This window comes from Ambystoma mexicanum, chromosome 2p (assembly GCF_040938575.1).
Source record: "Ambystoma mexicanum isolate Mex_15411 chromosome 2p, UKY_AmexF1_1, whole genome shotgun sequence".
Lineage (NCBI taxonomy): Eukaryota > Metazoa > Chordata > Amphibia > Caudata > Ambystomatidae > Ambystoma > Ambystoma mexicanum.
In genome coordinates, this window is record NC_090923.1 from 288,880,759 (window position 1) to 289,024,937 (window position 144,179).

General features: G+C 47.0%; 1 long non-coding RNA gene across 3 annotated transcripts; it reads right to left on the reverse strand.

Annotated features, from left to right (window-relative positions):
- Positions 1-47,672: 47,672 nt before the first annotated feature.
- Positions 47,673-105,693, reverse strand: LOC138566384 (uncharacterized). Of its 3 annotated transcripts, XR_011301928.1 has the most exons (4): positions 105,606-105,693; positions 103,427-103,512; positions 56,930-57,095; positions 47,673-49,998 (listed from the first exon to the last, which is right to left on the reverse strand). It is a non-coding gene; the product is annotated as an uncharacterized lncRNA (long non-coding RNA). The 3 variants fall into 3 exon arrangements; XR_011301927.1 differs by lacking the exon at positions 105,606-105,693 and having other exon boundaries at positions 47,673-50,950; positions 103,427-105,569; XR_011301926.1 differs by lacking the exon at positions 105,606-105,693 and having other exon boundaries at positions 103,427-105,568.
- Between the last annotated feature and the right edge of the window lie 38,486 nt (positions 105,694-144,179).

Below are 144,179 nucleotides of genomic sequence, written 5' to 3' on the forward strand. Positions count from 1 at the left end.
AAAATGCCTCTGGATATCTGGAAACATAATCTAGGATCACCAATATGTCGGTTTCCAGACCACAGTAGTCCTAAAAGATCCCACAATGTCAATGCCGATCCTCAAAGGAACCACTATTACTGGCAGCAGCAGTTGTAGCGTGGCTTGGAATACATCGACTGGAGACTTCTTTTGGCAGATTCCACAGAATGGCTTGACTTTTGCCTATAACCTGGGCCAAACAAATCTACCGATGATGGTCTTTTCGATCTTTTCTAGGCCTACATGTCTCGTTGTCAGGCTGGAATTATCAATCTCCAATGCCACCCTCCTGAATTATTTGTTATGAACAGTTGAAAGTAGTTAGATCCTTCTCCTCTGACTTCAAAAACTTTAATTGCCATCTGTCAAAGTGTGGCTTATTTAAGTTAGTCTCTCTGCTTCAGACCCTAATTTATGAGCTGATCCGTCCTCTAATCTTCTGGGAACTCCACTAAGGTGGGACCTGGACCTGGACCTGGGGTTTCCATGGGTGGGTATCCCCCTCCGTGTGCCTCAGTCATGTCTCCAAAACCAGTATCAGCTCGTCTCGTCCAGAATTCACTTACTCGATATGCATGAGGATCTTTTCACACATCAACTGAGCCATCGGGTGGGTGATAACGGGAAAGGTTCCCCACATTGAACATGGTCCCTTTACTTCTCCTCGGTAGTACCCGTCAAGTACCCCAGCACCCACATCTATGGAGTGTTTAAGTTCCTTTCGACATGTCCACCTAAAGCCAGTTCTGACCAGGGCTTTGTCCTGGGGAAAGAATAATCACTGCATTGTCTATATATAGGACACACTGGCCGCGCTTGGCACTACTCTAATGGGGACTCTAGCCTTTCCAGTCAGTCCTACTACCCTTAACATTCTCTTTGGCTGTGAATGACCTTTGTATCGGGGGTCTGAGGGCTCTCACAAGGATACAAATCACAGATGGCCTCAAACACACACTAATTCCAGATGGCTCAAGGTTGATTTTCAATTCAGCAAGAGATACCCCCACCCTAGCGAATCCTACCAATCTAAAATACTGCCTACGTTCTGGAGATGGCCTAAAATTGAACTCTCTATCCAGGTTTCCTCAGGGCCCAATCTAGGGGTTCTTATCCGATGGAATTACTTGTTTGTGCCTATCAGACACTGAGCTCTTCACACTCTATGGTCCTTCACCTGGATATTCAGCTCCCAAAACTGTTTTACCACTCTCCCGCTTTCTACTCTAACACACACCATCTCTCCTTCTGCTGTCCTGCTCTCCCTAACTACTCACCTTTCTGTTTACCTCCACCCTTCCCTAACCCACTTCTCCTGCTTATCCAAGCAACTCCACACCACTTTTCTCCACTCAACACATCACCTCTCCTCTCCTCTCCTCTCCACATATTGCCACTCCCCTCCACACAGCCACCCCTCCACATCAACACCCCCTGCACACTGCTACAACCCCACCCAACTTCTCATTCACTCCCTATGCTCATCCAACACGCCACATACACACTAGTCGCTTCAAGTACCACTTCCTCTCACCAATAGTATCAAATCTTGCACACCATCAGAATAATCCTCCCCACCATCCTTCCGCTGCCCGATTTTTCCTTGTTGTATAGTTGTTCAAATCATATTTTAGATAGCTGCTATGTGTAGAATAACAGTGTGCTAGTTATTTCCAGTTGGAATGTTATTGCTTGAAGAAACCAAATGTAGGTCTAATATTAGAACTGAAGGTTAGGACAGTTAAGGCCAGAGCTTGAATAATCTACCAACCAAATAAAGAACCTACCTTTAAATAAGAGGTGGGAACCATTATAAAATTGTGACAAGTGCCCCTGTTCTCCATGGCAAATGTAGTGGAGAAGGGACAGCTGCACGATGGACAGTGTCACAGATGGTGGACCCTGCATAAACCCTTTGAGGGCTACAAAGCTGTTGTCTCTCGGTGGTGGATTGGTGTCTCCCCAAACAAATCTGGTCTGCTGCGACCCGCTGAGACACCATTGGTTTATTGGGCACAGAAAGCAGCGTGAGGCAGCCCAAGTGGAGCAACAGCTGTGAGGCACTGGAGTTGCCCAGCAACTGCCTGGGGATTCCCGACTGGATGTGTGCACTTCTACGCATGGCACGCAGTGTCCTGGACTGTGTTGGTGTTGCTAAGCAATGCTCAAGATCTCGCAAACACAGCTGCAAGGCACATCGCACTCAACACAGCTGTGCCCTACACAGATGGCACTAAGTTGATGGCATGCAAAGAGCTATAAAACAGATTGAGAGTGTGGCTGATAAATGATTAATTTAACCCTCATTACTGACTTGGAGTGTAAGGAAACCGTGTGCCCTTTTCAGGTGCTCACTGTTCATACTGTTGATTTAGATGGAGGAACACATTCAGATCCATGGCAAATATTCCAGGGCTGACGTTTCTTCCTCAGGCTGGTGAGCCAACAGTCAGATGGAAAGACTAGAAGGAAGAATGTCTTGGTGTGTGTATAGGCAGTACATGGACCATATTACTCTGTGGATCGAAGACTCTCGGCTTTTCCATTGTTTTGGGCATGCTGGGTAGGAAATCTTCAATAAGTTGCAAGAACCACAACAGTTTGGGATGGTTTGGTTTAAGCATGTTTGAAACTAGTAAGTTGGACAATCTCAGAGGTGAATAAGATACTGACAATGTATCATTTCCCCAGAGGGGGTAAGAGCATTGTGTTTGTGACTGTATGGAGAGGGCTCGCTATCAAATGTCAGTTTGGGCATTGTCAGGAGGAACATCTCAGAAACCAGCTGATGAGCAAATGTTCCAATGATCAATAAGAGGAGCTGTTGAAGGGAAAGGATCCCAACTTGGCTCGAGCAATGGAGATTGCCAAACAAGTGGAACACACAGCCTTGCGCATAAAATAACTGACTAAAGAGGGAGAACAATGTAGTACAAAAAGAGATAACCACTGTGAAGCAAGGTCATGGTTTCAGAAGGGGCATTGATTGGAGGAGCAGAGAGAAAGGGCTATGCTTAGCAGTCAAAAGAGAAGGAAATATGAGTGAATTGTTTGCTGGTGGTCATCAGGTCAAAAAGGGAATACAAGTAGAGAATGCGGTTAGTGGCATCAACATAAAGAAACAGGTCTGTGATCAGCGTGCATCGTATAGGATGTTGATAGACAGTGGAGCAGACTTTACACTGATAGGAAAAGAGATATAGTAGTCCAAATTGGTACATTGCGAGAGGCTACATTCAAAGAAAATGCCTACACGGAACATCTCAGTTTATAGCAGAGATGCAGGCTGAGTTGGTATTTCACAAGAACATGTTTTTGTGACCAGTGTAGGAGGGAAACTTACTTTCATGGAGCAGTCAGGCAGCGCATGGGATCGAGTTGGATTCCAATGTGGCTGAACAAGTGTATACCAAAGGACAAAAAGAGGTTGCAGTTGTGTGGACATTGGGCAAAAAGTACACAGTTGGATGCCCAGTGTGTTTGAAAATAAAGTAGGAGGTTTCAAAGGCTTTATTCACAAGGTTAAACTAAAAAGATAAGAAATTACTGTGGTAGCAAAAGTAAAAACGTGCCTTCTTCTCTCAGGAAAGAAGAAGTAGAACTAGAATGTTGAAGGAAAGAGTAATCAATCATACTTCTGTATCCAAATGGGTTATCTCCATTGTGCTGTAAGGAAGAGCAATGGAGCAGTGAAGATGTGTATTGATTTGAGAGAAGGGAACAAAAATAATGTGGCAGAGGTTTCCCCTTCTGAGGATTGATGAGCTGCTCAGTGACTTATTAGGTGCCAAGATGTACTCTCTTCATGATCTTTGGTCTGCTTATCACCAAATCAGGCTACACCCAGAATCCCCAGATCTTACAACTTTCATAACACATATTGGAATGTTTGAATGTGTTTGGATACAATTTGGCTTGATATCAGCAACACGTGTATATCAGAAGGTCATGCATGGGATTATTTGCAGTATTAAGGTTGTTACAGTTAATCAAGAAGATATATTGGTTTGGGGAAGGGATTAGTTTGAGCATGATGATAGTCAAGGTATTGGAGAAATCTGGGCAGTTGACGTTGGAAAAAAAGTTCAGGAAGTCAAGGTTGACCATTTGGCTATCAGTTATCTGCTAAAGGAGTGAAGCCTAAAGTGAGTGCAGTTAGAGCAATAGCTGAGATGGTTGCTCCCACAAACAAAATGGAAGTGTCTTTCTAGCTAAGGCTAGTAGAATATTAAATCAAGTTTGTCAAAGGTTTATCAAGTAAAGCAAATACGAGGAAACATACTAGTTAAGGTATGAAATTTGAGTGGTCAGAGGACTGTGAAAATGAATTTAGATCATCCAGAGACGTTACAGGCATGAATTGAATAACTTAGTATATATGGATGTATGCGAATTGGGATTAGGGGTTGTGTTGATGCAGTCGGAAGGTTCAAAAGAAAACACCATTGCTTTTGTCTCTAGAATGCTCAAACATGTTGAGTCACACTATTCAGTCATAGAATGAGGCATTGGCTGTTGTGTGGGTGATAATGAAGTTTAAAATATATTATATGGGAGGCAGAAGCATCTTATAGCTATCTCTAACACAGGATTTGGATGGGATTTCAAGGAGAATAGTGAAGCGGGTTGCTAAAATATAGGGCTTGGATTTTAAGGTTGAGAATTAATCAGGCATAGAGAATACATTGGTGGAAAGTCTGTCCGGGAATGAAGAATGATTTGAATTTGGAGTGGAGCTCAGACGATATCAAAGACATATTTGCAGTGGAGGAGTGTCTCAAAGAAGAAGACTGGATCCAGACATGTTCAGATAATTTTTATCAAGAGATTAAAAGAAAACATAAAAAAAACAAATGGGTAGAGTCACTAGAAGTGTCAAAGGAGATGAGAGCAAGAAATCTAAAAGGGTGAAGAATTAACTCAGTATTCATGGGGAGTATATGTTTAAGGGCCAAAGACTATTAGTTCCTGATGGGATGAGAAGTGATTGAGGAGCTAGGACACATGGGTATCTGTAGGACGTCCATAAACAGAAAAGATTTGTGTGTGCCCAGAAATGGATGAATTTATTGAGACACAAATGAAGGAATGCAGGGACAGTGATGCAAGTTTTTACAAACCAGAGTACCTCCAATGGCAGTTCCACAAGTAACTAGAGTTCCGTGGGACACTGTTGCGATTGATTTGCTTGGTTCTTTGAATTTTGCAAGTGCTCGAGATAGTTAGGTTATAGTAGTGATGGATTTGTTGTTGTGTAAATAGCCACAAGTGGGAATGTTGAGAGATGTCACATGAAGGAGCGGAATTAAGTTTCTAAAAAGTGTATTTTGGAGTGAAGGCTTTCCTCTAAAATATTGAATGATAATGGTCCCCCAGTTTGTCTCAAGACAGTTTGAAACATGGTTAAAAGTAAGTGTGAATTGTACATAAACTGACCTCTCTGTATCATCCCCAAACCAACAGATGAGTCGATTTAATAGGACGACGATGGATCATATAAGGTGGTCAGTCAAGGTAAATTAAGATTGGAGGAGAGCTTTGTTGTTGAAGAGTGTTTCAGTAGAAGGAGACTCCTCGCAGCATGACTGGTGTGTCTCCTTTTGAGAAATTCATAGGACGCAAACTGCTGTCACCAGGTTGATTAAGTATATCCAGAGTGGTAATGTTGGATGTGGAGAATATTAGGGGTTGCATCAATAAGTAAAAAGGGGGAAATATATACAGAGAGGTATGATGCCAAATATGGGTGCAAAAGGGATGGGATCCATCAAGGTGATAGGATAAAGATTAAGTTACCAAGAAAAGTAAGGAAGTGCGAGTCTAAATACTCTTGTGAAGGGTCTTTGGTGTGCTGTGCGGTTGACAGGAGAGGTATAGTAAGGAGTGGCTACGTTGAAATAAATAACCACTATCATGTTCACAATTGTAGAGGGAAGGAGATGTGTTATATAGTTGTTTAAATCATATTTTAAATAGTCGCAATGCTGTTAGGGAGAAGTCTAGGACGTTTGCTAATTCCTTTCTACCTGAGAGACCCGCAACTCTTTTGCTGGACTTCAGGACTTAATTTCTAACCTGGAGAGAGCAAGACATTTTCCCACTCATGTATTTTCATGTTATTTGGACTCTGTGTTTCTTTTGACTTTGGAATCTGACAAACTCCATAGACATCTTTGAATTGTGACACACAGCACCTTCAGATTTCCCGAAGGTTTAAATACCTTCTCTTGGTGAAACTACTGTTTCCAAGAGCAGTGAAGTGAAATCGGCTTTACTTACATTTTGTAACTTTCTAGACCCAGCACACACTATCTTACCATAGGGTGCTGGAGGGTGCTGGAGGGGTTACTTAGGATCCCCCTTGTCTAGTTTCTCATGTAACATTTTTATGTTACCCTTTCTACAATGAATGGCTGGTGGCAGTGGTTTACTTTTTACTACCACTGTTTGTTTTTACCACGGGCTGCATTTGCAGCTGCAGTAAGGCACCCACGGCTGCCCATTTTGTCAAAATGGACCTGGTCTTTTTTCGCCGTTTCTTGTTGGAAAGGTCCTTCTTGAGATTTACTATGCGCACCAAACCAGGTTTGGTCCTTTTGTTAGTTTTGTCTTTGGTGGTATTCACGAGTGAAGCCCGCCTCTGGCTCCAGTATGTCTGGCAAGGGCAGGAAGTGAGGGAGGTGCCTGAAACTCCCAGTGCTTAATCCCCTTGGTTACAGGAACGCACCCAAAGGTGATTGGCAAGCTGGCTGTCTTTGGAGGTTATCTTCACTTTTCCTGAGATTGGTATTTGGGTGTTTTTAATGAAGAATGAGGAGTAGAGTCTCTTCTGGCCTGTGAGGCTCTGGATACAATCCAGGGTAGTGCAAAATCTTATTTGGCAGTCGAAAGATTCCCTGGCTGCACTGGGCTTTGATCTCACTATCGATCATTCTATCTTGCAAGGAGATTTAATGAAAAGCGGCCAATTGGCCCTTGTGTCCGTACCCCAGAGACAGCAATCTAATTTAAATCAGACAGAACATCCAATGCCCAGGAAAACAAAGGGAATGTCACTTTCAATATACCTTGCTCTTGCTCGCACAATACTGAGCGAAGATAGCTAAGCGCAAAAAGTTCGCAAAAGCTTACCCTGGTCAGTTGGACTACTAGGGGCCACAAGCATCTTGCCAATAATGATCAACATCAGTTAAACAGCTATGATTTGGTGCTTTTGCAAGAAACTTGGCTGTGTGCACCTCCAATCTGGTACCGTTATGAGGCGTTTTTAAATCCAGCCATTAGAACGACAATGGGTAGGCCAATGTCTGGACTCCTTTCAGCCGTTAGGAAAAAAAAATGGCCTATCCACACAACTGTGGGCTATACCCAATGAATTTATGATATTTATAAAAGACTGCACTCCTGCTGATAACTTTGCCGTGTTAAATTTGTACTGGAACTCGGCGGCAATAAGTGATGACTGACTATTCAGAGACCTGAATGGTCTATTAGACATTGTGACTGGTGATCGGCAAACTAGATTTCTTATTCTCGATGGCGATCTAAACTTAAGAGGCTTGGAAAGCGTGAACGAGCAAGCTAATCAAAGAAATGTACGCTGGAGAGCACTAGTATAATATAGAGGTCTGCATGTTCTGAATGGAGCTTTTACATCTGACATACCAGCTGCTCCGACTTGGCACAGAGGATCTGTGTCGTCAACTATAGATTACATCTATGTAAATGCGACTCTGTGGCCAAATGTTCAAGATTTCACTGTTATAACCTCAGAAGCCAGTGACCATAATATGTTGACCACCGAATTGAATGTTCAAATGCAAGGTGATCATGGTGAAAAGAAAACAACTAAGGGATGTTTAGTAACAAACTCAGGCAGGTGTCGTCTCTGATGGTCACAGGATGCCTTAATGTATTTCTGCGAGCTCCTTAAATAGTCGAATATGAGCAAGGGTGATAGCTCAGTTAACTCTGGCATTGTGTACAGCAATATGCTTCAAATATTTCAGCAGACAAAAAGTCTTACTAATTCGCAACAGAGTCACTTACACACATTTGACAACTTGGTATGTATGAGAAAAACTGCCTATCGGGCAGAGGTAAGGAAGCTCGCCAGGCATCCCCCCGCCATCAGAACGGAAATGGTAAAGAACAGCTTTAAGAATTGGGTTAAGTGTCATCGAGGATTGCTTTATCAGAAAGACGGAGCTGAAATGTTAAAAACGCTTGCTAGTAAAAACATTTCTAAGATGTGGGCGGATTTGAATCAATCCCTTGGACAGCATCAGGTCTGTATTCAGTCCTCTGCAGTTGATACACACACATGGGTTACGCATTTTAGTGAACTCTATGCGGCACCAATTAATAGTTCTCCCTTGCACACGTCTGGCATCTTAGCACCCTTCAACCTTTCGTTCGATGAGTCGGAGATACTGCAACTCATAACTACGGCCAGTAAGTCCAAGGCAGTTGGCCCGGATGGTTTGTCCAATTTTGCCATGCAAAGGCACCCTAAATTATGGGCTTCCATTCTCTTCCACATCTTCACAGCTGTCAATTATCATCAAAAATTACCACCTACATGGACTCAAGCAATAACGGTACCAGTTTATAAAAAGGGTGACCGACTGTCTCCGGATAGTTATCGCCCGATCTCATTATTGGACGCCCCAGGAAAAGTCTTCTGTAGAATCTTACTGAGAGAACTGAATGAGTGGGTTGAAATGAAATCATTGCGAGATCCGTTCCAGTCAGGTTTTGTGAGACGTTTGGGGACCATTCCAAATATTTTCGCTCTTATTATGGTGCAAGCCCAACAACTAGCGCAAAGACAACCGTGATATCTGGGATTTATTGATTTTAGAGCCGCTTTTGACTCAATTGATCGTGAGCGACTCTTTCTTAAACTCAGAAAACACGATTGTCCTCACACCCTATTATCCTTAATTATACTGCTCCACTCAAACACATCCATGCAAGTGCGTATAACCCTTGATGGGATACTATCACCAAGGATAGTTACTCAAAGGGGTTTAAAGCAGGGGTGTGCCATGGCTTCCTTCCTGTTTAATTTCTATATATTAGAAAACCGGTGAATTTTTGACCAATTGTGTGGGAGATCCACCTAAGATAGGTACGCAAAAAGTCCTGTATTTGTTAGTACGACTTAGTTCTACTATCACAGACCCCACAGGGATTGCAAAACATGCTAGAACAACTTGGCAGTTATGCTCAGGCCAACAACCTTAATATCAATACACAAAAAACTCAAATAGTTATCTGTAACCCGAAGAGAAATTTTAAGGCAAGCGATCATAAATGGCAATTGCAGCAGTGCAAAATTCATATTGTTGACCAGTATCGATATCTAGGTGTAATTATACAACATAAAAAGACACCATCACAATACAAGTGCGAAGTAAGAAATAAGCTACAGTCATTGGTATCTCAATTGCGAATACTTCTTCGCAAGTTTGGGAAGTTTTCAATGAAACACATCATTATGTTATATAAGATGAAGGTAACATCCATCTTATTATATGGTGTTGAAGCTTGCCTCCCTAAAGATCGTATATTCTGGGATGGCATAGAGTCCTCCTATTGGAAGCAAGTAATACAACTCCCGACATGTACGCCCATAGCGCTGATTCGCTTTGAGCTGGGTCTCACATCTCTTTATTCACAGGTGTTGTGGAAAAGCACTTACTGGTCTAGAGATTCCAACTATTCTGAAGGTTGTAGCTCATAATTTACTTACGTCAAACAACCTCTTTCCATGGAAATGGCGTAATCATGTTTTAAATGCTCTTAGTGATGCAGCCATATCCATTGATTTACTCATATCGAATCCCAATCGAGCAAAAGTTAAAATATTTCAGTATGACTGGGCAGAAAACATAACAAAATGTACAACATATAAAGACTTCAATGTTCTCCTGTTTGGAGTGAAGAAGCATGGGATAATGGCAACTTATCTTGGAAAATTTCCTTGCCCTCAACTCAGGAGGAAGTACATGAAATTTAGGTTGAATTTATACATCACTCGTGACATATTATGTAGGAGAAAAATTATTACAAATGAGCAAAACTATTGCCGGTATTGTGAGAACACAAATCAGATGGAAACTGTGCAACATTTGCTGACAGATTGCGAAGCAGTAAGTGAGGCAAGAAGCAGATGCTTCAAGGATAAATTGATGTTTCAGAATCATCTAACCCAATTTCAAAGATGGCAAACACTTTTCTCCAACCCAAGAACTTCAATACAAATAGCAATTGTCCAATTTTTAGACCTGGTATTGCCGGATACCCTCCTAAGTGAGGATGAAAATCCTGTTTTGTAAACCATGAAACAATGACAAATGTGATTCAATTTTATTCCAGGGATAAGGGAGTAAACTGTAATGCTGGTGATGTAGTATTTCATTCATTTTGCTTTTTTTATTCTATGGCCTTCTTTTTAATTTGGTTGATTTATCAGGAAGTGTCATTATTATCAGTAACTGTTCTTTTATTGTTCTAATTGGTGATTATGTGATATTTCATTTTATGTTTGTTTTCTATCATAGATAATGTTGATAGAAAATGATTTGTATTATGAACTGAAGATGAATGTTGGTATACATTGTGTAAATAATTTGAAAAGTTGTTTTACGACTAAACAAATAAATATATATTTTTAAAAAAGACATTTGGGCAACACAGGTTCTCACCCTGCAATGGATAAAGCATCAACAAAGTATCACTCCCATTGGTGGCTTCCTTGCCAAAAATACCAACTTTGGAGCAGACCAGGCTTACGGAATGAACTGCTTTCTTCTCAGCCTTGTGAGTTGATAACACACCGACCTGTTACAGAAGTGGACTGGTCTGATATTCAGGAACATGTAAGATCGCTCGTGGCACCTGCAAACGTGTATTTCAGACACAAGATGCTAAACATTTACACAACAAATCTTGGCTTAAGTTCCACCTTTAACTACTGTGCCTGCATCTTCTTTACCCATCTAAAAAGGTATATTTTAGGGATCCATTCCCAAACAAAGGAATTCCAATTAATATAAATATATTTTTTATTTACAGCAGGCTTTTCCAGCCTTTTTGAATGTGGGGCCAAAGCACTTAGAGGGCCGGCAAGTCAAATTCAATAGCCTCACTGAAAGCAGTATCACATTAGAAAGCGATATTGTGTGACCTTTGACAGAATAGCATCACAGGCAGCGATATGCCATCCGGTCCAAAAGAAAGCTTTTGGTGTCAGGGACAGTGAGTATCTAAGGGCGGTCGGGGGGACCTACATCATAAATGATAAAAGGTCAGTGGCTTGAGATTTCTTTCAGTGTAGGTGATAATATTTTCCTGAAATAGTCTGAGCGACAGACTGTAGCAAGGGAGCTATAAGGATATGGGGAGAAGGGGGGGTGACCCCCAAGAATTGTTTTGCAAATATGGGGTTGAAATGGTGCATTTTACAGCAGAATATTTGACCAAAAAGCCAAATGGTTTTACAATCAGTTCTAAAGGGTAACATGAAAATTCCATATCACAGAGAACAGACAAAAACATTTTACAACACATTTTAATTATCAGCGTGTTCACAGTGTAAGCCAGCACTGACGCAACACGTTTTCATGCTCGCTGTGTCCAGTTTATGCCAGCATTGTCCTATAAAAGCATCACTGATGATGCCTATACTACCTGGTGACCTTATCACAGAGTGCATTTTGCTGGATGTCTTTGATATGATATTTATAACACGCCTATACACAAGTGTTTCAAGGCGCGATCTTACTAGGCCAGGTGTCATTCAGATCATGCAAGTGCAGGGGAAGGGGGGAAAGGAAAGTGCGGGGGGGGGAGCAGCTTATAAGCTCTACAAACTGTGTATTCTTAAATGCCAAATAACTAGAGCTGGCTAGATACGTGGTCAAGTGTCCACAATGCAGACTGGTGCCAAATCCCGGCTTCACCACTTACCTAAGTGTGTGATCCTAGGCAAAAGTATTTTAGCTAAATGTGCCTTCAATTTACTAGAGTTGATCCAGGTAATTCTGCATGGCACTGTTAAAAAAAAGCCCCAATCATAGTATTGTTCTAGATAACACATTACTCACCGTAATCGTATTTCTGGTGCTTGTACCTGCTTAGATTCACATGCTCTGCATAGTCCGACATCTAGTGGAAATCACAGAGTATTACAAGATTTGTTTTTGAAATTCGAAAACAGATGTAGACAGGGTGTTTTAGTAATACTATCCCTAGTGTGACGTGTACTGTAGTCATGGTCCTTCACGTATCGAGGTCCCTCAGATTGTTCCTGACATGAGGTTGCATGAAGTGTAGCACAAGTACTGATAAAGCAGAATCAGTGATAAGCCAGAAAATCATCTATGCACCTTCTACTCCAGTAGGGGAGGAAAGTTGGGTGCATGTCAATCTAAGCAGATACAAGCTCCAGAAATACAATTACGGTGAGTAATGTATCCCTTCTGGAGCTTGTGGATCTGCTTAGATCACATCCTCTGCATAGATTGGCGAGCAGTATCTGGAGAAGGAGGTGGGAAGTTAGAAGCTACAGCAGCAAAGATGTTTTAGGACCACTTGGCCCACCTGTGAATAGTGTGTGTCAATGCAGTAATGCTGTGTGAACGTATGGTTGGCACTCCTTGATAGGTGACCTAGCAGTTCGGGCGGGGCTGCCCCTTTTGGGGTGGGACTAAGCTTGCATATGGTTTTTCCTCTTTTGTAATGGCTTGGCAGGCGAAGAATGATGGTCTGGAGGGTTGCCCAGAGCAATGCCAGAGGTTAAGATTCATTCTAAACCTCCAGCCATCACCTCTTTGTTTTTACTCCATGACGCCTTGCAGATGGAGGGACGTTTGCAATGACAGCTAAGGTAGCTCTGGTAGTGTGTGCCCTTGGAGAGGGGCGGGGGGGAGGAGTAGAACTTTCTTGGATAGGGAATAGCAGAGTCATATGCATTTGTCTATCCATTTGGAGATGGCGCTTTTTGATATGTGGTCGTCTTCGCTACCATGCACTATGGAAACAAAGAGTTGGTCTGCTTTACTTAGGGGTTTTGTTTTGTTCACATAATACAAGACCATTCTCCATACATCAAGTGTATGGAGGCTTCTTTCTGCTGAGTCTGTTGGATTCTGAAAGAAGGTGTGAGGTTCTATGGATTGGTTTACATGGAACTTTTAAATGAACTTAGGTAAAAACCTAGGATGTGTTTGGAGGACAACCTTGTCTTTCTGTATAAGAAGGGGAAATGTACAGAAAGTCTGAAGCTCACTGACTCGTTTTATGGAGGTGATAGCTACCAGGAATGTAGTTTTATAGGCAAGATGCTTTAGGCGGGCCTTGTGCACAGGCTCGAAGGTTGGCTCCATGAGCTTGGAGAGCACGACAGTGAGATGCTAACCCAGGGGAGGGTTGGAAATTGGGGTATATAGCCTCTTTAACCCTTCCATGAATGCCTTAATGACAGGGACTTTCCACCAGGACACCTTGGTTCTGTGAAGTGGTGTAAAACGATAGGGCCACCAGAAGTACCTTTAAGTAATTAAATACTAGGCCAGAAACTAGTAATTTACACATGTAGTGTAGAATGTCAGCTGGAGAATATTGTAATGGATTTAATGATTGTGATGTGCACCATATCAGAAATCTTTTATACTTATTAAATAGCAGTGAATGGTGTTGGGTTTTCATGCCTCCCTGAGGATATCCATACACCTTTGTGGAAGGTTTAAGTGGCCAAACTCTAGGACTTCAGGAGCCAAGCTGGCAAGTTCATTGATTGTGGGCATGGGTGGAGGGATGCCCCTTGTATTGTGTCAACATGTTGTACGGGCACGGGAGCATGATCGGGTCGCACATCGTCAGCTTGAGCTAATGTGGAAACCAAGGCCGACTCGCCCACATCGGAGCAACCAGGATCAGGTTTACTTGTTCCTGGTGCATCTTGTGCACTATCCTGCTCACTAGTGGTGTCGAGTGGGGGTGGGGGATTAGCGTCAAGTACATTTTCCCTGATCAGTTCATCCACAGGGTGTTGCCCTTCGAACCTGCTGGCTGGGTAAACCTGGACGCAATGTCTGGGCATTGTGCGTTTCGCTTTGTGGGGAACAAGTCTAGTGGGGCGTGTCCCCTTAGTGAGAATATTCTGTCTAGGATAGCTCTGTCAAGTTGCAATGAGTTCTTTTGGAAGAGGGTGGGTGTCTGCTTAAAGTGTCTGCCAGAGAAATGAGTTCCCCTGAACATGTTGGGATGTTAGAAACATGTGCCGCTTGAGTGCCCACCTCCATATTTTCTGGGATAGCTTCGACAGACTTTGAGGGAGTGTGTGCCTCCCAGCTTGTTCAGATAGACCATGACCATGCTGCTGTCTGTGAGGACCTGCACCATCTGACCCTGGAGATGTTACTGAAAGGTCTGAAGAGCCGTAAGGACTAAACAAAAGCTCCAGGAAGTTGATGTGTCTTTGTGTAGTAGCGAGTGTCCACTGTCCATGGGCTGTGCGGTGGAGGAAATGCACCCCACCCAAACCGGCAAGTTAGGTGTCTGCAGTTAGGATCCCTTGAACTGGTGGAGCACAAAAAGGTTTTCCTTTTAACAGGTTGTCCTTGGACCACAGTGAAGAGCCTGAACCAGGTTTAGCGAAACAAACACTAAATCGTCCCACTGTCCACTTGCCTGAGACCACTGTTTCGCTAACCATTCCTGCATTGAACGCATGCGCAGAAGCGCATGAGGAACTAAATAAATGCAAGAGGCCATCACCCCTAGTAAGCACATTACTTTGCGTACCGTTATCTGGTGACTGAGCTTGCATTGAGGTACCTGCAACAGTATATTTTGAACTCTCTCACTTCAGAGGAATGCCAGCTCTTCTTGTGTTTAGGACAGTGTTACGCTCACCTGGTATCCACGGGGGCACCACACAATACTGGATGGAGGTCCAAGCACTATCCCGGACCCCTTTCTGCTTGGTTATGTTCCAGACGTTGGGTAGCACCTATAACAGAAGAATGGAGGGTTAAGATACTGGATCTGTAATGGGTGGACTCCCACCTCCCTCTGGTCCAAATCCCCTACCTTGGGGTTACTGCTCACCTTAGATTTTTGTGCGTTGAACTCTCCGTCCTGCGTCTCTGTGCAGGGGCGCGTGGTTGGTGCGGCCGTTCTGTGGACCTACTTGCTTCACTGGTCCGTGTGCCCTTATGTCGGGTCCAGACCAGCTGTGACTCAGACTCTGCTTGCTGTTTTCCAGGTGAGTTATAATGTCTTTATACTGTCTCTTTCTTTCCCTCTGTTTTCTCTGCGTCCTGCTCCACTACGCTGTTCTCTAACAAGGTCTCTTTTTGTTTTCACAGGTATGGTTGCGATCTCAGAGTTGCCACGCCGATGGCGAAGACCACAGTGTGTTATTGATGCGCAGAGAGCTGCACTGTTTATTGGTGTTAATTGCTAACCTGTGTTCTCTTCTCTTCTTTGTACAGGTTGCGGTGATGTTCCGGTGTGATGAGCGATCAAAGTGCTGCTTGCCCAGGTAAGTGCTTTATTAATGCTGACTTTCTTCCTTCTCCCTTGCAGGTGGCGGTAAAACCCGGAGATGGGCGAGGTAAGCGAAGCACAGGATGGATTACTTCACAGGTAAGTGTTCTTGTTCGCTAATGCTGTTCTTGTTCTTCCAGGTTATTGGAATCCAGATCTAGGGCTTCAGGATCGGGCCGCCGGAGAAGCAGAGGAGCAGGAGCTGGACACGGTAAGCGTTACACTGCAGGAGTGCAGAATAACGCGAAGCATGTTCTGCTGTTTAGGTGTGGTTTAAATAGCCCAGGTGAAGTAGTTCCATGGCAAGTAGTTCCAGACCCAGCCACACCCAAAACACTAGGCCGCATTGCTTGGTTCTAAAGAACTGAGCTGTGTAATAGGTCTCCATGTTGGATTAAGGTCCAACACTCCTATTGCTTTATTCCTGATAATGAGGCTGGCGCCAAAGGCGACAGGACTGACTCATGTATGTTTCTGATGGAGTTTTAAGGCCCTTGGGGCCAGTGTGAAGGGCTTTAGCCCCACTGCTGCCAGGGGGCTGTTATACCTGAGGGGGTCAGGGGCATGGATCGTGACAGACAGCCCCCAGATATTGTTTTGTTTGGCTGGGGACTAGACTTGATTTTTTTCTCATGGATGGAGAAACCCAGATTTAAAAGTAGGTTTATAGTTTTTTGCGTATTTAACTTGCAAATTTGAGGAGATTCCCCGGTGATCAGCCAGTCATCCAGATAAGGGTATAAAGGGATGGACTTTGTGTGCAAGTGTGCTGCCACTACTGCGAGCACCTTGGTGAACACTCTTAGTGCTGATGCAATGCCGAATGGTACTACTTGGAACTGGTAGTGTACTCCCACCACCTTGAAACACAGGTATTTTCTGTGCACAGGGTGTATTGAAATATGAAAGTATGCATCTTTCATGTCCAATGTCGCCATGCAGTCTCCCTGTTTCAAGAGTGGAATCGCCTCCTGAAGCTTGGTCATGCGAAACATTTGTGGTTTGACACATTTGTTTGCGGGCGCAGATCTAGTACTGGGCGCATGGTACGGTCACAAGGAAGTAAGCTGAATAGATACTCTTGTTTACCGGGACAATTTCTATTGCATCCTTCTCGAGCAGCGCCTTTATTTCGTCCAGCAGTATGGCCCGCTCTTCTGCTGTTAGTTTATTTCGTCTTGGTGGGCAGTATGGTGGTTTCTGAAGCAACTCAATGGTGTACCCGACTGTTACCGTGGACAACACCCACTTGACCTATGTTATCTGCTTCCATGTGTAGGTGAATTGGGTGATTCGACCTACTACTGGAGCGGCATGGGAGGGGAACTGAAACAGCGTGTTATTGCTTGGGAGGGGATGAGCCTCGCCCAGGTGAAGTTCTGCCTCTACCTCTGCCCCTTTTATTCCCTCTGAAAGCTCGACAAGGAACCATGACCTTGTCACTGGCCTCAGGACAAGGACTGTCCTCCTTGAGAGTAGCCCGATGAACGTTGTGCACCCTGGCCCTGAAATCTCAACTTTTGAGGAACACTGTTGGGAATAAGGCCTGTTCGTTAACTGCCCAAGGAGTTTTATGTGCGTCGTACTCGTCCTTGGCACTCTTGAGGGCGTCCTCTACAGCCTTCCCAAACAAAACATTTGACTCTATTGGCATGTGTAAGAGGGTTGCTCCAGTCTCTAGCTAAAACCCTGACTAAGCCAGGCATGCTGCTTGATAAGCATCAACTCTGCTATGACGCGTCCTTCGTTATCCACCGCATCCAGTTTGTTTTTCAGAATGCAGTTGGAGATTTGTTTGCTTTCTGAGACGGTTTTAAGCAATTGAGTGTTTAGTGGCTCTGGGACGGTTTCTCAGTGTTCCAGCTCATCCCATGTATAGCTAACAGTGTCGTATTGTTAGCAATTCTTGTCTGGTATGCTGCAGAGGAAGCGACCTTTCTCCCAAATGTATAAACCTTTTTACTCTCCTTGTCTGGCAGGGCTTCTGCCGATGCCAGGGGAGTGCCTGTCAGTTTTCTGGTGGTGGTGACCACTAGAGAATCTGAGCTGGCCCCTGATCTACAGGGCTCAGTGCGCACCGGTCTGAATAGTTTTTCTATCCTTGGATTGACTGCCCTTGTAAGATTAGGCATCAGTAGGGATGGTTGGATCCACCTCTGGACAGACTGCAGGAGAGCTATAAATTGGGTGGCAGACTTCTTGTCCCCAGGATATCCTCCACAAAGTCTTTGTCAGCCTGTGTCTCCCGAGTGTAGATATTGAAATGTTATCCACCTTCATTATTAGTTAGTTGTACTGGAGTTAGTTGTACTGGAGTTGGTTGTCAACTGGAGAATCTGCTACCGGCTGGACCCGATGGTCTGGCGACATGTAAACGTCATTGTCGTAGAACTGGTCTTGGCCATAGAGGTCCTCCTGAGACCCTGCTTGGTCGTCATAATACGAGTCCTGAGATGGGTCTTGGTATTGAGTGGTATCTTGGAATGACGGAGTGCCTAGAGCAGAGGTGCTCGGCTGTAGCTCAAGGCGAGACCTTTTGGCAGGGGCTGGCTGTGCTGATGCCCCTGGCTGTGAGGCGTCTCCAAGAACAATCAATTGGTCGGGGTGTTTGTTCATGAAGTCCACGAAACAGGACAGTGTCCCTAAAAGTTTATTAAATTGTCCCGGTGTAAAATGACACGAGGGTGGGAAGCACAAGATGACGGGGCCAAGGGAGGAAGTGATATCCTTAACAGGGTTGGCTTGTACCAGAAGACCACTGGCCTGCTTCTCAGAGCCAGAAGCCTGCACTTGGGGTTCTGACGGATCCTGATTGCCCTCGGGGTCACTCATGACCCTGTAGCTGCCCTTGATGAGTCTTGGGTAAAGTCTATGGAGGTCTCGGCCTGCATGGCATGAGCGGTCTGCTGATCCTTTAGGGTTTTCTGATGAAAAAGCCGACCGGATTTACAGTGCATTTCACCGTGATCCCTTGGGAGACAGCGATTGCACACTCAGTGCATGTCTTTCCCCCGGAATTTATTGTGGCAGGAGGGACAAAATTTAAATTGGTGTTTCTCCATTATGATCTAAAAGGGCAGTTGGGTGAAAAATAGAAGGACGGGGATGATGGGATAAACATTCTCTAAAAGTCAATATAGAGAACCTCTCCCCTCGCTCCCTACTGTAATGCGCCTGAAGAGGTCCGTAAGGCTGTGTCTGGTCATCCATCAATCAGTCGTCGACGAGCTGAGTGTTGGCCAGGAGCCGTCGAGTGGTTGAACAGTCGTGCAGTGTAGTGAACAGGAAAGGAAGAAAGTTTACAATTAAAACTGTAGTAAATCAAAAGGCTTCAGCATGGAAGAGAACTCTGCATTTGCAACTAACTTTGATCTATCTGACGGACGTCAACATGTGAAGGACCATGAGTGCAGGACACGTCACACTAAGGATAGTATCACTAATCACGCCCCGTCAACGTCCATGTACGAGTTTCAAAAACAAATCTTGGAATACTCTAACTTCCACTAGATGTCGGACTATGCAAAGCACGTGATCTAAGCCGATCCATAAGCTCCAGAAATATGACATGCATTACTCACCTTACTCATTTTTCGACCAAATGTCTGGTAACCTTACTCACCTTAATAGCATTTCTGAAGATTGTATCTGCTTAGATTTACATGCTGTGCATGGAAATCGCAGAGTATTGCATCTTTCTTTCAAAGCTCGAAAGGGAACGTCGTCATGGGCGTGACTGCAACACTATTCCCAACATGACATGTAGTGTACACAAAATCCCTCAGGCATCGAGGTACCTCTGTGTTTTTTCTGCGGTGAGGGAGCCTTATAGTCAGTGTGTGCGAGTACAGATGAGAGAAGGTCTAAGAGGTCCATGTTCCTTCGACTCCACGAGGGGAAGAAGGGTGGGCGCATGAGAATCTAAGCAGATACAGTCATCAGAAATGCTATTACGGTAAGTAATGCATGTCTTCAGATGCTTGTGAATCTGCTTAGAATCACATGCTGTGCATCCACTAGCGAGCAGTACCCGGAGATGGTGGTGGGATGTGTGAAGGAACAGTAGCAAAGAGATGTCTTAGCACCGCTTGTCCCACCTGAGAATTAGACCTAGAGTGTGTATTTAGGCAGTAGTGTGTAAAGATGTGTACAGAACTCCAGTTTGCTGCTTTGCAAATGGAATCAAGAGGAACATTTGCAATGAATGCTATGGTAGCCTCTGTGCGCTGAGTAGAGTGTGCTCTAGGGCGTCTATTGGCAGGATGTAACAGTGTGCTAGTGTAACAGTAACAGCAGTTACTGATCCACTTAGAAATAGCTGATTTAGAGACAGAGTCCCCACTGAGACGAAGAATTTTCTTAGTGGCTTTGTTTTTCCATATAGTAGATAACCATTCAGCTTACATCCAGTGTGCAGAGGCTTCTTTCCACCATATTAGTGGAGTTGTGGAAAAAGGTGGGTAGTTCTATGGACTGGCTTACATGGAACATTGAGATAAATTCAGGCGCAAAGCGAGTGTGTGTGCTCAAAACCACCTGGTCTTTGTGAATCCTGACGAATGGGTCCTGAACTGAAAGTTCACCTTCCTGGTGGCTATCACCTATGTAAGGAGAATTGGTGGTCTTGTAGGAGTGCTTTAAGGCTAGCTTTGTGCATTGGTTCAAAGGGAGGACCCATTAGTTTGGTAACAACATTCAGATCCTACCCAGGAGCTCGGTTGGAGATAGGGGGATGAAGTCTCTTTATCCCTTCCATAAAGGCTTTAATTACAGGAATTTTCCAGCATGAAACCTTGCTCTGGGACGTGGTGTACGCCGAACGCCCTGCTAACCAATCCTGAATCAAACAGGTGAGTTAGGTAAAGGATGATACCTTTAGGTGAGCTTTCAATAGGATTGATGCCCTTCCATTACACCAGAAGACAAAGTGCTTCCATTTGCTGGAGTAACAACACCTGGTGTTCGTTTTCCGTGCCTCTCAAGTATGTTCATGCATCTTTGAGGGAGGTGGACAAGCCCAACCTCTATGACCTCAGGAGCCAGGCTGCTAAATTCAGTTTGAGGGCGTGGATGGAGTGTTTCCTCCTGGTCTTGAAAAAGCATGTTGTACGGACCCGGCAGCTTCTTGGGAGGGGAGACTGACATTGCCATGAGATGGGAGAACCATGGCTGGCGTGCCAGGAGATAGGAGAACCAACGCTGGCAGGTCCCCCAGAATCATCCTGACTGGTTCTTGGTGCATCTTGAGCACTACTCTGTTCAGCAGGGGAAATCGGGGCCGAGGAAGTGTAGACAAATTTCCCAGACCATTTTATCCAATGACTGTTCCTCCTTGAGCAGTTCTGAGGGTACCTGGAGGTGTAATCTGGGCATTGGGCGTTCTCCAGAGTGGCGAACAAGTCCATCTCTGAGAAGCCCCATTCTGCGAAGACGTGGAGTACAATGTCCTCCTGTAGCTGCCACTCGGGCTCTACGGGTAGGGGGAAGTCTCTGCGAAGTACGTCTGCCAGAAGATTGAGTTCCCCTGGAACATGTTGTGAAAGGACGAACGTGTTTGAGAACCCACTTCCATATGTTCTGGGACAGTTTGGACAGCCCTAAAGAATGAGTCCCTCCTTGTTTAAGTAATACATGACTGTAGTACTGTCCATGAAAACTAGAACAGTCTTCCCCTGGAGGTGTGTCTGGAAGGCCTTTAGGGCCTTGAACACTGCTAGCAGTTCCAACAGGTTGATGTGAATGGATGCTACTGCTGGGTACCACACGCCATGAGCCGCCTGTTGAAGGAGGTGAGCAGCACCCCCCCAACCCAGTCAGAGAGGAGTCTGTGGTGAGAGTGCCTTCTACTGCAGGGGTGGTGAAGGTTCTCTCTTGACCACCACGGCAGAGACTGAACAAGGGCTGCCGAGACAGCCACTAGATCGTCCCACTGGCTGCTGGCCTGACACCACTGGCTCTCGAGCCAAACATGCATGGGGCTCATGCGCAGACGAGCATGAGGTACTAGGTAGACGCAGGAAGTCATCATCCCCACCAGTCGCATGGCTTTGTGTAAAGTCACCAGGTGACTGGCTACATAGTGAGGGATCTGTAACAGCAGGTGTTCAACCCTCTGTTGGAGGGAAAGACAAGGCTGTCTTTGGTCCAGATTGGAGCCCCCAGAAACTGTTTGACTTGATTGGGGTCCAGACTTTTTTTTTTTTCTCAATAATCAAAAAACCTAGGTTGAAGAGATCTACAGTCTCTACCTTTGTGAATGCCTGTGGTGCTGAGGAGGCAATGCTGAAGAGGAGAACCTTGAACTGATAGTGGGTGTTCTCTATTATGATATGGCATTTATAACACGCCTATACACAAGTGTTTCAAGGCGCGACAAGGCAAGGAGGGTAAAGGGGGGGACAAAGGGAGGACAGACAACGATCTTACTAGACCAGGTGTCATTCAGATCGCGCAAGTGCATGGGAAGGGGGGGAAAGTGCAGTACATGGGAAGTGGAATAAATAAGATAAATAAAATACATAAAAAGCCTGAACCTGAGGTACTTTCTTTGTGTAGGCAACATTGAAATGTGAAAGTATGCATCTTTCATGTCCAATGTGGCCATGTAATCCCCTTGCTGCAGCAGTGGGATTACCTGCTGCAGTGTCATCCTGAATTTTTGTGACTTGTTCGCCAGGCGCAAGTCTAAAACAGGGCACATGGCGAGATCCTTTTTGGGTACAAGGAAGTACACTGAAGAAATACCCTTGTTTACTTGGAGAATGGGGACTACTATGGTGCCCTTTTCCAGCAGGACCTGAACTACTTCCAGCAGGCCACACTGAAAGGCGTTGCTTCTCGGTGGGTGGTATCAAGGTGGCTGGAAAAACTTGATACAGTACCCGTGGGCAATGGTCTTTAGTACCCACTGGTCTTATGCGATCCCCTCCCTAGTGTGGATGAATGATGACAAACGACCCAACCGGGGAAACATGGGAGGGGACCCAAACCGGCAAGTCTTTGAGGTGGAGGCCGGGGAGCCTCTAGGAGTAGGAGTTCCTACCTCTACCCTTGCCCCTACGAGGGTCTCTTTGGTGGTATTGGTGGCTACCAGATGAGCCTTGGTCGGAGGACCAGGGGGTATTTCTTGAGCCGTATTGTCCTTGGTGAGAGCTGGAAAAGATTGGCCACGAAAGGACTGATGTGAGTTAGAGCTTCCACATTGGTGGAACAGTTTAGCCATGATCTAAGCGACTGTACTGTTTTGTGTTCTTTCTTTGCCGTCTCTAGGGCGTCATCAACTGCCTTCCCAAAAAGGTTGAAGTGCTCCACCGGCTTATTGATTAGAGAGGCTTGAGTTTCGAGTTTAAAGGCAGTTTATTTTCAACCAGGCTTGTCTTTTGTAAGGTCCCCTGGGTTAGGGTGCATCCAGCGGTCTCAGCCGAGTTCAGGGCGTTATGCGTTACTCGTCTGTCTTCAGCCACGACCGCCAACAGGCATGATCGGGTGGGCTCCGGAACATCTTGAAGACCATCCTGAACTAGGCCCCACTGGACATCACTGTAACTTGCCAGAGGAGTGGCGTTATTTGCAATCATTGTTGAGTAGGGCACAGAGGCGGTAAACCGCTTACACAGGGCATAAAGCTTCTTACAGTCTTTGTCCAGAGGGGCTTCCGCCGAGGACAGTGGCACCCCTGCTCTCTTCAGTGGTAACCAAAGGAGTCCGCTGTAGCATGATCCCTGATATAGAAGGGGTCGGAAGGTGACGAGTGGAATCATTTCTCAACCCAGGGTGTTGACCGCCTGTGTGAAGGATGGGGACAGCAAGGAAGGGGCCTGGTGCCTCTTTATAGAGTTTAGTAAGGGGATGGCCTGACTAGGCGGCACCTTCTCCTTGAGGATATCCTGCATGGAGTCTGGAGCAGCTTAATGTGTTGCAATTTGAAAATGATCAGCTACTCCTTTTAAAGGGGCATTAAACAACATCTGGTTGTCAACAAGACAAATCGCTCTGTGGAGGAGAAGGGGGGGGGATCTAGGCAGATGGCGTAAGGGTCATGGGTATGTGTTGGTGATATAGAAGGGCCCTGATCCTCTGCCTGATCCTGTTCCCAGTCTGGGTCCTGATCAGTCTGGTCTTGTGCAAAAGGATTAAGGTCTTAAGACCTCCTGTCAACTAGACCTCCAAGATAACTTCCTACTGTCCCTGTGCAGAGATGTGCAATTTGTAAGGAAGGGGGCAGGAGTCCTCTTCCCTGGGTCTTTGGGGTGTAATGTACTAGTCTGAAAAGTCAATGAACTGGGCCATTTTGTCCATTTATTGCACAAACCTCTCCTAGTCCATAGAGAAGAGACACAAGGGTCTGGAGGAGGAAAAGGCTGCCCAGGATGGGGGGAGATCTTCCCAATAAGGAATTATAGCCGCCATTTTCTACGGTTGTATTGAAGGTTTCAACGCCTGAAGGCGCAGTCACAATCAGTGACTCCACTGAAGCCCTAGGCAATTGTGTGCCCTTTCACTGTGTGTCGATGACTTTTTTTTTTTTTAGGGTGAAGAGGTATGCCCAGTCGCATGCCGCGAAGGTGGTTGCGTGCTGGGCGCCGAACCACGAGGTTCGTAAGGCCCTGTTGAAATCTTTGGCAATCCTGTGGGCATTGGGCGCTTCTTTGATGACTCCGAAGAGGCCTAGGGGGTTGTGTGCTTGTGTACACGTGGATGCCCTTGAAGCCAGGGTGTGATTTCCCCATAACAGTGCTGCTGGCCCGTTTGTTGGGCATTTGGGAGCCAGAGGGCTCCGCTGAGAGGTTGATGGCTTACAATTTGGAGCGATGGCTGCCAACATATTCCTTGTCGTCTGAAGAGAGAGCATCAATGGAGGACAGGCTTTCAGCCTGCATACCGTAGACCGCCCACTATTTAGTTTTCGGTTGAAAGAGATTGCAGCCCTTGAATGAGTGCTCATTGTGATCGCGAGGAAGACACCGATTGCATCGGTGAAGGGTGTCCTTCCAAGGAAACTTTCCGTTACACGACGGGCAGGATTTAAATGGAGTCCTCTACATAGCAGAGGGTAGCGGCAGCCAGACCAAAGGAAACTGAGGGGCAAAGGAAATACATTCTCAGAAAGGAATGAACCCAGGACCCCACTCTCCCTACTGTAAGGGCCTTGCCGGAGGGTAGATGCCACGCGGGTGACATTTGTTGTAGATGCATCAGCAGCAGGAAACCCACAAAGCAGTCATCAGTCGTCGAGAAGGTCTGTCGGGTGACTATATGCACAGCATGGGATTCTAAGAAGATTCACAAGCAGGGGCGTGGCTTGGACGCCATGTGAAGGGACGTGCCTGAACGGGAGCTCCCGCTGATCCGAACATTATCCGGCTGAATCCGCGCAACGGCCACTACGATGTGGCATAGACGGTGATGACTGTAAATGCGAAGCTCGGCTGCACATGTGGATGCATTTTCACACGGGATTGTGCAGCGCTTGTGTACTCAGGAGCCGCGAGAAGTTTTGGTGCCGGAGCTTCGCCGGCAGACAAAATGGCTGCCGTCGCCTGATGTTGGGACAAAGGATCGAGGACCGGGATTCTGGAGGCGATTCCCTCAGTTCACGTTCAGCGCGATCCAGCGAGAGCAAGCCTGACTGGAGGTAGCCGAAACTGTGTGGCGACGGGGGGACATAGTGCCCCCAGGCCTGGGGCCTAAGCGAGATCGAAGGGACGCTCCTGATCGAAGATATGTCGAGCAAGCTCCTGAGGGCGAAGAATAAACAGCCCACGCTCGACGAATTTGCCAAGACGTCGCCTGGCACCGAGGGGACCAGGAGCAAAGAGAAGGCCCAGCCCAAGGAGATGGCCACAGGAGGAACGAACCAGGAGGTCCTGGCAGCGATCGCAGATCTGAAGGCGACATGGGAGACCAAACTCCAACTTGCGGTGGCCGAACTGAAAACTGCGATGGAACTACAGGTCGGGGCGGTACAGGAGGACGTGAACCTCCTGAGGCAAGATGTGCGAACCCTGGCCGAGCGCACAGAGACCATGGAGAAGGAGATGGGCCCGACTGTGGCGGAATGCACCGCGCACAAACGAGAGATCCATGCCCTGGTGCAGAGGGTAGGCAACCTGGAAAGCAGGGCTGAAGAGGCAGAAGGTCGGGCCCGCAGAAACAACATCCGGATTGTGGGCCTACCGGAGGGAGCTGAGGGCCAGAATCCCACAGATTTTATTGAGACCTTGCTGCTGCAGGAGATCACCGGAGGTGCCCTAACGCAGGGATTTGCAGTGGAGAGGGCACATAGGGCCCTGATCAGAAGGCCACCGCCGGGTAATCCGCCCAGGCCCGTGATCGCCAAGATCCTCAACTACAAACACCGGGAGAAGATTCTGGAACATTTTCGTAAAGGGGGCACCATACGGCGAGGGGAGGCAACCATCACTGCTTACCCCGACTACACTCTACAAGTGCAGCGCAGTCGGATGAACTTTGGGGCGGTCAAAAGGCGCCTGCGGATGGCCGGTTTCAAGTATATGTTACTCTACCCAGCCAAACTTAAGGTCTTCTTCAAGGCTAAGACGCTGTTTTTCGACACCCCTGAGGAGGCCATGGAATGGCTCGATGCGCAGAACTGCCCTCGGGAGCCCGATGAGCAGATGGCGGACGGAGCAGGGAGAGTTAAGTGAAACAGTGGGCCCGGCTGACTTTGAATATTTGGACTGGAATATTGTGTTTGCCACTTTGTGATGGGGATGCACTTTTTAACTGTTTCGAACATGGTCCGCGAGCGCGGATATAGATGTGTAGGGGGCATCCGAGGGCCGTTTATTCGTACCCCAGTGTGTGTTTAGATTAGTCACTGTGTCGGGTTCTCTACACGGGCTTCCGGAGAGAACCAGACACGGGGATGCCTGAGATCCAGGGATGGAGCTGGGCAGTTGGTTGGGTTAGGGGGGTGGGGGGTGTTAGTTGTTATGTGAGCCTGGGGAAGAAACTGAGAAGGGAAGTAGTCGGGACTGGGGGGAGGCGATCAGACCAGAGGGGGAAGTGGGAGCTACGGATAAATCATGGGAGACCTTAAGGTATTGACATGGAATGTTAGAGGGTTGAATAGCTACCTGAAGCGTAATAAGGTCATGTTGTATTTGAAGAGGCAGAGGATAGACGTGGCCTTGTTACAGGAGACGCATTTGACACGGGATAAGCTTGAAATGGTGCGGAGAAAATGGAGGGGGACAGTGGTTGGATCCACATTCTCTGCGTATGCCAGGGGTGTGCTGGTTTGGGTTGCACCACATGTCCCGTTCAAGCTCTTGGGGGAGGTTGTGGAGTCGGACGGGCGGCTGGCCATGGTTCGGGGGATTGTGGAAGGTAGAGTTGTCTGTATCATAAACACTTATGCGCCCAACCAGGACACAGCGACTTACTTTAAGACACTGTGCGCGAGACTCGGTGAAGGGATGGGGAGCACAGCAATCTGGGGTGGAGACTTTAATTGTGTGCTTAACCCCAGGGAGGACAGGTCGGATGACAAAATGGTTAGGCCCAGCCCAGCGGCCAAGGTATTGCAGTCACTGCTAACGGATCTAGGCCTGGTAGACGTGTGGAGAGCGAGACACCCGGGTGGGAGGCAGTATTCGCACTATTCGGCTCCGCACCAACTGCACACGAGGCTCGGCTACTTTTTTGCCACTCCAGACATTCTAACGGAGTGTGAACAGATTGACTACAGGACGAGGGTCCTCTCGGACCACTCGCCCCTAATCATGCAATGGCGGCTGCGCCCCCCACGTGCACGGATTCCAACATGGCGCCTTCGGGCGGAAGCGCTACGGGATCCGGTATTCAAGGAGGACATGAGGGAGGAGATAGTCGCGTACTTTGAGTCGAACACAGGGAGTGTCAAGTCGGCTGGTACTTTGTGGGAGGCTTTTAAGGTGGTGATGAGGGGAGTTGCTATCGCGAAGTCCAAGGGATTAATGGGCGGAATCCTGACCGACCTGCGAGAGGCCGAGATCGAGCTGGAAAAAGAATTGGAGAAGGGTGGGACGGATATGGAAGTAGTTACTGAGCTGCAGCAGCGGTGCTCTGGGCATTGGGACAGACTTTGTAACCTGAATTATACGAAGTACATTGAGAGGTTGCATGCGGGTGGGGACAAGACAGGCAGGCTCCTCGCTTGGCTATATAAGAGCGAAACCCCTAGGGCTCCGATCCGATCGGTCATCACCGAAGGGGGTGCGGAGATCGACACACAAGAAGGGGTAAATGGGGCATTCGCAGAATACTACCAAACATTGTATGAAGATCGGGATGGGGGGAGCCGAGAGGAGATAGATGAAGTACTCGGGGATATAGGCCTGCCCAGAATCAGCGATGAAGAGCGAGAGGAGATGGATGCTCCGATCACTCTGGAAGAGCTCAGAGAGATAGTGCGACAGCTGCCCACTTGCAAGGCCCCGGGGGCGGACGGGTTCCCCAGTGAGTTTTATAAGGCGTATGGGGAGGAGGTACTCCCACCCATGCTGGACATGTTCAATGAGGCGTTTGAGCTGGGACAGCTACCAGAATCACTCAGGGAAGCGGTCATAGTGCCACTCCCCAAGCACAATACACCGGGACACGGTTGCGGCTCCCATCGACCCTTGTCGATGCTGAACCAGGACAGCAAGATCCTAACAGCTGTCTTGGCAGCTAGAATGAGGAGAGTGATAGGCAAGCTGATTCACCCTGACCAGACGGGCTATGTCCCGGACAGGAACATTACCCACAACCACAGACGCCTACACAGAGTGGTCGAATGGGGATGTAGCAAGGACGGCGAAATGGCGATAGTGGCGCTGGATGCGGTCAAGGCGTTCGACTCTGTTCGTTGGCCGTGGCTGTTGGCGGCACTGGATCACTTCGGAATGGGGCCAGGGTACAGGAGGTGGGCCGAATTATTATACAGCGCGCCTCTAGCCAGAGTTCGTACGGGGGCAGTAGTGTCGGACAGGTGGCAGTTAGGTAGAGGCACCAGGCAGGGATGTCCTTGGTCCCCAATGTTGTACATCCTGGCCCTTGAGCCCTTGGCAATTTACCTCCGGCAACAGTATGACCCGGTGGGCATAGAGGTGGGGGGGGGGGGGGAGAGCCATCGGATATCCCTGTATGCCGACGATATGCTGTTGTACCTCCAATACCCTGAAGAGAACTTGCAATATGTCTTGGAGGTGATGGAGGTTTGCTTGGCTTTCTGGCATAGCGGTCAACCCTCGGAAATCCACTCTGTTCCCGCTGGGCGGCTATGTGGGGATACCGGCTGAGAGGTTGCCAGTATTGCGGATCCCATGGGCGACAAGCACCTTTCGGTACCTTGGCATAGACGTATACCACACGACCGGGGAGGAACACAGGCACAATACTGAATTGGCAGTGGGGAGGATTGAGAAGTGCATGAGGTTTTGGGAGAAACTACCCTTAGCGAGGATGGGCCGGGGCGCTATGCTTAAGATGGTCGTGCTACCTAGGCTGCTGCATTATTTCAATAACATTCCATACATGATACCCAAGGGTTTTTTTGCTAGACTACATAGGGTATGTAGAGATTTCTTATGGCAGGGCACGCGTAACAGGGTCGCATTGTGGAAATTGCAGAATGCTTATGAGAAAGGCGGCGTGAGGCTGCCGAACTTTGAGGCCTACTACGTGGCAGCGCAGCTGCAGTACGTGGCCAAGTGGCTTTCGGACGACGAAACCCCGGAACACAGACTGTTGGGAAAGGACTGCTCCCCCTTCTACCTGCGAGAGATTATTTGGGTATCCAGCACATGGATGAGGGGGTGTCCTAAGATGCTAGCGTTGGGCAGGAACATGTGGCGAAGAGCCTGCCGGATGATGGGGGATCCCCTGCCATGCATGCCGCAGCTGCCGCTGGTGGCCTTGGCAAGGGAAGACGGACAGCTTGGGGCCATCCTGCGAACATACTGGGAGTCAGTGGGGCTGGTCACTTTGGGTGACATTTGGCAGGATGGGGCCTTGGCGGAGTTCGCAGATCTAGAGGCGGGGGCGGGGCTGCACACGGGGCAATACATGACGTTCCACAGAGTGATCAGGGAGGTCCGGAGCACTTGGCCCGAGACCGTATTGGCTGACGAGCCGGATGCGACGCTGGAGATTATGTATGACGCATCCGAGGGCGGGCATGAGGTCTCCAGGCTGTACGATATGCTGATGGCAAAGGTTGGGAAGGATTTGGGGTACCTGAGGTTGGAATGGGAAACAGAGATGGGGGCCCCGATGGCGGATGGGCAGTGGGAGCGCGCCCTGGGGTACCACAAAAAAGTATCGAGGAATGCCAGGTTTAAACAGATACAACTATATATCACGCATAGGGCATACATGACCCCCCTGAGAATTTCCAGATTTCGAGACACTGGGCGCCAGACGTGTCCCAAGTGTAACACAGAGAACGCTGATATGATTCACATGTTCTGGGCCTGCCCTGTGATTGCAACCTACTGGAGTGAAGTGGCGCAGAAGCTGGCAGGGAGGGGCATTGTACTTAAGATAGATTCGGCCTGGGCCTGTTTGCTTGGAGGGTACCCCAGGGCGCGCAAGCTTCGGCACGTGGAGAAGCTTAAAGATTTGGCTTATGTACTCGCCAAACGCAGAATAGCCATGGGATGGAAGAATTGTCAGAGGCCACGGGTGGAGGTATGGTGGCGTGACCTCCAGAAATGGGCTGCCGCCGAGACGACAGCATGGTGGGAGGCCAGCAGGGCGGGTGGGGAGGAAGAGGTGAGCTCCCTCACGGCATGGAAGGTGCTATTGGCTGAACTGTTTAGTACGGGGTCGACCTCGGCTGGATCTGAGAGCGACGGAACCCCACCACACGGAACGGACAATGATGGTGGACACCCTACAGGCTCATAGGGGGGAGGGAAGGGGATTGTTAAGTTAATTCTGTTCTGTTTTTTCTTTCTTTTCTTCTTCATATCTGTTGTTTGGCCTTTGTTGTGGCTTGATGTGTTCTATTTATGTTCTGTTGCACTGTGTGGTCGTTATAAAATAAAATACATTTTAAAAAAAAAAAAAAAAGATTCACAAGCACCAGAAGAACAAGTTACTCTCTTACCTGGTAACGTTCTTTCGATGGGATGGTCCGACGACGTATTCCATATCTATGAAAGGTAATCACCACAGCTGTGCTGCTTCGGAAAATTTTCAGCATCTGCGTCCTGCGTCGATACGCTGTCCTCGAGGGCCTCCGTCGACCCGACGTCACCGGATGTTATAAGTAGGATGCACAACGCCCGTAGCCTCAGTTGTAGTTTTTTTCCCAGAACGTGTGGCACCAATCTTCTGCCGGTATGACCACAGAAAGCCTTGCAGAAACGTAAGCTGCAATTGCATAAGAAATTCTGTAGCAGGGCAGGTAGGGAGGGAGCGATATGAAATACGTCGTCGGACCATCCCATCGAAAGAACGTTACCGAGTAAGAGTGTAACTTGTTCTTCGAGGGGGTTGGGTCCTCCGACAGATTCCATATCTATGACAGACTCCCAAAGCAGTACCAACGTATGGAGGAGGGAAAAAGAATTTAGAATATAGAAATTTAGAATGTCCAATCAAATTGCAGAGTAAAGGACCGCCTTGTCAAAGGCCAGATCCTGCCCATGGATGGAATCTAGGGAGTAGTGTCGTACAAAAGTATGGACCGAAGCCCAATTGGCTGCTTCACAGATGTTACGAATAGGAAAGCCCCTCTGCAGGGCAGTAGAGGCAGCCATACCCCTAGTAGAATGGGCCTGTTAGCCAACCGGAGGGTCCTTACTCGCCAAGCGGTAACATTCAGAAATTGCCAAAATAATCCATCTGGACAAAGTCTGCTTAGTAACAGCTTGTCCCAAATGCCTTCCAGCGTAACCTATAAAGAGCTGACCATCCACTCTGACCCGGCACATGCGTGAAATGTAACTTAAAGCTCTCCTAGGATCCAACCTATGGAGCCTCTCCTCTTCCTTACCAGGATGCGGAGGAGGATAGAATGATGGAAGAATGACCTTCTGGCTTAAATGAAATTCCGAGACACCCTTCGGAAGAAAGGAAGGACAAACTCTAAGCGCAACCCTGTCTTTATGAAACACAGTGAAGGGTGGCTTAAGTGCCTGCAACTCGCTCACTCTGCGAGCGGAAGGGACCGCAACTAAAAATACAGTTTTAAGGTTTAACAGTCTTAGAGGACAAGAATGTAAAGGCTCAAATGGGGCACCCATTAGGAATTTTAGAACAAGGTTCAAATCCAAGCCAGGGACCTGGAAAGGTGATGGTGGAAACACATTAGTGAGCCCTTTGAGAAACTGAGAAATTAAAGGAATTTTGAAATAAGAACACTCCTCCGACGAGCGCTTAAATATGGACAGCGCCACCAGGTAACCTTTAATGGTACCCACTTGCAGGCCCTTGCGGGCTAACGAAAGCAGAAAAGACAGAACCACAGGAATTGCACATGAAAAAGGATCCACATTCTTAACCCTGCACCAGTCGCAGAACTTTCTCCAACAGGAACAGTACAGGCCGTTTGGCCGAAAGCAACTCCTCCATCACGTATTCAGGGAGGTCCCAATCCTTATACCTCAACCTTTCAGAAGCCAAACGTGAAGTTTGAGGGATCTGACCTCTGGATGGAGAACCTGACCCCCCTCCCGTGAGAGATTGTCTCGGTAGGGAAGACGACGTGGAGGGCAGATGGACAAGTCGCAAAGGTCCGGGTACCACGTTCTCCGAGCCCATGCCGGAGCAATGAGGATCATCCGGGAACCGAATCTCCGTAACCTCCGCAGCACTTGCGGGATGACGGGGACTAGAGGAAACGCGTACAGCAGTGGGAAGGACCACTCCACCACAAACGCGTCTAAGGCTCCTCTTGGAGGAAATTCCCACGAGCAGAACCTTTCGTCCTTCCGGTTGACACTGGAGGCGAAGAGATCCACTTGAGGGGTCCCCCAAAGGGTGAAGATCTTCAGGAGAATCTCCTGAGTCAGCTCCCACTTCTGAGAGATCGCGCTCTGCCTGCTCAGAGCATCCGCCGTCTCGTTTTCGTCTCCGGCCAGATGAACTGCCGAGATCGAAATTTCCTGCTGGATGGCCCAGAACCAGAGCTGCATCGCCTCCCTACACAGAGGAAGTGACCCTGCCCCCCTTTTGTTGAGGTAGTGCATGGCCACTGTGTTGTCAGTCAGAATCAGGACATTCATTCCTCGCACAGTCGGCAGAAAAGCCTTCAGGGCAAGCCTGACGGCACTCAGCTCCAACAGATTGATATGGAGTCTGGACTCCGACGGAAACCAACAACTGTCAACTCATTGGCATGAGCTCCCCATCCCGTGAGGGATGCGTCGTCACGATAGTCACCTCCGGCCAGGGTAGCCAAAATGGAGCCCCCCTCATCAGATTGCCATCGACGGCCCACCACAGAAGGTCCTGGGTGACCGAGGGCAGCACCTGAACGGGGTCTGACATCCTGCCGGAGGACTGACCACTGCATCTTGAGAGCCCATTGCAGAGATCTCATCCACAATCAGGCCTCTGGCACCAGAAGAATGCAGGATGCCACGAGGCCGAGCAACCTCAAAAACTCGAACGTCAGGAGACTCTGGGCATGCTGAAACTTGTGCACCATCTGCTGAATGTGATGAGCCCTCACCTGGGGAGGAAAACAATGCCCCAAGGATGTGTCGAGCACTGCTCCAATGTACTGGAGCCACTGAGTTGGCGTCAAGTGGGACTTCTTAAATTGAGGGAGAAGCCCAGCTTGTGAAGGGAGTGGCAGGTGATTGACGGATGATCCAGGACTTGCTCGGGAGAGCGCGCCCTGATCAACCAATCGTCCAGGTAGGGGTAGACGTGAATCCCTCCTTTCCTGAGATACGCTGCCACCACCACCATGAGCTTGGTGAAGACCCTCGGGCGGAGGTCAATCCGAACGGCAAGACCCAAAACTGAAAGTGCGAGGCGCCAACCGCAAACCTCAGGTACTTCTTGTGCTTGGGATGGATCGGCACATGAAAATAAGCATCCTTGAGGTCGAGAGACACCAACCAGTCCTGAAGTTGAAGGGCCTGGAGGACTTGAGAAAGAGTAACCATCTTGAACTTGTCCTTCCTTAGGAGTTTGTTCAAACCGCGCAAGTCCATGAGGGGTCTCAATCCCCTGTCTTTCTTCGAAATAAAAAAATAAGGGGAATACCATCCCTTGTTCCTCTCCGCTACAGGCACTAGTTCTATCGCGCCTTTCTCTAGCAGGGATTGAATTTCCTGCGCAAGGAGCAGATCCGGACTCTTCAAAGAGAGATTCCCTGGTGGATTGTCACGAGGCCTCTGCCAGAAAGGAAGACAGTAGCCGTGGGCTATGATCTCCAGAACCCACACATCTGAAGTAATGGCACGCCACTCTACAAGATGCTGTGCCAGCCTTCCCCCAACTGGCGAATCATGGACATGGCCTCATGACGGAGCTGAAGCGGCTGCGGCAGTGCCCGAGGGCAAAGAGGCAACTGCCCGAGCGGCTTTGGCACCTGGAGTACCCCGTTTTCCACCTCTGGTACTCCTACGGTGGCCCCTTCGACTTGCAGCTCCTCTCGATTCACCAAAGAATGAGTAATATCGAAAGGACCTCCCCTCCATTGCTGTCCCCTAGGACGAAAAGGCGGAGGTTGGCGAACTGCAGCGCTCAACGACTTTGCTGCAGCTTTGGAAGTCTGCAACCTCTCAAGGCTCTCGTCAGCCTTGCTGCCAAAAAGATGTTCACCATCAAAGGGCATGTTGAGGAGCCGGGCTTGCACATCCGGAGCAAACCCCAACTTCCGCAACCACGCAAACCTGCGTATTACGGTGCTCGCCGCCATGGATCGGCTGACACAATCTGCCATGTCCAGACCCGACTGAACGGACTCACACATGGCATCCTTGCCATCCTGCACAATAGCAAGAAAACCATCCCATTCCTCCCCTTCGGGAATATGTTCAGCCGCTAACGAAATACAGTTCCACAGAGTGTGCGTGAAATGTGACAAGGCACACATGGAGTTGGCTGCCTGTAAAGCCATACCCCCTGAAGAAAACACTTTCTTCGCCCAGCCATCAAAATGCTTGTCATCCCTATCAGGAGGGATGGTAGGGTACGACGCCCGTTTGCTGGGGCCGTAGCCGGCTGCACCACCAAACTCTCCGGAGTATGGTGCGTTGTCAAGTAGCAGGGGTCGCTACTGGCTGGGCGGTATTTTCACGGCAAAGACTTGCTCACTGCCGGGAGACTCTCCGGAGCAGTCCAAGCTGCTGCCACCCTTCTCTGCAAGGCCATATGGAATGGCAGTACCCGGTCAGTTGGTGGACCTTGGTCGAGGATATCCGTCAGATCATCCTGCAGAAAATCCACAGGTGGCGCCGACTACCCCAAGTATTCCGTGACCCTCGACATAAGGCGCCGGTACGAGGACTCAGCATGGGTGCCAGGCTCAGGCCTACGGAACTCCACCTCCAGAGGTGTCCAGACCACTGGCGTCGTGCAACGACTGACGCAGGTCTTCAATCTGGCTATGACCAGACAAAATCTTGTCCGGTACCTCATCAGGAACCATACCTTCCTCAGACCCTTCATCCACATCAGAAATATAATCCAGAGGCTGGAATGAGGGCACAGAAAAAGGGACAAAGACATTCTTAGCCTTGGCCAGAGTCTTTCTAGGGGGTTCCACCGACAAAGCAGCCTCGAAAGGCGTCGATGGAATCTGCGTCGAGCGTGGCGCCGACGGCTTCGACACAGTCCTCGAGGGCGGAGCCCCGAGTGTGTCCTTCGACAGCCTGAGCGACGATGGCGTAGACAGCTTCCTCGGAGCGCAGCCTCGAGAGAATCCCTTGACGACCTCGGCGCTGATGTCTTCTTTGAAGACCTCACAGGCTCTAACAGTCTCGAGGGCGTCGAGGACCGGGACCTGGAACGGGCATGTCTGGAACGACCATCCTTGTCCGACCGGGACCTCAAAGGTGCCCGGTGATCGCGACGACCGCTCGAGCCCGAAGGCATGCGTTACCTGCCGACGGGCGGACTCCTCGGACGAGGAAGGCAACCGATGCCGGCGCTTCCGTGAGTGCCTCGAAGAGGCAGAGGAACGGCGGGACCTACTCCTGGACAGAGAACCCCCGAACTTACGCAGATGATGCGGAGAGTCACCCCTCGAATCGTCAGTCGAAGCCCAGTGGATTCAAAGGGGTTTGGAGGGGGGGAAGGGGCGGGTCTGGACTAGCTAGGCAAATAGCCAGCTTTTCAAGGCCTTACTGAAGGACCAGTAAGAGTCTTTAGCTCTTATAACAGGAGGGAGGGTGTTCCAATGGTTAACTGCTACCGTAAGGAGACTAATCCCCCTCCCCTCCTTCGTCTCTTTTCACTTTTGGAAGGCTGTTAGGGAGAATTCTCTTATAAGGCTAATTTCCTAAACCTAGTGAGTCACCCAGCAGCTTTACTGGATTTTTGGGGATTGTTTTTTTCTCCTGCTAAGAGTGAGACTCTTTTACTCACACTCTTAGACATGATTTGAGGTATGTCCTTGACTTGTTATGTGCTTATGGGGTTTCTTTTTTTACTCCATAGGGTATCTTGTTTTTCTGTATATGTGGTACACAGCACCCTCAGTGCAGTGCCACAGGGGTGTCACAGTGACCCCCAAACATAGCCTCCATACCCTGGGACTGACTACTGTCTCCCAGGGCATGTAAAGTCACCATTGGCTTTACTAGTCCAAAATTGTGAACAGAACCAGTACAAACCAACATATTGTGGAAGTACTGGTAAGGGGTAGTTCGATTGCCCCTGGGTCTGTTTTCGCCTGGGTCTGTTTTCGAGGGGGCACTGTCCCGTCCCCGCCGTGTCGCGTTTCTGGCTGGTGGCAGTGGTTACCACGCGAAACATTCCTCCAGAATATTCTCTATGGGATTTTCCCATTGATTTTAAACGCACCACTTTTTGGTGCAATGTTAAAGAAACCGCCGGTTTATTCATTTTATATTAAATCACTGGTTGGGTCTTTTTGCCAGAACTCGATTCTAAAATGGCGTTGGTGTCCGTCTCTGTAACTCTGACCAAGGTCGAGCCCTTTGTTCCACTATGTTGGCGGGCTTCTCCACAGAAGCCCTCCAAATGGTGCCACTCTGTCTGGGAAGGGTGGAGGAGGGGGGGGAATTGGCACCCTGGACTGCGTTGCCTTAGCAACCCAAGTCACACTCTACTCGGATTGGCCCAGTGCTCACCACTTAGCATGTGTGATTGACAGGTAGGCTGATGAATGGGGGTTTTTCTGCATAAAAGGAGGGCCTTTGGGACTGGAACTTCAGAGGTTGCCACAGGACCTAAGAATCCAAAGAGGGAAGAAGCTGAGCCACCTGCAACCGACACCACCGGTGAAGCCCTGCTGCAACAAACTTTTCCAACGACAAGAGAAGATCTTCTGATGGAGTCTTCTCCCTTTGAGCTGGTAGGACCAACCAGTTCGCCCTTTTTGGCTTCCGAAGACGTCACTTGGTCAAATTGCCCGTGCCAAGCACCCTGGCGGGCAGATAGCCAAGCTCACCACTTTTGACTGCGAATACAAGGACCCCAACTTTTAATTGGGAACTCCGCGGCTGGTTTCATCCCTGTGCAGTGCAACGACTCCACGTTTCCTCCTCGACAAGATCTTCTCTTCCCCTGGTCGGAACCACGAACCTCAACCACTGCCAGGAACAACTGCCCCCGCTGGAGCTTCATTTCTCTTTAAGGTACTGTGTCCTGCCTGGCCTCCCTTTCTACAGATTGCTAAAGGTGACCCTTAAATCCTTGGCTTCCAAACTGGGTTGGCTACAGGCCTTCTAACTATATCTTTTGACTCACCCCAACCTCTTTTGAACACTCTGCAAAGACTTTCAGTGCACTTTAAAACGTGTGATCCTGGGCACATTTCACTTGGCTCCATTTAAAGTAGGCCTGGCCTATGAATTTTGGCTCTACAGTATAACCTGCCTTTCTCCCCTTGCTCTGAACTCTTTAAAGTGTTGGGAACTATTTTATTTTATGCTCTGCCTCTTCTCTCCCTTTTTAACCTAAACTATCGGAGTGCCATCTAGGTTACGCGCTCACTTCTGTTTTAACAAATAGTTGTGTTTTAACCCTGACTTGTCTGATAGTTATCAAGGGAGGTGTGTATACTTACCTAACTGCGTTTAAGATTACTTTTCATTGAGAATGCTAGTGTATTGCCTAAAGTGTTTTAAATAAATAATGATATACTTTTTATACAAAGCTCTGGTCAGTGTTTGTTTGCTCTAATGTGTCTTGACCCTATTGTGTATACTCTGCATACTGCCCTACTCTTCTTGAGAGAAGTTTGACTGCTCAGCCACAGCTACCAGGTAAATCTGGGTGATGCAGACTGCTACCAATTGGGTTTACTGCTGCTCCCGTAGTCTTAATCTTTTTGCAGTGTTCCCCAAGGGAACTGCACAGGATTCTGCCTAACACAGGCCATGAAGATGAGCGTGGTAGGACCTTATATGTCTGTTAAGAGTTCGATCTTTCAATCTTCTCGCCAAGGTATTTCAGGGCGGCATTGCTCAGACATCTGTGTGTGAGAGCGACAAAGTTTTGAAAATAATCCTTTCCCGAGCACGAAGATAGTGGGCATTTCTTCCGGCAGCTGAAATCTGGTCACTTTTAGGAATGTTTAACGCTACTTTTAGGGCATGGTTTTGGATTATCTGTAATTAGCTGATGTTCCGTTTAGATGTCCCAGCAAAAAGGATACTGCAATAATCCAATCTTGCACCTGTGATTGCTCTAGCAATAGTCAGGCAGCTCGCTGGAGTCAGGATTTGTCTCACCGAGTTGATGATGCCACCGCACTAACTTGTTTGGTGAGCGATAGTGAGGCATCCAAGTGGACACCCACTGTTTTGACAGTCTTCGAGACAGGGACCTGGATTCTGTCCGTCATAAAGGAGGTATATTGCAGGCTGAGTTTCTGTAGAATGGAGGGAGAACCTACCAGTAAGATCTCCGTTTTGTCATTCAGACATAGAAGGTTTGTAGCCATCCAAGTCTGGATTGTAGCATAAATGTGGCTTTTAGCATGAGGGAGTCTTCCTCGTAGGAGGTTGACAAGGGGAGTAAGATTTGGGTGTCTTTGGCATAGTTGGTATAAGATATACTGATGTCGTCCAGGAGGTCGAATAGGGCTTTGGTGAATATGTTGTAGACAGACAGGGGGATGCTACACAATACGGGGATGGGCATGGCACTCGCAGGGTCTGAGAAAACCCATGGATCGGCCTTCTAGGAAAGACGCAACACAAGAGGTGGCTTTGTGGGAGAGGTTTGCTGAAGTGAGGTGGTGACATAGGGTCATGTGGTCTACTAGGTCGAAGGCAGCCGAGAGATCCAGTAGTAGGATGGCTGGCTGGTTTGCCCCCATCTCTGAAGGAATACAGTTGGCTTTTTAGGTCTAGCTGTGCTGTTGGTGTGGTGGTCTCGGCGAAAACCTGATTGTCATATCCCCAAGATGGAATTAGATTCCAGAAATAGTTGGATCTGGTTATAGGCATACTGTTGTGATTGGACGTTAATCGTTTGGCATCGCTGGGTCAAGTGACAGTTTTTTCAGTAAGGGGAGGATCCAGGATTCTTTGAGGCTAGTTGGGACCAAAATTCATTGAGACAGAGGAGTTAATGAATTTAGTGATGAAAGGGACTAGGGCATCAGAACAGTCTTTGATGATGGTTGCTGGGCATAGGTCTCCTTTGCACCTCAATGGTTTAAGGTTTCTGAGGATGTTAGCTGTTTCTAGCTCCGAGATTCGTCTAAAGTGGAACAGTGGTGTGGTGTGTGTTTTAGCGATGGGAGTAGAGATGCGGTCTAATTATTTATTTGCTATTTTTTGCTGTAGCATGCATATTTTTGCTCACCTAGCATTCTAAATATCGGTGCACCAAGTTTCATCTTTGCAGATGGTATTGGCCAGTACGGGCATCTCTAGCGCTCTGAATCGTTCTTTCCAGTTGGAACTGGCCTTCTCAATTCTAGAGTTGTAGACTTCCGCTTCGGCTGGCAAGTTGGCTTGTTTATGGTACTTAGCAATCTTATTGAAAGCCATTTTTGGAAGATCCAATGGGTCTTTTTTCCAAATGACTTCCGCCTGTCTCTTCTTAGGGTGCAGGGCTTGGAGGTCAGTAGTGAACATGTAGGTGGCATGTAGGTTTGGATTACCTATGGAGAGGTGGGGGGGGGGGGGGGGGGGAGTCTTTCCTTGGTCACCTGAAATGAACTAATGATTTCACTACAACTCCCATAATTCTTAGAAACTGCATTAGCAATTTCATTGGATTCACCTGAAGTGAAAGGCAACACAGCCTTCCTCAAGAGTGTTGGGACATGAAAGCGCTAGGAGGAGAACAGCAGCCCAAATGCAGCATAAGGGATACAGACCTGTGAATATTTGAAGAACAGCAGTACCAATGGAGCACAAGGGATCTAACCCTGTGAATATTTTTGCAACAATTGGGAAATAACCCAGTGAATTGGACACTTTGGGATTTAACCCATTTATTATTTTTCTTTTTTCAGGCAGTATATTGGCCAGGAATTGGAGTGCACGCCTCACCCCTCTTTTTTTTTTTATAGAGGTCTGCTGGGCTTTGTGGGTCCGTAAAGTTTAGACGTTCTGGCCTGAGAGGCAGGAGATCGAATCTTTGAAGATTTTACAGGACCTACGGGCCATTGTAGGTAGGGAGGATGGTTAATTGTTTGAACGCTGAAGGGAGAAGCCAAGGATATGATGTTCCGACCAGGCGCAGGGAGTGTTAGAGGTAACTATGATTTGGCTGTTCAGATCAGCTATCCAGTCCAAAATTCTACCTTTGTTATGGTAAACGCGGCAACACAATATTCGAATCCAAGGATCGAGAGGGTATTTGCTACTGCGTTGCTTGCAGTGTCTAGGGGGGTTGTGAAGGCCTACATTGAAGTCCCCTAGTAGCAAGACTGAACGTGGGCTTCTTGTTATTGCCTTAAGTGTGAACAAGGTCTTCCTCAAAGGCGGCTATGGGGCCTGTTTGGTGGTAGAGAATATGTATGGTGAGGGAGTCTGTGGGGGCGGTGGTAAGTTTAGTCGAGAGGCACTCGCAGTGGCCATCTATGGAAAAGCCACATGGTCTGGTTTGAAGGGAGTCCATATGAATGAGGGTGACACAGCCACTCGGACGGCTGGTCTGTCACACCTCAGAATCGGGAAACCCACCGGCAGGGCTAGAGAGAGGGCGGGGCCTGAGGCTTCGTGGAGCCAAGATTCAGTTATGGCCAATAAGTCTAGTTTAAGTTTAGTGATCAAGTCGTTGATGTCCAAGACGTGCCTAAAGAACCTAGCGTTAATTAGGGCTCCCTGTAGCACGGGGTGAAATTGGCAGTCTGGGTGGTAGGCGACAGCAGAGTCCTAGATATAGGAGGCAGCATGCAAGAGGGTGCCCTTGTAGTGCTGTGGTGAACGTCTCATGAGTGTTGCCAGTATCTGTTAAAAGGGGGGCTGAAATGGAAGGTGGCAGGGTTCTGAAGAGAGATGTGTGTGGCTGGCAAGGAATGGTGACATAGGACAGGTAGATAATTTAATCTCTTAGGCTTGCAAGGCTCAAAGGCTGTTTTAGTGGTGGAGGGGGATCGCCTAATATGGGTCCTGGCACCAAGGTATTTCCTGTGAAGGTGAGAGCAGGGAGGTGGGTAGGGGTGAGTCTTAAGGGTCTAGATTAGAGCTCGCCAAACGATCGATCACAGGCACCTAGTAACTCGCCTGAGCCTCTTCAGTCGCCCACGCTGGAGATACCGAAAAATAAACACTTTCTGCAGTTACATTACTTAATGGTCTGTTTTGCTGCTATTATCCGTGTTCAGGGCCCGAACCCTGGTCATCCCACTTGCGGCAGGGAGCTTGGCTGCTGTGCCACATGGAGCTGCTTGTAAATTCACTGACAGTATCACGTTCCCTTGTGCGCCCCCACAACGCTGTCTTGCTTAAGCAAGCTCGCTCGTTTGGCGGAGATGTCGGAGGGGCTGGGGCAGGATCAGTGCGTGCCACGCAATGAAAATATCACAGCACTGCCACTCACCTGGAAACATTCAAAATAATTTTCAAAATTGTGCAATTTCTTTCATGTGGCTTCTTACCAAACTCCACACTGTACATAATTTCCACTTTAAATCACTTCCATGGCACAGGTACACCCAATTTTAGTACATTAAGTGATCCATAGACACACTACAGTAGAAGCCTACCAGGGTAGTTCAGTAGGTTGACAAATCGCTGCTGAGATGGTATGCATTCACAACTACCGGTTGTTAATCGTATGACTTTTTGCAATGCCTTATAAAATGTGGTTGGCCAGGGGCTGGTTACTTGCTTATATTCAGGGCGGAGGTGGGGATATTTCTGCCCCTGTAGTGAAAATCAAAAGTTGGCACCCATGGACCCACAGTTTAATTTCCTAAAAACTGCTGTCAGCGCAACAGAAGCATTTATGTGTGTTAACCAGTTTGACAAGCATATAACATCTTTATAAATATAACCTGTCCTAAAACACAGAGGGGCACACAAATAATGTGTGTGGTGTCTGACAAAAAAAAAAATTTCAAAGAAAACTAGTGAAGGCAAGCATCATTTTTCAGTTTGGAAATTACTTTTGTTTTTTTATGGAAGTGTGAAACGCACATTTGGAAAACAATAGTGTGCCTAGCATGTAGAAAGCCTGCATAAAACGCAAAGAAAGGGGCACAGAAATTACAGGATATTTGTGTGGTAGTCCAACAAATATCAGTCTTTTTATGAGACCGCTACAAATAAATAATGCAACAAAGGTTTTTGAAGTTCTTAATATAACCGTGAAAGCATAGGTTATTCCATCTGCTTATAGAGGGGAAATTATCAGGGCCAAAAAATACTGGTAAAAATTCAGAGGTTTATAACATCCCCACCCAGATCGCCCGCTAGTAGCTCTCCAATGTTGGCCTCCACTACAAGTAGCTCTAGCTTACGTAAAGGTTGGAGACCCCTGGGCTAGAGCGTAGCCTATTACTGAGATGGATGCTGGGTTAGAGGAATGTTTGCTTGGGACTAGTAGTGGTGCTTGGTGGGGGCCAACCGTGGGCAGTACTGGACCCGTGTAGGTTGGATAAGAGGTGCTGGATATTGGCCCTGTGCTCATAGTGCAGTTGGCTTGGTTTGCTTATTAACAGTGCACTCGTGTCGCAGTGACTGCGTCGTACTGGAGCTAACCTTGAGGGATAGCAAGTCGGGGAGAAGTGCAGGACGCGGGGCGCCCCGAACAGGCACAATTGCTGAAATGCGAGCAGCACAGATGCGTTCTGGACGGGGAGGGGCAGTGGGTTGTAGAGGTTAGAAAGTCGTAGGGGGTACTGCTGTTGCAAAGGAGGGTGAGGGATATTTAAACGAGTCGTTCTCACCGCCCGGCTGGGAGGGCTAAAGATGCAGAGCTCCTGGAGTGACCGCAAAGCTGCTTCGTGTTAGTCCTAAGCTGTGGTAATGTTTAGTGGACACGATGACACTCTGCAAGTGTATCGGTTTCCTGGAAGATCCGAAGGAGACTCCGGTTGGGAGGTAAGGTGTCAGACAGAGGGGGTGGGGGGTAGGAGTGTAGCAGGCAGTGTAAGCACCAGAGACCCTTACCCATAGCAATACAAGCGCCAGTCGTACACAGGGCTACAATGGGCTTACCTACCTTCTTAGGTGCCAGTATCGCATCAGACCCCCCGATTGGGCAGGGGCTATTGCAGCGAGCAGCAGAGAACTGTGAAGGCCTTTTGTTTCAGCCAGCTTCGCCTTCCAGCTCTGGGAGAAGCCTCTTCTGCTCATCGTAGCCAATCCGCATAGGCACAGGCAGCCATGGATAGATACTACTGTCTTCGTTGTGGCGATGAGGGGCAGCCATCTTTGCAGGGCCTGGTGTGGATGATTCAAGGGCAATTATTTCAATGACTATTGCAATGTAATGTTTGAGTAGTCAGTTGAGAGGGAGGCGGGGAGCAAAGTTTGTGGCGCCCTTGGGTTTCTTAAATAAGAATGGGTATAAGGAAAATTCTTAATCTCACAAGGTAGGCAACCAGAGGGGGGAGCTGAAATACTAAACTGCCACTTTAAAATCAGTAATTACTGTCAGCTAGGTGGTAACACAGACTCTTAACTCTGCACTATTATATATTAAACTATTATATAATAGAGATGTGATGTAAATAGATCTCTATATATACACTTACAAAATGCAACTAGCGTACCTATTATGTGGGTGAAAAATAGTGCTTATTGTTAGCCAACTTTGGTTCCTAGGATTAAGATCCCAAAACCGGAACACGGCTGGGTGAGGCAGCAGGCCTCACCTTCATGACCCATAAGGAAAGAGTTCGCAATTCAAATTTGGGGGGTGGAGGGTTTTGGGGTGTCTGCGTTTTTTTATTTGAACAATTTTTATTATTTTAAACAACACTCCAAACATTACAACCATTTAGGATGATCAATATTAAGACATCATATTATTCAATGCTCTCCTCTGTCCTCCCCCTTCCCTCCTCAAAAACTCGAGCCGTCGTATCCGTGCCATCCACCTGAGCATCTTCAGGTGACCATTGTCAGCTCATCCCGGTCTTCTGTTTCCTGATTGACCTAGTGGGGGTTTGCCATCGAGGTCACCAGTTGTCTCCAGGCTATCAGGGGGCCTAGCTCTCCCCCCCGCCACCCTCTAGTGACTGCTTCATACTAGACCGCAGTTTCTGCTTCAGCCCATTTCAGGAGGTCTGCCCACCACATCTCCACTCTAGGCCTGTGGGCCGCTTTCCAGCACATCGCAATTCTGTGCTTGGCCAGGAAATATGCCAGGTCTTTCATTTTGCGAATATGTTTTAGATTACGTGGTCTAGGGAAACTCCCCAGCATACATGCCCAAGCAGACCCCACGTCAAGCACCACCCCCCCGACTGGCCATTCTCGTCTTCAGTTCTACCCAGAATATCTTCACCTCTGGGCAAGCCCAGAACATATGCAACAGCCCAGCCTCTTCCTTCCCGCACCTGGAGCATTACTGTATGGCCAAGCCACCAAACCAAGCTCTGTGGGTGACATACAGCTGGATCTGTTGGAGTCACGCGTTCCGGGACACCTTCTTATGGTACCTTTGGGCTCTAACCCATTGGCCCTGTCATGGTTTCACCCACCTCCCCCTTCCAGTCAAGCTTTGGATTAGCTCCCTCCCCGCCTTTGCACTCAAGAGCTCCTATATCCGAGATATTTTGTGCCCGCCCTCTGAGACATCGTACATCATTTCTAGGGAGGCATCGGGTTCTTCTGCAAGTACGGATTCAGGCCACCTTCCCCTCACCCGTTTCATGATCCTGGTGTAAGTGATATATTGGCCCTTATGCACCCGTCTCCTCCAGCAACCTCTCGAATTCCACTGCCTCCCCCTCCCACCATATGTCTCCAAGGATGGCCAGGCCCACCGGTTCCCAGTATCTGCGGACCCCTTTAATCAGTTGGGAGTCTTCCCCACATAATACCACCAGCGGGACCTGCAGAGAGCGCAGGTCCGGGTCACCCACCATTCTCCATGCCCTGCGCCAGACCTCCCAGCCCAACACCAACATCCTCCCCATCTCTGCCACTTTCGTTTTATGCAGCCACAGTCTCTTTTAGGAAGTCTGGGGAAGAGTCACCCTGCAGAAGCCCAGCCTCTGCAGACAACCATCTGGCTACATATAATAGCTGTCCCGCCAAGTAATACAATTCAAAATGCAGCAGGTTTATGCCCCCCCCCCCCCCCCCCCTTTGTCACACGAGTTTTGTAGTTTCCACAGGGCCACCCTATTTCTAGAATTGTGCCATATGAAGCCCCTGCACAGGCTATGGAGTCTGGAAAAGAAATGTCTGGGGATCAAGTATGGGACATTTACAAAAAAAAAGTGCAATAGTCTGGGCAAGACCACCATTTTGAGCAGCGCTGCTCTTCCCATCATGGCCAGGGGTAAGCCAAACCAAAACACCATGCTCCTTTTAATACCTTCAACTGCTTTCTCTGTATTGTGTTTGTGCTCTACCTCTATCTTGTGGTATATGTTTATGTCTAGATATCTAAACGTCTCGGTCTGCCAGGCTATTTGCAGAACAGGCAGGTTTTCCAGTGGAGTACCTTCCCAAGGGGAACACGCTGGACTTCCCGGGGTTGACCAATATGCCCGAGAGGGCGGCATAGCGATCCATCACCTCCAGCCCATATTGCAGATTCTCTTCCGGGAAGCACAGATAGAGGAGCATGTCATCTGCGTACAGTGATATCAAGTGTGTTTCCTGTCATACAAATCCCCACCTCTCCGTATTGTTGCCTAAGGCAAATTGCCAACGGCTCCAGCGCAAGGATATATAACATGGGCGACAAGGGCATCCATGTCTAGTTCCCCTACCGAGTTGCCATTTGTCCGAAATTATGGTGCCCGTTTTCACCCTTGCGATCGGGGAGCTATATAACATCTTGACCCATCTAATATATCCCGGCCCTATCCCGTATCCTTTCAGGGTCGCCATCAACCATGGCCACCTCACTGAATCAAAGGCTTTGACCGCATCCAGCAACACTATGGCCAGCTCGCCCGGGTCATTTTCCATTTGATCAATAATATGGTGTAGCCTCCTGTGGTTGTCAGTGATGTTCCTGCCGGGAACATAGCCCGTTTGGTCCGAGTGTATCAATTTGCCAATTACTCGTTTAAGCCTGTTGACAAGCACTGCCATGAGTATTTTGCTATCTTGATTAAGCATCGATAAGGTCCTATAGGACCGCATTCGGCTTGCCCGGTTTCAGGAGCGGGATGATCACCACCTCTCGGAGGGATTCCGGTAGCTCCCCCTGCTCATAGGCCTCATTGAACATGGCCAGCAGCGGCTGGAGTAGCTCCTGCCTATACACTTTGTAGCATTTGCTAAGTAACCCATCCTACCCGGGCACTTTACACGTGGGCAGGTGTTGGATCACCGCCTCCAGTTCGTCTGAGGTGATTGGAGCCTCCAGATCTGCTCGTTCTAGGTCGTCCAAGGTGGGAAGCCCTATATCTTCTATTATTTCCAGAATTTCTTGACCCATATCTCCACCCACATCCTCATACAGGGGTGTCTGCGTTTATTGTATTTAATTTTTTTGGGGTTATTTTGTCAAGAGTCTGTGACAATATTGCAGAAAAAGTGTCAATTGACCCAAATAATTCTGAGTAACACAAGCAGGGATGCAGGCAAAGGGCTCTGCTGACTAACAGCACTTAATAACTCCAGATGCAGTAAGCCATGCTCGATTTGGAGTGACTGGGGTACTGCACGTGGAGGAGAGGGGAAGCTGGGGAACAATGCCCAAGGGCCTCAAGGCCAAAGGGCTGTTTGAGTGCTAAATAAATAAAAAATAAGGCTGCACTGAGATGGCCGAACCAGAGTGACACTTCAAGGAACCATTAAAGTAAGGCTGCGATTGTCTCTTCAACACTCGTTGCGCAATGGGCAACAGGGTTTACTTCAATAGAGGGCTTGCAGATCAGGCATTTGCTGACCCCCACACCCACTGCCTCTAGTCTAGACTTCCAGCACTTACCTGCGTGTCCCCGTTATTAACATTCTGCTGCACAGCAAACAAATGCCGGTTTCTTTCCGATCCGACCCTGGACCATGCGTCTTGTGCTCTAGACCTCAGGCACGACAGGGCACTCAATGAGGTGAAAGAGGTGTTCCCATCCCCTTCCCCAGCATGTCAACAGAAAGCTGTGTTGGGCCTAGGGGAGGGACGAAGGAAGGAAAATGCAGTGCTAAAACTTTGGATGAATATACACATGCCACAGAAAACCGTGTGGAGGTCCGCATTGCGGCACAAATGTTGTATAAGCCTGACGTACAGTATGGATCACCAACCAGATGGCAGGATTATTTATAGCATACACATTGAAAAGAGATTCATGCTGCAACAGTTGTTTAGCAATAAACTGCATATGCCATCCACTCCCACATAAACAGAAGACCTTTGAGTTTATGTTCTTTAATAGTGAAGAAAGTAGATTTTTTAAAACAAGCAACTATTTAATACAAATTTTATGAATGGTTTCATTTCTGTCACAACAGTGTTCTGTGATTTAAAACATATTGAAGTCTACAGATTAATCATGGAGGATTTGTATTTAAATAAGGAATGCGCAACAGTGTCCTGAAGCCCACATATCATGCGTTAGAGAACATTAATGATGGGAATTAAACACTAAGCAATATAGTTCAAACAATCTGAAAGACCTTTTGTTTATCTAAAAACATTACAAAAGATGGGAGACACGGCAAGGAGTTATCAGTAGTGCACAAATGTCAACATTTAGTTGCATTTTAACAGCAGACTCATGAAAAAAAAATGCTTTTCTGGCCATTATTTTCACAGTACGATTTCTTATATTTGTGTTTGCTTCCAAGAACAGACTGCATTTGAAAATGAAATACAAAGACAGCCTACACATTTAACAATGTATATGTTAACGCTCACTTACACCAAATTCCTTTTTGCGACTAAATGTATGAAAAACTGACAATAGCAATTTACAGCTTCTACTGTATTTTTCAACACATCTAAACAAACTTGGTTGTAATAATAAAGCCATAGGAAAGGGAGCAGTTTGTATAGTTACCTCCTTACAGGCAAAGTCCCTGCCCTAAAACTATGCAACCTGCTACCTCTTCCTAGGAGCCCACCGTTTCTTCATGACGTCGTCCAACAGGGACTACCAACAAGCTGCACAATGACTACAAAACATTTTGAGTGCTTTACTATAAAAACAAAACGTTACATGAAGTTACATGGTTACGCTGAAGAAATTTAAGATTGCCAGAAAAATAGCCAACCAGAAGAAAGCATCATTTTTCAATGTTTAAGAGACAGTTGGAAAATAAAGGCAATATAATATAATGCTGGCAAGTGACCCACTACTTGCCAGAAGTCTACTAAAATTGAAATGAGTTTAAAGCAAACACAATAAGCTAACGATTCATGTCATGTAACTCTGGAGCAAAAGACAGCAAATGCTGTTTGTGCAATTTATGGCTCCTTCGTTTTGATGCAACTTCGACTAGCTTCTCGGGATTATACATGAACCATAGGAATTCTCGTGAAGTAGGATACAGATGTTCATCTATTGAAGACAGTTACTCCTCAGGGAAGGCAATAGATTGTATAGTTATCTCCAGAACAAGGTAAAATCACAACCTCACAACTATACAATCTACTACCTCACACCGCCAGAGCAAATGGTGTTTGCTTTGCAAATGATTAGAGTCCCATTAATGCACATTTTCACATTTGATCCTGAATTTGTGAATTCAACTGAAAATACTGATCCCCACTCTATTTTACAACTAGACCTTAATATACGAATTAACACTACACACAACAATTTATTAATCCTTAGAGCAACACAAACACTGCTGCAAAGTTCCATTCGAGGTAAGCATCGTTGACTTTCTGCCTCTTTAGGAAAGACAGTAGATTGTATAGTTATCTCCCAGTGGTGGGTATGACCCTAAAACTATACAACCTACTACCTCATCCCACAGCACAGTTTCTCCGCACAGCTTGAAGAACGGTATAATCATGCGTTGATGACATAGCGTACACACACATACTTGTAGGACCTTTTCCATGTATATTCAAAGAAAGTAACATCTAAGTTAATTGGGAGTAAAACAGTACAAGGCGTACACATATACAACAGTTATTTGCAAATATCATGAAAGGTATGCAGAAACACAGGATTAGTCAGAAGACCAAACGGCTTAACATTATGGGATGCTGGCCAAAGAGAAGATGCGCGTAAACCTGTTATGCAATGAAATGTAAAATGTTAGGTAACCTAAAGCAAGATACAATTGGATTCCGGAGGCATCTAGAATTATCATCACTGAACATGTTTTAGCATTTCTCTTTTATCGATAAGATTTGTGCGCAAAAACAGATTAAAAGAGGGTACTGTGAGGTAGATGGCATTTTACTTTATTGTGCTAAGCCAAATATTTGTAGGTCAGTAAATTAAACATTTGTATTATACCTAGTTACTTCCATGAATTAAAACATATTGTGCTTTCTGATGGCTAAAGCATGCAAGTGGGTTGCAAATATTGTCATTTGTTACCAATCAGTGCATCATTTCGAAAATTTAAATTTACATTCCAAGGAAAGCATGCGCTTGATTAAAAGAAAAAAAAGAATAGAGAGGCTGTTTGCAGTCTGCTTCACACAAAGACTGAAAACAACCAATTACTGTTTACCCTTCTTAAGTGCCAAGGAACCATCAATGGTTGCAACATCAGCCTCCTAAAATGAAAGAACAACAATTTGCATTATTCTTTTTTCTATATTGATAGACAAAAAAGAAAACTGCACGCTTCATGTACTGTTTAAGAACGTATTCATTTTAATTCTTGCATAACTATTTTGTATCTGGGGATATAAAACTTTGTTTTCCTGTGAACTGTAAAATGGCATAAAAATGCACTTGCATATAGGTATTTGTTTCTATTTGGAACAGGCAGCCCTTAAACTCTGCATCTTGCACAATTAAATACAAAGACTGACTTGGTTTACAGAAATTCCTTTTTCAATTCTAACAAGGCTGATCCCAGATTTCCTTTAGTCACCCTTATGCACAGCACTAGTACCCAACTAAACAGAAAGCACAACTTCTGTGATGCAGTGCACAGATGTTGCAAAAGGGTGGTATAAAATAGGTGCGAGCAGCAACACTATGATAGACGGGCTTAATTTTGCATCCGCGTTTTTGTTTAAATGACAAGAATATTTAGTATAAAATAAACATTAATTCTGGGCTACCCCACCTTCCAGATCAGGGAGTATTAAGACAATGCACATCCATAAAAGGTTCAATGACGGTGATCTTTTTGTTACTAATATTGAATGTCCCTTCCCTCCACACTGCATTCCTGGAGTCCAAGGCAAAATGCAACAGCTATTTTGGTCCCAACCACGCATTTGAATCCATTTAGGTACTGCAAAACCCTGGAATGAACAAAGCTCCAGGATGCAAGGAACAATTCACCTGGCAATGTGCATTTTCACTTTCTGGATGACGGGCCCAAACAAGTGATGAAAAGCCTTTCAGGGGAACAATTCTCCTAAGATCCATCCAAGTACAACATTAGAGCCCAATGTAGTCTGGCCTGCAAAGTTCCCTCTTCGCCTTCGAGCTCTAAAACATTGTTCAGTGGAAGGACGGCAGTCCTCAGAAACACTTTATCCTTATGAAAGACTGAAGGAAAAAAAAAAAGCTTAGATGTCTAAAAAGGTAGTGATCTCAAATTTAGCGCTGCTAAAGCCCCAACAATGTCTTGGTTTAAAATAAGAAAAGAAAAAAATGTCTTCTCCAAAATACAGTCAACATTATACATGTATGTTGACTGTTTATACTAGTCTGTTAAACGAGAAATGACTCTGGGGACTAAATGTTGGAAGTAACGAGATTGATGTACTATGGAAATTTGAATGCTGTCTTTAACACAATGAATGTACGAGGCGATTAAAATCGCATTTGACAAAGGAGCGTAGAATATTTTGTGGCCAGAATCCCAGAGGCTAAGAACGTTTAAACAGTGAGTATTCACTGATAATGCCGTTTTCCCTTCCAATTGTTTCATCAACGTCACGTGAACAACGTGGTTTAGCAGTGCTTTTGGTTACCCATAGCAACACATTTGGTTGATGCACATACAAGGTCATGTGGCATGCTATATATCAAACGCTGGCCGCGTTAGATGATCATTTGTGATTTGTTTTCCATGGCCGTGGGTGTGAGGTACAATAGGTAAATATGTTACGATTCACTTTCCACCAGCTTCTGTTTGGTGTCTTTGCTTTCGAGTACTTTTACTGAAGAAGTATTTTTGATTTGCTCTACAGAAATACACGTATATTAGATAAACAAGGTGGATTTAAACTTTGTGCATTTGAATTTGGTGATGAGTACCACACAATCAAGGAGGTAGATTCGGTGGTTTTCTGTCATTTTGTGGTGGCTTTTTATTTCCCCATTTTCTATTTTGAAGGTGGCATGTCTGCTCCATTTTTGTTTAACTACCCTAGACCCTCCCCCCGAAGTACTGCTACTTAGGTTTTTCTGTTCTCCAAGAGAAAAATATTCGAGATGACAGTTTGAAATGGAATAATGAATAAAAGATTACCAGATATAAACATTTCTATATTGGAACACATTAGGTTACGCTCAAGATGGTGAGGAGAACCGGATACATGGAGTTTGTGTGCATGTATACGACTTCCTTTGGCATTTATAAGAGCTAGGATGTGGTTGGTGATACTTAAGCGATCCCTAATATTTTCCTACGGAAATCAGTTTTTACAGATCTGCGGAATAAAGGCGATTTGGACGTCTTATTGGTTTAGACTGAAAACTGGAAATCTTTGAATCAGGTGAGATCACGCATAAGATGCAGGTACTCCATTTACAAGAATGTGTGCATAATAGAAAAAGTAATTTTTTCTGCGTTTGTCTGCACTAGTATTAGAAGTGGTTGCTTCCAATAATTAGGTGTCGCTTTCCTTTTAGATCAAGGAAAGTATTGGAGGTTATCTTTTTATTTTCACACAAATGTCCGAAACCACGTTACTTCTAACTTTTAGTGCCTGATGAATTTTGTTAGAGGGACAAAAACATGCAGGGCCAATTGGGATATTTGCATTTCCTGTTGGGTGTATTAAATGCAGTGCAAACATCATTTAAGGCACAAATTGATTTGGTCTCATTTGTTGTAATGTGTTTGTGGGACCTAGGTTGTGTATATATATTCAGATTTCTATATTTGAGTAACCATCTTAATTGTCTTGTGTGACAATTTAATAAAGATAATTTTTATATTTTTAATGAACTATATGCCTGAGGCGTTCATGTTTAGAGAGATCGCCAATATTTTGTGGCCATTAGCTGGTTTACCCTCCTTTGTTGTATACAAATACAGAGCATAAGACATCATGGAAAATAGCCACAAAGGAAGGCTGCAGAGACTAACCACATACCTAGACCCAGACGAAAGCCCTCAAGTGACTCTCCCACTCGTACGCACCGGACGAACATATCCAGACCGGCAGACGCACCTAGATAGACGTTAGCCTGCGTCACATCTGGATAGGATTGATTGAAGGATAACATGCCCGCGCCTAGAAAAACCGTGAATGCTAGCATGGGCCACACTTGAACACCAGCCTGCGTGGCGTTCGGATGGAGTGGTGAATGTTGGCATGCCCACACCTGGATGGAGTCCTAAACATTGGCCTGCGCCGCGTCTAGATGGGAATGTGAGGGCCAGCAAGTGCCACACTCAGACAGAACTGTGAATGTTAGCATGGTAAAGGTCAGGTAACCCACTAACCAATATAAGCTCAAACTCTGCATACTTATCTCACTCAAAAAAACTCACACCCATCTCACGCACAAAAAGCCGCACGCACTTCACAACAACACATAAGCCGGAACAACAGCACACGCGGACTGACTCCGATCCGATACCCGCACCAAAGCTCAGCACCCAGTGTATACGGAGTTGAAGCTGCCAACAGAACACCACTCCCCTCACTATCCTACTCCCTTTTTCACCCTACTAACCCATCCCACCTTTATCATTTACAGATCCACCTGAGCACCAATTCCGTTGGAGACGTTGCGCGGTACAAATACCTCTAACATTTAACATATAGTTATCTCACAACCATAAGGCCACAAAAAAGATTGACTGAACGAAGACTCATTTTGCAACCAGTAACCTTTTCCTAGCATAACACCTTGTCTGTGGAGGGGAGGGAAAAGGTTCTTAAGAATCAATAAATGCAACACTTTCTCTAGTGCATTCTAAAGTAACTCTTTCCCTGAACAATGAAGGCCTGGGCACATTCACCCCAATACACATTCCCTTGCTATATCCAACACATGGCAGAGGGTGGATGCCGACAGACGCAGCTCAACCCTGTGCATCTTTGTGGCATTCTTAAAGAAAAATCACCTGATTCTCCTTGCGAGGATTCTGTTACTAAGTCCCCTATATCTTACCAGAGCTCAAGATAACACCATCCAAGAAATGCATCCGCCAGATGAATGTGAAGCAATTAACTGTACACGTTTTTCTTCGCTTAAACGCCCTGCAGACAAGTCTGAGGTGCCTTTACTCCACCTCGAGAGATCAGATCACACTGCAGGACACTATGCCTGGAATCCACATTATTGCAACCAAATGGTGTCACATGTTTAGCAGCTCTCTCAGTCAACTGCTTAAGCCATTACTATTTTCCACCAGTACTGTTGCCAAGATCTCCAGCTTCTAGGGAGAAGAGTCCAGCACATAAAGGTCAACGTTCTCCTTCAAGGGTCCCTGCTAAAGATATAACTAGGCTTCAGCCTTTGTTTGATAACAGGCCAATCAAGTCAAAATGCAGTGGGTCTGGGTAGGTCTGTAGTATGGGAGTGGAGGGTAAGACCCAGAAGAGGCAGATTCAGAAAGGAAGGGGCTTCAGGACCAGAATCGACAGGCAATGGTGAGGCCTCAGATAGAGCTGGAATTCACAAAGGTGGATGGCTCATTGCCAGGGTCAGAGTGTGGGTGCCAGATGAAGAGGCTTTTCTTACAGGAGGCCCAAAATGCACCCTTTCACAGTGGCTAAGTGCATGAACCTTTTCAAATGTTGCCGTGAACCTGCTGTGGATAGCCACATATTGGGAACTATAGAGCGGCTGTAGCCCTGGCGGTACCAATTTGGGACTGCAGTCGAAAGCAACAGTATATGGCACTGAATCCCATAAAGGTCAGGCTGGAAATGCCAAGGAGCATAAAACAAGGTTATGGTCCACTCCACCCTTAGATTTAATAGTACAGCAGGTATTCTCACCAACGTTGGGGTGCCAGAATTACACCACCCCGAGTCATTGTTTGAAATTCCCAATGACAGTCCTTCCAAGGAGTTGGATATTGAGCCGAGAAGTCCTGTCTGATTTCTGTGCATGGTGATCAGTGTGCTAAGAATTTCAACCTCTCCGCCAATTTGCGGACCACCAAGATAGGAGTTGGATTATATCGAATCCCTTTTCAGTACCACCTGCATTCACAAAAGCCCCAAGCCCTCAAGACTGGTCCAGTTATTAACAAGTAGACCTGGGGCTGAGGGTGGAGAAAACCACAGAAAGTGGTAGTAAATGCATTTGGGAGGACACCTATATTCATTAGCCCCTGCCGAGACTACCTTAGGGCGTCCATGCACAACCTCAGTCTCATCCAATAAAAGCCCCTGAAGGGCTATCAGAGCAAGATGTGTTAGTCAGCTGAACAGTGTATTCTGGGACAGGGTGCTGTGGAGAACAAAAGAACTAGAAGACATTTTTTGGATACAATAAGCTTGTGCCGATGAAGGATGCCAGGAGCCATTTCATGCGTCAAGTTGTGCATCTAGTGCCCCATTAAAAACTGGTTCAAACACCACACAAATTCAACAGTGGTCCCGGGCTATGGTCCAGGCAGGGATCTTTTAAGTCCACCCGTCCCCCAAACTGGCAGTCATGACTTGCATAGAAAAAAAATCACAATATACCATGTTCAGAATAAGGTTAGGAGGACAAAAAGTGAATGCATTATCCTTCATTCACCAACTGCACAACAGTCTTACACTTTTGCTGATCTGTAGATGAGGAGTCAGGGGGAGGCGGAGTGCGAAAACGGCTCTAGCCCAGCCTCACTGGGGACAACCCAGGAGCATTAACGAAAGAGGACAGGACATAGCAGTAACACCATTTTATTTAGAAAAGAAATGCCAACTAGAATTGTAATTCAGTGGCTCTTTATATGTGAAAGTGCTGCCTTAATGATTCACAGTATCGTTTTATTTTTCTGTGATTCTGATCTGCAAACAGCAGAGCGAGCAGGAGGGTCACTAAACGTGTGGTGCTGGATAGGGGATGCCAGGAACCGTCCCCATTCCCATGCAATGCACTACCCACATAAAGTGCATCTGTAGCAATCTCAACCATATGCGCACATCTCATCTACCAAAAAAGGCACTGCCATTGTGCCATCAGATCTTCAACCAGCCTGAGAAAAACTGGGACACAATGGAATTAGCCAAGTGTGATCAGCATAGCAGACCTGCCCTTTAGTTCTTGAACACATCATGCCTTCGGCCTTGGCACCAACGGATACGCTAAAATGTTTTGCTCAGATTTTGTGTACTACCACCAAGACCGTAGTGCAATATTTTTTCTTAGTATTCAAATCACTTTTTGGTCTTACTATATGTGGATGGCTATCTCCCAACTGAAAAACACCTAGCAATCCACTTTTCAGGCATCTTTCCTTTCAAATGCCACGTGTATGCCTTTCAAGAATGGCAACGGGACAATGATTAAGGAGCACTAAAGGCCTAGTTATCTCAAAACACTAGAGAATATTGAGAGCTAATCTCATCAGAGATGGCTTCATATCCTTCAGAAACAATGCTATGAAAGGGCCACGAAAATGTAGACAACAAAAATCACAATCTTCTGGGTAAAGGGCTTCTATGGAAGCTAGAACTAGTCTGGATAGGATTAGCCCTCAGACTCTTAGCAGCACATGAGTGAAGTAGTGTGCCATTAAGCCCTTACTTTACATCAGGGGGCGGGGGGGGGGGGGGGTTATTAAATAAAGTTACTCCTAATAAGAAATTAAATGCTACATTTCAAGGCTACCAGCAGCACCAAGAATACCTGCAGCAGATTCTCTGAGAACATCTAGCAGATTAGAATTTGCCCTCTGGCCAAACTGGGAGTTATGGTCCTGTATCCCTCATTAAAGCCCTCGCCTTTTGTGTCAGAAACCCCTGTACGGTCCTCAGGCTTAAAACCTTTGAGAAGACCAAGGTGCATCCTCATTGGACAACCTTTGGACTAGATATGCCAGTATAGCTGGCAAATTGTCCAGCATGCTACTGGCGGCAAAGCAGAAATTTATTTAAGACCTAATGCGGCTCCATGGAACCAAGAAAGGCCAGTTCTGGTAAAGTGTACACATTGGCACACATCATTTATTGTCTAGCACTTCAATAAACTAACCGCAAAACTAGCTCCCTATTCCAGTGAATCCCCAAACCCCCACCACTCAGACATTAGCCATTTCAGTTTGACATTTTTGCTTCTGCATCCAACTTCGGCTCCCCTGGAACCAGAAAGTTGGAACCAAGCAAAACAGCATTCTTCTCTTACATCAGGGAAGCCTTGTCATTCGAAGCAGATGAATGGGGTTCAAGGATATCCAGACCAATCCAGTGTACGCATGGGCACCATAGCGTTGACTCGTGGAGGTCCCAACGAACAGTAAAATCACTTTTCAGTATGTTTTGGCGGTAGCTACGAGTGCAGGAAGACGGATCTAGCAAGCAAAAAGGAGTAATGGTTGAAAGCTCTAGTTTTGCGAATTTCTTGTTGCATTCAAACAATAAATTTCTTTGAGATACGCACTGTACTGGAACTATTCGTCTTAAAACAAAGCATGCTTATATTGGAACCAGCAGTTATGAATGCATTGAGAAACTGCAGGAAGATTTGTAAAGCATAATGCAGCAAAAATAATGGCCAAAATATTACTATGCATCTCATAGGACACGCGATTTGTGGCAGGCCATGCGTGTTAATACCTTCTCCAGGAATAACTCCTGCTCACTGCTTAGTAGAGATACTGTAGAGGAGCAGCCTCTCCCCTGCCTCTAAGGGTAGAAAGGTACATATGGTATTTAGGGCCAACACCTCGCTCTCTAGTCCAGTATTGTAAGAATCAGGAATATTGTCTATTGAAGCAGCTAGACTGCCCTGTTTAAAAAAAAAAAAAAAAGTGCATTGGAAATAGGTAACACTGGACACTATTGGCAACATAGGACAGAACAGTATGTTGAATATAGATTTCTAATGTAAAATATAGGTTAGTAAGAGCCATCGTATTATAGATGGCTGTAGGCCTCAGAATCCCAGAAGTGTCTTAAAGAGCAGACACAGAACTATAGTGCTGTGTGCAATAAAGGGAGGGCATTCAGCCGCAGCCATGGTTGACGGAGCAGCTGAAAACAGGTGCTGCTCCGTTGGCACCATTGGTGTAATTCATAAAATGAAACTGGCTTACAGCCAGAAAAGATAAGCTAAGACGAGGTAACCAATAGAAAACCAAATCGCTTATCTAGTCTGGAGCAAATGCGTAATTTCTAGAAACTTTTTTTTCTCCAGTTTTAAAAGGTTGCAACACATTTTAGAAAAATGGAAAGCCCCTAATCATGCGTTAGCATAAAAAGTCATGTGTTTCAGGAATGGGACACAAGTGATGGTTTGACCTTTAAGTAAAATGGTCAATTAGAACAGGTTATAATCTAAAGTTTAGATTAGCATACAAATATTGTGCAATACTGTATTTTCTATAAAAGTGCGTTTAAATTGGGCAGACTGAGTCCTTACCTTGCCTCCTTTCCTCTTGACTAACAAAGGCTTGGGTTACCGGCTCCCAGCCGGCTGAGAATAAAATCTTTGCTGTCTGCACAATTCCGTCTCTGAAGGGGCTTTTATTGAATTATGACTGGAACAATAGGAGCATTCCGGACCAGTGCCTGTCGTAACAATACCCATGAGCAATCTAATCTATATTCCTTCCCCGTCAGTTGATTAAAACCTGGAGCCTCATTTATTTAGATATTTGTAAAGTGCACCTAACCTGGAGGATCTGTGCCATCTGATCACAGGCAGTTATTGGACAAAAATCGCAACGAGCTTAGCACTCCCACAACTCCCAACACCAACAGAGAACTTCTTGTGGTAATGTAGTATACACCTCTCTTGCCTCCGAGCTATGCTGCTGTACTGGATCTTCATACGAAAAAAGTGCCCCGAGGGAAAAGACTGGAATTGCCAACTGTGATTCTGTGGGCCATTTTCTTTTAATACATAAGAACTTCACACCCAGATTCCTAGTTAAAGACTATGCTCAGGGTTACGTAAGCCGACTGCTGGTGTATAATGTTCCCAGTAAGAGCTCTTAATTTTACAAATGCAATAGGTTCTGATCCTTTTAGAACTCAAAATAAGTCTTGTGCTCCGTGCATGACAGTTGGCATTCGGTAGTGGGGGTGGGGGGCGGGGGCAAGGTTCAGGTGTGACTCCACTGCAGCAAGCACCGTCAAGTAAACATGGGCAAATTCTACATAGAACTTTCCAATACATAGAAAGCGAGGGGAAGCAATCAATACTTTGAATCCCTCCAACACATCCTTGTTATCAGGGCCACAACAGATACAGCTCAAGTGTGTTCCATGAGGTGCACAATGTGAAAAATCAGTATTCTGAGACACTTGTTTACTGTAGCCTCTTGCCAGACAGATTAGAGTCTGTAGATTATAAATCAGAAAAGCTACATAGGCCTTCGACAGCTCCCTCATTGCCAACGCAACCAAACCCTGCAAAGAACTACACAAGATTATCAGAGTTCAAGACCTCCTACCACCCCCCCTCTACTCTTACTCTACGTCCCACGTATCCCAAGGACTGTACAGCACCCTATCCGACCACTACTTCAACATAGCCATTGAAGGGAACTTCACCATCAATGCTATAATATCACCCCTCCCTCCCCAAAAACCACTGCCCCCGACAAGCACTCGCTTCTGCTCCTTCTCTGCCATCTCCCACTCAGCATTCTTAAGGCTTCTCTCTAATAGCCACCCCCTCATGTTCCCCATGTTAGGGGAGTTTTCCTAAAGTCCTACTGGTAGTAAGACTTTAGTAATCTCTATCTCCAACTCTTAATGTCAGTCTGTACTAACTCAGGAGCTTGGTAAAGTGGCAGAGCAGTCAGGCTCATCTTAAGAGGAAGATGTGAGCTGTAGTCAAGTATACTGAACCTTAGCTAGACATGCACATCAAAGAAACTTAACACTTGTACATATGTATTATAAATACACACACATCACTTTAAATACTTTAGACGTTTACACTAGAACACTTCAAGTACACATTCACTTTTGGGTTTGTTCGCAGTTACTTTTGTAGCAACATTAGAAAGGGAAAAGACAGTTATCGTATTATCGGTTATTACGCTACCTGTGGTTTTTGGTTCATCAGTAATACATTTACTCTGCAAACATATATAGTAAAGTAACTTAGAGGGAGGAAAATGGTTAGTTAGTGTAACATTAGCCAGGTTCAAGGTTCTAGAGAGGGTTTCTTCGCCCAATAAGTCTTTGAAGTCCCAAAACGCAGCCCTAGCTAAAGGCAGTTCAGAGAGGGCTTAAAGTCTTGACAAGCAGCAGAATACCAAGCGTTCCTGTGGATGTAGATTCTCTAGTGTTATAGAAGCAGCTAGTTAACTAAAAAGGGAGACCTGTAAAAGTACTTGATGAAGGGACACAAGCAGCGGCTTGAGTCGGAGGTAGGAGAGGACACCTCTAGGTGCACTCCACGCTCTGGAGCGTCTTCTTGGAATCAGGAAAGCAACACTTTTTTTTTTCCACACAGTATCCTAGGTTAGATGAAAATGTTGGTGCTGGATGAGCCACAGTGCTGCAGCTCTGGACCAGACATCCAGATTCCTTGGTCTGATGACTGAAGGCAGGATAATGGACAGGGTCTCTCGGCAGCAGTGTCGAGGGTGGACCCGGGACACAACTTTCAGCAACTTCTTGGCTCACTCTGAAGGTTGGGTGCCTTTTCTGCACGCACCAACAAAGGACACGGATCGTCCAGTCAATCTTCGCTTCTTGCAGTCCTACACTCCGATGAGGGGGTCTGGGTGAGGTGGATAGAATCTCTGGAGTATTCATATGGGTTCCGCAAAGATTTGGACAGATTTGGCCTTTCCACAGCGATGCACTCGAAATGGGTAGCAGATATCCTGCTATTGGGGTTGGGTTCTGCAGCCCTGGAAACTCCTAGGATCTTGGGAGATGGCTCAATTCAAAGTTTGTCCTGGGACTGGTTGCTCCCACCAGCCAAAAGGGAAGGAGTCGTCCTCTTCGGAGCCCCTCTGGCGCAGAGAAAACTGGGTCAGGGCAGCAGTGGTCGCTTCACGGTATTGCAAAGTGTCTACAGACGTCTCTGGTAGTCTTCTTTGGTTACTTCAGCTTCCAGTTGTCAACTTGCTTTTCACTCCAGAAGCAACACCCTTCATACAATTCGAGCACACGGTCCTCTGCAATCTCTCTCAGCATTTTACCAAAAGGGGCGTTTGGCTGCCCAATCAGAACAGACACCCTGGAGCCTAGGTGGGGATACCCAAGTGTTCTGGTCAAAACACACAAACCGAGCTCCCTCTCCCAGAATGGTAGAGGAAGGGCTACACAGAGGGTAATGTTAATGGATATTTGTACCGCGCACTATCACCACCCGAGTGGTCCACTGGCGCTCTGAAGGGGGGGGGGGGGGCTTAGTGGGAATAAGCTGGAAAAGTGTAAGAGCAGTGATTTGCTGTTGGCAGCCTCAGCCCGGTGGGTCCGTCGGCTGGGCTGGGTAGTCATTGTGTTCTGTTGTGCAAGTCTATGTGCAGTTTGTTTTGTTGTTGCAGTGTAGTGAAGTGAAGTTTGTGCGGATTGCTGCGGTTTAGGCTTGTGGTTGTGCTTGGTTAGAGTTTGAGAGGTGTATGCAGAGGGATGAAATGGTTAGTGGATTGGTTAGTTGGCAATGCTTGCTATCATTCACTATTCCATCGGAGTGTGTGGCGCTTGCTAATTTTCAAAATTCTGTCTAGATGTGAGGAAGGCTAGTGATCACGACTCCATTCGGGTGTTACACTTGTCATCATTCACATTTCTATCTAGATGCGACGCAAGCTAAAATTAAGTATTCATTCTAAGCGTGGTACATGCTAACATTAATAATCCTGTCTAGATGCGATGCAGACTAAGGTCTAGAATTCCATGTAAGTGTGGTACATGCTAACATTCATATAAGCACTGTGCGTGTCCTTCAGTGCAGTCCTGTTAACCTTTTTTGGCTTTGTAAATGTTTCAGGCATTTGCCAGGCAGTGCTATTAGATGCCCAGGTAGTGGACCATTTTGCACCTGCTACTGTTAATACCACTACAGACAGCAGTGCCTACCTACCGAGGGCTTTTGCCATGCCCAAACTATTGGCATTGCCAATGCTTGTTTCCATCATCATGACCGACTTAAGTGTTGCCATACATACCCTGTAAGTGGTTACGAGTAATATGCAAAACACACTCCCCTTGCCCTCTCAATGCACATCGTGAGACTTGTTTTTCTCTGCAAGGAAACACCAATGTGTCTCCCTATTAATTATAAAACTCAGGACCGATGCATCACCAGAAACATGCACAAAAGCGACGCCCCATCTCGAAACACTATGCAATACATTGCAGCTATTTGAATTGATATAAGTAATGTATAATCAGCCTGTCTGTACACAAGTGTTTCTACGTTTTAATCCTCCAGAAAGGCACCTGACTCAATCACATACAATGACCATCTTTTACCTGGTGTTCAAACCTATCCGTGGCCTAGTACCCGCCCCCACAGACACACCTGGCGAACACTTACTATCTCTCCCCTCTTACCCAACTTGAACCCTCCCATATTACTCATTCCTCAATCTTTCTGTTCATTGCCAACCCACCATGCTTCTTCTGCCTTTGCCCATCTCCCCGCCCCGTCCCTCTTGCCACCTCGTCACCCCAGCATTCGTGCATGCTCTGACCTGGCCCCCCCCTGTTGTGGGACTGCTCTGAATACCTGTGCAACCTCGAAGTATTTCAGTTGGAAACACATTATTCCCCTAAAAGTATCAAACACTGAACCTGTGAGCCGAGTAAATGAATGCACACTCCATGAGCACGGATGTCTGATGGCGCCAACCAGCCCTTCCCACACAGCCACTTTCATATCGTTGCTGTCTGACATTGTTCAGAAGATGCAAATAATCTTGGAGCACAGAGAAAGTGCGGGCAAAGCACAGCCATATATTCCCTCCTACTATGAATGCCCCGCTCCTTGGCCATTGCCCTCTTGCTTAATACTGCACACGTTTTTCAGTTACGCCAATCTGCATTTGGGTTCGTCCTTATAATGTGAGCAACTTTTTACCCTAGATATTATGCCCCGATGGTAAAGTTTGTAACTGGTGGTCGAAAACTTCAAGTGGGGATATAACCGAGGGGGACAATGAGTGTGCTTACGAGTAACGGTACCAAGTAAAACAGCCCCTTTAATACTCCCAGTAAAAAGCAATTTTAAATACCAGGTATCTGTGTCCCCGTCACTTCCCCCTACATCCCTGCATACGATGCGGCTGGAAATACCAAATAGGTTCAATACCAAATAGGTTCATCCTCTTTAAAATACTAGTCACAGACACATGCACAGCCTTTCTCTGGAGCACATGAAGAACACAGCATTAAGTGCGTCGTAAAGCGAGGAATGGCAGTTTAGGGAAGGTGACAGCCACACTGCCTTAAACTTCACAAGATAGCCGATTGGGGCTGAAAAGCGAAACACACTGCGCACTCTGTGTCAAATGTTTAAGGCAAACACACAGACACAGGATAATATATAAACTGCAGGCACCCCGGAGTACCGCGAAAGAAAGGGAAATTAAAGTGAATCAAAGTCGTCTTGTGAAGGTGTATGTAAAATCCATTGCACAGTCAAAAGTCTTCAATTGAACAGAAGCTTGTGAGCTGGAGAGAAATTGAGATTGCAGGGTCCGAGCCCGACTGAGGGAGACCTATTGTGAACTTGTATCTGAAGGGGTGGGAGCCTGGCTGAGGGCGGCCCATTGTAGACTATGAACCAGCAAACTTATCAACTTTAAACTCCTGAAGAGAAGGAACTTTGTTTTTTGTGTGTCCAAGGCATTCTGCGAATATGAGACTTGGTATGGAAAAAGAGACTATCACGGAAGGCCCTGGTTTATGTCCTGAAATGCATCCTCGTGCCAAAGAAGCCAGAGTGTGTTCCAAAGCAAAGTGCCACCTTGTCCCATGCTGAAAATGTGGGGAAAGGAACCTCAGTCACCCTGATACTTATCTTTAGAACACTACTTTTGTTGCATACACCCTTTTCCTGCACACATTTGCTATAGCGTAATGGCAGGCAATAGGTTTTGTTAATGCAGGCTATTTTGATTTCACGCACACAACAAGTACAGCGTGATTTATTATTTGATGGTCGAGCTTGCTCCCATCCTTAGATACAGGGCTAGATAGGTGTTGTACCAACCCACAAATGTTCAATAAAAACCCTTCACTGAGTATCTTTCGTGTCTGTCTTCACTATTGATACCATGTCTTCCTTACAAAACTCTCCCTGCAAGCCTTCACCTGACACCAAAATACTTAAATCCCCGGTATCAGGACGGCCCACACCCTCCCACTTATGTTAAAGGTACTTATATAGCGCACCGTCACCAACGGAATTGGTCCCCAGGCGCTCTGGTGGATCGATCTGCAAACGAGAAGGTGGGATGGGCTAGTAAGGTGAAGAGGGAATAGGACAGTCGGAGGAGTGGTGTACTGTCGGCAGCTTCAACTCGGTAGACACCGGGTGCTCAGCTTTGGTGAAAGTAACGGAGTCAGTCCGCGTGTGCTGTAGGTGTGGCTTATGTGTTGTTGCAGTGTGGTGAAGTGTGTGTGGCTTGTTGTGCGAGTTTTTTGAGAGAGATACGTATGCACAGAGTTTGATCTTATATTGGTTAGTGGATTCTATGACATTAACATGCTAACATTCACAGTTCTGTGGCACTCTCCAACCTTCCCAATAATTATCTAGATGTGGGGCAGGATAATGTTCTCAATTCTAATTGTGGCACATGCTAACATTCAAGTTCCATCTAGGTGTGGCATATGCTAACATTCACAATTCTATCTAGATGCGAGGAAGGCCAAAGCTATGAATTCGGACTAAGTGTGACGCATGCTAACACTCAATTTCTATCTAGATGCGACGTAGGATAAAGTTAAGAATGCCATGGCACATGCTAACATTCAGTTTTCTATCTCTATGTGACGCAGGCTGAGGCTAAGAATTCCATCTAAGTGTGGCACATGCTCAAATTCAAATTTCTAACTAGATGCGACGCAGGCTAAAGTTAAGGGGGGGCATGAGAGCGGGCTAGACTACTTGCATGGAACTTGCTCATACTGGATCTACTCAGTAACATGGAAGGGCAAGACACGACAAGCTCGAACGAGCTGGAGGAGGGGGACACCCCCCCCCCCCCAGGACAATGCGAGCATCAGAACTTAAAGGAGGTGGTAGACAGGTCGCAAAGGTTCGACGAAAGAACCAAAGATGTACAGAAGTGAATCTGATGGCCAGACGAGGAGAGAGCTGAGGCGCCAAGGAGACAGAGGATGGAGTGCAGTTGCCAACACAACGTGCCAGTTGTAGTGTGATGTTGGTTTTGTCAGTGTTGAAATAATAAAAATATATATATATATACTCTTATCCAGCACTCCGCAGTGCTTTGGTACTACTGCACCCAACGGCATCTCCGTGACCTGCCCTTCCCCACCCTCACAGGCTAGATTCGACTGGCCACAGGCACTACCCACGTGACCGGAACAAACCTCTTGAGGGGGGGGGGGGGGGGGGGGGGGGGCTGGCACCTTGCCCAGGCAGGCAGCTGGCAAAGGGCCCATGGCAAATGGCAGCTCCCATCCCCAGTTTTCCCTGTTTGCCCGGGACACCCCAGCCAATCCATAAAACATTCTGCAGAAACCTTAAGGTAAGAGACAACACTTATTACTGTTATTATTATTTAATGTTCATTACATAGCTGAAGTTATGTGTTTGAAGCTCAGTGCATGTTTTGTGTATACCCAATCTACTGAAGTTTGATGCAGGTCTGGAGGTTAACCAAACATCTAGTCTATAGCCACTGATTGAAACGAGTGCATATTTAGAGCATAGCCACCATGCTCTCCAAAAGATAGCCAATGTATTGCACTGAGAGGATTCTATAAGGGTAAGCAATGTATTGCACGTATAAAATAAATTCTTCTGCGGCAGCCAATATGTTGCACTTGGAGGTTTTAATGGGGTGGCCAGCAAGTTGTTCTTGGAGGATTTGCGAGGGTGGCCAGCGTATTGCGTTTGGACTGGCTGGGAAGGTGGCCAGAGTACTGCTCTTAGAAGCACCGTGAGGATAGCCAATGTACTACAGTTAGAAGAATTTTTGAGGGTGGGCAAAATATTGCACTTGGATGGAACTGTGGGGGTGGCCAATATGTTGCACTGGAGTAATCTGCAGGGATCCTGTGTGTTACACCTAGATGAATTCTAAAGGTTGCCAATGTGTCGTACTCTGAGAGTTGGAGGGTGGTCAGTGTATTGCACTTGAATTTACTTGAGGTTGGCCAGTGTGTGCCGACCACTGCTGCGCTCCATCCTCCCTCTTCCAGCTGAATTTTGAGTGCAGCCACTATATTGCTTTTAGCCGAATTTGAAGGTAACCAATGTAAGTCACTTAGTGTAGTCACTGTATTGCACTTAGTGGAATACCCGAGTGGAGCCAATGTATTTTATTTAGCTAAATTATGATGCAACGTCATCTAGCTCCAACCCTAATAATTCTCCAATATCCTGCTCACTCATCCTCAAACACCAACACACCCATTCCGCAACAAACCCTAAAACAACCACACACCACATCCACTATTCAACACCCAACTAAATCAACCACACAGAACTCCCCACAAACACTCATACCGCCCACCAAAAAAACCAACCAGCACACAGCGACTGTTTTTTCCAAACCGAAGTTACCAACACCACATCAAAGCTCTACAGGTTTTTCCCTCTCAACCCCACTAAGCAAGCCCTCCCAGAACATCTTTTTTTTCAGATCCGCCAGAACACCTGGAGACCACGACAATAGCAGCAGTGCACGGTACAAGTCCCAATAACATAGCCTAGCAACAAAGCAATGGAAGTGTCCAAGGCATGTACACTCTGGGAGCATACAACAGGCTGGATAAAATAAAAAATCATCTTTCATGCACTCTATTCAGGAGACTGGACTTGAATAACCCCTGGGTCACGATGAGCAACTCTCGATCAGAGGAAAATCTTGACACCCAGGAGCTACATCAAGCCCCTGCTATATGAATTCCAATTTCAACCCCTTTATGCATGTTGTAACGTTTCAGACATTAGATATGTAGATGTGAGGACCTTCATTGCTTTTGCATGCGGTTGTCATCCAAGGTCGTATTTCTGAAGTGAAATCTCAGCATGGTCTCCCAAAAGTAAACAACTGTTCTTCATTATAAGCATTTAATTTTGGGAAACGGCACTGCAATTTCTCAGTTGAAAGACAGTTAACCAAACAACCACATATCAACACCTTTAACCAGCCAAGCTTAACACCGACACCATTTCATACACTAAACAAGCATTGCAGAGGGTAAGATTATTCTGTGAATCCCCACAGGAAAGAATACTTACACTGTCTGCAGTCTGGATTGTTATACCATAGAGTGGTTATCAGGAAGATCTTTGGCCCTTTCTGGCTGCTTGGGGGCTAGAAACCAATAGAAACTGAGGTGAGAGGTATCATCATGTGGCAAGTGACACTCCTCATTATCACCCAGGCAGAGCATGGGCAGCAACACACCATTTGATGAAGCAGCCACGTCCATGAACAAGTGACAAACGACTAATGGGGTGATGGGGACAGAAATAGGTCAGATAAGGCTAGGTTTGAAGTCAGAAACCGATTGGAGGCACATGGCTGAAAGGTGGCGAGAACAGCATACCAGTGGAGCACTGATGAAAGCAAACAGACAGAACTGCCTGACCCATGAACTGCCATAATGGAAGAGAACTGCTTGAGGAAAATTTCGAAGAAGCTAGCTGAAATTCAAGACACAGACAAGCGAGTAGCAGCTCATAGTAGAGGAAATACAGCCAGCTGCCGAGAACCAAGAGGAGAAACAGTTTCCAAAGTCCCTTGCATACCAAAAGGGTGGAGGATGCCGACAGCCCACTGCAGAAAGCCAGGGGTCGTGGGTGCAGCGGTCACTTTTCAGTGAGGATTTAGTTTTGGTCAGTTGCAGTACTTCACAATCAATTCCAGGCAGTTTCCAATAGAACACCCAAGATGAAGCAACATGAAGGTATCTGCAAGTCAGAGTAGCCCCCCCCACACCCGCCCGCCCCAGAGGACACAGAAGGAACAAAGGGAGAGTGTTGTAATAGGAATCCCCACAGTCAGGTGGCAAAAGGTGATTTTCAATTGACGAATAGGAGCAGGCTCAGCACAGCATCCATCCTATAAAGAAGGCTGAAAATGCAGAACGCTGGCATCTTGAAGATCCTCCAGGAATGCACTCAGAATGGCGACAGCTGCAGCAAGGTAGGCCAGGATTGAGCTTGTCTGTCCACCGGTTGGTCCAGAGATATTTCCAAAGGCAGGGATAGATACTGGTTGTTCAGAGGTCAAAGCACCAACAAGGGTCTTTTGATATCAGATAGAGTAGCAGGGCTTGACCGGAACAGCATTGGAGTTGATGCTTGGCAGCTTCAGGGGGCTGTCTTTGGATGGTCATCACTTCTTTGCAGAGGTCTTGGCCCCAACAATAAGCTTACAAACAACTGCAGGAAACACTCCCCTCCTATTCACGATAACCACCCAACTAGCCTACATTACGCCCAAGAGGACTGCTCTATGTTATTTGTAAATAATGGCCTCAAGTTCTTGATTTTAAAAACGGATATCCTCTAGCTCATATTTATATTCTTACTCCATCACCGCCAGCTATGCTGCACTCAATCCAATACTCTTATGTAAAGGCACCTTACCCGAAGACTATCTGCCTCTGCGCTTTGTATCTAGCAGGTCATTTCTGGTCAAAAGGTTTAACAAATATGCAAAATACGGCAAGGAGAAGGACTTGAGGCAAAAGAACTGTTAAGAAGAAAGCCTATGACGGAGGAGAAAGACCGATTAAAAGTAGGACTAAAAGAATGAATGCAGCCAATGCATGACAATAGCAATATCAACCGGATCGATCGCTTAGGGCGCTAGGGAGCCAGCTGAGGGCACCCGGCTTGTGAGCCCCCAGTCAACCCCAGAAACTCAGATAAGATCCGGTCATGTCCAGCCTGGTAAACACCGGGAAAATATCCAAAAAGGCCAACTAAACCGACAGGGACCACAAATGAAGAAACTCTTGAAGCGCCAGAAGCTCTAATCATGAAGAACGTGATGCGAACCGGAAGCAGAGCAGCACACACGCAACCCGGAACTATCCCCGGAGGTGAAACAAAAAGGACAAGCGCACAACGCACTTTCATTGTATATACAGACCCCAGACAGTGAGGGAGAGGACTGGAGGATCAGCCAGAGTAACCAGGTACCCATCACTGAAGGACGTGAGTGAGGGCCAGACACCCCAGGAATAACAAGCAGCACAAGTGAAAGGGAGACCGGGGGGAGGGGGTCGGTTTGGGGGAGGCCCACTGTCTGCAGTAATCGGTAGCAGCGCCTTTCTTGCGGACCCCTCCCACCCCGGCTCATCTGTGCATCAGAGAGGGACAGGGGAGAGGCTCCACCCGATCAGTGTCGGAGCAGCCCGAGGCCAGTGGAACGGATGCAACTCAGGAGCACCGCGCGGTCCCCAGGCACTACTGGAAATACAAACAGAGACATCCCCTTTTCTGAAGCAGACGGTCAAGCCTACGGTACAGCATATAATGGCAGCAGCAGCAGAAGAAGAAGAAACCAAGCCCAAGACAGGCATTACACAGCTTATCCATATTGACTTTGTGCATAGCACGAGAAAACACAAACGGGCAATTGTCTAGGCTTCCTCCTGCACAACTAAGGTGGGGAGCGGGGGGACTGGGAAGGCGCATACAACACCTCTCCTCCAACGGAAAGAAACAAAGAAACTGGGTGACCACCAATGAAGCTACCCCCGAACAGACACCTTCCTCAAGGCTGGCGGCACAACCCGCAACACAACGCAAAACACCAGCAGAACGGACAAAACCCAAAGTGGGCACTACATCACACGTTTAAGCAACATCCACCTATAGCGACACCGGGAGTATGGTGAGAGAACGCAACCAATAGAAAGCTGTCTGAATCACCTCTCACACGATAAGGGGGTGAGCTAGGATGGTGCACACATTGTTCACCATATGGAGGGAAAGCCCAGAGAGGGTTGAGAACAAGGCTTGGAAGAGGGGACTCGGAACTAACAAAACAAAAGGATTGCCTACAAGCGGGAGAGTGAGTCCACCACACGGTAGCATTATGTCGAAATCACACAAATCCTACAACAGCAATTGAAACTCCACTTTGAGCAGCCAGCCATGTCCAAACACTCAACGCCTGGCGAGGTCACCTGAGAGGATGCAACCCCATTCATCGTGCAGCACCCAGTGGGAGCCTGGCGAGGTCACCTGAGAGGATGCAACCCCATTCATCGCGCAGCACCCAGTGGGAGCCTGGCGAGGTCACCTGAGAGGATGCAACCCCATTCATCGCGCAGCACCCAGTGGGAGCCTGGCGAGGTCACCTGAGAGGATGCAACCCCATTCATCGCGCAGCACCCAGTGGGAGCACTCGTCGACATAAAGAATATGATGGGACAAGCACAGGCGAGCATACAGTCCCTTGATGGCAAACTAGACACGAACCTGCAAAAGGGACCAGATGCAAGTACGCTTGGGATCGCCTAGACGAGGCGGAGGGCAGGGTGTCAAAAGTAGAGGATGAATGCTGCACTACCTCGTGTGACATGACCCTGGACAAAAGAACCCTCAAAGAACTTGCAGACAAAACAGGATGCCCTTGAATCTAGATCCCGAAGAAACAATCTAAAGATTATTGGGGAGCCCGAGGCTGACGATATGCAACATGGAAAAGATGGTAGAAGATCTACTCAGAGTCCCTGGGATGCAACGGCTTCTCAGCAGTTGTCATCGTTGAGAGCCCACTGTATCCCCAGCAGGAAACGCCCCGTGCCAGGGGCACCAGCAAGACTCATAATAGCTTGCCTACTGAATTACCGAGAGAGACTGGGCCCTCAGGTGAAAGTTAGGGTCTGTAACTTATCATGATGCACCAATACGCCTCTTTTCTAGACTTCTCAGAAAAAGTGCAGTCCTCCAGAAAAGCCTACTTTGAGGTCAAGAAAAGAATCCGTACAAGAGACATTAAATATGCGATGCCGTTTCGGGCTAAACTGAGTGGCGTACAACGGCCGTGTAATGTTCTTGCATACTCAGAGGAGGCAAGCGGCTTCTTGGAGTCACTGCCCAGGATGCCCCCTCGAGGCGAGAACAATGGACAAGGCGATGACCATCCCTAAAATATACCTACAGATGACAAAGATGGCTACAGTCCCAACCTCAACAACCGGAACTCTGTAAGCAACCGGTGCGGCCAAGGTAGCTGGTTCCCTAGCGCTCCTCATGCAAGAGCAAACGTTAGTTAAAGGAGATGGGGTGGGCGGGGGTAACTGGCAGGTTTGGATTGGTGGGAGGGAATCTGGGATGGGATGGGTTGGGGGCTGGGGGAATGCTGGCACTGTGCAAGTCCTAAATGCACAACCACTGCTGAGCTAAAGTCAGTGCTCTTGTAAAACAATAACCACTGTCTACTTTAATAATAACACAAACTAGCCTTGTCATTTATATCATACATTATTCACCATAATCATATTCCTGATGCTTGTATCTGCATAGATAAACATGCTATGCATAGGTCGACATCTAGCGGTCGTCACAGACTATTGGATGACTTATTTTCAAAATGGGGCGGTGACTGGGCGTGTTTGTAAGACTATCCCTTGTGTGGCGTCTACTGTACCCATGGTCCTTCATGCGCCGATGTGCCACAGATTATTTGTTTCTGACAAGAGGCGTTTGCAAGAGTTCAAGAAAGATAAAAGGGTAAAGAATAAACATCCATGCACCTTCAACTCCAGGAGGGGAGGAAGGGTGGGCGCGTGTGAATCTAAGCAGATACAAGCATCAGAAATATGATTACTGTGAGTAAGGAACAAGTTACTTGCCTGCAACTATAGTTCTATCGAGCATGGGTCAGTCATGGATTCACATGCTCATTAATATTCCCAGTCGTCAGGTCGGGAATCCTTGGTAAAAGAAAAAACAGTTTCACTTTCATTTACAAACTGCATTTCTCCTCTAAACCAATCACTGAGCTCTAGGACATACCGCCCCCATCTAATGACTGCCCTCTTCGTAAGCATCTCCTCTGGCAGCCATCTTGTAAGCACGTAAAGTGGCAGTATGACCAAGAAGAACAGCAGAGGGCATGGTTTGCATGTAAATCCATGCCAGACACATGCTGAAGAACAATAATTAACTTGTTCATTCTCCAGCATGGTGTCTGGCATGGATTCACATGCTCATGAATAACGAATACACAGCAGTACAACATTACACAACCACGGCAGGTGGAAAGGCTCCACAGAAGCAATTACTCTTAGGCTCACATTCTAACAAATATGTTGCGTAGCACTGCAGGGCCAACCCCGGACTCCTCTCTGGAATCCCCGTCGACGCAGAAGAATCTCGTGAAGGTGTGCGTAGACCTCCACGTAGCTGGAATGCTGTTGCAGCGATCGCTCTGGTGGAATGGGCTCTTGTACGGCCGGGGAGCGGTCGGTTCGCCAACCACTGACACAGTGTGTGATGCAGCCAGAGACACACCTTGAGATGGAAGTCTTGGACAAGGCCTTTCCCATTGTTCACAGGACCAAGTTTACAAACAGTTGAGACGTCTTCCAAAAACTTTGTGCCCGCCACGTACAACTTCAGAGCACGAACATCGATTGCAAAGTGCTTTCAGCCGGCGACAAAAGGTTTCGGAAAGAACACAGGCAACACCAAAGGCTCATTGAGGTAGAATTCCAACGGGACCTTTAGCATAGAGGGGTGCGTCCGCAGCACCACCCTCAATTCATAAAACCTACCCTCCTGGCAGAGGTGATGGCCACGATAAAGCAGTTTTCCATGAGAGAAATTAAGAGGGGCCCGATACATAGGCTCAAAGAAGGCTTTATGAACCTCGTCAGCACCACGTTGAGTTCCCACGCCAGGGCAGAAGCCTTGGGAACGATCGAAAAAAATCATTTGAGGAACTTCTGGACGAGACGGGGACCACAGAGAGGATCATCCCGGAGACCTGGTGTAGCGGGAGATAGCCACCCAATGCACCACGATAGAGACATTCGCCAGCTCCACATTGGCCAAGGACAACCAGTAGGGAAGAATCTGCGGTGCCGTGACCCTCAGAGGGTTGAACATCTGCGCCCGGCACCATGTAGCAAAACGCTTCCACTTGTGCCTGTATTAAGAGCCGATGACCTATCTGGCCCTGGCAAGGACCTCCCTGCAGCCCGGTGGCAACTCACACCCTCCGAACTCTAGGGCTGAAGGAGCCAAGCCCCCAAGTTCAGCGATCCTGGGACGTGATGCAAGATTGTGCCTCCTTGTCTGGTGAACAGATCCGCGCCCACTGGCAGCTTGACTGGGGGTGATGTCGACAGGCTGAGATGGTCCGAGTACCAAATCTGCCTCGGCCGTGTCGGTGTGACGAGTATCCTCCTGCATCGGCACCATCTGAGTTGACTGATGACTCGCAGCAGGAGAGGCAATGTGTATAGGAACAGGCCATCCCACGGGAAGGAGAACGCATCCCCCATGCTCCTCGGCTGGTGGAACCTGCTGCGATTTTCAGGCATTTGGAGTTTGTCGCCGTCGCAAACAGATCAATCTAGGGTCTGCCTCACTTGAAGATGCGGTCTACCTGATCCTGTCGAAGTTCCCTCTCAGGGCAGGAGTGCAGCTCCCTGCTGAGGGAGTCGACAATGGCGTTCGACTCATCAGGTGAAAAGGGGCAAGTAACATCTCTTGACCGACGACCCAGTGTCACAAGTCCTGCGCCTCTATGGAGAGAGCGCTGGGATCGGGTGCCCCCCCCCCTGCTTCCTGATGTAGAACATTGTGGTGGTGTTGTCCGTTAAGATGCTCACCACTTTGCCCTTGAGGGACGGAAGGAACGACTTGCGGGCCCAGAACACTGCCCGCAGCGCCAGGATATTGATGTTGAGATCCCTCTCCTCCAGCAGCCACAGGCCTCTGGCGTGGAGGCATCCAGTATGTGCTAACCAGCCCTCCATGTAGGCGTCCATGATGACAGTCTTCTGGTATGGGTGCTCTGAAATCCTGTGCCCCTGGCGATGTTGGAGCATACGCCACACCACCTGATCGCTAGACGGAACTCCTCGCCGAGAGCAATCTTGTCTGTCAAGCTTCCGGACACTTGGATTCAGCGAGTGTCCAGGAACTCCTGAAGTGGTCGCATCCGCAACCTGCAGAGCCGGATCAGGTAGCTGCACCACGACATGCTTAGCATCGACTTGATGGTCCGCACTGCGGCGGTCTTCAGTGCCAACAGCTGTTGCACCTTGCCAAGCAGGGCCGCTAGTGTTGAGCCTGGCCCCCAGAACAGCGCGTTCTGCAATGGTATCAAGCAGGACTTTGAATAGTTGACAGAGAACCCCAGATCAGTCAGCAGCCGGACAGTCCTCTCCGTGTGTTAGGCGGCTACTTCCCTCGATTTGGCCCGGATGAGCCAGTCGAGGTACGGCACACATGTATCCCATGCAGATGGGCGGCCACTTGTGCCAGGCACTTCCTCAACACTCTAGGCACTGACTTCAGTCCCAAGTGGAGGGCCTTGAATTGGTAGTGCCTTCCCTGTACTACCAAGCGCAGGAAATTCCGATGCTTCTCGTGAATGGGGACGTGGAAGTATGCTTCCTCCACATTCGGCGACGTCAGGAAGTCTACTTCCTCCAGTTGGCAAAGCATGTGTTGCAACGTGACCATCCTGAATTTTTGGCACTTGAGGTATTTGTTGAGATGAAGCAGGTCTAGGAATGGGCCTCCAGCCCCCGGTCTTATTTCTTACCAAGAAGTATCTGGAGTAGGCTCCGGAGCCCCAGAGTAGCTTTGGAACCTCCATCGCCCCCTTTTCTTATCGAATCGGCCACCCACTTCTCAAGTGAAGCTATAGCATGGGTACAATCCTTCCTAGCTAACCGGACGATGAGAGTATTCTCCCCTGTAGCGGCAGCGGACCCAATCCAGATCACTTGTGGTGTCCCACAAGGCTCATGTGTCTCCCCGACAATGTATAATATCTTTACTAAGCCTCTCTTCGACAAACTTGACAGATTAGGGGTAACTTACACTAATTATGCGGACGATACGCAGATCCTCATACCACTATCAGGCAACTTCATCGAAGACACAGCTTTAGTAAACAAAATTTACCTCCTCATTCAGGCATGGATGGCCTCCCACGGCCTCTGCCTAAATGACGACTCCAACTTAAAAAAAACTGAGTCCCAACTATCGCAATTTCAACATAGATGGTAACACAATTAAGGTGGCTACTGAGGTAAAAACTCTAGGCTTCTACCTCGATTCTACCCTATCCCTAAATAAACAAGTTAACACCCTGGCATCCTCCACAGCGTACACCTGTAAATTATCAGGACCTGTAGACCTTACCTCTCTAAAACCAACTGCATCATGCTAGCCAACGCATTAGTAATGTCCAAGCTGGACTATTGCAACGCCCTCTATGCAGGTGCCAACAAATCCATTATAAATAAAATGCAAATCCTTCAAAATAACGCTCTCAGAGCAGCCCTTGACATACCCCGTAGAGCACACATTTCCAACATCAGAAAAGACCACCACTGGCTTAAAATCAGCGACAGAATCCTGCTCAAGACACTGACGCTCACCCACAAAGGGCTCAACCACGCAGCACCCCCTTATATTTCGGCTAGACTGACCAGAAAAACCTTTAGCCACCACACTAAGGCTACCAACCACTTCTTGCTCGAAACGCCTAGATTTAGACGATCTAAAGCGGGTGGAGCAAGCTTCCCTGTCAGAGCTGCCCAGGCCTGGAACGCACTGCCCACTGCACTGAGAGCTAGCCTATCCTAACTTCAGATGGAAGGTAAAAAATTGGCTCTGGTCCAACGACAATTGACTCACGCAGCACCCTACAGCTTGTACCTTTGTCTAAGACAATGCTGATGCTGCTTTCTCCCTTTCTTACCTTGTACATTCTTGTAATACTGTAATATGCTAGCTCTTCACTCCAACTGCTTGTACTGACTTGTATGTATTGAATTGGTTTGATTTTTAGCCTATGTATGTAACCTAAGCTTAAGTAACCTTGTACCTGCTGCGCCCGGCTACCCTCGGGTTTGGCCGCCCGGCTACCCTCGGGTTTGATGCGCATTATCAAATAATAATAAACAAACAAAGAGCACACAGGCTCCATTTTGACAAAAATAGAAGATTTTTAATTGAAAAAAAGCGCAAAAACGCTCACGGCGTAAAACACAAAGACTCAAACACTTGAACGTGTGGTAAAAATCTGAAGATGGCTGCCAGAGGGACTTTGGGATAGGGCAGTCATTGGCTGGGGCAGTATGTCCCAGAGCTCAGCGATTGGTTTAGAGGAGAAATACAGTTTGTAAGTGAAAGTGAAACTGTTTTCTCTCCAGAAACTGAACACACAACAGCTCACTATGACAGTAATAAACTGGAAAGCTTGTTTTGGTCACAAGCCCATGAAGAGGATTTGACATGTGCTCTTAAACTGTATGAGATCGTTGCTACATTGGACGCCGTTTGTGGCCTTTGTTCTTCCATTATGAAGGAGCATTGGGATCGGAATATTGTGTCAAAAATGGTTGACTTAATATTGGATAATGTGATAAGTACGAAGATAAAATCAGGAGTCAGGTGCAGTTATGGATGATGCCCTGGCAGAAATTGGGAGACCCATATGCACATGAGTAATTGCGATTGAAAGTTATTGACACCTCTATGACAGAAACCATCTATACAAGGTAAAAGAAAAAGATTGAGGAAACAACAATTAAAAAAGGTATGACAAGTATGGTAAAAACGTTTTCTTAGTGAATCTTTGGCAAGAACTAAGAGTGATGATGTGATGTGTACTGATGAGGATAGGAGGCGACTTCGGTCCCTAAATTACTGGTAAAACGGAATAGAGGGGTAGAAAATACTGACAGCCCTATGGATAGATGGATGAAGGCTACAGGATATCCGATTATAGGGTCCCTTAATAGCCTTGAAGGGAAGACTGGGAAATGGAGGATGTGGGAATGCAGTACGTGACAGGATAAGGTGTTACACATCTGATAAGATCTATGATGGTAACCCGCTGGGGAATGGAGGCAAAGAATGTATATTGGGTAAATCTTTGAAACTTGTGGAACTTTATCCAACGGATCTTAGTCCGTTTCTCAATCGAAAAGGTTTTGCATCTGCTCCATCTTGTACCCGAATTAGGTAGGTTTACCTCTAGCGTTATTGAACTACTGGGTCTACCCGATTTATAAAGTCAGGAAAATTGGGCTGTGGTACAATTTGCATCTCTCATTATAGTGAAAATAATAAAATGTCATTCGGCCAGCTTTTTGAGAAAGAGATCGGATATGGTGATATGTAGGAAACATGTTAATATTAATCCAATTCAACTGATTCTTACATTAGAGCCTCTCAACCACTATATTACAGAGAGACCTTGCTGATACAAATACAAGTTGAACAAATCATGCAGAATGGGGAAAATGAATTTTGGTATACTGATTGAATATCGGACCCTCCAGGATAGTGTGGTATGAAATGGCAAATTTTGCAGCATGAAATATATTGGGGCACAAACCTTTATCTATTGTGGCATTTTTGCAGGACTTGTCTGGAGGGTTTAAGATTGCAGGAAAGAGGCAGAGTGCAAGACTACAAGAGAGCCAGGGCGTCATTATTATGAATCTTTTGTATTAATTTAATAGGAAGAGTCACAGATGTCTCTGGCTTGGTAGAACAGTTTGTTTTGGCTACATTTTTAGGTTTAATGTGCATGCCTATTTAATAGAATTAAATTGATCATTATCAGTTGTAATGCTGAAAATATTCCCTTTCTTTGTTCTCCAAGCCCCCACACACCTCTCGCCAACACCAAGGCATACATTTAAAAATAAATTGAGTAGCAGTTTGTCAATTACATTTTTCTTGATAAGCAAACACATTTGATTAGCAATGTTGTACGAATATATTTTTTTAAGCCACCAGAAGTGATTTGTACCCAAGACATAAAATAAGCAACAATAAAGCATTTTTGTGTATTGCTGAGGACATTAGTGAGATGAGTCTGGCCAAGCAAATTCTTTTAAGTTCGGGTAGACCTGCGTGTTGAGCAACTTGGTTTACCTACTCAACCTATGAGAAATACACTCGACCAGGGGCAACGAATGACAAAACGTAAATGCGCTTTCTGTAAAATAGTGCAATGCACCACAACCCCACTTTGTTTGGCACACTGCTGCTAGCCATGGACAGTCAAATGTTTACGACCTTGCAAATGGTACTCGCCCTTCATAAAATCTCGACTATGCAAGTGGGTGAGTAGACTTGCCTCGAATGTCTGTAAAACGTAAAAGGTTAGCTGCACGAATTGACACAAATGATAAAAGGCACTGAAAACAGTTCGGATAGCTCTCTCCCACAGGTGCGAATATAACGCAAGCATAATCATAGAGAAAAGTGATATGCATGGTAACTACAATGCAAGTTATTGCAGTAGATCTGAATATGGATGGACTATTGATCACTACTTTGCACAGACATCTAGTTAGCTTTGTGTATTCATTATGTAAAATAAGAAAATTAGAGACTAAGCAGAGTGGATGGTGTAGCAGGCAGGGAATTGGGCAAAGTAGGCGCAATAGTGTAGTTTGTGGCCATCTCACTTTCAGGGTAACTGGTATAGAAAGAGTATGGGAGCAGCTTGTGGGTTGCGCACCAGTTGCACATATAAATACCACCAGCCGGTCACAGAATTAGGATTACTGTCAAAAGCATTTGGCTGTGTGGTCCTGTACATTTTCAAGTGTTCACTTGTCAATATGATGCACCTTCCCCAACAAAATAAAAATTACAGAGTTAAAGCATGGAGACAATACAGTGTTTACAGTAGCAATACTCCGCAGGCTGAATCCTCAGCTGTGCTATAGCACCCATTGTTGAACATCGTGTCAAAAGGGCCCCGTTTTTTTTTTGTTGCCATTTCTTGGGTTTTATACTCTGCGCACCAAACCCGGTTTAACCCTTGGCGGACTTCAGTACTGAACCCCACCCCCCCTCTCTCTGGCTCCAGTGTGTCTGGCAGGGCAGGAAGCAACAGAGGTGCCCAAAACTCCCTGTCCTCAAGTCTCCTTGGTTACCTGAATGCACCCAGTGCTGATTGGCTAGCTGTCCTTGCAGGACAGCCACCATGCTGTATGTGACAGAGCTAGCCTGTGCATGAATGGGAGAAACCTGCATAAAAGGCAAGGCTTTTCGAACTGAAGCCAGAGTCGACAACTGGACGAAACATCCGACAAAGGAATCGTGAAGAGAAGCTTGCTGCATCTTCCTGGAACGTTGAACAACCCGATGAAGCCCTACTGCTGTACTGAGACTGCTTTTCCGAATCGACCAGAGAAGCTCCGGAAAGGACTTCTTCCTTTGGGTTGGTGGGACCAACTAACCCCAAGACGAACTTTGCTGAAAGACCTTCCCCCAACTGGCTGTACTTCTTTGCTGCTGCTGAAACTGAGTGCCGATGGTCGAGAAATCCATAGTCAGGTGCATCATATTAAAGCCGGACCGAAGCTCCAGGAAAATCCCGAGGACCCTACCGAAGCAGGACGACCCAAGCTTGAGTCACCTCACCAGAGTGCTGGACTCAACGAGTGAAGGAAACCCATCAAGTGTCCAACATCCGTGGTGGTGCTATTTGCCGGTAGCTGAAACCGCGAAGTGCAGCTGAACTGAAAAGAGCCGTAGCCACCGGAGGCCAAACTGCAGTGCAAGAGTCCTCCAGACGTCCTCCCTCTTGTCCCCACGACTGAGTCCCAGCAACCCAGGATCTGCAACACTGCACCCAGAACAAAAGCCAGCTGGATCCTGTTCTTCTAACCTAAGATACTGTGCCGACAATGGGAACTTACCTCTTGTGTGTAGCTTGCATTACCCAACTTGAGACTTGCAGTAGCTGCTTTTTGAAGAGTTGGTCTCAGCTCTGACTTTCACAAGCCTAACAGTGTGTGGCCCAACAGTGATTTTCTACAAACTAACTTTGTGCAAGACTTTTGTGCTATCTAAGAAGTGTCTCCGCTCCATAGATATTGTTCAAATGGACTTTGGCTGTAATGGCTCCCTGCAGACTCTTCTGACCCATTGCCTGAGTCCAACCGTCCCTCATAGGTGATACATTGATTTACAATGGTTTAACTAATATAGCTGTGAAAGAATCTATCTAGACTTCATTGGGAGATTGAAAGTGCTCACATGTTCTGAGAACCGGTTATCCTTTTTTCCTTACCTAACCTTTTCCACAACCTCAGAATTGTACTAAGTGTAAAAAGTAATATATAAATGCTAATATTGTCCTAGTGATTGAAGTCACCTCAGGGTGTAGGAAGCATGTATGACGCATCTCTAAAGAGGGTCTACTTGCTTATCTTGATTCGGAGAACGTATTATGAAGTGTATTTTTATTGTTACACATTGCCCTTTTTAAAGAATGCTTATTTAAAGAATGCTCATTTAAAACATTGTTAAATAATTATTTTACTAGAAAACATTGAGTATAAGTGTTATTTGGATTTTGATGCTACAGTTCTACAGCTCACATTTACCTCTTGAGATAAGTCTGGCTGCTCAGTCTGGCTGCTCAGTCACTCTACCAACTTGTGTAGTACAGACCTACAACAATAGGTGGGTTACCAATACCCATTCCATCACTCTTCCCTCAACCCCCCCCCCCAAATCTGCAGCTCACTGCCTCTTTCCGGCAAGCCGCTTCCACTATGCTTTCTGGCCCACTGCTAACCCCAAAAGAACACGCTCCCTCTACTTTCTGTACCACTGCCACACTGTTTCCTCTGCTCTCTCTCCACTTCCTCCTCTAACCCACTGCTCCCTCTGCTTTCTTGCCGATCACTTCACATCTCACCCATCACTCCCCCTCTCTCCTTTCCCTCTCATAGTTTGACCATTTTTTTTAATGTAGATTTTGACCCAGATCCTCACAATATTAACCATTTAAAAATAGACCCGAAGATATGCTATTTTTAGATAACCCAACAGGTCACCTTTCTCGAAGGTGACCTGTGTATTTACACAGAGCTGAACTGTAGTGCAAATTGTGCACTGGCCGGCTGCCTTGAAAAGAAGCGCTCTCCTGACAATGTTCTGCGCTCCCAGAGCAATTCACTGTACAATGCAACCAAAAGAAAACGCATTTCGGTCCTGTTTTAGGAACAGAAATGTCAGGAAAGACCCAGTCATGCAGTGGCACCCCCAAGCGCCCCCCCGCGCCATGCACGTAGGGTTGCCTACAATTTCGGCACATTTAACAGTGCATCTTGCTTGGAAATTTGGGATGCTTGGAAGAAACAAGCAGGTGAAAAAAGCCACCTGAATGGGCGCACATATAAAACGTGCCCATTCAGATGTGGATTGTGTGCTCTTTTCTTGGCGCAGTGACGAGATATGATTGCTCATTTCAATTCTTGCCTCAAAAAAAAAAAAAAAAAACTGGACCCGAGTATTTATTTTAAAAACGGTTGCGTTTGCAAATATTTACGTTCTGCGCAAAATGTCCGCTTTTGCAGCATTTTGTAGGATCGCAAAAATCGCTAATAAGCTGGAGGGTCTGGGTGATGGGCAACGAAGATCATGGAACACAGGGCTTTCGTTCCTTTCTTATCCCAGTTGTTATTAGCCTCATTTCTAATTGTGATGTGTTTGCATTACAAGAAACCTGGGTTAGAGGTCGTTAGGAAAGATTCCTCTTTGAGGCAACCCTCCTTCCATTTCGATGGACCCCCAGACATTTTGCTTTTATTTTTGTACCCGACCTGTTCTTTTTACAGTGCAGTGAAGCCTTAAGCTGGACTACACTGGCTTTTGCTCATCAGTTATGGGGAAACGGCATGTCCTTCAGGCTGTCACTACTTTTAGTAACGTTTTACCACGTGGTAGTTCATATTGTGCAATGCATCTTAAAGGTGGTACAATGGGGTAAACTTTTTGTTTTGCCCTAGCCTAACACTGCAGATTTTAGGTTACACCAGGTGTGCTAAATGGACATGCTGGTGGCAGCAGTGACTTTTTACCATTTGTTGGTGCATTTTGTTTTAGCCTTACCACATTTCGCTACTAACTGCGACTCGCTCTGCTGTTCCTTCCCAGGCCATCTGTATAGCCCTGGATTCCCAATTAGCCTAAAAAACCCAGGACATCCTGTCCACCGTCTCCACTTATCCTGCTGCTCCCTCCAGTCACTCCTTCACCTCTGGAACCTTCCACCTTTCCCTCTGAAGCACTTGTGCACACTTCTCAAGAAACCCTCAGCCGACCCCGCCCTATCACCTGATCTCTATCACTCCTTTCTTGGGAAAACTCCTGGAAAAGTTGCCCATCTCCCAACTTAATCTTCACACTGAATCTGTTGGTTGTCTCCATGACCCATCAGTCTAGCTTCAGAGCAGCCAGAAGCACGGAAACCGCTCTCCTGAACATCTGTGAAGACCTGCTCTCTAACCTGGATTCTAATCTCCCTTCTGTCCTCATCCTACTTGATCTCACCTCTGCCTTTGACACAGTCAACCATGACATCCTGTTCAACCGGCTCCGTGATAACCTAGGCATCACTGATCACTGATCAGATCAGGCTCTGGCCTTGCTGACTGCTTTCCTCTCTGACTGCCCCTCCCAGGTCCAACTTGGGTCTTTCCTCTCCTCTAGCTCTCCCTCTCCACCTCTCTTTCGCCACCGCTGGGGTTCCCCGGGGTCTAACTTCTCTCCCTGGTTGTTGAACCAATACGTGGCACATCTCACCCACCACGTTGATGCATTCTGCTCCAACTTCCAGTGCTATGCGGATGACATACTGCTCGCTTTCAGGCTCCTTTGCCGCCTTCTCTCATTCCGGTTTGTCTGTCTGCAATCCAAGGGTCGTGCACCGCCAATTATCTCTGCCTGAATGCCGGCAAGACAGAGATCCTCCTCATCGGCACACCTGCACCTCTTTCCCTGGACTCTCATCCTCTTCCTGCTCCCACCTGTGAGGCTAAGAACCTTGTGGTTATCTCCACATCTCTGACGTTTCTAAACAGTCAGAGAACCAACTAAACCTCATCAGAGGTATTCTTCCTTTCTTCTCCTTCCCCAGAAGCTCACTGCCTTTAGAGCTCTGGTTCTCTCTAGGATGGACTACTGTAACAGCCACTTTTTAAATCTGCCTGTCTCTACTCCAGTCCTCTCCAACTCATCCTGAACAGGACTGCGACACTTGTCCTTAAATCCAGGGATCAGATTTCTGCAGCACTGAAATCTCTCCATTGGCTCCCAGCGGCTGCAAGGATCAAATTCAAGACCCTTTGCATTGTCCCCAAGGCCTTCTGGGGGCTGGGACCAAAATATCTCAGGCTCTCTTCTGAAGTATCTTTCTACTCTAGCTCTTCGCTCCTCCACCTCCAACTCCAAATCCTTGAGGGTCAATCACTTTTCCAAGCATCAGGCTTTGGGCAGCTCTACCTTCTGGAACAGCCTCCTTGCCTCTCTGAAACTTGAGCCATCTCCGGAAGCAGCTGAAGACTCCTCTTTGCTTTTGCCTTCTCTCTTCCTCTCCCCTGCAAACTGCACTGGATAAAGGCTTTCCTTTGAACCCCAGGCCCTGGTCCCTGCCCTCCTAGTTGCACAACTGCACTGCCGCCTGGCAGCCCTGCACTTGCGGCTGTATCTGCAATCCTACAGTCCCCCTACCTGCACTAACACTTGCAGTCTTCACTGCCACCTGCTGGCCGCAAGTCTTTTTGAATTTCGATCCTATGTCCTGCACTTGCACCTCCTCCCCTTCCCCCCCTCTTTTTCTCCCCTAACTTGCACGATCTCAATGTCACTGGGCCTAGTAGGATCATTGCCTTTCCCCCCCTTCCTCGTTGCACCTTGAAACACTTGTGTATAGGCGCGCTATAAATAAAATGTAGTGGTCAAACATGGCCATGCCTCGAGGTTTTTGCTGGTCCTTGGGCCATCTCGTCTTTTAGCCTTCTTCCTGGCCTCCGAGGCCAGGAAAATCCTTATATGAGCTTCCAGTGCCCAGTGATTAAGCTAAAGAGAATGAACTTGTTATTAATATAAGATTATGATTCTTGGTGCCCAATCCATGAAAAGAAGAAAGCCTTTTTATGGAGGATCAATAAAGAACATTTCGATCCATATCTAGGAATGCCAATTGTAACTCGACCCTCCATAGTGTATTTTGAAAATACCCTATCTGGCAAATGGAAAGTAATAAAATAAAAAATAAAATACTTGCCAGATGGGGGCCGACACTCAATAGGTTTTCTTCAAATGTATAATAGTAGTATTGTTCCGGGAGCCCTATGTGCTTTGGAGACGCCGAAGAAAACATGTTGGGTGGTTTGACGAACTGGAGGGTAGGTTGTGGGGTCAGAACTCCCCAAGGCGGTGCCTGTAGAGGCTATTGAGAATTGTGTCCATCTCCATCCTTAGGAAAATACGATGTGTCAAGCTATATAACAAGATAATGAGAATAAAGGATCAGGGAGAGTCTTCTGCGTATTTTATCCAATGCCACCCGAATGGGACATAAGAATAATTTGATGTGTAAATTGGAATTAATGATGAACACTTTACAGAATATAAAATGTAAATGCTTTGGATTATAATAATGAGGATTCTGGTTTTGATCAGTATATGAAAATGAAAGCTAATGAATGGGAAACTAGCGATTATCTTGAATATTTAAACACCATAACGAGATTATGTACTTTATACTGCTCAAAATGTTAAGATTGAAAAAACCTCAGGACTATTTATTGAAATACTAGTATCATGATTTTAAAAAAAGGTGTATTATGCATTAACGTTTGAACATATTGCCATACACTGGGACATGGAGTTCTATTCCCTATGAATATAGGAAGTGTTGCTATAGTGGAAATTATATACATCAAGTCATCTCCTCACTGGGGGGCCCATATTTGAGCATTTTCTTCTATAGGGGTTATAAGGATTTGGTAAGTACCCTGGCAACGATGACTACTGATCAATTTTAGGTAGCTAAATACTCGGCTCACTCACTCATTGGTATATATTGGTGCTGCTGTTTTATGGAAAAGGATTGAGTGAGATAATGTATGAATATTTTGCATGGTGATGGAATATGAATTAAGTATTTTTCTTTTTTTTTTAAAAAAAACAATTGTACGATATAATGTATGAACAGATTGTGTATAAGGTTTTAATTAACCATAGCACATAAAATACATTTTAAAAAATGGATTGTTCCAAGACTTGGGTGTGTGACCAGGGAATCATTTCCAGTGGACGTAATGTTATTTACGATAGTCCACGAAAGCACTTGTGTTCAGTCCCAGGAACAGGACGTGCAACTCTAAAATAGTAGATTTTCTTCTGATGACATTATGCAAAGAGAATCAACATTGGCTCTTAAGACCATCCTCTGACAAGGATGAAGCCATATAAAGTATGCGTTAAACCATTAGCACAGCCAATCCCTTAAGAAGGAAGTGTTGCATCATGTAACTAATGTAGGTCAAAGATAACAACCCGATTGCCACCAATAAATAGGCACCCATTCTCTTGCCCCAACTCCGGTGCAGGATCTTAAAAAATTGCTCCCTTCCAAAACCTCAAGCAAGGCATAAATTAATCAAAAATTGATTAGCATGATTTGCTAAATAAAATATTTCACGATTCTAAGATGGCTGCCGTCATCGGGATGGGGTAAAAGTGAGAGCTCCTTCCGACCGCCTCAAGAAAAAAGATGTACCAGTCCCCCTACACAAAAACAGATCACCATTGGGACTTTGAATCGGCTCTGCGGCGCAGAAGGAACGTTTTAAGAATTATTTGGCTTCAGAAAAGCACCGCCGCTCGGGTCATGTAACCAAACACAACAGGGCGCGGCATCGACCCGTGCGTGTGGAAGACAATCACTCTGGCTACTTTGCGACGATCATGCTCAATATAATTCAAATGACAACCGGTTCGAGGAGTCTCTGCAGTGTATAAAGCAGGCGCGACCTGCGGTGTAATCCTGAAGCAGTCTTTAAGATTTGTCCCTGAATGGTGCATGGGAGTGGTTTGCTTGGGAGAGAGGATCAGGCTCCTGTGAACATTACACCCTTTCCGGATTGCCAAGCCATACTCGCGTGATTGGGCTATTGATTCAGGAGGAATTTTGAAGCCTATACCCATTGACTAAGGGTGCACGATGACTACCTTTCTATGAGAATAGTTGTAACAGGAGGTGTGAGCAATGGTAGCGGGGGGCCTAGGCTCCTGGACACAACTTGAGGTGCACCTCATCAAACAGCAGGGCCCGGAGACCAACCTCAGAATAGTGGTGTTAGCAACGGATCCGGAGAAGAGATCAGATATCTAGACAGTGCAGACAACAGAGTGGATTACTCCATTCTAATAGCCCACATATAAGCTCAAAGCACGTCATTGTCAGTGATAAGGAGTGCATCTTCACCAGTATCCGGCTTGGTTTGCTACCGTCCAGATCCCTACGGTAAGGGGCTCCTTACTGCAACTAAGCCAGTCATGCAAATTATTCATGGTTCCTAACTAAAGCTTGTATTCAGGTGAATAGCAGGATATACTAATTACATATAGCATAGACTTGTATGAGAAGACTCTCTTACGAGCCCCGAGGTGGTCTCATTTTAGATGGCGATTAAAAGACTCGGACGATTTGGTCCTAATATGATTATGTCACAGGACCTGGAAAGCACCCCTCATGCCTACGGGGTATCTCTAAGAACAGCCAACGGTCTAATAAGACGAGACCTGCAAAGCACGTATTAATGAACTTGCATTTGGGAAGAGGGAGTCCAAGGTTAAAGTGAGTCAGAATAATAAGTGATAACAGACCACCTTTATAATGTCCTGGAATATAGATCTAAAGAAGCAATGGAGGGGGTTCCCACCCCCAAGATTCAAAAGAAACAACCGGAAGGGGCCAAATCGAAACTATGGCGTAAAGAAGAAGAGGCACATACTGAAGAAAGTATGTTGAAGTCTCAACTATTAGGACCCGTGTCAGCATTGAAGACACCAGAGCAAGACTTGACCACTGAAATAATAAAACAATGTTTCAATTATTTCAAAGATCAGATGAATGATTACTCCAAACACAACTTGCTCTCATAAACTGAATTGGCACAATCAATACAGGAAGTAAAAAATGATGTAATCGATCGAGCTGAGAGTGCAGAAACAAGAGGCTGATTCAAGAAAGATATATATATATTTTCTGATCAGCTGGCAACTGTGACCCAAAACAATGAAATACAGATGGAAGATCTTGAAAATAGACCACGAGATCCAATATTCGGGTGAAACTACCCTCAGAAACGATTGAGGATCAGGAATTAAACATCAACAATGCAACATGTAGTTTGCAGATTTGTTAGACTTGGTTAAAGGGAATGATGTTTCCGATTGATCGGGTAGGCCCGAAGTATAAAGATCTGGGAGCAAGGCCCTGTCATGTAATGGTCACAATCCACAAAAAGGTATAAACAGAAATACGCAATTTTGCTAGCAGCCAGGAAAGCAACTCCCATCAAGGTTAAAGCATCAGAAATTCAACTATACCAAGACCTAGCGCAAGTTTCTTGAAACAAAGATTAATGGGTCCTGTAGTACAAGTTTTAATTTAAAAAAACAGGTTCGTTATAGATGGACATTTCCCTTAGGACTTGTTTTTATATGGGAAGGACAACAACATAGGGTCACTTGGTGCAAAGAAGGCTTGCCGATATTGAAGGTGGAAGAAGAGGGTCACCATCAGAAGGACCACGAAAAATACAGGAAAAGGGGAGATTCAGAAGATGAGACCAGACTAAATCAGCTCGGGACAAGACACTGATGCAGACTTTTAGGAACCGTTGACGGCATCCATGGCCGTAGAGAGGGTAAATGTGAAAACTATTGTTTCGTGACCAATAAACAGAAACATGTGGGATCACTCTTTTAGAGCAATGAGGCTGCAGGAGGTGGGGGGGGGGGGTTGTAGTTTTCGGCGCTTGGAACCGAGGGGTGATGGGTACAGGTAGACCCACACAACCAATCTTTGGGGACATAGTGGGGCTCGACCCCCATTGCTTAATGCATGCAAGGAAGCAGAATCTGTTGGGCTCAACCAGGGAGGGACAGGGGGGAAGGGGGTGGCCAGCTGCCAAAGACTAATGGGGTAAATGTATGCAGATGGAAGGAGTAAAAACATTACTAGTCCTATCCTTAAATGTTTAGGGAGTTAAATTCCCCAGTCAAAAGACAAAGTTGGGTCGTACTTTAAATGGGAAAACCCAAATGTAGTAACGCTACAAGAGACACAGGTGTCAAGAAAAAGATGCAGATCAGTTGAAAATATACAGTTATCCACATATTTTACAATCGATTGACAAAGGAAAGAAGGGAGGGGTTTTAATAGCCTTAAAAGTATGGGTGAGTCAGAGCATCCTGGTGCAGGAACTTGATAAAGAGGGTAGATATTTATCAAAATACAATTGGCAAGAATGAGATACTATTGCTACACTCTACGCCCCGAATTCAGGACAGGATGTGTTTTTGAAACAAGTATTGGGTAAATTACAGCGGGTCTCATAAGGACAAATTATCCTAACGGGGGATGTTAATATGGTGTGGGACCCCCATGTCGATAGGAGCAGGGTGGGTTGGACAAACCAACGACACCAAACGCGAAAAAATTGAAAAAGATCACGACCAACCTATCACTAATAGATGCTTGGAGAGAAATTCAGCAGGGGGAAAGATATACATTTTATTCATCAGTCCATCTGACGTTTTCAAGAAAAGTCTATATGTGGGTTTCGGTATCCTTATTGGGGCGCATACAACAGATTGAAATAGGTCCAAGAACTTATCGGATCATGCACCATTAAACTTAGCAATTATTGTAGACAAGGGAGGGTCTGGTCAATGGAGTTAGAAATTTGCAACAGGTAATAAAAGACCAAGTGATGGGTAAAGAAATTTGTGACAAAACTATGGAATATTTTTAGCTCATCAGGGCTCAGGACACACCTAAAAGATGGGGAGACCAAAATAAAGGTGGTAATGATGAAATGGAAACCAATCAAGGGCCACGTATTTGTCAGGAGCATAGGCATTTGAGGAGACAGTTAGATCTCCTACAGACATGGGACGCTGAGAGAGCCCTGTTATACTGAACACAGCAATACTATGTCAAAGCCAATAAGGCTGTAACTCGCTGTTGGCACATCAGGTTCGAATGAAAGATGGAACTAGGACCATCCGTGCCATAGAACCCGCCCAAGGTCAAATTGTTTCTTCTTCCCATCACATAAGAGTCTTTCACAGAACACTACTGCGCTTTATACATTCCGATAACACCGACTCCAAAACACAATGTCCCATTTACAACAATGTTGGTTAAACGAATTGGGTCAAGCCGATAGGCAAGGGTTAGAGCGAGAGATAATCACTTCACGCCCTTCCTCTGGTGTTAAGTAATTGCCCCCTTTATAAGGCCCTGGGTCCAGATGGTTTCCCAGCAACATTTTAAAAATCTATTTCGAGGAATTGATACCATTCTTCACAACTTTGTTTAACTTTCAGGGGGTTGGGGGGGGGGGTAAAAGTACACCCTCAATGGAAGAGGCAAAGGTGGTGCTCTTCCCTAAATCAGGGAAAGATATGACTCAATGTGGATCCTACCATCCTATAGCTCTTATCCATATCGATGCTAAGCCATATACAAAAATGTTAGCAATAAGGCTGGGAAGGCTACTTCCCAGTTTGATTCATCCCAATCAATCTGGGTTTGTTGTGGGTAGGCAAACTTTTGGACAACACCAGAAATGTAAGCCACCTGAAAGAGAAAATTAAAAAGGCTAGACTATCGGCAGGCATATTAACACTAGATGCGGAGAAGACATTTGGTTGAATGGTGTTTTTTATTTTTACGATGGAAAATATGGGATTGGATCTGGGTTTTGGTAAGAGCAAATTATAAAACCCTGATTCTACGCTTAGATATCAATGGGGCCTGTCTAATGAGATTCGAGTAACTAGGGGGACCAAACAGGGTGTCCATTGACTGTTACTGTACGCATTACACCTGGAACCTCTGTTGGCTAGAACTCTGGACGAGGTGAATATCAAGGGTATTCAATTTGGGGAACAAGATCATAAAGTAACGTCTTTTGTAGAGGACTTATTAACACCGACTGATACTTCTTCCTCTTTAGAAGCTTTAACATCAGAATTGACGCAATTTGGTGAGGTGGAGGGTTTAAAAATGTGTATAAAAAGATTTGGATGAAAATTCAAGACAGGCAAGCAACAGGAGGAAGGGAAGGCCTTGAAAACCAAATTTATATCCAAGATACGGAGCATACAATATCTGGGTATACAACTAGCAGACTTTGTGGAGACAATGTATCGAACAGACCATCTTCCTTTTCCTAGAGCCAATAAGGCAGTGGCTTAAACGCCCAATTCTTTGACAACATTGTGGATGGGAAGAATAAATGTCAAATACGATGGTTCTTCCAAAGGTGTTATGTTTTTCAGGCATTACGTATAAAGATCCCCCTGAAATCGTTTAAAACGCTAAATAAGATGCTAAAGGACTATATCCAGCAGGGCAAGAAATTCAGGTTTTCATGGAAACTGAGACATCTGTACAAAAAGGTGCAGATGGGGGTACCGAACCTGCAATTATACCCTCAGGCTACCCAATTGCGGATCATTAGGGAATGGTTTAAAGGGGACTTAGAAAAGATTTGTGTATGCATGGACAGAGCAGTAGTTGGTAAACTCCTACAGGAAGAATTATGGTGTCCGAAACATGATATATGTATAAAAGTAAAATAACTGCGCTGGTGGCGCAGATATGGTGTTCTGTCGTGACGCGATCAGAGATTCTGTTTCACTCTCATTTCACACCATTATTGCATAATCCTCAATTTACTTAGGGATTAGAACCAAGGGCATTTCAGAAGTGGGAGTAAGCAGGATGCTTGAAGATGGGTGACATGTTTGAAGGCCAGGAGATTAGATCATTTCAGCAATACAAACAGGCGTTCAAACTGAACGAAAAGGAAGACTAAGTTATGTGCAATTAATTACGCCACTGGTTAATGATCAACAAGCATCATGGGACTTATCCACATTTGAGAAATATATTTAATCAAATTCAGGCGATTGGATAATCAATGAAAGTTTGACTCAAATGGAATGCGGATACATGAAATGAGGGGAAAAGATATGGGTTTCTATGACAGAGACCAAGTGCTTGATGGCTTGGAAGGGAATCCCTAAACTGATGTGGGCACTTCAAATACCAGAAATGTGGGTGAAGGTGTTGTTACAATGGCACATAACATCGGAGAAACTTCTTGAGTACTATAGTAATGTGTCTGATAAATGTTGGCAGGGATGTAAAGAAAATGGATTCACGTATAGTGGCAATGCCCAAAAATCAAAGATTATTGGGGAAAGGTGAATGAAGCAATGAAAGATGTTTGGCTCTCAAGTAGCATAGGGAAGCGATGTTGGGTTTGGATGACATTTTGAAGGTGGCCGCAGTTTCTCTTATAGTCTTAAAACGTATAGTCTTAAAACATAAGCAACCTGTGGCCCCAACAGAACGCGAGTGGCTAATGGAATTTGGCATTAGGTCTCTTTGGAATGGGGCACTTATGTGGTGCAGGGGGAACAGAAGAAACGCAAGAAAGATTGGGAACTTTTACGTTTTGCACAAAGACTATCGTGAAAACTGGTGCCCACAAAGAATACGGATTTTGGAATGTTTCATTCAAATCTTTACTATCTGGGTTATAAGTTATGTTTGTATTAAAGTGGTAGCTGGCCAGGGGTGGGCGTGATTTTGTTCATTTTGTAGGGAAGGGTGGGTCATTAGGATCCCCCCTCCCACTACATGTCCCACCCTGGTTAAGACCCATGACTCGTCGGCTGCCCCCCAGCGGCAGGGCGGCTGCAGACTGACACGTGGGGCTGCACCACCACGTTATGTGGCAGAGCATAGACGCCATCTTTTATTAAGCCATCCCCATCTTGCTAGAAATGTGCATATCTAACCCAAGGCAGAGACACTGAACGCTGCAGAGTGACCCCCACTTGACCGCGCTCACAGAGGCCCACACTTCCCCCACCTCCCACTGCATGGCAGATCCGCTGAGAACACGTCACCAGACACAAGCAAACAAAATAAAACACTGTAGCCGTTAACCAACCTTCCGCAGTACATCATTTCCCCAGCCATGAACGGGAACATTAGGGTGTAACTGAGACCAGCCCAAGCCCTGCAGGCCCTGACCCCTGCACCAAGCCCCCCCACCCAACTATAGACGGCGTGGCGCCTCGCACCCATACCCACCCCGAAAACCCTTGCAACATGTAGAAACCATTTATGTAATATGTGCCTTGTTGACTAACGTTTGCTGCTAATGTAAAGGAGAATGGGTAAAGAGAAAAATGTGCAACCGATATTGTATATAATGAAGAGATGTACAAAGACTGGACAGCAGATAACAGTGAATAATAACCTGTGTTGCTCTCTTTATACACACCTGCCTGATACTACCTCATGTTCGTATGTCAACTGTAGATGTGAAATGGTATGTAAAAAAGCATGATCCCCAGCTAGTATCCCATGTTAATGCAAATACATACGAGTGCTTTTAGAAACCTCATGTGTTGTTAGTCGCCCCTCACCCATACGACAGTAAACCGCCTTGTGCAAGATGCCACGCACAGAGCTGCAAGGCCATTTCCCCCTCCTCCTGCCCAGGCCCCCTCTCGAAACAGCACAGCCCTGCCTTCCCTCACGATCCTGCTGGACCCTTTTCAAGCATCCACCACCCTCCCCCGTGTCAGAGGCCGCCACAGCCTGACTCCATGACTTACGAGCTACCTGGTCCTAAATCCCACCGCCTTTCAGGCACCAGTCACATGCCCCCCACGGGCCAGTAGTACCTCCATCGACCCCGAGTTAATAACCCTAGAAAGGGGGGCACCCACACGTGTACCAACAGATCATAATACCATCCCTCACAGAATTGGCAAGGATGGTTAGTCGAGCAACCCCACCCATGCCCCCGACTACACCCATGAGACCTGATTGTTTGAACCCAAGGTATCCCCCAAACTGATGTATTGAGACACTCCAGATCGCATATCAATGTTCCTGGCCATGTATTGATCTAAGGTCAGCGCTTACAAGAGTTGCAAATCAACAGGACACATGAAGTGTGACGAATGGGTGGGAAGTGTGGCCAAAATGGCAAATGTTAGTTTAGTTATAAATTGTTGTTACAAGGCATGTCCGGCCCGGCGCTACACCCCGATGAGCCCAGCTGACCTCCCACCCCATGTGGCGCAGCACCAACGTCCGCCAATCCTGGAGAAGCAACTGTATACATTGTATACCACCTAGCCATCACCACCCAATCCCTAAGAGTCTGTGGCCCCTATAGCTTACTTCATGCATGACGTGTATTTGTAATATAATCGACTGTCTTTGCTATTGTCAGACAGAGCGCTCTCAGAGTTTTCAGAGTCCTTTGCATGCCCTATATTGAATTATATAAAGCTCTTTTGATCTCACCCGCACTTGGTCCTGGCCTCATTCCCCTTCTGGGGTGTGTCCATTATTGCCTCTCACTAAGGGGGGGGGTGCGTTTCTGGGGACACTCATTCAGTTTCTTTATTATTGACAAACAAAAATATTAATAAATATTTTTGATTAGCAAATAGACCCATTTGATTAGCAATTTCGTACTAATATTGTTACTGTCACCACAAGTTATTTATAACCAAGGCATGAAATGAACAACAATCCAGTAGTTTGGAATCAGGCCTTGCAAGTTATTTAAACTTCAGCTAAATGACTGAACCTAGGAGAAATGCACTCTAGCGATAGCAATGGAGGACAACACATTTAAAATGTGATTTCTGTAAAATGGTGCATGTCACCGCAAACCCACTTTATTTTGCACTCTGAGGCCACCCAGAGGCCAGCCATGCACAGTGAAACTTTTGACATTTACTGCAAACAATGTAAATGTGAAATAAAAGTTTAAAACATCTCGTGAAAATGCTACTCATCTACTCTACTATGCCAGTGGGTAGACTGACTTTGACTTTGCGAGCCATAGATGAGTGTCTAAAATGTAAAACGTTGGCATGAATGGACACAAATAGATATGACACTGCCTCGTACTTTTCTGTCAGTGATTTTCCTTTCAACTGATAGTCGAAGTGTGGAGATGTAGGATTGTTCGGGATGGATTGATAGAGCATTGTTGATGGCCATAAGACAAATAATGAAGGTGTGGAAATCCAGGAAGAAGCCACATTGCGAGAACAGTGTGTCGGATATGCGGACGCTGTCTTGGTATGAGAAGACTCAGGCAGTTCGACAAAATCGGGAAACTGAGTACGAGGAGAGATGGGGGTCATTCAGGGATTTATTTGGATGAGGTGTAGGCTTTGGTTTATTTTGTGGATATTGAGGTTGGGGATTGGTAGGGGTGTATGTTTTGTCCTTTTTTTTGTGTTTTGTGTTGTCACGTCTTGCCATGGGATAGGAGGGTGGGGATGTTTTCGGATTTCGTTTTGAATAGCTGTTACTTTAGTAATAATTTGCATTTTGTTGCACTGATGTATATGGAGTAATATTTTGCTTGTTCCCATTCTGTTGTTACTCAGTTGTATTATGTTTTGTATAATTATTAAATAAAGTTGATTTAAAAAAAACAAAAAAAAACACAAATAGATATGATAAAAAGGTTCTGAAAAGTGTTGGTCAGCTGTCTCCTGCTGGTGGTAATATGTCATACAACCATACTCAAACCAAAGCGAGCTCTGGAGGTTAACTACAGTGTTTGGTATTGCAGTAGATCTGTAGATGTACAGACTGGGTGGAACTATTGATCGCTACTTTGCGTAAGCATATAGTTCACTTTGTGTATTCATTATGTAAGAAGAAAAAGACAGAGTGGATTGCGAAGCAGGCAGAGAACTGTGCAGACTAGGTGGAGTATCGTAAATCGTGGTCCTCTCACTTTCAGGGTACCTTGTATAAAGCAACAGAATAATATAGAATTTCTAGGAATATGGGTTTGGTCATGGGTTGAGCACCAGTTGAAAGAATTATGAATGCAACCTACAGGTTACAGAACTAGGTTTGCCATCAAAAGCATGTGATCATGTACATTTTCATAAGTGTTCACTCGTCAATATGCTGCATCTTACACAACAAAATGAAATATAGTAGACACTATAAAATTTAGATGCACCAACCTAAACTTTACTGTAAAGCATGGCGATCATGCAGTGTTTTACAGTTTCAATACTGCAATTATGAATTATGTAACATACATTTTATGTATGGAATTGCATTACTATTTAAAGAAATCTATATAAAGTTTGCACATACTGGTATGCCAGACAGGATATAGAAAGCTTAATCAAAGAAGTATCATCCCGATTTTCTGGTTTGCAATTATTTGAAAAATATAAAAAAAAAAAAAAAAAAAAAAAAAAAAAAAACTTAGCACTCCCACACATGCCTTCAGGAGTTAAGAGTGGAGAGGATTACTGCTGCACTTTCTCACCATTAGCAGTTGATGAGACCAGAGGAAAGAGGGTGAAGAGAGCATCAAAAGGCAAGAGGAATTTAGGGCAAGCTGTGCTTTCATTGAAGAGGGCAATTTAAGTAGCTAGCTTTGCTACACTGGTGTCCGTTTGATTAACAAACCTACAGAACTTGCTTAGCAAATTGCTTTGCGACTGCTTAGTTTATGCCTTGTCTAGAATAGCATAACAGGAGAAAGAACAGAATGGGGACTATAAGAATGACTGTTTGAAAGCTCACGTTAAAGTCAATGAAAATAAACTATTTGGTTACGGTGATCCACTGGCGTGAAGTGTGAAAATTCCCCCATGGAGGTGCCACAAAACAAATGAGTTATCAAGTATGAAAATACATTGTGCTTGCTGAGCAGTTGCAAGCAGAACTAACATAGATATGTAATAAATGAAATATGCATACATTTGAAAACATACATGGACCAACGATTGGCATTTTGGCAGGTAAACGGAACTGATAATGTGCATCTGTAACAATTTTATAGAGGTATGATGTGCACATTTGAAGACACTGTCTTCATTAATTGCAAAATACCAAGGAACTAATGACCATCCTCCGTGAAATTCAATCACCCATACCTCCCCCCCCCCCCCGATTACATTCCTAAAAATAAACTCTGGTGCACCAATATACAAAATGCCCTGGCGGGTAAAATTAGCTTGCTCCAAACCAAAATTGCCAATAAAAATAAGCTTCCCTGCTCCTGCCAACGGAGTCTACACCTCAGAAACAGCTTCCTCTAAACCAGCCTAACACCCCTCACCCAGACAAATAATTATATTAGAGACAGAAAAAAAAATCATACTATCTCTAAAGCTATCCAACTGCAAAGGAGATAATTGCCCTGCCCAAATTATAAAAGATGCAGATAGAGACTTAGCCCCCTTCATCTCTAAACTCAACAATGCATCCTTTAAGTCTAACCTAGTGCCTAATAACCTAAAACAATCGTGGGTGCTTCCCTTGCTAAAATAAATAAATAAAAATTTTTAAAAAAAAACACTTGACCCCGCAATTCTGACTAATTACAGACCCATCACCACCGTCCCATTTCTGCTTAAAATAATTGACAGAGTAGCTTACCTGCAAATTCAGGACTACTTAGAAACTAACAATTTACTAGGCTCACGTCAATCTGGCTTCCGTCCCCTTCATGGTACTGAAACAGCCCCGATTGACCCTAAGACCCAAATTGACGAGTTGAAGGACAATGGCAAATCAGCTATGCTACTCCTCCTTGACCTATCTGTGGCCTACGCCTTGGTAGATCACGCAGTCTTATGCAATCACCTCAGTTCCGCCGCTCATTTTTCAAGTGATGCCATAACTTGGGTACAATCCTTCCTTGCAAACCGGACAATGAGAGTCTTCTCCCCCCTAGCAGCCGCTGATCCCACACAAGTTTCATGCGGTGTCCCTCAAGAATCACGTGCATCTCCGACGATGTAGAACATCTTTACTAAACCTTTGTTTGACAAGTTGGACAGACTGGGTGTCATCTACACTAATTACGCAGATGACACTTAGATCCTTATCCCCCTTTCGGGCAACTTCTTGGAAGACACGGCCTTAGTAAATAAGATATATCTCCTCATTCAGGCATGGATGGCATCTCACGGCCTCTGCTTGAATGACAACAAAACAGTTACTGATCCTCGGCTCAGAGTTGGCCATCAAAAAACTCGACCCGAACTATGCCTCATTCAACATCGACAATGTCATCAAAGTGATGCCTGCAGTCAAAACCCTCGGGGTCCATCTCGACTCAGCGCTCACCTTCAAGAAACAAACTAACTCACTAGCATCTTCCACTGCATATACTTGTAAATTGATCTGAGCATGTAGACCATTTCTAACTGAAACTAGCTGCATTACACTAGCTAATGCACTCATCATATCCAAGCTGGATTACTGGAATGCTCTATATGCAGGATCTAACAAGTATATCCTTGATAAACTCCAAACTCTCCAAAATAACACTATTAGAGAAGCTTTAAATATTCTTAATAGAGCTCATATCTCCACCTCCAGAAAAAATATCCATTGGCTAAAAATCAAAGACAGGATTGCCCTCAAAACCCTCTCCCTCACCTCTAAATGTCTTAACAACATAGCTCCCCCCTACCTGGTAAACAGAGTCAACAAGAGAATCTCAAACCGTCCCACTAGAATGACCAATGCCTATACTTTAGTGGTGCCCAGATACAAAAAGCACAGCTGGTGGCTCCAGTTTTTTCGGTCATAGCTGCTCAAACTTCGAACAGACTCCCTCTTGATCTCAGAATGGACCAACCCTACCCTAGCTTCAGGCGGAAAGTCCTCCCCTGGATACGTTCCAATGACACTTAGCTCGACCTCCCCACTGCCACTTGCTCTAGAGACCCCTGATGATTGTAACTAGATTAATTGGTTTCTGGTCAACTAACTTTAACTGTATTTTTGTACTTGCTTGTACATGCACCTTGTTTCTAATTTGAACTGTATAACTGTATTTTCCTGTAACCAAGTTCTCAAGTATCCTTGTATTGTCTGCGCCCAGCTACCTTTTGGGTTTGGTTTTGCGCTATACCAAATAAACAAACAAACGTGTATTTATGCACTTTAAATGCAATACAGGATCACCCACATGAATAGAGTTTAATCTAACAAGCTTTGGAATTGGCAATGCTCCGATTACTTTGCGGTAATTTTCTTACTCCTAGTCCTACTCTTCCTCGTCACAGTACTTACCCTATGAGGCCCTTACCTCCAACACAGGACCTTCTTGTATCCCCTACAACCCCTGCCCTCAACCCACGTCACCCAGTTCACAAAACCAAGCCGGAGCATGGGACCGTCCCCGCAGGGAGGAGAGTAGGGTCGTCAGGACTGCGACGAGGAAAGTAGGACTAGGAGTAATGAAGATTACCGGTAAGTAATCAGAGCATTCCACTCTTCTTCGTCCCAGTACTTACCTCGTGGAGGTATACCATAGCAGCAACAGGGAAAAGGTCCCAATGAGAGAAAGAGCCAAAAATAGTGCAGAAAACACACACCTTTAAAAACTCCAAGTCACATCCCCACTGACAAAACCCCAACCCCGAAGGAAACAACCCCCCACCCCGCGCCGCCCCGAGTGGGAGACACTCAACCGATAGTGATTGATGAAAGTGCTTTGATTTGCCCAGGTGGCAGCCCCACAAATCTCCTGTAGAGAAACCCCCCTAGAATTGGCACGCTGGAAGCCACCAAACCCCTTGTGGACCGCCCCTAAATGTGCGCAGGTACAGGCAGGCGAGAAGCCACACAGGCCATGGAGACGACACAGATCCACCGGCTAATGGAAACCACCAAGGCCTTGCGACCAGCACCAGCAGGGCCAAAAGTAAGTCAGCAGACATTGCCTGAAAGGGCCAGTCCTAGCCAAATACTCAACACCTCCTGCCACAACATCAATGGCATGCCAAGCCACCTATGTTGTTAGCGGATCCTGAAAAGTCAGGGAGAACCAGATCGTGAGAGGTGTGAAACTGAGACACACCTTTAGGGAGGAACTTCGGATCACACCTCAACACTGATTCCAGCAGCACCCTCAGGAAAGGGGGAGGAGGTGACACAATAGAGCCACTTTCTCCCCCAGGCTACGTGCAGGGATAGTGATAAGATAAGTCTTCAGAGGAAGATGTTTGATGTCAATCTCAGAAATGGGCTCAAAAGGAGGCCCTTGAAGGAACCGTAAGACAAGAGGGAGATCCGAAGGGGGAAGCCCTTTAAAAGTACAAGGACGGGAAGAAGACAGACCCATGAGAATCTTCCCCACCAACACCTCCCCATCCAGATAACCATCAGAGTCCCTCTCGCCCAAGGGGAATTTTATGGAAGCCCATTGAGAGTAAACGTGGAGACCGCCAGGCCTTTGTCAAAACCCTCCTGGAGGATCGCGGGCAGACCAGAACTCAGGGGAGAGATCCCAGACCGCCCACCCCAATCCCAGAAATGGCCCCAATGCCTGCCATACGCCTTCTGTGTAGAGGGGTACGAGCATTCATGATAGATGACCACACAACCTGAAACATCGACCTAGACCGTGCAATAGCCATACTGCACATTGAATCAGTCGGACTCCAAACCCCAGACCCCACTGCGGGAGACATGGCCACTGGAACCAGCCAAGGCTCCTGGGACTGAAGCTCCAACAGAGAGGGGAAACCAACTCCGGCAGGACCAGAACGGATCAACCAACAACAGTCGACCTGGACACGCTGATGGGCTGAACCACCCAGGGAAGATGGGGAAGAGGCGGGAATGCATAAAAGAGACTCCAAGGCTACTGCACCGAGAGGGCGTCCACTCCCCAATCACCCTCGGCCTGAAACCTGGGGAACCCTTGCCGCGGTGGGAGAGAAACAGATCTAGAACAGGGGTACCGAATCTGACACTTATCTCCGTAAAGACCTGGTCCGCTAGAACCAGTTCTGCAGAGGGGGGAAACCGGCGGCTGAGAAGATCCGCTCGAACATTGTTCACCCCGACATGTGAGGCCACCAGGGACATCAGATGAGATTCCCTCCACAAACCTATCTGAGCAGCCAGAGCATTCAAGAAGCGGCCGGTACCCCATGGCGGTTAACATAAGCCAAGGCTGTCTTATTGTGCGTCCGGAACAAAACCAGCCAGCCTTCCAGAAATACCTTGAAGTACACCGGAGCCCGGAGAATGACAACTCTCTCCAACTGGATGAGAGGCAGCTCTCCACAAGTTCCCACAGCCCCTGGGCCAAGAGTACCCCCAATGTTGCCTCCCCAACCTCTTCCGCTGGCGTCCGTAGTAAGAGTGGTCACAGGAGGAAGGACCAGGGACACTCATGCCCAGAGATTCGGAACCCCCAACCACCACAGCAGGGAGACCCTCAGAGCCGGGGACACCGGGATCAAAGCTTCGTAAGCTTGAGATGTCAGGAGCCAGTGGGAGAGAAGATGCGACACCAGAGGACGCAAATGAAGACGCGCCCAAGGAACCAGAAACACATAAGATGCCATGTGCCCCTGCAACTTGAGCAATAGGTGAGCAGAGAAAACGCCTCCCGATAATCCTGCCCAGAACAGCCAGCAAGCGATGGACCCTCTCCTGGGACAGAAACACCCTCTGCATCCTGGTGCAAATCTCAGCCCTGATTAAAACTAGATCACGAGAGGGCTCCAGCGGAGACTTCTGCCAGTTCACTAGAAACCCCCAGTCCCGCAATGCCTGGCAGACCAACTGGAGAGGAGTCAGGACTGTCCACCGGAGAGCCGCCTTGACCAACCAATCGTCCAGGTAGGGAAAAAATCTGAATGCCCCTCAGGTGCAAATGTGCCACCAGGGGAGGAACTAGCTTGGTGAACACTCTGTGGGATGAGCACAACCCGAACGGGAGCACACATGAAGAACTTCAAGTGACACGGGCGGAGAGCCACATGGCAATTGCATCCTGGAGATCCAGAGATGCCACCCAGTCCCCCCATGCACAACATCGGGAGAATGTTCTGCAAAGTCTCCATTTTGAAGCCTTCCTTCCAGACAAAGCAGTTCAGGGCCTTGAGTTCCAAAATTAGGCGATACTTCCCTGAAGGTTTGGGGACCAGGAGCACCCACAAGTAGAAACCCTGACCCCGAAACGGGAATGGAACAGGCATGATGGCCTTCTTCAGCCTCAACTCAGAGAGAGCATTTTCCATAGCCAACCTCTTGGTCCGAGACCTGGGTACAACAGTCCGAACCATGCAAACCTGGACATGTGGAGATAGAAAGTCCACTTGATAACCCCTCTGAATGGTGTCCCGAACCCAGGAATTCTAGCACCACCCGCCCCACACAAGAAAAAACTGCCAGAGATGGCCGCCCACCACCCTGTCCAAACAGTCAGGATTTCTGTACCAGACCAGGATGTGAAGAGTGCTACCCTTAAACCCCTGCTCCCCCCCTCCAATCTCGGAAAAGATGGAGAGACCTTCCGGGCACTGCCCCAGAGGAAGACTTTTTCGTCGTGGAAGTTTATCAGCAGGTTGGTCAGCCCGAAATACTTTATGCACTTTATCCTCAAGCGTATCACCAAAAAGTTTGGACCTGCCAAAAGGAAGTTTTAGGGCAGCCGCCTTCCAAGAACCTTCTGTTTTCCAATCCTGCAGAGGCACATGCCTCCAGGCCGACACACCAGCTGCCATGGCCAAGCCACGCACCCCATCAAATGCCAGATCGGACAAAAGTTCAACATATCTCTGCAGCTCCAACAGCAAAGGGGAACAGTCGGAACACCCATCCATGACCCTTTTCAATTTCCTGAAACCATTCAGAACAGTTTCTGCTGTGTAGTAACCGTAGATATTTGCCCCGAGGGCCAGATGCGCCCCAGCATGAACCTTCTTCAGGCTGGAATTAACCTTATGGTCCACCGGGTCCCGGACAGCTGCCTCCTCTGTCGACAGAGGAGCGACCCACCAGGCTGGCGAAGATATCATCAACCTCAATTGGATCCGAGAGCACAATCTCGTCCCCTTTCAATGGTTAGAGCTTGGCCATAAAGCAGGGCATTGCAATCTTCTCTGGGTCACGCCATTCCCGAAGGATTTTATACCGGATATCAGACACCAATGGCAACCCCATCCTTGGGGTATGCATATAATGGCAAATAGTAGTGTCAGCTCCCTCCACTGGTACCAGGGTCTCTAAGAACCCCATGCAGTCCCAAACTTGAGCAAACACCCCTTCCCTGTCCAAATATGTCACTTCTGCATCAGCCAATGAAGAACAGGAAGAGGCAGAGGACTCAGTACCAGAAGAGGAGGATGAAGAAAGACACCAGCGCTTGTGCCCATGCGCATGGCTAGGACCTCTCCAGCATGAAGCTTCAGCAACTCAATTCTTTCCTGGTTAAGGAAAAATGCTTAGACTTCTTTTTCCTCTTGTGTAGTTTAGAGGAAGAGGACGAAGACAAGACAAGGTGCCTAAGCTTTGCAGAATGGTTACCCATGGCGTGCACAGACAACTAACACACGACCATGCCAAGTTACCAAACTTAAAACTGAAAAGTCAGGAGAACCCCCACCAATGGGGAAGACCAAACCATATATCCCCATGGAAACGGGCCGTGCCTTCACAATTCACCTCCCCTCCGGAGGCGGAACCCATCTGCCTTTGGAAAAACAACATTGGGACATACATTAAAGGAGCCAGCATGCTGTGCTGAAAAACGATCTGCCCCACCGGCAGGAGAGAACCCATCAGCACATATGAAGCCCCCCCCCCCCCCCCCCACTGCCTTACTGCAACCCGGGCCCTGATGCCGCCACACCAGCGTAGAGCCCAGCAAAAAAATGGGTGAGGCACTCCTGTGCAATCGAGACCCCAAGCCCCGCAGGGGGCCCGGGAGCAACTCTGCACCTGAAGGAGCCAAAGGCTCTGTCACGCAGCCCCATCAGTGGGGCCAGCAATCGTCATTCCCTGGAGCCCTGCAGTCCAACCTGCCAGGCAGGCAAAATTAAACTGGGTGACGTGGGTTGAGGGGAGAAGTTACAGGGGATACAATAAATAAAAGGTCCTGTGTCGGAGGCAGGGGCCTCATAAGTACTGGGACGAGGAAGAGCGTACGTGGAGGTAATGTGCATGTCTTTGAGTCAACAAAAGTATAAACCCAATACCTTCAAATTGGCATTTTTTGCAGCCAATATTGCTTAGAAAAACATTAAATTGATAAGTGTGTCACACAGAAAAGAAATGTTCAACTTCTGACAGGTATAAATCCGTTTGCGATCAAGTCTACAGAACGCATGTCACCCACACAATAAGATTATAGATGGTTAGATTGAAAACACTCGTTCGCTCACCTTAGCCGGGGATGCAAGTTTTCCGTAAAGACTAATCAGGGACTACATGGATTCAAAGTATACCGCTTGTCCACGCGGATGATTGGCTGTTGAACGAAAAGAATATAAAAGTTAGTATCAACACAATGTAATTTCAAAGAGCAGCATACATGCTGTTTTAATGTTAACGGGTTGAATATGCGCTCTGCTTTATTTTGGACATCTGACGGTGCGCAATAGGCTCGTACTTACCTATATAATCACAGCTGTATGAAAAAAATGAGCTGCAGTCCCGCTATTACAGGCAAAGCAGGGAACACGCGCGACTCAGATGGCCAGGCACACACCCCTCCCCCATCACAAGGCCAAGGTCTCCTCTTCCAGCAAACCTGATGGGGGAAGTGACGTCACGTTAGAGTTGACAGTTCAATCAGCCACTCAATACAAGGCAGAACGTGAAGAGAACCTATCGGCTTTCACCGTGTGGGTGGAGCTTTCGCGATCACATTTCAGAGAAGGACGACCCTGCTGGTGATTCGGGGAAAATGTGACAGAAAGCCGCTGTAGTTGAAGCTGTGGTCGCGTGCATTGCCGATTACCCGAGTTTTACCACTGCAGCATGCCGACGGGCTCTGGGGACAGTCCACCGCCCCCAAAGGTCATCAGTCACGATAGGCTTTAAAGAAAGGAGCCTGATCGGATCATAATTGGAAACAGGATGTTCTATGGCAAGAGCAAGAAACAGACCGCACTCGCGGAACACCGAAAAATACAAAAATGTTAAGCACGATGAAAAAAAAAGCCATCTCTTGAAGCATGAGGAAATGGATACAACGTGTAGCAAAACATGACAATGAGTACAAATTGTTAAAAAGAAATACCGGAATTGTCAGTGGATTTAAAGAAAATATGAAATGATGAAATGTGGGAAACCTTTCGCAAGTTATAAGTAAGGCAACTAAAAGAATAAGAGCGGATAAGAAACTAATAGACAACATGTGGGGGATATGGACTAACTGTATGAGTGGGAAAGCGTTAAATGCGGAGTGAAAAATACCCGCAACTGATAAAGAAGGAAACGTGGAGGGAAAACTAAGCGAATAGGCTCATGACAGCTGATATCTATTGTGCGTATATATATTTAGATTAAAAAAAATAACCAGAATGGGGAATTATTGCCATGAGGCTACCGCGATAAGACAGCGATCGTGTTAAAAAAAAATAAAAAAAAATAGCAACTGTCGGCTGAGTGGTCCCCACCACCCCTACCTTAAAGTGGGAAGGCTGCCAAGTCTAGGTTTCTTCTTTACATCGAACAGCTCTCGCCCGACAGATTTTAGGGAATGGGGCATGCATGAGGACCAAGATCACATACAACCCATCTTTTAAGTACAATTTCGGGAAATCGTGGTAGAAAACTAGCAGGGGACGTAGCTTTCTAAACACGCGTTTCACGGCTTCATTTTGTGGCCGATTTCCGCCACTAGTAAGCATATCACGGAATTATGGGTTCACATGTCCAAAGCGAATGTTACCGAAACAGGGGGGGGGGGCAAGATCAATCCGAAGACAAACCTGAATTCCAAGGCTAGTGCATATAATGCACCGACCGCTGTCCCAGGCGCTGCGCAATCAAAACTACCAGGTCTGCCGGCGCCTTAGAAGGCACTTGAACTTGAACACGGGATGTCCCTTTTCCAGTAGCGTCCGCAGCTCATTCCCACCAAAGGGCAACATTCTTGGTCTTCTCTCGTGAGTCAGCGACCGCACCTCTTAAGTGTAGGGAGGGGGGGCACACAACTCGCCAGACATCTCCCCCCACACCCCATTGCATCTGCCTTCCGAGGGCCAGACCGTTTATACCCGCTGCTTCCGCGCACACCACTGCGTGGAGGTCCCGATACCCATACCGCGTGAATCCTTACTACCCAGACCCCGCACGTCCACTACTGCGCATGGCCCCCTTCGCCTGTGAAAATGGCGGCCGGCCTCTCGGCGCTGACTGGAATGTCATTTCCTCCCATTTCTCCACACCTCCGGGGAGCGAGCAGTGAGAGTACCCGCTGGGCAGTATGTTGGTACCCTGCAGAGATCTTCCTCTTTGCCGCCAGAGCTCCTCCCTATAATGCTTGCCAACCTCCCCCCAGGTCACTGCCCAGAAGCTACGAGCAGCCGCATGGAAGCCCCTCGGTGCACTAACCTGTGGCCACAAGCACCCGGATGTAGCGTCGGCTGCCGCCGTTTCGTTCGCGACGCTGCCCCGGGGTGGAAAATTACCCGGATGGAGCTGCAGCGCATCTCTACTGTATAATACTGTACAGTAAGCTTAGACATAGAGAAGGGACGTCAGCGGCACGCTCGGCGGTCGCATTCTGTCAGTAATGCCTAAACCGGATAGCCATTTTGGACGTGTTGTATTTGTCTTTCAAACGATGGAAACCCTGTCGTTATCGGTTGAAGAAAGCGATGTTCTTCAAGACGCCCAATACATGTTACCCTTGATGTAATAAATAGCAAATACATATGATGTGTGCGTATTAGAACGAATACTAATTTATTTTAATATGCACGCTAGTAACATTGTCATTATATGGTTTCAAATCCGTTCGAACATGACCTCAAAGTACAGACACGCTCGGGGTCAGAGTCATTTCACATTGGTCATTGGGCGTTTGATCCAAATTCAAAGGTAAGGATTGTAACATGCATGCGAACGTTTTGCCACAGCTGGAGGGAAATGTTAAAGAAATCAGGAGAATAGAATTTCCCTTTGTATTAAACTGAGGTTAAAACATATTTTAGGAGGTAGAAAGTAAAAAAAAAATAGCAGCATTTATGGTGAAAAAATCGGGAGGGTTGGCAACTCGGCATGTATGTTGTAATGAAACATTGGCAGATGCAACACTTAACTTCACTGGTAGAAGTGTACACAAAAAAGCAATAGAACTGAGCCATTGGTTTTGGATGTGATGACAGTGGCCCTCATTACGAGTTTGGCCGGTAGCCATGCCGCTATTGGCGGCATGGCTGCCGCCGAAATCGCGTCCGGGTCCTCGGAATGAGGACTTACCGGGCCATTCCGAGTTCAGATGGCCCGGTAATTCCTCCCTCAAGGACCTGGACACGGTCAAATGCAAATGGGAGAGGGAGCAAACAACGGGCCATAACGAGATGGCCCGTTGTTTGCTCCCTCTTCCCCTCGCGGGACCCGGTAAGCACGTCTGGTTTTCCCAGGCGTGCTTAACGTGTCCCGGGAGAGGACCTCGTAATGTGGCGGAACGGGTTGAACGGCGCCGTCACCTTTTACAGCGCCGTTTAACCCGTTCCGCCAGGGTCGTAATGAGGCCCAGTGACTTCAGGTTCAGGCTCCCCGGTCGCACTGACATGGACGGGAACGCTCTGTTTACTTATACTGCATGCAGCAGAGTGGAATGTCACTCTGCTGCGTGTGCACAGTGTTAGGAAAGATTTCGTAATTGTAGGTAATTTTCCTTCCATGTGGCCACCCCTAAACTTTTTGCTGTTGTTTTTCACCTTGTTCTTGACTTTGCCAGAGAAGTGCAGCCTTCTGCCGCACTCCTCTGGGCTTTCGCTCCTTTCTTACGGGGAAACTGACATGCCCTTAAGACAGTCAGTACCGGGGAACGCTGTTTCCCGTAGTTTCTTTTATCATGTTGCGGCTTTCATGCAACATGACACAAGAGGGCACTGCAAGCTAAGTTACAGCTCTCTTGGGTCTTTAGCCTTCTACAGGCCCTAGATACTCGTTTAGGATTGTATCTCCGGTGCAAGTGATTCAGGGACAGGAATGGTGGCAGCAATCGTTTTCTTGTGTTTTGAGCTCCTTTTGGCGTTCTAAGCGCGTTTTTCGCGCTTAACCCAAAATGGTGGCCTGGCTCCCAAAATGGCCAGACCACGAGGCTCCTTTGTCCTGTCCGCTGACCACGGATGCTTTCACGGGCTTCTACATGTCTTGTGCGTGCCTCCAGGATCTGGGCTGGGATGTCTGGTCCCAATACACATCCTGGGTGTCAGAGAGTCTAGGGTGTGGTATGAATGCCTGGGACCACCGTGGTCCGTGATTGGTCCACGAATGTTGTGAGTGTTGATGAGCAGATCTCCCATTGGGTCCCCTCCGTTTTGGCGCGAAGGGAACCGTGGATAAGAGGGGGCTGGAAACACCACTACCAGGTCGATCTCCTGAGTTCTCACGAACGAAGGAATACAGGAGCCAAGTATCCTGCAACCAAGAGGCTGGACCGAGGAATCGCTGGTGACCCGCTGAAGGACTTCTCCTCTGCACTGCTGTCGCCTTGTGAAACCCTTTTTCACCTTTGATCGAACCAGAAGGCCTGTACTGGTACTTCGACCCTTGGAATAGCAGGGACAGCTATTCTCGGCATCTTCACCATCTCCTGCCAGTAAGCCTTCGGAAACGTCTCTGGGCCATCCAGCTGACTGACCAGCTTACACGGGAGCCTTGCTCTGTAACCGCCGCCAGGTTGTGTAGTATTTCGAGTCCTTGTCACTCTCACACGCTTCGTACACTTGGCGTTCCCAGGTCTGAAGTGAGTAGTGTACATTTGGCTCAGATACACACGGCCGCTCCGTTGCCCTGCTGTGGTAACAAACTGTGCGGGTTTCTTCGATTGGGACGTCTTTTTACTCAACACGACGACGAGGCGTTCCCTGCTCTTCTGAACCTGCCAGCTACTGAAACGGACACGGAGAAGCCTGGGTCTGCTTGCATCGGGGACCGGTGAGTAGCATAGCTAGGATCTGGTCGCCCTCCTGCAGGAGCCCATTGCTTTTCCCCGCTGTGTCAAACAGCACCCTTTTCCGTACTCGCGCTCTGCTTCTGCCCACTGTGGAGGCTGCGCTTGAGTCGCAGAACTTGTTCTTCTTCTTTTGTGCACTAAACTGAACTGCCTGAATCCCCTCGAAGAGCTTCTCCTTTTGCCCATTGGCACCAGCGCGTGCAGGTACTTTTGAGCACAAGGCTCCACTCTTCGCAGGGCTCGGACTTCCATCTGGTTAGGTGCCTCTGAAGGCGAACTGGGTCTAAGCATTATTTCGCACTGCCTGTCTTCCTTCCCTTTTAGGTGGACTACCCATTTCGTGCATCTAACGCTTGAGACTGTCGTATTTGTATATATATTGTGTTGATATGGTATGTGTTGGTTTACTATCGTTATATTGTGATTTTCTCGCTACGGTCATTGTTTTAAAGGCCTTGAAATAAATGTGTATATATTTTTAATATAACAACTGTTTGGAGTAGTTTGTAAGTGATCTTGCTTTGTGTGCTCATTGCGGGCTTTTAGTCACCCTCACCCCTCTTGAGACCTAGTCTTGACCGCCGCGATCGCTACCTTGATTGGTCTGGCTCGTCCAGAGGTTACCCTGTTCCAAGTAATTAGGTTGGCCTTCTGAACTTCTGCGCCACCAGGACATAGTTCAGAAATCCGTCTTAACACACGCCCTTAAATGGGCCTTGCCACACTCCTCCTTTTTCATAACAACGAAACACATGAACAAAGGATTACTAACTACCACACATAACGGCACACTGCACCAACATGTCCCCGGAGACCCCCTTTAATGACATCCACCCTGGTTCACTGGTGAACATCTGCCTCCCGGGCAGCCATAACACACCAATAGTCCATCACATAACGGGCAGGTTTCCCTCGCCCTGTCCTCAGGGGGTACCTCCTGCCAGTCTCTCGGATCGGAGTCCCTTCACCGCCACCACATCCAAAGGCATCGGCTCATACGTGAGAGAGAGCTTCCCTTGCGGATGCCAGTTTCTCACCAGCACCTCATCACCAGGGGCCAGTCACTAAGGTTTCAGACCCCTTCGGATGTTCACCAGTTCTGTCCATACTCTTCTCTCCCCTTCCAACTGCTCATTGTCAATGACGGCAGGCTCACGCTCCCCCGCTTCCGGCAGAACGTCCCTCGGGCACCGCTGAAACATGGCCTCCGCTGGTGCCACCCCTGTGGATGTGTGTGGAGTGGTCCGGTATCCCTGAAGAAAGACATACAGCGCCCTCTGTAGGCATTCACCTTGGCCCTGAGCAATGCGGAACACCTTGTTTAACATTCTCATCATGCGCTCAGCCTCGCCATTTGCTCTGGGCCACAACAGGGTGATCTTCCGGTGGTGTACCCTGTACCCTCTCATCAGGTCCGCAAAGCTCTCGCCCTGAAAGGGTGCGCCGATGTCGGAGCACAACACCTTGGGCAGTCCGTGGGTAGCAAAGACTTTCTCCAGTGACACAACCACCTTCTCAAACTCCACGGACTCTACGAATTCCACCTCTGGGTACCGGGACCACTCATCCACCACAACCAGGAAATGTGTGCCCCTGGTCGTGGATCCGAAGACGGCACAAACCACCTCCCATGGTCTTCTCCCTAGGGGCATGGTTTTTATGAGCGACTCCTTCAGTGCTGGCGACACTGCCTGGCACCATACGCATGATGCGACAAACTCTTCCACCCGCCTCTGCAGCTCCGGAAACAAGACTTTCTGACGGAGGCAGGCCTTTGTCTTCGGCGCACCCTGATGTCCTTGGTGTGCTAGCTCGATGATCTGCCGCACCTTTGCCTGTGGCACCACTATGCGGTCTTCTCGGAGTAGTAAGCCAGCCTCTGAGAACGCCAGCTCCTTGCGCACCCTCCACGGCTGTTCCAAGGTGACCTTGGCCTCTTGCGTTCTTCGGGTCAGCAAGTCCATCACCGCCCTCCATGCGCCATGCTCCATGGCTGTCTTTAGAATGATGAAGCACTCGTCTGCCGCTAAGGCCCGCTCTAATTCTTCCACCGGCCCGGAGTTGGGCGTCGCTGCCTCCACCACCAGCCGTATGTGTTTGTCCGCTTCCTCCGCACATCGGGACTGCAGGTCTTCCCCTCCACCCCTGGGATGCCTGGAGAGGTAGTCTGCAGCATTGTTGCTACCCGGCCGGTAGACCAGCGACGCAAGGAACTCAAGGAGCACCAGCACCCAGTGTTCTATCATCAAGGGTGGTTTGGAGGACGGACCTGCCAGGATGGGCAGCAGGGGCTTGTGGCCTGTAACCACCGTCATCGGCCTCCCCAACACATACAGTCTGAAATGTCGGCAGCCCCATAAAACCGCCAGCGCCTCCCGCTCAATCTGTGAGTAGCGTTGTTCGGTGTCCGACAGTGCTTTGCTGGCTGGCATACACTATCGGCCGGACCTCCAGATTAGCATCCACCTGGGTAAGCACCGTCCCCAGGCCATAAGGGCTTGCGTCGACCACAATCTCCGTCTGTAGGGCCGGATCAAAGAAGTCCATGGTGTCCTCGGCGGTGAGAGCTCCCTTGATGTCATCAAATGCTGCTTGTTCCAACGGCCCCCATTGCCAGGTTACTTCTTTCTTTGTGAGGGCCCACAGCGGTTCAAACCGGGAGGCCAAATTCCTGATGAACCGGCCACAATACGTGACCATACCCAGGAAGCTCAGCACTTCAGATACATTCTCGGGTGGCCGGGCTTCCTAGATATCCCTCACCTTCTGAGGATCGGGCGACACCCCGCCTTCACCCCGCCTTCCTTAAAGACGAACCTGAAGAACTCAATATCAGTCTTAAGGAACTCACATTTGTTGCGATGCAGGGTGAGACCCAGGGATCAGAGGCGCTCAAACATCTTTGCCAGCCTGGACAGATGCTCCGCCTCGGTCTTGGCGAACACCAAAATATCGTCACTGATGTTGAGAATGCCCTCTATCAGCGAGGGATCCCCTGATGATATTTTGGAATACCTCCGCAGTAGATGACACCCTGAAGCTGAGCCTCTTGTACTGATACAAACCACGGTGGGTGGTAAAGGCAGTGATGTATCTGGATTCTGGGTGGAGCACCACCTGGTGGTATGCGGCACGCAGATCGAGTTTTGAGAAGAAGCGTGCACCCTGTAGCTCAGTGATAATGTCATCAATGGAGGGTGTCGGGTGCCTTTCCCGCTGGATCACTTTATTGGGGAGACGCATGTCCACTGTCCACACATATTCTGACTAAGTCAGGCTGCTTTGGCTTTTGTGCAATCACAATAGGTGGGACCCACAGAGTGGGGCCCTCCACCTTCTCAATGATGTCAAGTCCGACCAAATTGTCTAGCTCCTGATCCACCAAGTTCCGCAGGTGGAATGGCACCTGCCGATGTGTCAATGCCACAGTTTGGATGGAGTCATCTATGTGCAATCTGACTGGGTCGCCAGTCATCCGCCCAATTTCTTTGAACAGACCCAAGTGCTTGTCCAACAACATCTGGATATCCTCCACATACCGAGTATGCAAAGGTGATGATCCCCAGGGCCTCCGCCACCGCGCAGCTGAGTAGAGTGTTGCTGCTGACGCATGTGACATAGAATCTTGCTCGAATCTTTGATCCCCCCCCATGCTTCACATCTGCGACGAAGGCACCATCGAGCGGGATTGGTTGAGCCCCACCAAAGGTAAAGATGTAAGCCTTGGGCGTAGAGAGGCAGTGCAGACACTCCATGGCATCATAATGTTCTCTGGCCATGAAAATGACAGAGGCGCCAGTGTCCACAAGCCCCGGAACTGACGCTTCATGGACCTGCACGTGGCATCTGGGTTGTTGTCTGGACTTCGGACGCAAGACACCCACACTAGAGACAAAGAATACGTTTTCCTCTTCCTCCTCTTCTTCGCCGTCCAGACCTGTGCCTTCGTCCCCTTGGTCGACCTGGGCCACATTCGGTGGGCGTTGCTGGTGAAAGAACCCAGCCCGGACAGGACTTGGGGCCTTACACATGCGGGCTTAGTGGTCAGCGAAACCGCAGCGGCCACACAACTTCCCCACTGCTGGACACTCTGCCGGGTGCGGGAGGTCATACCCGCACTTCATGCACGAGTTGACCGGCCCAGAACCTCTGTCACGCTGCCCACCAGCCGGACGTCTGGACCCTCTGCCCCTGCCACAGCACAGATATCCTCCACTTTGTTGGGACGCACCCCAGCCTCCATACGGAACGCCAGTAGTTCAGACACCTCTTGACACCTTCCCAGTTCTAAGATGTGAGGGAGGGTAATGCCAGGTTCTCTCAGGATCTGTTGGCGCAGCTTGCCAGAGGCACATCCTTGAATCAGCTGGTTCCTAATCATGGTATCAGGATTTTCCCAGGTACAGGGACCTGCCAACCATGCGCATCCTCCCATAAAATGTGTCCAGCATCTCATCGTCCTTCTGGCGAGACGCACCCATGAGAAAAAGTTCATAATCGGCATTGGCCAGAGGCAGAAAATAGTTGTGGAGGGCATCCTTCCCCGCAGCATATGAGTTGTCCTGAGGTTGGAGGGACAGAATCACTTAATGCACTACAGGCCCAGCACAGAACAACAGGGTCGCCACCTTACTATCATAGTTGGTTTCCATGGTGGCCCTGAAGTACATCTCCAGCCTGTCCACCCACATTTTCCACCTGTACCCCAGACTGGAAGGTGCACCTGAAATATCAAATTCAGGCACTGGCTGCAGGGCACCTGGTGGTCTCCTTACCGGTCTCTGTGGTAGTGCTGGGGGTGGTGGTTGTTGCACAGCCGATGGGGGCTGCTGGTCTGCCACTGCAGGAGGCGACTGGCCCGCAGCCTCGTCATTGTTCATGGTGACAAGCACACAGGCACCCCAGAAGTATCGGATGGGGCTGCAACTCACACCTCCTCACCTTGCGGCGTGGATTTCACCCCCTCTTCAGTTTGACCAGTCCCTGGCAGGCTGAAGTTCTTCCCAGACAGTCACACAGGGGCCTTCCAACATCCACCCGGGCTCCAGTGGGTGTTCCAGAATGAATTTCCCCACAGCAGGCACAGTTCCACAGGCTACTGGAGGACAAATGCTGCAGACAAAGTCCTAGACAAGTGGCCCCAAAAAATGAGCAGGGTGGGCACAGGGAACACACAAAGGAATAGCAGGCCTCCCCTGGCTCCACACCCAAAACTCGACGAAATGGGTGAAAAATGTAAAGAATTCACACCATCAAGCACATCATGTGCATCTAGTAGCTATCCGCCACTATGATTTCCAAAAATTGGGCCTGGATGGCTCACTGTTGCTCCAAAATCGAGCTGTGATCCTTCTAGCCCAGATTATAAGATGGGCGCCAGCCGCATGGTCTGCATCTTTCTCCGGGGCATTTCGGACAGTGCAATTCTCATAAACATCGAGATTGACACCTCTGCTTCCCCCGCTGTGCCCAGGATTGCAGATCCGTTCTTCGTTGCCACTGTTGACACTCTGCAGCTCCTGCCGGAGATCCCGTGAGCCCCTGCCTGTCCACAGACACACACGCAGACAGCTGCTTCAGGTTCAGGCTCCCCGGTCGCACTGACGCGGCTGGGAATGCCCTGTTGATTTATACTGCACGCGGCCGAGTGGAACGTCACTCCGCTGTGTGCGTGCACGCCCTGAAAAAAGGGGCAGCGCCATAGTGACCAGCACCTTTAAGGCTGGAAATCTGTAGTGCATCACAACACGCAGAGCATAAAAGGAGCATGCTAGACCTGCACGGGGCAGTCCAGACATGATCTCAGTACCATCAATATCACACCCAGCCCTCCCTGCGGCCCGTACGCGGACTGCACCCTATAACTGGCTGCAAGGAGTGGGCTATTTGGCATTTACTGAATTTCCCACACCCCAGCATGGAACCCGCTCCAGCTATGGACTGATCTGAGCGATACTCGCTCACTTGAACCTACACCATATATGGGCCATTAGTCAGTTATCACTCCGCAGATATTGGCATATGTGAAAGTAAATTATGTCTTGCTTACCTCTCCAGCCAAAGGAATTCGGTCAAACTTACCTGATGTGCCTAGCATGGGTCTTGTTAAAGGAAAATGCAACCCCACCTCTGGTACTAGTGCTGATAACATCAAGGTGTTTTGAAAATTACTTTGGGTTGCCCCCTGCTTGAGGCACTGGAGAGGACACTTTATAAAGGCCTTGGACTATTGCCAACATGAATTCACACTTTGGGATGACCACAGATACTGTACAAGCCAACTGTTCCTCTATGGAAGCAGAAGCAGGATAAAAACTGTCAGGATACCTGTAAACCCAGCTGCTCATGCCAAAACCAATACAAACTGTCAGGACACTTGTAAACACAGCTGTCCCTCACCAAGCCAAACCGGACCTTCAGTTGATATGGATACAGTTAGTAAATACATTTGTGCACAAAACTGTCCCTCCATACAAGCAGAGGCACAATACAAGCTGTGGTTTCTAAGACATTTCCACAAACAACTTTCCTGCCATTGAAACGTCACATATGTTGTGACAACCTGGAACTGGGGTGACTGCCATCAATGCACTATATAAGGGTTTGCTATCGCAAGGAAAACATAACTACTGTCTGCCTACCTTGCAGCAGATGCTTTCACTAAAGCCTCATTCTCCTCTACTCTTGGTGTCCTGGTTATCTAAGGTGCTTGGTGTGTGAGTGGGTATCGGGTAATATTGTGCCCGTATATAATGTCACCATACATGTAGTCGCCGGGAAACGGCATAGGCGACATTATATATGGGGTAAATGGGAGCGGGAGTTGCAGGGGTGTCCCCCGCTCCCTTTAAAAACACCCACGCATTTTCTTAATGATGATGTCACCACACAAAAAGGCACCATTTTTGCAGAGACATTATCACATGGAACCCTTGAGTGATGAGGCCTGGCCCCAGGTTGAGTACTGGACCTAAGAAGGGGAAGAAAAGCCCTCCTGACAGTGGATACATAGCTACAGCGGTTAGCTGCACCACTCATTACACTCTGACAAATGTTCCTGTAGTCCCAAGGCAGAAATCCTAATCCTGGAATCCCCCCATCCCCCAAAAAATATATAACGAGGGAAGAGATAGCCGGGGTATAGAACTCTACCTCTTAGGACACTACAAACCAAGAATCCTGGCCCATGTCAGCGGTTCACCAGCATGGCACTCCATAACCCATGCACAGGGTTTTGCTTCTTTTTCCACAGTTCAGCCATGTTTTCTAGGCCACAATTGGGGAAAAGCTGTTTCCTTGCTTGCCCATATTAAAATGCCACAGGCCTAGTTTCTATGGTCAATATAAAACGTGATGCCAGCTGAAGCCTTTTTTCATGCAATACTTCAAAGGCCACTGCGCCAGGCACCTGGAAATTCAACAAGATTAGGAGGGCCAAAATAAATCAAAAATGGAAAGGAATTACTTTACAGCAACGGTGTTGCATGGGTTTTTTCTAAGCAGAGCTGGTACCAGGCGTGCAGAGGGAAATGAGTGTAGGAGTTGGAAGAATGAGGGTAATCAATCAGGGAGCAATGGGATGCCATTTTGTGTCTCACGTTATCTTCGAAACAAACAGAATCCAGTTAAAACTTGTAGCTGCAGCCATTTTGTATATTTGCCTGCCAAATCATAACTGAGTTTTTCTGCTGGGCAGTGTTTGTGAGAATTCTCATTTCTGTGCTAATTCCCTTCAAACTTAGAGACCCCCAGCTCTTTTGCTGGACTTTAGGACTGTCATTTTTATCCTGGAGTGAGCGAGACCTTTTTCTCACTCAAGTATTTTTGATCTGATTTTGACTCTTTCCTTTGTTTTTAGAGTCTTCATTGGGGGATTTTAAAAGTACTCACATGCTCTGAGAACCTGTTAACCTTTTTCCTTACATTAACCTTTCCTCTTTTCCCAATCTCAGAAAGTTACAAAGTATATACATGACAAATAAATGCCAATACTGTCCTAGTAATTGAAGTCACCCCATGGTGTAGGAAGTGTGCATGACATATCTCTAAACAGTGTCTACTTGCTTTGCCTTGGTCCTGAGAAAGTATTTTGAAGTGTATTTTTATTGTTGCACATTGCCCTTTTTAAATAATTCTTATTTAAAACTGACCGTTAAATAAATCATTATTTTCCTAGAAAACCTTGAGTGCAATTGTTATTTGGATACTTGTATGTGTGGATTTCAATGCTACAGCTCGCATTTATCCTTCTTGAGATAAGTCTGGCAGCTCAGTCACTCTTCCAACTTGTGTAGTACAGACCTATACCAATAGGTGGCTTAGCAAATACCAGGAGGACAAGACTGGTGTAGTCTCCTACATGGTTACTGCGTACAATCTTGCCTAACAGTCAGCACATGGTGATGTCATTGAGGGGAGCCTGATTTCAAGATTGTGATGTTAGAAGTGGGTGGTGTGGGTTTTTGTTTCAGGAATTATGTTAGCCAGTAACATAATATTTTTAAATTTTTTTTTTAATGTTCTTATTTGGCTCAAAACAGTTTACAAAATAGAAAACCATTAGCCACTAACTTACTATATAGAAAAGAAAAGGAAAGAAAAGACATAATTATTTTACAAATAAAATAAAAGGAAAACAAGAAAAACACAGAAAACCAATCAAAATTCCAATACATATAATTCAAACATTTCATCACTGTCACGTTCCAGCAAAGGGTCCACAGATCTGCCTTATTGTCTCATTCTTCGTTATCGACATTAGCAAACTTAACCATACATTAGCTCAGTCCTCCAATTGACGGTACTTTATCAAGTTTTATAAAGATTAGCAGCAAGAATTTTGTTAGAGCCAAGATGAAATGTGTTTTCTCTCCCTCTATCAAGATCTTCCAACAATCGTTCACCGACCTTGCACCATATTTTATCATTATGCCTCCCATAACAAGATCTCTTTCAGCCCTCAACCCTGGGCACATCAATACTAGTTGTCGGAGAGATTCCTCCACATTTCCTTTTTGGCATAATCTGCATGTAGTGTCATTAGACTGTCCTATTCTTTTACTTAAGACCAGTCTTGTCGGCAGGATATTGAAGTGGAAGCGCATACATTGCGATCCATGAAACCAATTTGGAAAAATGTGCATATACATGGTTAACACATTCAGCTTCCGTGCTACACACCAAAAATCTTCTCGATACTTATAGTTAAGAATCACCTCCCGTGTCTCAATCCAGTCAGTACTATATAATGTCTTCTTTATCTTGCCTGGATCTCTAACCAGTGATTCTACTGACTCATTCAAATCATTAATGATCGTTTGACAGATGTTCCGCCACCCCATTAATGTTTTTTCCCTAGAATCTTTCATTGCCTTCTTTAAAAGTCAAAACCCTCCCATCATGATTTCTTCAAGGCATTTTCAATATAAAGATATTGATTTCCACAATACAATAGCTTCAAGTGATGTTAGAGGCAGTATTCTCCTAACAATGTGGATTCAGATGTTTTTAGGTAACCCCAGCACTGATTTCCCAAACATTCCTTCTAGACGTGGCCATATGTCATCGGCTAGCATGAAAGACTTTTCAGCGCCGTACATCAGAATTGGAGCCACTTTGGTTTGCTAGAATCTTACTAGGGGGATTAATTTAAAGCGACAGTATCTTTTTAGCAAAATCTTACCTTGTGCGGCCACGTTTCTAGCTTTCTCACGCATTGAGACAATTTGCGGACAATTCGCACCTACTCGTATTAACACATACTCCCAAGTATGATCTTTTGCCCTTTTAAGAACCAAGAAGACCTCTTCCTGCCTCTGCCGCAATTTGATGCTCCAAAAACCATAATACGAGATTTTACAGGATTGATTGTTAAATTGCTTGATTCCAAGTATATCTGAAGAGCATCAAGCTGGTTCTGTAGCCCTATAGGGATCTGATCAATAATGACGATATCGTCTGCGTAGAATAATCTCCCAATGGGAGTATAGGCTATCTTGGGAGGAAATGCACGTGTTTACAAAGAAGCCTCATCAATGCCTGAAAGAAACAAGTTAAAAAGTTCAGGCGCCAGTGGACAACCTTGGACCTTGGTTCAAGCCAACTTTTATTGAGATGGCGTCTGTCAGCTGGCCTGCTTTATCTAACTTGATTTTGACGTGTTGGTATGTAGGTCTATGATGTTATCCAGTATCACTCCTGGGTACCGCCACTTCGCCAGTTTTGACCATAGTTTGCCTCATCTAATTGAGTCAAAAGATTTTGACGAATCAATAAATGCCAGGTATACTTTGTGTCCCTTGCTGCGTTTAACTGATGGGCCGATGCCTTTAACAAAACCAGCTTGCCATTGATCTTGATTGCCCATTTCGCTGCTCCATCTGGACAGGGCTTTTAATATGATAGTCCCGAAGATTTTACCAGCCACGACTAGTAGCGCAATCGGACGGTAGTTTTCTGGATCTGTTCTCAGCCCTTTTTTAAAGATTGGGACAACTACCACCGATTTCCACGAGGAAGTTACTTTCGACCATTCTAAGATGCCTTGATATAATTGATACAGAAAACTAGCGCATTGCAAAGGATTTTGTTTCATTAGGGCGTTAGTCAGCCCATCTGGGCCTGGAGATCTTGAGTTTCTTAGTCTCTTAATAATTTCTTCCAATTGTGTCAACCTCAATATCTAATAAATGATCCTCTGAAGTCAGATTACAGAGCCACTTTGATGAAGAACTTGTTCTTTGTACCTTAGCCTCTTCCACATTTTTCAATTTGGAATAGCGAATGTACCAAGTCTTGGCCGGAATTGGATTGGCCATCATCGCATCTTGAGGCGCATCCATTTCGTTTAGGGTCGACCATATTGCCGCAATGTTTTTTGTTTTGATGTTAAATAGCATAAGTTGGGCATCTTGATTTAACATAGTTTTTTTGAGTAGATGCAGCCAATTACGATAGCCCTGTTTTAGTTTATGGATCAGCCAAGAGTTGTCTGCTGTCTTGTGGCGTTTTAGTCGCCCAATAGCTTTCCTTAGGGCTTTTTCTTTACTACAATCTGTTCTCATAGGCATGCCGATGAACCATTTTTGTCCTTCCATTTCCCCCTCTTTGTTCCACTACAAATTATTTAAATAGCGGGACATAGTTTATTCGCTGGTTACCATCTTCCTCCCGCATTTGGGCAATTATACTAGATAGATTATTAATCAGATCTGGCATTTTCTTCTCTCGAATATACACTTTATTTCGTCCCGGATTTACAGAAAGTTTAGAGTCATAAGACTCTGCCTCACCATTATTGATGTTCTGACAGACCATTTTTAGTTGATTATGGTCACTGTTTCCAGTTGTGCGAACTTCCATTTGTTTGATAATCCCAGTCATATTAGTGGAAACACATATGTAATCTAATAGGTGTTCGCTTACTGGACTCTTCCATGTTGGTCTTCCTGGGATATCGCCCTTAAATATGCTGTTAAAGACTATACAGTCCCTTGATTGCATTGTTTTCCTCCACACAACACCTATCTTTTCTTTGTTTGTTAATTGTTCTTCATTTATGGGTGTGTTAAGTGGATCTTAACAAGTACAGTTAAGATCGACCACGATTATGATTATGGGATCATTCCATTCAGATCTTTCCTCGTCAATTAATGCTGTGATGTCCTCCGCCAAATTTCTATTCCTTTGATCCACTGGATTCCAGTATATGTTCAAAAGTATAAAGATTTGGGGATTAAGAGGCTGATGTTTTGATAATATTAATGCCACCAGATGTTTGAAAGGTGGCTGGTTCTGGGTGTAGAGTAAAGTCCAATCAAGGTCGTTCTTAACGGCTACAGGAAGTCCACTCATTGCTCTTTCCATTTGGTTTCTAATAGCAGGGTTTAATAAAACCCAATAGCCTTCTATTAGGGGAGCTTTCTGCAGCCATACATCTTGGAAACTGATGACTTCAACTTCCTCAATTTGATCTTCACTCTCACAGAACAGATGGGAGGAGCCTCTAGTGTTCCAGCTCAGTAAAGACCATTCAGTTTTTCTTGTAGGCTTTTGGCGCTATTGTTGGTGTAGTTTTTCCGTCAATAAACCTGCTAGTCACTTACAATTGGCTTCGTCACCATCAGGGATTACTTTTTGGTTACACTGCTCTTTTGCACCTCCTTCCTTTGGCGATTCCTCTTTTGCCTCACTTCTGAGGGGCCTCCTTTTTTGGGTCGCCTCAGTTCCATCATGTTGGAGACGTGACAGATTTGTGTCTTTTACAGGATTTTCCTCTTTCAAATCGAAACCCAACAGTCTTAGCCGATGGGCTTCCTCAAGCAAAAGATGTTTGGCTGATTTGGAAACTAAATGAATTATGACTTTGGGCCTCATCACGACTTGGGCGGTAACCCTTAAAACCCAAAACCGGCGGTAACGCTCTTAGGGCCGATTTTAAGGGTCCGTCGGATCACAACTCCAAATAACGCCGGCGCAATAACAGCCGGCGCAAGGACAGCCGGCTGTACAAGCGCCGGCCATAACAGCGCCAGGAACCCTTAGCGCTAAAACATCATCAATCACGAGTCCGGCGTAAGCACTATTAGCGCCAGAAAAGCGGCAGATAATCCGCCGAAAATACCTCCAGCAAAAAGCTGGAGGTAACAGGCCACAGCAATAAGGGCCCAGGTGGAAGCAATGCAAATCTGAGGCCTACAAAGGACCCACCCATGCACAACACACCCTGCCCAACCCCATTACACCAGCAGGAGCAGGGAGGAGACAGCAATGAGGGCCCAGGTGGAGGCAATGCAAATCTGAGGCCTACAAAGGACCCACCCATGCACAACACACCCTCCCCAACCCCATTACACCAGCAGGAGCAGGGAGGAGACAGCAATGAGGGCCCAGGTGGAGGCAATGCAAATCTGAGGCCTACAAAGGACCCACCCATGCACAACACACCCTCCCCAACCCCATTACACCAGCAGGAGCAGGAAGGAGACAGCAGTGAGGGCCCAGGTGGAGGCAATGCAAATCTGAGGCCTACAAAGGACCCACCCATGCACAACACACCCTCCCCAACACCATGCTAATTTGGAGCCGGGAGCCTTGATGTCGACTTCTACCTGCTGCGCCTGGAGCTTCAGAGGCCAGTCAACCAGGCCATGGCCCTGGAAGTGCAGGGGGTAGTGGGGATGAGGAGAAGGAGGAGGAGAGCAGCACCAGCAAGGCGGCCAGCCATCCCCAGGGTCAGGCCAACACCCTGGGCCCTAACTGATGGTCAGTTGGTGAAAGAATATCGGCTGGACAGGGCAACCATCACCCAGTTGCTGGACACAATCCAGGGTGACATATGCAGCCGCATAGCCACCATCACAGCAGTACCTCCCCTAGTGAAGCTTGTGTCTGTGCTTCAATTTCTTGGGACTGGCAGCTACCAACATACCGTTGCCATGATGCATGGAATGGCCCAGTCCACATTCAGTGCCATGCTGCGACAGGTGCTTGATGCACCGTTGAATCATGTGAATGAACACATTGCATTGCCAGCCACACAGGCACAGGTGCACCAGTTTAAGGGTCAATTCTATGCCACTGCCCAAGTCCCGAATGTAATAGCAGCCCTGGGCTGCACACGTGGCACTTGTACCACCCCAGGCACATGAGGCTGCCTACAGGAACCAGAAACAGTGCCATTCCCTGAAAGTGCAGATGACATGTGGCACTGACCTCACCATCAGCCACTGCTGTGCCTGCTACCCAGGATCCACCCACGACTCCATGGTCTTACGCAACAGTACCCTGCCGGCGTACATGGAAAGGCACCGAGCCCAAAACACATGGCTACTGGGTGAGTACAAATGTATACCACAAAGCATGTCAATCCACAACTGATGGTGCCTGTCACAGAATCCATCATTCCCAATAGTCATCACCATCACAGCAGCATACACATTCAAGTACCTTGCACAATGAACCTTGGACATGTCCAACACAGCAGAACACACCTATGCAGGATGTCAGACATGTGGAGGCACAGTGACATATGGAAGTTCCACCACAACAAGGCCTCCTGTGTGAGTAGCACCATGGCTCCCAGCACTGACACAGTACAGATATCCCACCCTGGCCATCCGACAGTAGTGAAAACCCAATCCATGAGCTGGCACATCCACGAATGCTCCACACATAAGTAGGCCAAGTAATGACAATGCACATCCCACAAACACTGTCCCCAAAATGGCCATGGAAATGCATGGATAACAGTACAGAATAGTGAAGAGCAGCAAATGCAACTGTAGCCAAATGGATTTGCAATGACACCTGAGGCAGCCACTTCTGTCAAGCAGAAGTAGATGGAAGGGCCCCCTCTTCCTGCGACAAGTGAATGAGTACTGTTACATACAGAAACATAGGTGTACCAAGTGGAGAGTACCCCATTGATTCAATCGTGCCCGTAGGACAGCACACTCCACAATGTTATCGCCCAAATGACAAATATGGCAAAATCACACTGATGACAGGGCTCTGTACACCCACTCGACTTACCTTGTCCCCATACTGGCTTTCTCTCCCCTGCAGGTGATTCGGGATATCCCCAGTACACGTGGCTCATGACCCCTGTGCGTCACCCACACACGGCGGGGGAGCGGGCATACAACCTTGGCCATGCCCGTACACGGATCTGTGTCGAGAGGGCATTTGGCCTGCTGAAGGCACGCTTCCGTTGCCTCGACCGCACGGTAGGTGCAATGATGTATGCACCAGAAAAAAAAAATAGTACTGATATGTGCCATGCTGCACAACATCTGTTGTCGCAGAAATGTGCCACTGCCCCCAGATGCTCATGTGCATCCACCTGAGGATGGTGGTGAGGGCGATGACGTGCCAGAAGGTGTTGCACATGCACAAAGGGTTGGGCTGAGGGAAGGGAGGTTGGCCAGACAGGTGTTGATTGATGGAACCTTTTAGAAATGGGTAATAGGTAAATTGTACATATGTCACTTCAACATTAAATTGCATTTGTAACAATCCCTACTGTCCATTCATTGTGATTTTTTTAACGTGATTTATTTTCCATCCAACAATCCCCCCTCCCCCCCAGTGTACAACCCCAAACTGTACAGTGGCCTCATCAGGCCAACAACAATGATGCCATGCACCACTAGGATTGGCGCGGGCGCTTCCCTCTCCCAGGACCCTCAGGTGGTGCAAGGACCGGCGCCTTGGAGATGGGTCTAGTGAACCCTCTGTGGGTGTGGTGGAAGTTGAGGGTATGGAAGCGCTGCCCATCATGTGCTGGCGCATGAGGTTATTGGCCTTGTGTTGTTGTTCTGCAAGTGCAGACACTGCCTCCGTGAATTCACGGACTCGTTGCCCAAAGCCTGTAAGGGCAGCGGTGCATTGTTGCACAACTTGTCGTGTGCGGGCATTGTCCTGCGCAATGTACCGGCACCCATGCCGGATGGAAGTGCTCACGGCCTTAATATGCCGACTCTGGACCTTTGCCATTGCTTCCACCTTGACCTGTTTTGCCTCAATGACATCCAGCCGGCACATGACTGCTGCCCCTGTGACAAAGGCCTCTACTGGTGCTTCAGGTGGTGGACCGCGAATTGGGCGCTGTCGGGGGTGGGGGGGGCTGCATGGCGACATGCCACCACACTGGACTGGGCTGCCTGGCTCCGATCGATGGCTCTCTGGGCTCCCATAGGATGGAGTGTCCACATCAGGCTGTGGTGTGCTGCAGCCATGCACAGGCACATGGGGCCTCCCTGCCTGCTGTCTGTCTGGGCTTCCATGGGGTGTTGACACCCCTTCCCCATCACTACTGCTGTGGGTGTGTTGTGCGCTGGCATGATGCACACGTGGAGGTGTTGCTCCCACGTTGGGCTCACATTCGGCCTCTCTCCCTTGGCATCGGGGCTGTGGATGTTGGGTTCTGGTGAGCTGACTGTCGCCTCCCTGTGGCCATGTGGCTGCCGCTGCTGTCTGGCGGGGCTGCGTCGGGGTGTGGTGGGTGTTCCCCGGTGTTGTCTCGCATGGGTGTGGCCTTTTTTGGGGGTGCTGGTGCTGGTGGAGGCACGATGTTGTGGGCGTATTGTCTGTGTGGCCTCATCGCCATCATCACCGGGCTGCTGGGATCGACGTGTGCCTGTGGGGTACATAGGGGGTGGTTTTAGTACAATGCTACTTACATTTTTGTGAAGTAGGTCATGCCAACAAGTGTGAATGAAGACAGTAACAATGACGCATTCAACTTGCATTCTGTTCAGTCACCATGTGGTGCTTGTTGTGGATGTGCATGGAGGTACACTGCATGGGAACGCGTGGTTGTGGTGGAGTGCGCTCAGGCTTTTGTGGTTGTGTTGATGCACAGTACCACTCTACGTAGCTGTCCTATGACTATGGGAGTCTATCTCCTGTCCCGGTCCTTCATGCACTGCACGCACAGGGTCGTCTAGGCAGCACTACCGTTCTAGGGATGTGGCCCTCACTTACAGGTGTATGCAGAGCCTCAGACACATGTCTTCACTCTCATTCAGATGCATGTATTCGGGGAAGGGACTCACCTGCCATTGGATTGATGCCAGTCCCTTCCTCCGCTTCACTAATGCCCTCAATGGTTCCAACGTCAATGACACCCATCATTTTCTCCTCCCATGGTGTGAGCTCGGGGGGGGGGGGGTGGTTTTCCCTCCTCCTGTGCCCCGGCTTGCACTCCTGTGCTGGGACAGGATGCCTCGCACTCGCACGCGCAGGTCATTCAGCCGCTTGCGGCTGTCCTCCCCATCCCGGGGCACGCGCCCCACTGCACTGACCCTTTCAGCAACAGATCGCCATATTTGGCCTCGGCTCTGGGCACTGGTTTTGCGCTGCTGCAGCTCATGGTGGTGCGTCAGTGCCTCATCCACAAGCACCTCAAGCTCCTGATCACTGAACTTGGGTTTTCGGACCCTGTCCAGTGCAGACTTGCCCCTCGTGCGCTCCTGACTCATTATTAGGCTTCAGATTGCGTGGATGGCTTCCAGTGGCTCTGACATCCGACGGATTGTGATTTCCAAGATGGCCGCCGCTTTATTTCCCGTTCCGGCAGTGACGCGTTTCCCACGCGCTCATAGCGCGCGCTATGAGCGCGAAGTGGCGGTAGCGCACGGTGCGCTGGCTTTAAGGGTTCGCGCTAATTGCGCTAATGCCTTGGACCGGGGCACGTGCACGATAACTCGTGATCTGGCGGATTATCCGCCGGGTGCCTTGGCGTTAGTGCTATTTAGGTCCGGCGGATAATTCGCCACATTTACCGCCCAAGTCGTGATGAGGCCCTTTGTCTGTACGCTGCTCCTCTGGAAATTCAATGACAGTTAAGTCTTTAGACGTAACTAAAATAAGCGTTGGTACGTGATGAAGTAGCGGAACTACATTAGCTCTATTTACCACCAGGCCATCATTGTGATAGAACATTCTCTCATGGCACAGCTTTAGGTTGCCATCCATTTTACAGATTTCTAAGTTATTCTCCATCTTTTACTTACTTATTTGACCTTACTTTACTTTAATACATTTATATAGCGCGGCCATGAACCCGACGGCGTGAGGGCACTACAAGACACAAACAACGAATGACAAGTAGAAGAGTCCGGGATACAAAGCCATTGCGGAGAAGAGAATTTATAACTCTCTCAGTCATTTAGTTGAACAAATATGTCTTTAGGCTCTTCTTAAACAATTCTAGGGAGTCAATGAATCTCATCTTTAAAGGAAGAGCATTCCAAGCCCTAGGTCCATTGAAGACAAAGCGCCTCATTACACAGAATGCGGTAAGGCTTTACCGGTACCGGTAAGGGCACTGGTACCGGTAAACCCTTACCGCCTTACTACGAGGTCCCTTTGTGGGACCCGACCTTAACGGCTGGTCTCCACCAGCCGTTAAAGTAGGGACCTTGGTGCTAATTACGGTACCGCAATTTGCGGTACCGTAATTAGCTCCTTCCCCATTGAGCCCTATGGGGGCAAAAATGGGAATGGGGAAGTGACTTGGTGAATGGGGAATTACCGCCCCCGCTCACCTTGGAGTAGGGCGGTAATTCCGCCATCCACCAAGGCGGACACAGTAAAATACCGGCGGCAGCCATGGCGCTAATAGCGCCATGGTTACCGCATACCGTGTAATGATGCCCAAAGGCTGAGTTAGCTGCTCTGACAGTGTGGCATATTGGTTCAGACAGAAAGGGCTGATTGTTCGACCTTAATGTTTGCATATTGTTTTTTGTGTATAGCAGCTGTTGTAGGTATCCAGGCATGTTTCTGGATCTGCACTTATGTATAATAGTCAGAGTTCGGAATAGAAATCTAGAGGTCACTGGCAGCCAATGTAGCTCACGTCTTGCCGATGTGACATGGTCTCTATATTTAAGATTCATAACTGCTCTGATAGCCCCATTTTGGCATACCTGCAGCCTATTACAGTCGGACCTACTGATACCCATGAGTAGGCTAGAGCAGTATATTTTAGAACCTACTATTGCTCTCGCAATAGTCTCAGCGTTCTCCTGTGAGATCAATGGCCTTAGGTGTGCTAACAATTTGATGTAGTATTCACATGAGGATACAAGACTGCTGACATGCTGTTTCATGGTCATATGTTGATCGAAAGTTACTCCAAAGGTTTTCACCTTTTTTAGAGGTTTATTAGATTCTCCTACCAACTGGAAATTCTCATACTTTGGCCCCATTCTGTTAATGGTATGTGGTGAGCCTATAACAAGTAGTTCCGTTTTTGATTTGTTCAATGCTAGTTTGTTATGGACCATCCAGGCCTCAATGAGAGTAAAAACTCTATTAATGGCTAATTCATCTTCCCTGTGACAGCCAGTAAGCGGGATGACACATTGCTTGTCATCCGCATAATTGGTAAAGATTATATTCTCGGTATCGAGCATTGCAAACAAGGGGGCCATGAATATATTGTAGAAACAGGGAGATGTACAGGCACCCTGTGGGATGCCACAAGTTGTTACAATAGGTTCCGATTCTGCATTGCCGCAGAAGACTCTACTGTCTCGGTTATTAAGGAAAGACAGTACCCATTTGCAGGCCAGAGGTGAAAAATTAGCCACTTCACACAACCTGGTGGCCATGATGTCATGGTCCACCAGGTCGAAGGCCGCAGAAAGGTCAAGCATCATAAGCAGGGATGCTTCCCTATCATCCATACGAGCCATTAATTTAGATTTGAGTTCAAGTAGTGCAGTCTCAGTGACAAACCCAACCCGATATCCAGACTGATGGTCGTTTAAGATAGGATGTGCCTTTAGATGTTCTGCAATTTTAATGTAGGCCACACGCTCACGAATCTTGAGTAGGAACGCTGTATTTGTAATGGGTCGATAATTATTTGGCATATCAACTGAAATCCCTGTTTTTTTCAGGATTGGCATGACCCATGATTGCTTAAGTTCCTGAGGGACAATACCGGTAGATATGGAAGTATTTACAAATTGACAAATAGATGAAATTAAAGAAGGGCACAGTTCTTAATTATCATGGTAGTATGGGTGTTGTTCTTAATTCTTGTGGCTTTTAGAAGGTTGATAATAGTTTCTAAATCCTTGTCCGTTATAGGCACTAGATTGAAGACTGGAATAGTTGGTGATCTTTGGTATGGCCAAATAGGGGATGTGGCCATGGAGCAGTTTAAGTTAATACTGTTCTCCAATATGTCTTCCTTAATTGTGTCTAGTTTTTTGTGCATGGCTTGTTGCTTGACATTGCACCAGGTAGCATTGTCCGCGATAGTTCTGACTGGCATAGAATGGTTAGTTCTTTCCTGTTCTTTCAGGATGCGGAAGAGCTCCTTCGTGTTGTGCTGTGCATTTTGAATTCGGTCATTAAAAAAACTAGATTTGGCTTTAAGAATAGCCTTTTTGTAGGTACAAATAGTGGCTTTATATTTGTTAAGAAGCAATGGAGTATTATGCTTCTTCCACAAATAGTAAGATTTCGTGGTTATTGATTTCAGAGACTGAAGCTCTGGTGTAAACCATGGATTATGTCTATTATCAGCTTTTGGCGTTTTCATTTTTATAGGTGCCAGGGTATTGGCAACACATTCTAGGTTGTGGGAGATCCTTTTTTCTAGGTTTTCCGGAGTGTCCATAATAGGATCGATTATAGTATTAAGAATTGATTCCACTTTAATCTTTTTAATGTTCTTTAAATTTTGATATGGTATTTTAACAGGCATCTGAGTTTTGGGTTTAGTGGGGAAGTCAATAGGAACATAAACATTCACAAATAAGTGGTCTCACCGGGGACATAGTGAGACCTTGTAGTTCATTTGCTATAGATTTGGTCGGAAGATTTAAACAGACCTTTATTCTTGATTCTTCATCATTAGGTCGTACTTCCCTCTCAACCTTATTGGCAGGAGATTGGGTCACTTGGCCATGGACTTGTTTGGCTTCAGATTCAGTTGGGAGCTTTAAGCTATGTTTAATCCTTGGTACTTCGTTGCTATGTCGTACTTCTCTTTCGACCTTGTTGGTAGGGGGTCATCGCTCCCTCTTATATAGAGCCTTAGCGACTTCCCGAATCTCATATCCAACCTCACTTGCCTCCACAGGATTATGCTTGTGGGCTTGGTCCGTTCTATCCTTCCCTTGGCCCCTCTCTCCTCTATTGAGAACCATCTTGGTTGCGTCTGATGCTTTTGTACGTCTTTTCGGGCTTTTGTCATCTTTCTCGGAGGTCTCACCTCCTGTTCCATCGCTCACGCTTGAATTATTTATCAAAACACTATCATCTGACGATGTGCTATTTTTGGCCGAAATGCTATAAGTGGAGAGGTACATAAGGTTGATTTCACTGGTCTCCTCACACCTCGATTCGTCGGTCTCATCCCACTCGTGGATCTCTATTTCGTCCTTATTTTTTGCAGGGGTCACTTTCTTGATATTTGAGGTTTCACCAGATCTTACTTTTGGAGATGTCAGGTTTTTGATAAAGGCACGGCTGCAGTTCGACTTCACTTTTAAGGGGTTTGCTTGATTTTTCTTTTTCTTTATGGGTACTTTTTTAGACATCTTCTTAATAACCTTAGATGCCTCAGTTTTTGTTAAAGAGGCAGCTGCCCCAGTCGACCTTACACTGCAGTCTTTCGCTTTTTTTGTGAAGATTTCGCAAATTTTCCAGTCGGAGTTATCAGCGTCTACTCTCGTCACTATGTCTATTTCCTGTCGACTCCCCCTGCAGTCCAATGATGTTTCTGCATGGGGGATAGGTTGTTTCTTGCCGGAATGTTTGAGAACCTTCTCTTTTTGCCCACTTCCATTTGAAGATAATGAGGCATTCAATTGATGGACCAAGCTAACCTACCCCTTGAGCCGGGATGCAAGAGCACCTTCTGCCCTCTGTGATTCATTTGTTTTCCCCTTAGTGCGGAGATTCGATTCTTCAGAGTTATTGACAGGGCCTGTACTTGGCGTTCTGTTTAAAGCTGCATGTTCATCAATTCCAGGCTCAACAATGTTGGCGTCTTTTATGTTTATGTCGAAAGGATCCGACGATCTGTCTACTTCAGGCTGTAAAGGGCCCACTCCCACAGATAGTCGTGATAATCTCCTTTCGGTTTTTTCCTTTATAATTGGATCAAGTATGTTGTGAAGCAACTGTGCCACCCCAGCCGAGCTGTTCTCCATGTTATTTTGGATGGCGGTAATAAAACCTTCTACGAAGATCATCTTGGAATGGACTATCGCCAACATAGTGGTATGGTCCTTTAGGGTTTCTTCCAGAGCCTCGTGTAGCTTCATGAACGGAAACAAGATGGAGGTTAGGGTTGAAACTAGATAACATTCTTTATCTTTAGTATATTTACCCTCATTTGGAATTTCAGTTTCTGTGTTGTATTCCTTCAGTGGTTCGATGGTCATTGAGGCTACTTCTTTCATTAGTATTTCTTTCTCCCTCAGATCGATAGTGCCATTATTTTCAGTCAGGGATTCAGTACTTTGGGTTTTATTTCCTTCAGCTGGATTGTTGCTCTGGATGCTACTGACGTTCTGCCTTTTATCTTGTATTTCAGTAGCTTTTAGATTTTCAGTTTCCATATTAATTGAATTTTCCAACAGGACTTGATTGGGTATTTCAAACCCATTTATAATACTTTGTGTTGGGGATACCTCATTGCCACTTTTACCTGCCTTTGTACAACTTGCATTGAAGTAAAAGCGTCGCCCCCTGAGATCATCCCCTGGGGTTTCCAAATGTTATTTTCTCGTAAGGAGTGAATGAATGAATTTGAGGCTAGAGTAGCCGGTTTTGCCCCTCCAGCCCAAAAACGAACCCCCTTCCCCCCTCGTTGCTGGAGCTAACGCCATTTTGATCAGAGTTCTGCTTCAGTCTCTTTTCCTTTTGATTTCCACCGGGGTTCGCTAATTCAGATGTTACAGGCTTCTCCTGTCACCCGAAGTTGACGTTCCGATCAGTCGTGACGCTCCCTTTAGTATCCATGTGAGTTTTCCTTTTCGCCAAGGTTCTTGACTCTACCAAGATATGAGATTGCGTGCTAGTGTTAGGCTCAATTTGATTCCACACCAGTCTATCAGCAACCGCTTGTTGTTCGGGATACGTGGTAAGCTGCTGTGGTGAAGCCCCCGCCCCTCCATCTTCAGGGGAGGCTTCATTTCTTAGTTCCCTTGCTACGGTCTTAATCATTCCCTTTGGATGCTCAATGTGAGAAAATCCACAATGCACATCCCGACAGGTGCAACCCCTTAATCTCTGCCCTAAAGCTGGGACTTCGTTGGTGATTCCTTCTGATAATTCCTTGTGCGGTACATTTTCAATGTAGAGCGCAGTGCTCGTTCCCACTTCTACATTAATATTAAATGGGCATCCGATGTTTAGTGGGCTGCTACATGCCTTTTTGCTTGCGGATGCTTCATTAGCTCGAGACATTGCCCGCCCTGCAGAGCCCCCCTCTCCTCCCTCTCCATTGAGAAGGACTGGGTTTCAGCTGTCAGCATGGGCGGCACTACTTGCGGAGAGCCAGTAACCATGGGAGGGCTAGGTTCAGTCATCCACGCTCCGTAATTACTATTACCAGCCTCCCTTACTCTTACCCTTGCTTACTGCTAGTCTTGAAGTCCGTAGGAAGCCTCCTGGCGACCGCTTACCGCCTACCACCAGACACTCGTCACGCTATGCTCTGCTTTAGAAAAAGGTTTTGATGCAGGCATTAGCAGGAGGTGGGGTCTGGTGCTGGTGCAGCTGTAGAAAGACTGGAAGCAATGCTGGATGCTACAACTCCAGGCTGAAGAAAGACCATTTCTTTCACACAGTAAAGAATATTGTGTTATCAAATGCTGCAGTCTTCTTAGCAAACGCTCGTAATAGTGCAAACGAGTAGAATCTCCTCAAGACACCAGACACTTGTCACACTCCCAAGATAATACCAATGTATGGGGTACTTTGGATATTTGCATCAATCAGCTTGTTTGACCAGCCTCAAAATGTAACTAATGAGGATTATGTTAATATGTGTGTCACTATATAAAAATGGAAGCCTGTCATGGGCTGAGTTGAGAACCTTTTCAGCCAGTTCAACTGGCAGGGCTGTTTTGAAATCCTTTTCCCAGCTGTGGGGGTTTAATACATGTCTTTGTTTTCTGCACAATGCCTACTTTTTCCATGACATATTTTATCAAGTTATATCTGCAAAGTAGTCCTCCTTTACACTTGCACCTGCCAATGGCTCCCATCAAGCTGCAAAGCTCACTCTCCAAAGCTATTTTCCCCACATGGTCAATCCTGAATATGAATGGTTCTTGGTGAGAGTAGCCAAACAAAAAGTAAAGCCAAAACCCTTCACTCATTCCATGTCCGCCTATGCCAGCTAGCTTTCAAATGGACACTTCTCAATGAGGAAGATGAGATAAGAGCGCAAGTGATACAAACTTAAATTGCAGAAAAAAATTCTGAGGGAGCCAACAATCTCGTTGACCTGCATCCTGGAGCTAATGAGATCTGACGAATTGGCCTAAATCAGAGCTACGAGAATTAACTCTACCGTACAAATGAAAGCAACTAGTTCCAATTCGACTCTCCATGCAAGGAGCCACCACCCCAAAGCTCTAAAAAACTCCATTGCTTATGGAGAATTTCTTTAGAGCAAAACGGGCTTGTAGTAAAAATTCTGATTATCAGGCAGAAGCAAGACATTTTGGTCAGAGATTCATCAGAAGAAGCTATACCAAGGACACGGTGGCAGAGTGCTTTGGTAAAGCTGAAAAAACTACTAGAGCGGATCCATTTAAGATCAGAAATGAAAAAAAGAATGACAAAATCTGATTTATTACCGGCTTTAATCCTCAAGCGAAAGAGATAATATCAATAATGAACAAACATTGGCGTGGACAAAGCGCGCCCGATGAAGACATGATCCCTTAGTGCTCCCGGGGCCGCCAGCTATATCCTGAGAAAATCCTGGGAAATTGGGTTGTTATACCCATGAAAATGTTACTCAAATGTGGCGGAAACCCAGCAGAATGACTCGCTGAATCCGAGACCTAAACGGGGGTATGGAACCAAAGATATTCGCTGCGAAGGAGAGAGGCAGCCGGCGCCGAAAAAGAAAGCAAGATGGCCGACGGTAACGAGGGATAGAGCAACGCGGGCGCTGCCAGCCACGGTCGGGGAAGAAGCAGACTTCAGGACGCTGATAGAGACCCGGAGTGCGGGAGACAGAAGCCTATGGACCCAGAAGAACTGGCGTGACCCCGCTTGGAGACGCCGATGTGAACCGACTCCGACACTGGCACTCTTTGATTGCGCGGAGATAACCGCGGAGATATACGCACTGCCTATACCTCCATTGATGTGCCGTCCTGCCGACGGTGCTGTCTCCCTGCTGAGAGCAACGACGTGTGGGCCAAACAACAGTACACCTGAGAGGGCTCACCCCAACCCCAACGAGAGCCATTGCTGAGCCGTACCAGACCCCACGCCTCAGCACACAGCACGCCAGAAGATCGCGGGCGCTCCGTGATACGTAGAGCGCCTGCTGACCCACCGAAGCAGCCTGCCGCGCTGAGGGTAAGAAACTATGAGGCAGGTGACCACAGAGAGCTGTAATATATCGGTCCTGCTCCCGCAATACCCGTTTAGTTTCCAACAGGCGGAGCTCGTTTTCATTTTTCCAATGCTGGAGGTTGCCCTGGAGACGCGGGACGCGTGTCTCGCTGCTCCGTACCGTGTCATGTGTTGGGTCAGGTGATCACGGCACGTCAAGGGTCCGCCCACTGGCAACACAGTCATAACGCTGCTCGCCGGAGAGGACGCTGCTTCTAATCAGCGTTTACTTACCTCAATTCAAGCTAATTCGTCTTTTGTGTATCAGACTTCGGAATTCCACCTGACACTGCTGCTCATCTGCTCCTTTGAATCTGGCGATCCGGACCCGGTCTCATACCGGTGTTTCTTTCCTCCCTCTGCAGCATCCCGTGAATCAGCCTGCTGTACTGCGTGGATTCCTCGTCCGCTGCAGATCCTTGTTGGGTGTTCATATTAGCAGCACGTTCCCTCAATTCAAATCGTGCTTGTTGCAGTTTCAGCAGTAGGGGATTGCCATCACTTCCTGTTGTTGAACACACGATACTACACTGCTTTTTTCTCAGGTGAGCTCTGTCCACTCCCTGTATATCATTCCTTGTTTCACCGCTCCTATCTGAGGGGGATTAGAACAGTGTCATCTTGTGCTACTCACTTCCCGGAACTTTCTACTCTAAGTAAAGAGGACTCTTGGCCTGCATAGAGACTCATCCTGTGTGGAACTGTGTTTTCATCTTTGGAATCCTAGTGCACTGTGGACGCTATCCTGGTTAGTGCACCATCCCGGCTCTAGTTGCGTACCGCTTGCCGTCCGGGGTACTTCCCTGTACTAACCTTCCTGTTTGTTATTTTTTCCTGTCGTTTCCCTTTCATTTAAACCATTCCTGTCCTCCATAGGGTAGGAATTCACCAGTTGTTCCGATTACTATTCTGTATTCATTTTGGGAACCCCAGGGCAATTGCTGTTTTTTCTGCCTTTCATAGTTGGTGACTATCATTGAGAAACATCCCTATCATTGTTCCATCCCTGGGTTGATTCAGGTAGATAACTTAAAGGAAAGAGTAACTATTCACTATTCCTTTTTGGTTGACTAACGTATTCCTTGTTTTCCTTACAGCCCTGTCATAGCGGTGGTGGTATCTCCGCTCTTTTGAGTAATCCATCAATCTGTTTGTAATCTTTCACAGCAGAGGGGTATATTGCCTAAAAGAGGTTCTCAAGTTGAGGAGGCCCGGTTCTGAGTGTATCCGTGTTTGGAAACACACAGCTTGGGCTGAACTATTATCTGGAGCAGCTCCCTCTTATCTGCAGATTCGAGGTCGAGCAACGCCCCGGCCTGTTCACCTATTGGTGAGTTACAGAATTAGAAGCCATGGATCCTTCGGAGGCAATGTCACAGATGCTGCAAGTAGTTGCAGAATTGAGGGCCGAAATGTCTTCCATGAAGGACAATTTTCAACAGCGCATTGATGCTATCCATTCCTTGGTTGCTTCCGGGCAACAAGGTGCGGAGGCATCAGGAGCTACCGCATCTGGTTCCGGGTTTCCTCCGACCAGACAGGAGGCTACTCCGATAGTGCTTTCGGCACAATTCCCTTTGGGTCCACCTGAACGGGTTTTGGGCAACCCAAAACATTACAGGACATTTGTCAACCAATGCAAATTGCATTTCTTGTGTCGGCCTACTTCTTTCCCCATCTCTACTACCAAGGCTGCATTTATTTTGTCCCCTTTGGGAGGTAACGCTGCTGCTTGGGCTAATCCACTATTGGAGGCCAACAGCCATGTGCTATACAACTGTGATGCACTGTTAACTGCCATGAGCAGGGTTTTTGATACCAGGTATACCTCTCAAGCATCAGATTTGAAGCTACTCAAACTTAGACAAGGCTCCTCTTCCCTACTAACTTATCTAGTCCGTTTCAATCAGCAGCCGAAACGACTGGCCTGAGGAAAAGAAGTCTGCCGTTTTCTATCAAGGCCTCTCCGAGGAGTTGAAAGATACTCTATCTACAGTCCCTATTGTTCCAACCGCATTTGGGGAACTTCTGGATATGGTTCTCCAAATAGACGCACGCAGGGCCGAACGGAAGGGCGAGAAAAGACTCAACATTGTTCCTCTACTTCCAGAGGTCTCCATGGTAGTTGTCCCTACACCAGAACCTATGCAAATAGGTGCTATTCGAGGGCCCCTAACTCCTGCACAGAAGGAACATCGCCGTAGTCATAACCTTTGTATGTATTGTGGCTCTTCGGAACATCTCCTTCCTGAGTGTACCAAAAAACCCAAGAAGAAGGCGGGAAACGCCCGATCCCGACAGTAGTTGGAGTCCCTACGTCAGGAAGGTTAGCTTTGGACTCTCGCCTTCACCAACAGACAGAACTATTTTACCTGTCTGTTTCATTTGCGGTGGCTGCAGGTCTTCCATTTCCCGTTACAGCAATCATAGACTCAGGTGCCACAGGAAACTATATTGATCATCAGTTTGCCATGATCTCTGGAGTCGAGCTCGTAAATAAAAAATACCCTGAATCCGTCAGTGCGGTTGATGGTTCTGCCTTGGTATCTGGTCTGGTTACCCAACAGACCGTTCCTATTTCAATGTGCACATCGGAGGGTCATTCTGAGGAGATCGTTTTCGATGTTATCATGGCTCCGGCATACAAAGTCATCCTTGGCATTCCTTGGCTGCGATTGCATAATCCTGTAATAGACTGGGCCTTGGGTTTGATCCAGTTTCCATCTTCTTTTTGCAACAGTACTTGTCTTTCTACTCTTGGTATCGTGTCTGAAGTACCTTGTCAGACTCTCTCCACCATACATTCGTGCATAGGGGCAATCACGCACACATCGGTTTCAGCTATTCCCAGTGAATACGCTAAGTACCAAGATGTTTTTGATAAAGGAAGGGCAGAGTCCTTGCCTCCCCATCGGATTTACGATTGCCCCATTGATCTGGTTCCCGGAGCTAAAATTCCTTCAGGTCATGTGTATTCTTTGTCCTTGAAAGAAGACCAGGTATTGAAGGATTATCTTGATAAGGCGCTCGCCATGGGATTTATACGCCCTTCCAAATCACCCGCAGCTTCTCTGTTATTCTTTGTGCCCAAAAAAGAGGGCGGTCTACGCCCCAGCATCGACTATCGGACATTGAACAAAGTAACGGTAAAAAACTAGTACCCCTTATCTCTCATTTCAGTCTTGGTTGACCAATTGGGTAACTCTAAAATATTCACCAAACTCGATCTGCGAGGCGCCTACAATCTTGTCCGTATTCGAAGCGGTGACGAATGGAAAACGGCATTCAAAACACATTTCGGTCTGTTTGAATACCTGGAGATGCAGTTTGGTCTTTGCAGCACCCTGGCTACATTCCAGGCGTTCATGAACGACATATTTCTTGACATACAAGATCAATATGTGGTGGTGTACCTTGATGATATACTCATTTACTCTGAGTCCGTACATGATCATGTACAACATGTGTCTAATGTTTTGCAGAGATTTAGAGATAACCACCTGTATGTAAAAGCCGAAAAGTGTGTGTTTCATACCACAGAAGTTCAATTTCTCGGTTTTGATATTACTGACCTTGGCATCAGGATGAGTTCTTCCAAGGTAAAGGCAGTATTGGAATGGCCCATCCCTAAGATGCTGAAAGCATTATAATTCTTTCTAGGGTCACTAATTTCTACCGCTGGTTTATCCACTCTTTTTCAGCCATTTCTGCCCCACTCACGGCTCAGACTAGTTCCAAAGCTGCGTTTCTCTGGAATCTTGCTGCGCAAACGGCTTTTGATCAGTTAAAGGAGGCCTTTATGTTGGCCCCGGTGTTGCAGCATCCCAATCCGGAACTGCCATTCATTGTGGAGGCCGACGCCTTGGGTTATGCCCTCGGTGCTGTATTGTCCCAATCCTGCCCACAATCAGGAGAGACGCATCCTGTTGCCTTTTATTCCTGCAAATTGTCCAGCTTTGAAAGGAACTATCCCATCACAGAAAGGGAGCTGTTGGCCATCAAAGACGCTTTCATGGAATGGAGACATCATCTCTTGGGGGCCAGACACGTTGTCACCGTTTATTCTGACCACAGGAGTCTCCTTGCTTTTAAGTCCATGAAATGTCTCACTGCTCGTCAAGCTCGTTGGCATTTGTATTTTTCTCAATTCAATTTTGTCATCACCTACAGGCCAGCCCGCGTACATGTCCCTGCAGATGCATTGTCAAGGCAAACAGAAATGGTCCAACATCCAGTGAAAGACGCTGGTCCTCTCTTAACTGACAACGTTGTTTGCGGATGTTCTTTCCAGCAGTCATTGCGATCCATCATTACGGATCACCTACATGGCCCTCAAGGGCCTCTACATCCCTCCAAAGACCCACTTGGAGTCAGACTTGGCGCTTGTGGCACCAGACTCGCTCACTCCCATAGGATAACATTGGGGATTGGACTTGTAGTGCATTGATGGGGACAAGATGGATGCCCCCACATATTTCGGTTCCCAGAACTGCATGTGCGGTCTAGTCTTTTGGGTGTGGTTCAGCCCATAGACACCTGGGATACCCAGAGACTATTTAAGCCACACCCAGGCTGAGAAACATGCTTTGCGTTTTCTGCACCTGCAGCGTGACACTCACTGTGTTCGGATCGGTCTCCAGTAGGCCCGCATCTTTCTTCTGCGCTCCGCTCCTGCAAGAACAAGAACACCATTAGGATCAGCCTTACCTTGCGGCACTTCTACCCATCATTCATCGCTCCTTCTGTTCTGCGGGCATCTTCAGCGGTGTCATTCCCATCCTGGCACGCCGCTTCCTAAAGAAAAGGGAAAAGAACAGAAAAAAGGCATTAGTAAGCATTCAGCAAATCTTTGCTTATTTTTAAATACTGTACGAGCCTCAAACGCTTACCTGAATCCCAGCCGCTCTGGGGGAACTCTGTCTCCGGAACTTCTCATCCATCTGCAAGAGGGAAAAGACACTCCAGGTTAGCGTGGAAACATCTAGAGGCGCCGCATACCGCGCTTACCCACCGCATTTGTTCTTCATAACCGGCATCCACGCTGAAAACATTGCGGCACCTAAAAGACACAGAAAAAGAACTCAGTTCAATACAAATACGAAAGGGGTGCATCGCGCATCGCGCTCTCACTCACCTTCACCACTACTCATCTCAGCAGCACGCCGCGATCCCCGGACGCCGGCCATCATCTAAGGAAGGAAAGGAACGAAGTTGGAGAACTGTTCCAAAGACTCATTATACTTACCCGTCGGACTCTTGCCAGTGAAGTAACTAGGCAGCAACAAGCCCACATCAATCAACGTGCCCCTGTGCTAAAAGCAGGATGGAGAGCACACTATCCAAGAAAACAAGGTGAGCTGTGGATCCAGGGGAAGGGTTGGACCCCGGGGAAGAAGGGGTTCAAGCACACAGAGGCAATAGGGAGATAAACTCTACCAATCCTGTGTTTCAGGCCCAGTCTCCAGTCGAATAGCCTCCAGGGAAGGGTTCGAGGTCGTAAGAGGTCAGAACAGGCTGAGTGACGTCCCTGTGGATACCAGGTGAGCGTTACACTACCATAGCATAGACGGTATATTATGTTGACTGAAAACCAACCGCATCATATGTCTAGCATTATCAGTGCATCATCAGTGCAGAATCGTCAGCATAACCAGCATAACCATAGAGTGTCCATTTTGTAAGAATAGAATTCGCCATTTTGCTATTTTGCTTCTCTTTGCTTTTCTGTTCAAATGCTTTGCTAAAAGTGAATTCTATCTCATTCTGCTTAGCACATAGCAAGGCCACAAGTTACATGTTAAGATACTAGCCCAGACAGCAATGCACCGTTTTCCTCCCCCACAAGTCCTTGGAAGTAAGCAGAAAGGCATTTCATCACCAAGCAGGTGCCAGCTAGTCTCGCTGGAGCGGCAGAAACTGTAGAAAATAAACAGTTAATGGCTTGAGTTATACTCTCTTTCACGGCCCCCCTTTCGTGGGCCCCTTTAGATGGAGCCGACCTCTAGCTCACAAATAGAAACCAAGAGATAGTAAGGCTTGGAATGTGTCCCTCCTATGAACACAGCTTGCGTACAGAACAAGAGCACTATGTTCTCAGTAACAAAGAATAGTGTCTGCACCTTCACAGATTGCAACTGTTGCTGAATAAATGTTTATAAGGGTGTCATAGTCGTCATAATTGTCATTCAACCCTTGTTAAAGGAGATACATTATGGGCGGTTTTGGATGTGTCACTATTGATAATATGATGGTCATTTTGTATATATGTAACTGATGTAAAATGTTTGCTCTCTTGCGTCCCACAAGGTCTGTGTAACACACATTGCGGGACGTGAGATCCCGTCGGCCGACTCAGACTATTTGCTTTGCAATAAACCCTAGATTTTGGGAATTGAACCTCGTGTCTGGCGTATCAGTTTGTGTGTGGTGATTGTGCCTTGTTTCCATGCACGAGGGTCCCCGAGGGGCCTGTCACTTCGACCAGTTTAAAAAACGCCTGCAGGCGCAAAACATCAAATATGGCCTCTTGTTCCCAGCGCAACTGAAAATCTATCACAATGGCACGACCGTACACTTCACGGATCCTAAAGAAGCATGGAACTGGGTGGAGCGCAACCTGGAAGGTGATTGGGGTCCGCTGAGTAGACGGGAACATGAACGAATCAGACCACGCCCAGACAAATCGCCGAATGCACGACCACTGCGACAACAAGAAGAAAAACCTGAAAAAGAGGCCGATTGAAGAGGGCATCTGCATTCTGACAACAATATGGTTCCCTACAAATGCAACAAAACATGAATATAGGAACCTACCTGCAATACGTTACTAGGTTCCCCTGCACAGCAACAAGCTGGTGGCCCATAGCAAAGCCCCCCTAGAGAACGTAACTAGATAAAACAGTAAGCAATACAGATTCACAGGTGCCCCCTCGCAGTATCACTAATGCTGTGTTGATAAGGGGAGTTAAAAGTTTGGCTATTTGTTAGAAAGTTTGGTTGAGTGGGCGACAGATGCTTCAGTTGGGGATGGAGTATAGGGAGGGGGGATTGGGATTTGAAATTGTTGTTTTTGTTAATAAAGCATGCACGGCTCGACTGTTCACACCGAACACAAAATGTATTGAGGTACCCCAGATCGAAATAATAAAAAACGCCTCTTATGGCGGCTGTGGCCGCCTAAACACAGGGCTTCACAAGACACATAATGGGCCTCATTACGAGTCACCCGGTATGGAAATAGCGGTGGCGGAAAACCCGGGATATCGGGTGATCTCGAGTCCTGCAGGCAGAGGAGTCATTCCCGCCAGGTCTGACCTGGCGGGTTTAACGCCACCCGCCTGCAGGGGGAAGTGGAAAAACCGGCACCATCACGAGATGGTGCCGGTGTTTCCACTTCCCCATTCCCATTGAGTTCTATCGGACTCAATGGGAATGGGGATTTACCGAATTCCGCCTCCGGAATTCCCGGGTCACCATGGTCGTAATTCCGGGAATCACGGAGGCAGAATGGTAATACGAGTCCGGCAGTAACCTGCCGGTATTTCAGGCACGGTTACCGCCGGACTCGTAAGGAGGCCCAATGACTCCAACTGGGCCTAACACTAGAAAACATTGGGCCTCATTACACGGTAGGCGGAGGACCAAGGTGCTATTAGCACCTTGGTCCATGCCGGTAAAATACCGGCACAGCCTTGGTGGAAAGAGGAATTACCGCCCTATTCCAAGGTTGGCGGGGCGGTAATTCCCCCTTCCCCCATTGCCCTTCCCCATTCCCATTTTTGCCCCATAGGGCATAATGGGAATGGGGAAGGCGCTAATTACGGTGCCGCAAATTGCGGTACCGTAATTAGCACCCTGGTCCCTTTGCAGGTTGGTTTTTAACGCCTGCTAAACAGCAGGCGTTAAAGTACCTACCCGCAAAGGGACCTCGTAGTAAGGCGGTAAGGGTTTACCGGTACCGGTGCCCTTACCGGTACCGGTAAACCCTTACCGCCGTCCGTGTAATGAGGCCCATTGTCTCTTAACATGGAACGTGAACGGCCTGGGCAATAGCATCAAAAGAAGGCTGGTGACACTACCTAAATCGACATAACCCAGACAGAGCACTCCTCACAGAGACCCATATGGCAGGCACAACGTGCCAACTCTTCAAGAGATTTAAATACCGCACAGCAGTACATGCAGGATTCTCCATAGGCTTGAGAGGGGTATTAATATTAATCAATAAAAAAACTCCCATTGAGATCTCCAACATAATCCAAGATACGGGGGGAGGTTTGTATTCATACATGGTACACTGTGGAACCAGACCTTTGCCATACTAACAGTCTACTCACCTCCGGCGGTCATGAGCGCCTTACTGGAAGATATCACACTAATAATAGCTAACAATGCAGCAGATACCCTGATAATAGGCAGAGACTTCAATGAAGTAATGAATGTCAAGGAGGATCGCACACATATAAGGGGAAGAAACCCAGCAATACCAACCAAACTAGCTACCTTCGCAGCAGCATTAGGGCTAAGAGTCGCGTGGAGAGACCTACACCCGATGGAGCGGCAATATTCGTTCCACTCGGGTGCACATGTGTCAATATCCAGGCTAGACTACTGCTTTCTCCCCGCTGAAAATATACATAAGGTAACAGAAGCAACCCTGCTCCCCCAAGGGATATCAGACCATTCTCCGCTAATGATACTATTTGAAACAGAAAATCCCCAGCCCCACCAACCTGTCGGCTAAACGGCTACTATCTAGGCTTCCCAGAATTAGTGGAGAAAATCCGAGAGGCAACATCCTCATACTTCGAGTTAAATCAGAGCTCAATAGACGGCAATGAGATAATATGGGAAGCATATAAGGCAACTTTGAGGGGTGAAATCCTGAGCTGGACAGCAGCACATAAAAAAACACATAGGAAGGACGTGGAGGATGCTGAGACCGAGGTGCAAAGAGGTGCGGCACATTATACAAACACAGGAGCAGCTGAAGATAATAGAGCTCTACTCTTAGCGCAATTAAAACTGCAAAATATAACACTGACCTGTGCAAAACAAGCACACAGAACATTGTGGGCTAGGCTATATGAGACCGAGGACAAAGCCAGTAAGATGTTAGCATGGTTGGAGAAGAGAGATGAAGGACATCATCAGGTTAGAAACAAACACTGCGAATGCAGAACAGACCTCAACTGACCCAGACATTGCAGAATGCTTCGCAACCTATTATGAAGCACTATACGCTGCCCCAACAGTCCCGATAGACCCCACCGTACTAGACGAAGTTACCCTTCCGTCCTTCAATAACACACAAAGAATGAACTTAGAAACAGAGATCACAGAAGAAGGGCTGACAGCAGCCCTATCCCAACTCCAAAACGGGAAAACCCCAGGATCCAATGGTTTCCCAGTGGAAACGTGGAAAAAGATAGGTAGTAGTGAAGTAGCACCACACATGCTCAACATGTTTCTGCACTCAAAAGAAAAAGGAATTCTTCCCCCGGACCTGAGCAAGGCTAGCATAGTGGTGATACATAAGGAAGGCAAACCACCAGACGCATGCAGCTCCTCTCGGACGATTTCGCTCCTAAACACAGAGGCCAAAGTCCTGGCGAAGATACTCGCTAATAGATTGCAAAAAGCAATAACTTCTCTCATTCACCCAGACCAATGTGGCTTCATGCCCCAGAGATCCACATGAATGAACATTCATAGGCTCCACGTTGCCATTGAGAAGGCACCAGCACTACAGGAAACACTTGCACTCCTCACCATTGACTTTGAGAAAGCATTTGACTCGGCCTATTGGGAGGCCCTGTGGACCATAAAGAGCAGAATGGGATTCGGCAAACAATTTATGGGCTGGGTCAAGCTCCTATACAATGCCCTGACAGCTGAGGTTAGGGTAAATGGATGGTCCTCACGCAGCATTAATTTGGGCAAGGGAACAAGGCAGGGATGCCCCCTATCTGCAATGCTATTCGCACTGATGATTGAACCCCTCGCAATAATGCTGAGAGACACGCAATCATGGAGGGGATTCCATTGGGCCCATGATTGGGAAGACAGGGTGTCCCTGTACGTCAACGATCTGCTGATTTACCTAAGCGACCCGTCAGAATCCTGTCCAATTGTCACGCAAATACTGAACAGATATGAGACATTTAGCAGACTGAGGGTAAGCTATAACAAATCCATACTATTCCCGATTAAAGGAATTAATAACATGACCCTAAATAATTGCCCGTATCGAGTAGAAACCGAACAATTTCGCTACCTCGGCGTACAGATCATGACCGACCTTACAGAATATGTACCCAGAAATCTATATCCAATCATTGACAGATTTGCGAATGATGTGAGACACTGGATGACTCTCCCCCTCACTCTACTGGGGAGAGCGGCTCTGTTTAAGATGCTGGCCCTCCTGCGGTTCCTATAAATCCTGCAAAACGCACCATTACTTATACCCAAATCAGATTTTGGCAAAATAGATGGAATACTCAGGAAATTGTTGTGGGGAGGCGGACACCCGCGAATTGCCTTAAGCACATTGCAGCGCTCCATATGGGAAGGCGGTATCGGACTCCCCCACCTCCAAACATATTACTGGGCCTCCCAGATGGCAATAGTAAACAATATCCTACACATCAATCCCGAACTACCACACATCCGAGCGGACACACAGATAGGACAGGGGCCCTCCCCATTAGAGAGCATTTATCAGAACATAACACGTCCAACCCCCAGTACAGAAACAGCCCACAGAGCACAGATATGGAGAGATGCACATAAATACCTAGGTTGGGAGGGGAAGATCACAACGGTGCAGCCCCTGTGGAGGAATAGGCATCTACCAGAGCTCAACAAGCTCCCGAAATGGG